The 139696-nt window shown below is 54.8% G+C and overlaps 4 protein-coding genes across 8 annotated transcripts in view; all 4 read left to right on the forward strand.

Moving 5' to 3' along the window:
• The first annotated feature begins 10827 nt into the window (after positions 1–10827).
• On the forward strand, positions 10828–11994 carry S1PR4 (sphingosine-1-phosphate receptor 4). The gene has a single exon (XM_049788656.1). It carries the CDS (start codon positions 10828–10830, stop codon positions 11992–11994), a length of 1167 nt encoding a protein of 388 aa, XP_049644613.1.
• A 6510-nt stretch (positions 11995–18504) lies between these two features.
• Positions 18505–27070, forward strand: NCLN (nicalin). The gene is made up of 15 exons (XM_049788620.1): positions 18505–18797; positions 20716–20906; positions 20994–21138; positions 22164–22258; positions 22900–22980; positions 23332–23435; positions 23524–23612; positions 23695–23834; positions 24202–24380; positions 24851–24938; positions 25013–25051; positions 25131–25291; positions 25684–25737; positions 25837–25915; positions 26279–27070. Exons 1-15 carry the CDS (start codon positions 18614–18616, stop codon positions 26336–26338), a joined length of 1689 nt encoding a protein of 562 aa, XP_049644577.1. The 5' UTR covers positions 18505–18613; the 3' UTR covers positions 26339–27070.
• A 5187-nt stretch (positions 27071–32257) lies between these two features.
• Positions 32258–72633, forward strand: CELF5 (CUGBP Elav-like family member 5). 4 transcript variants are annotated; one of them, XM_049788632.1, is made up of 12 exons: positions 32258–32495; positions 45139–45221; positions 54437–54488; positions 55562–55690; positions 57511–57590; positions 58752–58898; positions 59321–59462; positions 59779–59925; positions 62944–63006; positions 63965–64048; positions 70088–70231; positions 72098–72633. In XM_049788632.1, the coding sequence occupies exons 1-12, from the start codon at positions 32258–32260 to the stop codon at positions 72325–72327; spliced, it is 1539 nt and encodes a 512-aa protein (XP_049644589.1). In that variant the 3' UTR covers positions 72328–72633. The 4 variants fall into 4 exon arrangements, with proteins under 4 accessions (XP_049644589.1, XP_049644590.1, XP_049644591.1 ...); XM_049788633.1 differs by having other exon boundaries at positions 72200–72633; XM_049788634.1 differs by having other exon boundaries at positions 70129–70231; positions 72200–72341.
• A 35830-nt stretch (positions 72634–108463) lies between these two features.
• The window catches only part of NFIC (nuclear factor I C), a 48150-nt gene continuing 16917 nt past the window's right edge, over positions 108464–139696 (forward strand). The window contains exons 1-2 of one of the 2 annotated variants that reach the window (XM_049788649.1): positions 108464–108531; positions 121690–122221. In XM_049788649.1, coding sequence (XP_049644606.1) covers positions 108529–108531; positions 121690–122221 — 535 coding nt within the window. In that variant the 5' untranslated portion in view covers positions 108464–108528. Of the gene's footprint in view, positions 108532–113723; positions 113841–121689; positions 122222–139696 lie in introns of those variants that run through there. The other variant, XM_049788648.1, reaches the window with a different exon arrangement.

The following is a 139696-nucleotide window of genomic DNA, read 5'->3' on the forward strand; positions in this document are numbered from 1 at the left end:
CACTCTGGGGTTCTTGAACTGAGCTCAGCCTCCAGACCTTTGAAAAGCCTCTTTTGAATTGGGGAAATTCAATCTAAGGAAAGCGGAGAGACAAGGGAGGCAGTGGGAATATCTGGACAGGGTTGATTTTTTTTTCTTTGAAGCAAGTACACAAAATTATTTTCCCCAAATGAGTGGAATTTGGGATTAGAATCTAAGTTGCCTTTTCCTAGATTATATTTCTTCTTCTGATTTTTTTGTTTGTTTGGGTTTTTGGGTCACACTCAGTAGTGTTCAAGACTTACTCCTGGCTCTGCACTCAGGGATCACTCCTGATGATGTTCATGGGACCATATGGAGTGCCAGGGTTTGAACTCAAGTTGGCCATGTGCAAGGCCTTCCCCACTGAACCCCTCTTCCAATCTTAAAAGAAAAGATTATTTTCTGGACTCTTAAAAGTACCTTAAGCTCTGAGCCCAAGTTGAAACCTCTAGAATTTTAAAGCAAAACTCCACTGTGACCCCTTTGTACCCATTTCACTGATGTCTCCTGGCTCTGCCGGAGACTTTGCTCACGTGATTATTTTGCCGATTCCCACCCAAGGTTACTGTACTGTATTCTTCTGAACTTGAAATACTTTTTTTGTTTTGTTATCTTTTGGGGTCACACTTCAGGATGCTCAGGTTACACTCGGGAATCACTCCTGAGGGGCTCAGAGAGCATATGGGATGCTGGGGATCGATCCCAGGCTGACCACATGCAAGGCAAGTGCCTTCCGAAACGTATTGTCTCTTGGGTGCAGTGAAAAAATCCTTTGGAAAAACATGGAACCCTCCAGTTTGCAGTTGTGACTTCAGTTGCCAGAGTACAGTTTTGGGTGAAACCTGGGTTTGATTCCTGACTCTCATGCCCCCCAACCCCACCCCAGGTATGATTTCCCACAACAATTTTCTTTTTCAATTTAGGGCTAGAAAGAGCATACAGGGGCTTAGGTACTGGCCTGGCATGTGACCAGTCCTGGTTCAGTTCCAGACACCTCATAGCTTCCTCCGTGAGTACCATCCGGAGTGATTCCTGAGCACAGCCAAGACTAAGCTCTGAGCATTGCTAGGTGTGGCTTAAAATTGAAGCAAGAAAACAAAATTGAAATGTTTGGAGGCTGGAGCATAGTACAGTGGTTAGAACATTAGTTTTGCACTTAGCTAAAAATCTTGGCTTAATTCCCAGCACTTCATCATATGGTTCTCTGAGCCACATCAGGAATAATCCATAAATGCAGAGCCTGGAGTAAAGCTCTGAGTTGGCATTTTTTATTTATTTTTTTGTATTTTGGGCCATACCCAGTGACACTTAGGGATTACTCCTGGCTATTCGCTCAGAAATCGTTCCATAGTGGTGGCACTAGAGGAAAGGCCTCTCTGCCTTGCAAGTGCTAGCCTAGGACGGGCCACAATTCAATCCCTGGCATCCCATATGGTCCTCCCAAGCCAGGAGCGATTTCTGAGCATCACCGGGTGTGGCCCCCCCAAAAAAGAAATAGCTCCTGTTTTGGGGCTTGGGGTACCATATGGGACGCTAGGGGGTCGAACCGTGGTCCAAGGCTAACACCCTACTACTGCACCATCGCTCCGGCCCTTGGCAAAAACATTTTTTAATGCTTTGAAAATGAAAAGGTTTGGATAGAGAGAACTCAGAGGGCTAGACCATTGGCTTTGCACGTGGAAAACCAGGTTTATTTCCCAGCACCACATGGTCTTCTGAATGCTATTCCCAGAACACCTCCAGGATGTGGCCCCAAAACAGAAGTAAATGAAAGAAAAGTATAGTGTAGTATAGTGTCAAAGAGATAGTATAGTGGATAGGGCAGAGGCCAGAGAGATAGTATAGTGGGTAGAGCAGGGCATTTGTCTTGTATGTGGCTACCCAGGGTTCTGTCCCCAATACCCTATATAGTCCTCCAAATGCTGCCTAGAGTGATCCCTGAGCAGAGTCAATAAGTCCCTTGACTACTGCCAGGCATGGCCCCAAAGAAAAAGAAACCAAACGGTAGGGTTAGAGAGAAAGTACAGCAGGAAAGGTGCTTGTCTTGCACATGAGTAATGTGGGTCTGGGTCTGATCCCTGGCACTGCATAAGGTTCCCTGAACACTGCTAGGAATGACCCCTTAGTCAGTAGTGACCCCAGAGCACAGCCAAATGTGTTCCGAGAACCAAAACAAAATATTTTAAACCTAAAAGGAAGTATAACTCTAAGGTAATATTATTATTGTTATTATTATTGTGTATAAATGTTTCTGTTTTGAGGCCATATCTAGCAGTGCTCAGGGTATTCTGCTAGCTCTGCATTCAGAAATTACTCCTGGTGGGCTCAGGTAACCAATGGGATGCTGGGGATTGAACCTGGGTCAGCCACAAGCAAGGCAAGTGCCCTGCCTGCTGTATTTGCTGTATTCTGCAATCCCCTCAATTTCAAACATGGCTTCTTGCTATTAAATATCTGATCGGGGCAGCCAAAGAGATAGCACAGTGGAAGGACATTTGCCTTGCATGCAGCTGACTTGGGAGGGACCCGGTTCAATTCCCAGCACTCATATAGTCTCCTAACCTGCCAGGGATGACTTCTGAGCGTAGAGCCAGGAGTAACCCCTGACAACTCCTGGGTGTGGCCCAACAACCAATCAATCAATAAATAATTAAAGTTTAAAAAAATATCTGATCAGATGGTTGGAGAGGTAGCTGAAAGCCGTAGTAAATGTGGGGGACTGGGTTTGATTATTCAATACTGCCAGGAGTGGCCCAGAACAAAGTGAGAAGTAATCCCCTATTACTGCTTAAGGGAACCAGAAACCAAAACAAGTAACTCATGGGGAGGTCCCTTGTCTTGCACGTGGCTGCACAGTTCCCCCAACCCTGCCCGGACTGATTACTGAGCGCAGAGCCGCCGTGTGTGGCCCCCAAACAAAACAAAACCAAATCAAATTTCCCTATTTGCCTTGTAAAGGTTTTCTTCCATACTTTTTGGGGATTCTCCTCACCCCTACTCTGTGCTTGGGAGTTACCGCTGGTGGTGCTTAGGGTCCACCAGGTGCTGAAACCAGACCAAGGGCCCCCTGCTTGCAAAACCTGTGCTCAACCCTTCAAGCTCTCTAGCCTCAATTTTTCCTTTGCACAAAGAGTGGACAGGATGCTTCTCTCCCTGGTCTCCTCTGCCTGCCTGTGTGCCTTCCTCCACTGCAGTCCTTTCTCTGCCCAGAATCTCTGCGGCCAAGAGGCCAAGTTCATCCCAAACCAGGTGACAGTTACTCCCTCTTCTCCAGTGACTTCGTTGCCACAGCAGGGTTACCTGTTATCAATACATTTCTATTTTGGGCGGGTGTGACACATCCAGCAGTGCTCAGGGCTGACTCCTGACTCTGCACACTCCTGGTGTGGGTCAGGCGAGCTTACAAGGTCAGTCATGTGCAAGGTCAATGTCTTACCCTAGTACATTTCTCTTTACTTCACTTAAAATATTAATAATCGGGGCCGGTGTGGGGGCGCAAGCAGTAGGGCATTTGCTTTGCACACGCTAACCTAGGATGGTCCACGGTTCTATCCCCTGGCGTCCCTGATGGTCCCCCAAGCCAAGAGCGATTTCTGAGCACATAGCCAGGAATATCTCCTGAGTGTCATCAGGTGTGGCCCCAAAACCCCCAAAAATTAATAACAGGGGCCAGAGAGATAGTACAGAGGGTAGAGCACTTGCCTTACATGCAGTGCTGCTGACTTGGATTCACTGGCACCTCATATAGTTAGTTCCTCAAGCCTGTCAGGAGTGATCTCTCAGTGCAGAGCCAGGTGTAAGCCCTGAGCACTCCCAGATGTGATACAAAGACTAAAAACAAACAAACAAAAACAAAAAAACCCACCCCAGACAAAATAAAAAAAAACAAAACAACAAAGCTGGAGTTAGGACTTCCATCCCCATATCATTTAGTTGCTGGAAAAAGGATCATAAGGCTTCTCCCCCAGCAGTGCTTGGGGACCTCCCAACAATTCTCGGCTCAGTACCAGGTATGTGGATCTGTTTGAGTTTAGTGGTGCCAGGGATGACCTAGATCACATTGTGGTGCTCAGGAGACCATGCGGGGTGCATATGGTAAGTGGTTCTTTGTCTTCTTTAGGCATTAACTGGCCACAAATATTCCCTTCAGAGAAATTTCTCTCAAAGAATTTAATTAGGAGGGATAGTAGAAGCACATTTTCTCTCTCTCTCTCTCTTTTTTAACCTTGCCTAGTAGTGCTCAGGGATTACTCATAGCAGTGCTCAGGAGACCCTAGAAGATACTGGGGATCAAACCTGGGTTGGTGCATGAAAGGCAAATGCCCTCCCCACTGTACTGTCTCTCCTATCTCCCCAAAAGTTTTAATATTTTATTTTTGGTCACACCTGGCAGCACTCATGGGTTACTCCAGGCTCTGCACTCAGAAATCCCCCATGGAAGGCTTGGGGGACCATAGGGGATTCCAGAAATTGAATCCAGGTTCGTCCTGGGTCAGCCACATGCAAGGCACACGCCCTACCTCTGTGCTATCTCTCTGGTCCTGGTAGCATGATTAAAAAAAAAAAAACAACTCTTGAGAAATAAAATAACTGGAGTTAAAATGTTGTTCATCATTGAATTTCAGCCATAAAATGTCTCAGTATCCCCATCCCTTCACTAAGTGCATTTTTCATCAGTTTCCTCAAAAAGGGGCATGATTTTATAAACCTGTTGGGTAATGGTTTGTGTATAAGAAAGAAGCAAAGGCCAGGTGTGTTCACTCACATCTGGCAGTTTCCAGATGAGCTTCTGCTCCAAACTTCACCACAGATGGTCAGAGGTTTCTGCCAATCCATGGCTGTGAATTTTGCACACTGAAGTGTCCATTTCTGATCAGTGAAATCTCTCTCTCTCTCTCTCTCTCTCTCTCTCTCTCTCTCTCTCTCTCTCTCTCTCTCTCTCTCTCTCTCTCTCTCTCTCTCTCTCTCTCTCGTTTTTGAGCCACACCCAGTGGCACTCAGGGCTTACTCCTAGCTCTAAGCTCAGAAATCGCTCCTGGCAGGCTCAGGGGACCATATGGGATGCCGGGAATCAAACCCTGGTCTGTCCCAGGTCAGCCACGTGCAAGGCAAACACCCTACTTCTGTGCTTTCTCTCTGGCCCAGTGAAATCTCTTTGAATTGACTCCTAAGGCTCTTTTTGTTTTGCTTTGTTTTTTGTTTTTGTTTTTGAGTCACACCCCATGATGCTCAGGAGTTACTCCTGGCCATGCACTCAGAAATCGCTCCTGGCTTGCGGACCATATGGGACAGCGGGGGATCGAACCTTGCTCAGTCCTAGGCTAGCACTGGCAAGGCAGATGCCTTACCTCTTGCGCCATTGCTCCGACCCCTAAGGCTCTTTTTTAATGCCTTGAGGAACCTTTGGGCCCAAATCCTGGAATCCTGTCAAGCTCTGGGCTCTCCCTGTACCTTCTGCCCTGCCCCTTTGGGTCAAGCAGCCCCAAGTTTCTGCCAACCAGAATAATTGAAAGACCATGATCTCACCACAAATTAGGAAATCTATCTTTACTTCACCCGTCCTTCTATTTTGAAAGTACTTCAAACCTACAGAACTTGCAAAATAGTTACAATGAACTCTCAGATCCTTCATCTAGGTCTGGGGGCAGCCAGCAAGCTTAACAACAACATTGTGAATAAAGTTTTGTTGCAGGGCCAGAGCAGAAGCATAATGGGTAGCGCATTTGCCTTGCATGCAGCTGACTCAGGTTTAATCCCCAGCATTCCATATGGTTCTCTGAGCCCATCAGGAGTAATTTCTGAGTATACAGAGGGGGGCGGGATAACCCCTGAACATTGCTGGGTGTGACCCAAGACACAAAAAAACAGAGCCAGAGAGATGGCCGTAGGGCATTTGCCTTGTACGAAACCGATTCAGGATGGATGGTGGTTTGAATCCCAGCATCCCATATGGTCCCCAGAGCCTGCTTGGAGTGATTTCTGAGCCAGGAGTAACCCCTGAACACCACTGGGTGTGACCCAAAAACAAACAAACAAAAAACACAAAAAAAGTGTTTTGGTATATAATTTTGCCCACCTATTTACATATCCTCCCCTGGGCTTTTCTGCTTCAAGTCCTGCTAATCTTAATAGTTTTATTGGCACCCAGCCATGCTCACTCTTTACATGTTTCTTGTGGATGAGCTTGGCCTCTCAATAAAGCTTTATTGGAACAAGGCCATGGCTCTCTGGAGGTCTGGTTTTGTCAGCACAATTTTTTTGTTTGTTGTTTTTGTGGGCCACACTTAGCGGTGCTGAGGGGTTTCTCCTAGCTCTGTTCTCAGAAATCGCTCCTGGCAGCCTCAGTGTACCATACGGAATGCCGAGAATTGAATCCAGGTCCGTCCCAGATCGGCGGCACACATGGCAAACATCCTATCACTGTGCTATCTCTGACCCCTGTCAGTACAATTTTTATTGGTATCTCGCCTTTACCTATCCTAGCAGGTGGCTTTTGCATCGAATCTGGACAATGTCCTTAATAGGTACCCACAATTCTTGGAGCACCATCAGCCTTGTGTAATGTTGCAGCATATGGGGACACTCATTTCAGCTTGCTGTAGCCCTCAGCCACCAGGGACAGCCCACAAAGTCACCTGAAGATGCTCATGACTTTGCTGCTTTTCTCAAGGCCATTATACACACAGCAATCTGTAGCACCGCCTAGAGCACCCCAGAACCCAATTCCGTGACCACAGAGCTTTAAGTGCTTGCTCAGCAGTTATGAGGCTGGCTCGCTTGCTGGTTCCTTTTTTTTTTTTTTTTTTACTTTTTTGGGCCACACTCAGCAGTGTCAGGGGTTACTTCTAGCTCTGTGCTCAGAAAACACTCCTGGCAGGCTCGGGGGACCATATGGGATGCCAGGAATCCAACTCGGATTGACCTCATGTAAAGGCAAATGTCCTACATGCTGTGCTATCACTCCAGCCACACCTAGTTCCATCTTTTATTTAGCCTATGCCTCTAGTGGTTTGCTTCACTTATTTTTCTTTTTTTTTTTTTTTTTTTTGTGGGGGGGAGCACACCCAGTGACGCTCAAGGATTACTCCTGGCTATCACTCAGAAATCGCTCCTGTCTTGGGGAACCCTATGGGACACCGGGGGATTGAACCGTGATCTGTCCTAGGCTAGTGCAAGCAAGGCAGACGCCTTACCACTCCATGCCACCGCTCCATGCCCTAGCTTCAGTTATTTTTCGTTCTACCCTTCAGCCCCTTCCCTTCATTGTGGCTGTTTCTGTCATGACCAGAGCTTAGATGCTCACTCCTGGTTGCACTGCTTGAGTTCTCAGCTGGGCTGCTGTGGGCAGGGGCAGAGAAGGTCACACAGCAGGTTAAGTAGGTTAAGGTCAGTGAAGTAGGTAAAGGTACTTCCCTTTTTTTCAGAGGTGGTGCATGTACATGAACCTGCTAAAAGAGCTCTCTGAGTCCAGACACAGAGGGTAGAGAGTCGAGGGTCAGATTGACAGTACAGTGGGCAAGACACTGCCTTGCATGCTGCCAACCTGGGTTCATTCCCCAGCACTTCCTTTAATTCCCAGAGCACTGCCAGGAATGATCTCTGAGCACAGAGAGTAAATTCAGAACACTGCCAGGTGGAGCACTCTCACCACTCAAAAAATAAGCTTGGGCCCGGAGAGATAGCACAGCGGCGTTTGCCTTGCAAGCAGCCGATCTAAGATGTAAGGTGGTTGGTTTGAATCCCGGTATCCCATATGGTCCCCCGTGCCTGCCAGGAGCTATTTCTGAGCAGACAGCCAGGAGTAACTCCTGAGCACTGCCGGGTGTGGCCCAAAAACCAAAAAAAAATAATAAATAAGCATGCTCATCAGAGGTTACACTTCCTGGTCATGGTGTTTGTGTAGCTTTCTAGCTGTACCCACACTCCCACACCCCTCCCTTGAGGGGAGGGAGCCCGCTCAGGACTTTTTTTTGTTTTGTTTTGTTTTGTTTTTGGCTCAGAGGTTACTCCTGGCTCTGCATTCAGAAATCGCTCCTGGCAGGCTCAGGGGACCATATGGGATGTTAGGGATCAAACCCAGTCTGTCTCAGGTTGGCTACATGGAAGGCAAATGCCCTACTGCTGTACTATTGCTCCATCCCCAGATGCCCAGGACTTAGCCGGCTCTGCACTCAGGAATCACTCTTGGCAGGTCTTGGGACCACAAAGGATGCCAGAGAGTGACCCCAGTGAAGGCATATGCTTTCCCGACTGTGCTCTCTCTCCTGCCCCACCTCTCTCTTCGTTGCTGGTACTTACATAAGCTGGCTCGAGACCATTGCCTGTGGCACCAGGGAGCACAGAAAAGAGATCTGCCAGGTTCAAGCAGCAGCGCTACCATCACTATTGTCTGCACATGTGAGACTCTGGGGATTTGAACTTAGAACCACATACTTGCAAGGCTGGCACTCTAAGCTCCTAGGCCATTCCTTCAGACTCATCTGTTTCTCAGGTGTGTTTGTGTGTGTGTGTGTGTGTGTGTGTGTGTGTGTGTGTGTGTGTGTGTGTTAAAAAGTTTGTATTTTGGGCCAAAGAGATGGTACAGAAGGTGGGGTGTTTGCCTTGTATGCAGCTGACCCGGGTTTAATTCCTTATACCTCATAAGGTTCCCTGAACCCACCAAGAGTGATTCCAGAGTTCAGAGTCAGGTGTAAGCCTTTAGTACTGCTAGATGTGATCCCTTAGAAAAAAACCACATATTTGTATTGGGGAGGCATTGGGTATAGTTTAGGATTTAGACCCTTGCTCTGCACTCAGAGATCACTTTTGATAGGGCTCAGGGGACCCAATGGGGTGCCAGGGATCAAGCCTAGGTTTGCTGTGTGCAAGACAAGCACCTAATCGCCTACTGGTTCTCTGACCCCAGACTTTTAAAATGCACCCTCTTCAATTAACCCTGTGTTGTCATTCCATTCCTAAAGGTCTTACTCTTTTAGCTTGTTTCTAATACTTTGCCTTTGCAAACAGTACTTTAATAATCAGCATTTGGAAGACACTGCATTGTATGCTATTACAGCTGTGCTTTGGGGGTGAATTTGGGGGGGGACAGGGATTGCTCTTTTGCCACATGGGAGACATGTGTGAGATTTCACAATGTGTAATGCTCGCAACCAGGCCCCTGCCAAGGTTCACGGCCAAAGGAAAGACCTGATGGCTAGACACCTTCCTGGTACTCAACTTGTATTGCTATATTCAAGCTCTGGGCTGGGGAAACAGGAAGTAATGGGGCTCAGCTCAAGCTGGGGTTCAGATGGGGATCTGGGTTCTGCCCAAGGCTAGCCTCAGGGTTACTACGTCCTAGATCCGCAAGGTCAGGGTTCGTTCTGGGGGCAGGAGTCAGCAGTGATGGGGTTCTCAGTACTCAGTGTCTCAGGAACCTGTCTGTTGGTGGCAGAGGCTGAGCCAACCAGCCCATCAGAGCCCCCTCCTCTTCCTTCCTACATGCCCCCCAGTTTCCCTCCAGCTAAGCTGCATCTACAATAGGGATCATAGAGTGGGGTGCCTCCTGGAGCACTGGATTCCCTCCTTCTGCCCTTAGGGAGGTCCCTAAATTCTTCTTGTACCTGAGGATTGACGTTAAGGTGAGGACAGTGGCTGTGAAGAGACAAGCCTGGAAGTTCTCAAGCTGTTGCTGGAAACATGTTAAGAGCCCACAGCGCCCCCTGCAGGGGAACCTGCCCACTCCCCACAGTGCTACCTGCTGGTTAACCTGTCCACACCTAAGAGTCCACAGGTGGTATAACTGTTTGCACCTTCTGCTGGTAAACCTGTTCAGAGCCCACAGTGCTCCCTGCTGACAAACTGTCCAATCCCTATAGCACCCTCTGCTAGGGAATCTGATCAGAGCCTACAGGGCTCCCTCCTGGGAAACCTGCCCACTCTCCCACAGCGCCCCCTGCTGATAAACTGTCCATACCTAGGAGTCCCTGCCCTTATACCAGTCTGTATACCTATACCTATACCTGTTGGAAACCTGTTCAGAGCCCACATCACCCCCTGCTGCAAGATCCTCATTATAGCTCTATGATAAATTGTGGTTCCAGGCCCCCTTTAGCCCCCTGTGCCAAATAACCACCCCCACACAGAGGCACTCCAGCTAGGTCAGCAAGGAGATGGCAGGTAGGAAGAGAAAGCAATGTCACCTGATTTTTTTAGGCCCTCCTGAACTCAGGGCCATGTTTCCCTGCTCAGGCCCCCAGGGAAGGCCTATGTCTCTCCCTTCAGACCTCTGTCTTGCATCTGCACATGTTGACTCTGAGACCTGCTGCTGGCCCCCAGCTTCAATTTCTTCTTCTTCAGATGGATGTGCCCATGGCCCTATGGTGGGGATCAGTGGGGCACCTACAGCCCTCAGATGTGCAGCTGGCCGTGCTCCCCCATGCACACAGTCAGTACTACTGTACTACTGTGTGCGGCCTCACACAGAGCCAGGCCTGGTGGGGGGCTCACTCATGGGCTGGAGGTCCAGTTCTGGGAATGCTCAGCAAGAACCAAGAGGTGGGGGGCTAGTTCCTTTCCCCAAGGGGCCTCACCCCACCGGCTCCCTAGGACCGGAAGGGCACAGGCCTGGCTGGGAATGATCAGCCCCAACGGCTGCCAGTCCCCACCGCAGCCGCACCCCTACCCGGGGGTGCCTTGACACAACAGGAAATTTCGAATAACAGGAAACCCAGAGGCCCGCAGAGGCCCATGCAGGTGACTCCACCCAGCAGGCCGGGCCTCCCCCAAGGGGGCTCGCTCAGTCTAGCCCCCGGGACAGGACAGGCCATGAATGCCAGCTTGGGGTCCCCTCCGGGCGGTGGCCCCGAATCGTGCCAGCAACTGGCGGCCAGAGGCGACAGCGCGCTCATCGTCCTGCATTACAACCACTCAGGCCGCCTGGCTGGACGCGGGGGGCCCCAGGATGCAGGGGCTGGGGTGCTGCGCGCCCTCTTCGTGGCCGTGAGCTGCCTGGTCGTGCTGGAGAACCTGTTGGTGCTGGTGGCCATCATGCTCCGCATGCGCTCGCGTCACTGGGTCTACTATTGCTTGGTGAACATCACTTTCAGCGATCTGCTGACCGGGGCGGCCTACCTGGCCAACGTGCTGCTGTCGGGGACACACACCTTCCACCTGGCCCCCACGCAGTGGTTCCTGCGCGAGGGGCTGCTCTTCATGGCCCTGGCCGCGTCCACCTTCAGCCTGCTCTTCACGGCGGCCGAGCGCTTCGCCACCATGGTGCGCCTGGTGACCGAGAACCGGGCCACCAAGAGGGCACGCGTGTACGGCTGCCTCGGCCTGTGCTGGCTGCTGGCTGCCCTCCTGGGCGCGCTGCCCCTGCTGGGCTGGAACTGCGTGTGCGCCTTCCCACGCTGCTCCAGCCTGCTGCCACTCTATGCCAAGGACTACGTGCTCTTCTGCTTGGCCGTGTTCGGCCTGGTGCTGGCCTCCATCCTGCTGCTCTACGGGGCCATCTTCCGCCTGGTGCAGGCCAGTGGGCGCCAGGCTAGCCCCCGGCAGCAGGCCCGGCGCAAGGCCCGTCGGCTGCTCATCACCGTGCTGCTCATCCTGGTGGCCTTCGTGGTGTGCTGGGGCCCCATGTTTGGCCTGTTGCTGGCCGATGTCTTCGGTTCCGACGTGTGGGCACAGGAGTACCTGCGGGGCATGGACTGGATCCTGGCCCTGGCCGTGCTCAACTCGGCCGTCAACCCGCTCATCTACTCGTTCCGCAGCCGCGAGGTGTGCCGGGCCGTGCTGGGCTTCCTGTGTTGTGGGTGTCTGCGCCTGGGCGTGCGGGGCCCCCGGGACTGTCTGGCCCGCGCCGCCGAGGCCCACTCGGCCGCCTCTACCACTGACAGCTCGCTGCAGCGTCGGGAGAGTTTCCGCGGGTCCCGCTCGCTGAGCTTTCGCATGCGGGAGCCCCTGTCCAGCGTGTCTAGCGTCCGGAGCATCTGAAAGTTCCCCCTGCACGAACCCCTGGGAGGGGCCGGACAGAAGGGTCATTGGGAGACTGACAGCGGGGGGCCTTCGCGCACCCCTGCCTCCAGGATTCCAGGGGACTGCTTGCCCCTTCCATGGGAGCTCCCACCAAGTGGACGTTCAAGGGGGGCCAAGATGTCCCTAATTCTGTATGTGCCCACGGACTGAGGGTGGCCAGCTCTGAGCACCCGCAGTGAACTGCTGCTGGGGGCCACAAGTTTGCAAATTGGGTGGTGGCATTGAGTGATGGAGTGTGTGTGTGTGTGTGTGTGTGTGTGTGTGTGAGAGAGAGAGAGAGAGAGAGAGAGAGAGAGAGAGAGAGAGAGAGAGAGAGAGAGAGAGAGAGAGAGAGAGAGAGAGAGACTGTGCTTGTGCTAAACTGTATCCGTGTGTGTGACAGGTTGTATGGGAGTGACAAACCACTAGGCGAGCTTGTCCTCTCCCAATCTGTGACAATACTGTCATAGTGACCTGCTCACTTCCCTCCTTGTCCTCTTTCATCTCCCGACTCATGACATCCGCCCCCTGTGGGGGTCCCTGCACCCTGTGGGCACCCAGCCCAGGGGCCAGGCATGAGGTAGCCACTCTGTGGGGTCCCCTGGTCAATCTGGTCCCTGTGTACTCTGGGTCACCTATTTGGGAGGTGCCCCATGAAGCGGGAGAAATAAGGTGAGGGGCACTTTGGGGCCATGTCCTGTGTCCCAGCAGGCTGGGCACCCTCACTCCCTCTTTGGACCTTTATGATGCCCACTGGCTTCTAACCAGGTTGAGGGGAGCAATGCACCAAGCAGTGCCTCCATATGGGGACCCTAACCCAAGGCCCACTGAGCACCACTGGAGGAATGCCCCTCCACCCCCATGCAAGTTGTCCTGATGCTCTCAGTGACCTGAATCATGACACAGGGGACCCCAGTCCCTAGAGCTGAATCTGCCCTTCACCCTGGGCATGGGGGTGGGGAGGCCCTGTCTTTCATTGATTTCTCCCTTTAGTGGTCTGGCCCAGCATCATCTGGCCTGCCTCAGTCCAGGATCTGACCCTTCTGTCCGTTGCATTTGCCACAGTGGCTGGCGGTCCTGGGGGCCTGTTCAGGGAGGAGGCTGGGGCCTGTGCTTCACAAGCAGGGACCCCCAGATTAACCCCCATATCCACAGCCCCCCCCTTCTGAGCACCACTGGGATTGACCCCCCAAAAAGCACGTCAGAAGTAGTCCCTCAGCAACCATGGGCGGTTCCATCAAATGTCAAGAAAAAACATAATATAAAAATAAAAGTAAAACAAAATAACATCAGAGTGAAATGGCAGGCGTGTTTTGTTTTTATAGTTTGGTATTCAGGGCTGACTGCTGGCTCTGTGCTCAGGGATCACTCCTAATGGTGCTCGGTGGGACCCTATGGGATTTTGGGGATTGAACCTGAGTCAGTTGCGAACAAGGCCAGCACCCTTCCTGCCATCCTGTCTCTCTAGCCCTGACATGGCAGTTTCAAAGAATGATTTTCCAGGTCATGCTGGGGCGGGGTGGGTGGGAACCCACTACAGTGATGCCATAAAATAGGAACTTTCAGGAGACGCCACACCCAGGCCTATTCTGGGAGCTTGGGGTTTTGCTCCCCTCTGTGGACAAGCCCAGCTTGTGAGGTTGGAAAGGAACGTGGGTGATGCTGGCCTGGATCTGGGACCACTGGCTGCCTTTATATAGGGATTCACCCTATGTAGAAGCTGCACCCCAATCTCTGCACATTGTTACCTGCACAGCACAGGGCACTCTCCTGTGTGTTTATGGGTCTCCCCCTGGGACTGGGGAGAGTTCAAAGGATTGAGGACAGGCCTCGTCTGCAAGGAACCCAGTTTCCATCTCTAGCATAATCTTCCAGGGCAACCCATGGAGCAGGGGGCAGGCCCTGAATACCAGAGACCCCTCCTAAGATCCCAACGTCTCTTTGGATCAGGACTCCATTCTAACTGGAGAGGGCCTGCAGCTGTGAGGAGTCTTTGTTCTGTTTTGTTGATTTTGGGTCAAACCTGGTGATACTCAGGGCTGACTCCTAGTTTTTTGCTAAGGGATCACTCCTGGCAGTGCTTGGGACTAGATAGGGATCGAACTCAGGTTGACCAGCAGTCATAAGACTTTGGCCACTTTTGGCCATGACAATTCTGTTTCCAAGTTAGGCCCAGTCCTGTCCTGGTTCCTTGAGCTCAGTCTCAGACCAAGGACCAAGATGAGGTGGGAGTTCATCTCTCTCAGCCCGACCATGTTACAAGTGCTCAGTGGGGCCATGTCTCTGTGGCCTTCCACGGTGTGTTGGCAGAGACTCCCATCACTGGGACATTCTGTCTGTCAGAATGTCACTGAGCTTGTGTCTCAGTGCTCATGCAAGGCAGCATTCTGGCCTCTCACTGGCTAGATGTCATGCAAGTTTAACTTTTTCTCTTTGTTCCAAGACTCCTATCTTGCTTTGGTGTCCTCATCACAGTGTCCTGCAGCCTGCCCAGCCTCTGGAGTTGGGTTTTAGTTTCACCTCCCCAAGGAATTTGATCCTGATTTCCTCTTATCAGCTCTTTCCTGTTGCCTCTTCCAACCCCCAGCACTACCTCTGCTGGTTATAGGTCATCTCTTGTTCTTCTCATGCCTGCTACAATTCCAGGCTTCTGGGCTCAGTTTATAAATTGTGTCCTCTAACAAGCCGCCCTTGACTTATCCTCCTTAGAGGTCCTATGGGGTCTCACTGCTGTCAGTCTGTCTCCTGCCTCCATTACATATAAGCTTCTCTGGATCATGTACTCTCATTTCTAGGGTCCAGTTATCTGGCCACATCACATCCTCCAGGTTGCCTCCCCTGACTTCTCCCTCAATAATTTCCAGGCTCTGACAGCTGCTGGAGAAGGGTTCCTATGCCCCTTCATCACAAAGGCAGCTCCGTGAGCTCTGTGAGATTACAGATGGTGGCAGGATCGGGGCCCAATGTGTCTCCAGGTTTAAGTACACAGCAGGTACTCCAAGATTTGGTGTTCTGGGAGACTTAAGCCCCAGAAACCTCTTTCCTGTGCAGCTCCTCTGCCTGACCCCTCCCAACCCAGACTTTTGCCTTTGGGTCTCAGCATTCACATTTGTCAATGAGGCCAGAAAATGAAGTGAAACTCGTTAACAGGCTCAACTCAGCTGTTTCACTTTCATTCCTTTTATGATTTGCATGTACTATGCCTCTTTTTATTTTCTTTTTTTGGGTTTTAGTCACACCCAGCTGTGTTCAGGAGTTACTCCTGGCCCTGCGCTCAGAATTACTCTTGGCAGACTGGAGGGACTATAGGGGTGCAGGGCATCAAACACAGGTCAGCCGCATGCAAGGCAAACGCCCTACCTGCTGTGCTATCACTCTGGTCCAGCTGTACCTCTTTTTATGGTGAAGATTTGAGCCACTGATTTCTGTCTCAGCACTCAGAATTCACTCTTGGCAGTACTCACGGGACCCTATGGGATGCACTTGGGTTGAATTCTCAGTTGGTGATCCCATCCTGCTGTTATTTATTTTTCCTGCAATTATTTTTTGGGGGGAGGTACCCTACCTGGTAATGTTCAGGACTGACTCTTGGCTCTACACTCAGCAATCAGTCCTAGCAGTCCTCAAGGGACCCTATGGAAGGCTAAGGATAGAACCTGGCTTGGCCACATGCTACCCCATGGCTCAGGCCTCCTGTACTGTACTTCCTAGGCCCTCTTTCTGGTTATTAATAGTTTTTGTTTAAATATTTGTGGGCCACACCCAGAACTGTTCAGGATTCACTCCTCACTCAGTACTCAGGGACCGTTCCTGGTGGTGCTCAGGGGACCCTAAGGGAAGCAGGGGATCAAACCTGGCTCGGACCTGAACCCTCTCTGCTGTACTATCATTCTGGCTTCTGTGATGAATTTTTTCCTCTTCCCTGTGCCATGCTTCTGTTGTGATGTGGGGTTGGGGGGTGGGCTGTCATCAATACGGCTGGCTATGCTGCAGCCCCTGGAAATCACCAGGATCTCCCAGCATAGTGCTCAGGAACCACCAAGGTCACACTTGGTGATGCCCAGCAGGTTGGGAATGAACCTGAACCCCTAGTACCTCTCTGGCCTCTATCTTACCAGGTTCTTTTTGTTTTGTTTTGTTTTGTTTCTTTTTTTTTGGGGGGGGCACATCCGGTGACTCTCAGGAGTTACTCCTGGCTATGAACTCAGAAATCACTCCTGGCTTGGGGGATGCCGGGGATCAAACAGGGTCCATCCTGGGTCAGCCACGTGCAAGGCAAACGCCCTACCGCTGCTCTATCACTCTGGCCCCAAGGTTCTTCTGCCTCTCATCCTAGTTGTCAGCTGTGAAAATTGAGGCCCAGAAAGGTCCGTACACTGACTCGAAGTTACACAGCTGGGAAGTGGAGGAAGTTAGGGCCTCAACAATGTGAATGACGGTCACCTGGGACAGAGAGGGCATGTAGGCCTTGAAGTGAACATCGTGAATTCTCAGGGTTAGAGAGGTGCATTCTGCATCCCTGGACCTCAATCTTTCTTTGTCTAAGAGTCTGGGAGTTACCAAAACTCTTGGGAGCCCCAACCTGAAGCAGTGGGGTCTGGGGTTGTTGGACTGGGTTTTCTTTAGTGGAGTCAAAGGCAAGCCCTGTCATGTGCTCAGCAGGTGCCATAGTACCGAACTCCTCCTGCGATTGGGCACAGAGCACCTTTTCTCCAAGTGTGTCTCAAAGACTAGCCCCCTGTGGATGTTTCCATTGTCACCACTGCTGACATGGCTCTTCAGCAGGTTTCTGTCCAAATCCTCTTTATTTTTTTTCTTCCATTTTTGAATCACATCTAATGATGCCCAGGGCTTACTCCTGGCTCTGTACTCAGGTATTACTCCTGGTAGTGCTCAGGGGACCATATCGACCATACAGAGGATTGAACTGGGGTTGGGCACGTGCAAGGCAAGAGTCTTACCCATCGTACTTTCTCTCCAGACACATATTTCTTTTTTTTTTTTTTTTTTGGGGGGGGGGGGAACACACCAGGAGGGAAGGGCATCTGGTGGCTAGAATCTAACCCCAGGTTCCCGCTTGCGCACGAAGCAGCCCCTCAGCCCTGTGAGGCCATTCCCTGTTCTTTCTTCTTCCTCTATTCATCCCGAACAGACTCCACCCAGGGTGGGAATATAGACCAAGACGTTGAGTACAGGGGCTAGAGCGCTAGCACAACGGGTAGGGCATTTGCCTTGCAAGTGGCTAGCACAGATTCAATACCCAGCATCCCATACGGTCCTCAGAACACTGCCAGGATTGATGTCTTGAGCCAGGAGTAACCCTTGAGCACCGCTGGATATGCCCTCACACAGAAAAAATAAAAATAAATAAATAAATAAAAGAGGTTGAGTACAAGTCATGTAAGCTTAAAGCTCTGGGTTCAATTTCTCACACCAAATAAAAGGTAAAATGTCATATAGAGCATCCAGTGTGTGTCCAGCTTCAAATTAGGGGCCAAGAACATATCACAACACAAAAAGGCAAAATTCTCGCGGGCTTCCACATCTCTTACCTGAGGGATTTCATTTATTTATTTATTTATTTTGGTTTTTGGGTCACACCCAGCAGCACTCAGGGGTTACTCCTGGCTCCAGGCTCAGAAATTGCTCCTGGCAGGTTCGGGGGACCATATGGTATATGGGATGCCAGGATTCGAACCAATGACCTTCTGCATGAAAGGCAAATGCCATACCTCCATGCTATATCTCCGACCCCAAAAATTTTAATTTAATTTAATTTAATTTAATTTAATTTAATTTTTTTAGAACTATCTTGGGATGGGGCCCGGAGAAAATAGCACAGTGGCGTTAGCCTTGCAAGCAGCCGATCCAGGACCAAAGGTGGTTGGTTCGAATCCGGATGTCCCATATGGTCCCCCGTGCCTGCCAGGAGCTATTTCTGAGCAGACAGTTAGGAGTAACCCCTGAGCACCGCCGGGTGTGACCCAAAAACAAAAACAAAAAAACCAAAAAACTATTTTGGGAATTTTCAATGATTCGCTGAGTTCTGTCATAAAGACTACAACTCCCAGAATCCACTTTGACACATCAGTGGAACTACAATTCCCGGGAGGCCTAGCGCGCCCGTTAGACCTCCCCACCCACCCTCACGTCTTTCTTCCGGGTTGCAAGGTCACGTCCCTTCGCCTTCCTCCTCCCAACCCCCTCCAGGAGACAAATCAGGATTTAAATAGTTTCTACGGCATATAATATCTTTTATATTCCGTGTTTTCTGGAGTTCATGTGAAACTTCGTCAGTTTTCTCCAACCCATTCCAGCTTCCAACGCTAAGTCCCGGCGAAGAGGCCTACAGGTCCCACGGTGCTCCGCGCGCGGAGCGGTGGAAGGACTACGACTCCCGGCAGGCTTTGCGGCCAGACGGGGCTGTCCGCCACGGTGCCCGAAGGACCTCGCGGGCTGCCTGGCGCCGTGCCCGAAGGACCCCGACGTCAGCCCATGCCGGAGTGAGTCCGCGGGAGCCGCTGCCGCTTGTCCCGTTCGCTCCGTGTCATCGTCTCCGCCGCCGTCGCCGCCCCGCGCGGCCTCGCCGCCCGCCAGGATGCTGGAGGAAGCGGGCGAGGTGCTGGAGAACATGCTGAAGGCGTCGTGCCTGCCGCTCGGCTTCATCGTCTTCCTGCCCGCCGTGCTGCTGCTCGTGGCGCCGCCGCTGCCCGCCGCCGACGCGGCGCACGAGTTCACCGTGTACCGCATGCAGCAGTACGACCTGCAGGGGCAGCCGTACGGTGCGTGAACGCGGCGCGGCCCGGCCCGCACGGCCCTCCTGGCCTGCCCCGCCCGGCCTCGCCGCGCCCCGCACCTTTGGGCTCATTCACCCCTTGCTATGTGGGCTCCAGCCCCCCGGGATTGCTCGCCCGGACCCCCACTCGGGCTGCTCACCCCATGCGCCAGGCTCCCGGCCCTGGCCCTTGCCCGGCTCTCCTCTGCCCAGTCGTGTCCCCTAACCCGTGTGGGGGTGCTCCCGGCCCCCCATGCAGGCAGCTCTCAGCTGCAGACCTGTCAGCTGCACCCACATTCCAGCCCCTGTATGCTTGCACCTCCCCATCCCACTTCCCCCACTTCCTGGCCTCCGGATTCCATCGTGAAAGTCCTGGAATCTCAACCCACGCACTGCTCGTCCCACTTCAGTTCTTGGGCCCCACCGTGGTCTCTCTTCGCCGTACACCCTGATTGCTGTCCCCTTCCCCGACCTTCTGAACACCCCTTGCTTCTGCTACCCCCGAGTTCTGTTCCGCACCTGTGGCAGTTCTCTCCACTCGGGTTGGCCCTGACTTTCCAGAACTTGCTGGCCTTCTGCTTTCCTACAGCCTGATGCTTTTGAATCCTGAGAAGTAAAGGTTCCCTCCATCACCACCACCTTAGACAGAACCCCCTTCTGACAGCCAGCCGCTCGCTCAGTCTCAGCCTTTGGGGTGTCCTGTGTGGGTCCCTCCTCTCTTCAGTTTCTCCCTGGGCCCACTGCGGTGTTCCTCGGTACACCTCCCCCCCCTCCATTCAGGGCTGCGTGGGCTAGAGCACGGTACTGAGTCACAGATGTGTGATTAGCAGGGAGGGTCTTTTTAGTTTATTTTGGGGTAGTGCTTAGGGGTCATTCCTGGCAGGGTTCAGGGACATCATGGGGTGCCAGGAATTGAGATGTGCACAAGGCCAGTGCCCCTTCCTGCTGTCCACTAATGGATTTTGAAGTTATGTCCTGGGGCTGTTCAACCCGGGTCACTTTATGTTGGCCTGGGGCTGCCATGCTGCTCCAGATTTTTCTAGAGATTTCCTTGGTTCCCCCCTGGGTGAGGCTGCAAGCAAAAGGCCCAGATTCAAGAAGCTGGCATTGTCTAATTCTGGGTCACCGCCTCGTTTTTATTTTGGTCCCCAGTGTCGGGACAGGCCCATAAGAGACAAGGATCCCTCTCTCAGCCTCCCTGCCCTGTGTCCTTAGTGTAGACCTGTCTGCTCTCAGACCCGAGATTCCTCCACCTCTGACCTGCATCTCCCCAGACCTTTTCCCACCCCACAGGCTGAAATCAGGATCAGGAGCCTGAGGTGGGCTCCATGCCAAGTGGGGTTGTCAGGGTTGGGCATTAGGACTGTGCCAAACTTTATGTTCCCTGTGGGGCACTTCCCATGGCTCTTCCCTGCCCACACCCTGCTCCCCGCCTCCGAGGTGCCCCTTTCCCAACTTCCGGGCTCGCCCAGATTGAGCAACAGGTGGGAGAGGCAGGTGCAGGGGGGAGAGCATCATTGCGGGGGGAGGGCTCTGTGTCACCCATCTATCTCCTGCTCCCTCCTCTCACACGAAGGCATCAGCAGGTCCCAGGCAGGGAGCAGCGGGGCCTGGGCAGGCTTCTGTGAACCGTAGCGCTGCAAGGTCAGCCTGAAGGTCGGGCCCCCACATCTCTGCTGTGCCCTGATATTACATTAGGCCTGTCCCCAACTCTCTCCACCTGAACCAAGTCCCTACAGTTGAGGAGGCAGGAGCTGAGGTGTACGCTGCCCACCCCCAATCCAGTTGCCCATTACTGTGGCAAGAGCCTCTGGGTGTACATTTATGTCGGGCGGGCCAGGTAGTGATTCCTAGTGGAGGCCCCCTGTCAGGGTCCCCTCCCCTGGGCCGTGTTCTGATCTTTGTTGATCTCCCGTCCCACATAGGCACTAGGAACGCGGTGCTGAACACGGAGGCGCGCACGGTGGACGCGGATGTGCTGAGCCGACGCTGTGTACTCATGCGCCTGCTGGATTTCTCCTACGAGCGCTACCAGCGGGCGCTACGCCAGTCGGCGGGGGCTGTGGTCGTCATCCTGCCGCGCACCATGGCCGCAGTTCCGCAGGACGTGATCCGGGTGAGTGCCCATAGGGCCCGCTTGGTGCAAGGGGCATGGGAGGGATCCATCCCGCTCCAGATGTGCTGAGCTCCATCTCCCCTGCAGCAATTCATGGAGATTGAGCCTGAGATGCTGGCCATGGAGACGCCGGTGCCCGTATACTTCGCTGTGGAAGATGACGCGCTTCTGTCCATATACGAGCAAACGCAGGCCGCCTCTGCCTCACAGGGTGCTGCCTCAGCTGCTGAAGGTGAGCCATGAGGGGGACTGGGTGGGATCAGGGTAGGAGTGGGGTGGGTGCGTCTGGCCCATCAGACACTGATGGAGGGCTTGGGGAGTCCAGCTCGGGTCAGGACCCACTTTTGGCCCAGTAACACTGAGTGTGACCCCCAAAACCCCCAATGTGGTTTAACAGCATGCTCAGACCTTGGCACCAAGCTGCGGATCTCAGGGAGAGGGGGACCCCCCTCCCCCAGTGCCCTTTTGGGGAAGGCCTTTGGTTTGGTTGGGATGAGCCATACCTGATCATGCTCAGGGGTTACTCCTGGCTCTTTTTTTTTTTTTAGTATTTGGGTCACACCCGGCAGTGCTCAGGGGTTACTCCTGGCTCCACACTCAGAAATCACTCCTGGCAGGCTCGGGGGACCATATGGGATTTAAAACACTGTCCTGCATGAAAGGCAAACACCCTACCTCCATGCCATATCTCTGGCCCTCCTGGCTCTATTTTCAGGGCTCACTGTTGCATAGGCTCAGGATCCACATAGGGTGCCAAGGATCGAACCTGCTGTACTGTTACCCTTTCCCCCGAGACTCTTTTTTTTTTTTTTTTGGTTTTTGGGCCACACCCGGCGGTGCTCAGGGGTTACTCCTGGCTGTCTGCTCAGAAATAGCTCCTGGCAGGCACGGGGGACCATATGGGACACCGGGATTCGAACCAACCGCCTTTGGTCCTGGATCGGTTGCTTGCAAGGCAAACGCAGCTGTGCTATCTCTCTGGGCCATCCCCCGAGACTCTTAAAGTTAAAAGTCCCTGATGATGGATGTGGTGGGGGACAACGGGTTCCTGCATGCAGCATGGTGGGCCTGGAGTTCAGATCCAGGGAGGCTAGCAGCCCTGCAGTTTCGGGTGGCTGCAGATATGGCATGCGGGGGCAACACCTGGGCATCTTTGTGGCTGCAGGCCTACATCTGCATAGTGCACTGTGGAGTTCGGGTGTGGGATTCCCTGAACCCAGCTGAGACCCATTGGGTGTGACTCCCCTTTGCCCCCAGTGCTATTTCACACTGCCACTGCCAATGGCTTCCAGATGGTCACCAGTGGGGCACAGAGCAAGGCTGTGAGTGACTGGCTCATCACCAGTGTGGAGGTGAGCAGCCCACACCCTACCGTTCTGCACCCCACACCCCCCTGATCCATCCCTCACCCCACCCACCTGGAACCCACATCCACTGAGCCCTCGTTCCAACAGAGACTGGAGTTGGGGCCCATCAGGCAGGTGAATCCATGGGTCGGTTCTGAGCGGCCCTTGTGCTGGGCTATCTTCCCTGGAACAGGTGGGCACTTGTCAGAACCTCATGATGTCCTGAGATCAGGCTGCGCCATGGTCATCCCAGGGGTTCCAACAGACAGACCTTGAAGGAGGGTGGCTCACACCAGGGCTCTCACCAGATCCCCCATTCTGCTGCCCTGACCAGTCCAGTGTGCCTTCCAGTCTGGTGAGGGCTGTGCTGATGGGTAGCTTGGGGAGACCACGGGGAGCCTAGCAGGGAGGGCTCCCCACTTTTAACCAGGGGTGGCATGCGGCCTTGCTCTGGCTCTTCTTGGAGCAACAGCCTGGCAAGATTCCTGGGTTCCCAGTGCTTGAAGCTGTAGCCCAGAGGGAGAAGCCTGTCATGAGGGCAGAGCAGGCCCTGCAGGATGTGGCCCTCTGGCTATTCTCTGAATAAAGCTTTATCGGCACACGGCCCTCAAGGCCTGGACCCTTGATGCATGTGTCTCTCTCCTCAGGGCCGGCTGACGGGGCTGGGCGGAGAGGATCTCCCCACCATAGTCATCGTGGCCCATTACGATGCTTTCGGAGTGGCTCCTGTATGTATGTGGGGACCCTGGGACCGAGCAGCAGGAGGGGCAGTGTGAGGGATGGGCAGAAGGGAAAGGGGACCAACCAGGACCAACTGCATTCAGTTAATGGTGCGGGGGACAGAGCATAGGGTCATGCTTGTGGGAGCAGCTCCAGGTTGCTGAGCTTCAGCGCCACCCAGCCTTGCCCTTTGCTGCCCAAAATGGGCGGGACCTGGATGTTACCTGGCCCCCCCCCCATGCTGGTGTTCACCCAGTGAGCCTTTGAAAGTCAGAGGGGCTTTGATGCAGTAGGGAGTACTTAAGATGGGAGGTAACTTCCGGGGTGCAGCCACAGGGCTAACCGTTGGCTCCCTGCAGTGGCTGTCACTGGGCGCCGATTCCAATGGCAGTGGCGTATCGGTACTGTTGGAGCTGGCCCGGCTCTTCTCCCGCCTCTATACCTACAAGCGCACCCACGCACCGTAAGGCACCACCTGCCCTGTGGGTACCTGTGGAGGGAGCAGGGGATGCTTCCCCACTTCTGGCTCAACAGTGCCTCCTACCATGCAGATACAACCTTTTATTCTTCGCATCTGGAGGGGGCAAGTTCAACTACCAGGGCACCAAGCGCTGGCTGGAGGACAACCTGGACCACACAGGTGTGCGGAGGTGCCAGTGGGGTGGGGTGTGTGTGTCTGTGTGCTTAGTGCAAACCCCTCATCCCTGCTACCTGTCCTGCAGACTCCAGCCTACTGCAGGACAATGTGGCCTTTGTGCTGTGCCTGGACACGTTGGGTCGTGGGGACCGGCTGCACCTACATGTCTCCAGGCCACCCCGGGAGGGGACGCTGCAGCACGCCTTCCTGCGAGAGCTGGAGATGGTGGGCACCCTCCTAGGGGGCAGTTCGTTTCGGGGACTCCTGGGTGTGGGTCATCCCTGACTGGGCCTGCTAGGATTCTTTCTTATTAGTGGGGCACTATAGGCACCCGTGGGGCCTGTGATCGAGGCCTCATGTTTGTGTGCCCGAAAGAGACTGGCAGGAAAGCTACTAGAAGATTGGGAATGTCACTGGGCTGGATCCTCTGAGGCAGAGCCTTGTGAGTGTGGGTGTGGTCAGTGGATGGGGCCTGAGAGTAGAGCCTGATTGGAGGGAGCAGGTGGTGGGTGGGATCTTGGTGGGGACCCTGGTAGAAGGGCCAGGACTATTGGGTAAGGCTGACTGACCCCTGATCTGCACACACGTGCAGGTGGCCGCCCACCAGTTCCCTGAGGTGCACTTCTCCATGGTGCACAAGAAGATCAACCTGGCAGAGGATATGCTGGCCTGGGAGCATGAGCGCTTCGCCATCCGCCGATTGCCGGCCTTCACACTGTCCCACCTGGAGAGTCACCGTGACGGCCAGCGGAGCAGCATCATGGATGTGCGGTAAGCAGCCACTCGGCCCTGGTGACCATCACTTGTCCCCGGGCCCCACATCTCAAGGTGACCAGTCACTGTTCTGCTCAAGCCCGAGCAGTGGGCCCCAGAAGTCTCCATGTCTGTTGATTTTGAGGCCAATCCCAGGATTGCTCATGGGTAACATCTGTCTCTGTGCTCAGGAATCACTCCTGGCAGACTCAGACCGTTTGGAATTGGTCTGGGGGTGAACCTGAGCTAGCCACACGCAAGGCAAATCTCCGGTGCTGTATTTTCACCCCAGTCTCAAAACACCTCTGGAATGGGGGGTGATGAGTGGATACACTGGGACGGGACGAGGTCTCTACTAGGCCTCACCCTTGGGGTATGGTGCTTGGGGCAGTGCTAGGGACGGAACTGGAGCCTCGGGCTTGCAGTCCTGTCATTAGGGTGTGTTGGACCCAATCTCTCATGCTCTCCACCCTTGTCTCTTTTCCCAGGTCCCGGGTGGACTCCAAGACCCTGACCCGCAACACACGGCTCATTGCCGAGGCCCTCACCCGGGTCATCTATAACCTCACGGAGAAGGTGGACCTTGTGGAGGGGCTGGGGAAGGAAGGGGCAGGCCTGCCACTACGCCCACTCATGCCTTCTCTCCACAGGGGACGCCCCCAGACATGCCGGTTTTTACGGAGCAAATGGTAAGAAGTCTTGGTCTCTCGGTTCCTCGGGTGAGGTGGTGCAGGGCCCCTGTGTGGGGGTGCTGATGTCTTGTGGCAGGTGCAGCAGGAGCAGCTGCACTCGGTGATGGACTGGCTGACGCAGCAGCCGCGGGCGGCACAGCTAGTGGACAAGGACAGCACCTTCCTCAGCACCCTCGGCCACCACCTGGGCCGCTACCTCAAGGAGGTGCGGCAGCACCATATCAAAGCTGACAAGCGGTGAGTGTGCAGTGCTGCCTCCGCGATGAACAGGGTGGGATGTGGGGGCAGATTCTCTGCCTTCTTGGTGCCCTTAGGGAGGTACTCAGCGTTTTGTGGAGCAGAAGCCAAGCCAGCCTGAAGGCCTCCTTAGCCTCGAGCACTTTGCCCAGGCTGGTGCTCACCCTGTGCACAATCACGGCCCCTTAAGTGCCTGCCTCACCCTTTTGTCATCTTTCCCTCCCCCATCTCACTGTGGGGACCCTGGGGGCCCCTCCCCACCTCCTGAAGAGGCCAGGCAGGCATAAAGAGCCTCGTTGGCCCAGGATGGTCTTCCCCTGAAGGGCTCCCATCCCTTGCCCTGGCCAGCCTGGTGCTTGGCTTCCCCTGAGAAAGTGCTTCATCCTCCCCAGGGACCCCGAGTTTGTCTTCTACGATCAGCTGAAGCAGGTGATGAATGCCTACAGGTGCGCTGTCCCATCACAGGTTCTGCTGCAGGGGCTGGGGGGGGGGGGTCACCTGGCAGGCTGAAGCACCCTGACCCCACTGTCTTCCTCTGCTCCCAGGGTCAAGCCGGCCATCTTTGACCTGCTACTAGCTGTGTGCATCGGAGCCTACCTGGGCATGACCTACACGGCTGTGCAAGTGAGTGCAGCTGCCCACCTCAGTTTTCCCCTGGAGGCCTGGTTCGGAACCCCACTCTCATGGCTGGCCCAACTCCGTGGCTTTGCCTACCATATATTCCCACCTACTGCTGCTTGCTCTGTGGTCCTGCCCTATAGCTCTCACTGCCCTGTGGCCCACCCCATTGCCTCCCTGCTTTGTGACCCTGTCTACCATATGGCTGTGGCCCTGCTCTGTGGTCCTGGCCCCATAACTCAATGCCCTGTGACCCCGACCCCATTGCCTCCCTGCTCTGTGGCCTCTCCCCATAGCTCTCCCTGTTTTATGGCCCCACTCCTATGTCTGCCCAGCGCCTCACCTGTCCACTGTGTCTCTGCCTCCCAGCACTTCCACCTCCTGTATAGAACTGTGCAGCGGCTGCTCCTGAAGGCCAAGACTCAGTGACCTGCTGTCAGCTCGTTCTGGAGCATCTGTGGCCTCTCCCCACCTGGAACCAGGACAGGAACATTAGCGGCCAGGCCTGGCTGGGACTTGGGAGTGAGCCCAGAGTGGCCTCATAGCCAGGCCCAGATCCCTGTCCCCATCCAGCTCCTGGAACTCAGGGGCCCACCCTTCCCCAAGCCCCTTGGAGGTTCTCCTGAGCCCCTGGACACTGGTACCCTAAACCCAGCCCCTGCCCTGCACCCTCCTTACTACTGCCCCCCAGGGCACTATGCACCCCAGAGCCCCTCACCCTCATCCAGGATTTGGGCGGCTCCTCTGCCTACTTCTCGCACAAGTGTTCCCAGTCCCAGTGTATGTATGTCTTGTATGTCTGGGGTACAAGTGGAGTCAGGGGGGCGGTCCTCAGGGAGACGCATGTGTCATTGATGAGCAATAGAACCAAGTGCTGAGGGGGCCACAGTGGGGGTCCTATCATGACCTCCCAATCCCCCACCACTGAGCCACAAGCCAGTGGAGTCTGGGTCCCACTGCCTTTGCTGAGCCATCCCACCCCCTGAGCTCCAGGTGGGGGCCCTAGCTCTCTGCCCGTTCCCTTCAGAGACTGTTTACTGCGTGTCAGCCACTCGAGATCCGGACTTGGGGGTCCTCAATGTCCCCCCTGGAGCTTCTGGGCAAATCTATCTCCGGTCATGAGGGCCACGGATGAGGAGAAAATAAAGCCATATGCAGTGACCTGCCTGGCGTGTGAGGGGACAGAGCTGGTCCCCACTGTGTCGCTGACCCCACCCTGGCTGAGCACTGTCCCCTGCAGCTCTCTGTGCTGCCCCTTGAATCTAGGCTATGGGCTCAGTAGGGTCCCATTGCTGTCTCCACACATGGCTTTAGAATCGGGTGTGGGGTGACCCTGGTGGCTTGCCTGGCTTTGGGTTAACAGGCCAGCACCCTGCAATCCACCAGTATAGCTGGGCCCACAGGTTCTGGTTGCAGGAAAAAAACTTGGGTGCACCCAACTTGGGCTTTGGGGGGTCAAGTGGGCTATGGGGCAGAGCCCCAGAGGACATGGGTGGGGAGCCCCGGGTGTGAGGGGGCAGCCGCAGGTGAGCTGGAGAGGGCTACACGTGGTCCAAAGGTGGTCCCAGCATCCCCAGAGAAGAGACCAGAGTCTGAAGAGTTGGGACTTTTCCTAGGCAGCATGCCCCAGTACCCCAGCAGACGCGGTTTCCTAAGCCTCGGTTTCAGCTCAATTGATTCCCACCACAGAGTGGTTTTTGTGGCCCGGCCAGCACCAGCCTGGAGCTAGCACAGCCCAGTCCTTGCTGACCACCCAGGGTTCCTCCAGGATTGCCTCTGACAGCCCACAGTTCCCGCTCACCACTAGGGGCCCCGCCTCAAACTCCACTGGGAGACACTGATGGGTCTCATAACTGGGACGCTTCTACCCCAGACCAGCAACCTTGCTTGTTCCTGGCTGATCTGTCTGCTGTGGACACTGGATCCCAGGGGGCACTTAAATATTTTTCTGGCTTTGGAGTGCTGCCTTAGCCCTGGACGTTGGATCTTCCCACTGACTCGGCTCCATGTGAACCTGAGAATGGCCTGGGGTTCTGCAGGTGCTCTGGGGATCAGGACTCTACCTGGCAGTGTTCAGGGTCCCTGTGGAACCCATGGTCAACCCCATGCACAACAAGTTGCACTTCCTGTGCTGTCCCAAGTTCCCCTTTCTTTTGAGGCTGATTCTGAGGGAATCATGGGGTGCTGGGATAGGGAACCTGGGTTGACTGCAAGACAAGTCAACCCCGATGCTGTTTCCAGCTCCCCTTCCTCTATTTTGAGGGGCCCACATCTGTTGATGTTCAGGGCTTACTCTTGACTCTGCATTCAGAGATCACTCCTGATGGGGTTCAGGAGTACTGAGGAGGAAACCCAAGCCGGCTATGTGCAGAGCAAGTGCCTTACCCCTGTACTCTTACTGCTGCCTTTATTGGTTTTGTTTGTAGTTTGTGAATACCAATGATGCTTAGGACTGAATGAGCTGGCTGAACTCAGGGGACTCTGCAGGTTGCAACGGATTGAGCCTGAGGTGTTGATGTGCAAAGCAAACATCTTCCCCCATTGTACTATTGTGCCAGTCCCACTGCTGCCCTTTATGAAAACCTTGGGGTCACACCTGAAGGTGTTAGGGGCTGCTCTCAGCTGTCCTATTCGGGGAGTTGCTCCAGTGGCCTTGGGATGGAACCTAGACCACCCAAATGCAAAGCAGATGCCCCAGCCCACTGAACTCTCTTGCCCTTTATTATGATTGACTTAGTTGCTTCTTTTTTGTTTGTTTTTGGGTCACACCCGGCAGTGCTCAGGGGTTAGTCCTGGCTCTACACTCAGAAATCATCCCCGGCAGGCTCAGGGGACCATATGGGATGCTGGGATTCGAACCACCGTCCTGCATGCAAGGCAAATGCCCTACATCCATGCTCTCTCTGGTCCCAACTTAGTGGCTTCTAATCTAGTCATAGTCTGCTTTTCCTTTGTTTGTTTGTTTTGCTTTTTGGGCCACACCCAAGTGATGTTCAGCGGTTACTCCTGGCTCTGTGCTCAGAAATCACTCCTGGCTCCGGGGGACTATATGGAGTGCTGGGGATTGAACCTACTGGTTAGTTGTGTGCAAGGCAAACATCCTCCCACTGTGCTATTGCTCTGGCCCCACAGTCTGCTTTTTCTGGGGGTGTTGCTGGGCCACACTTGGTGGTGCTCAGAGCTACTCTGGACTCAGTGCTGAGGAAACCTGCCAGACAAGTGCCTTCTACCTCCGAGCTCTCTCCTCAACCTTGTGTAAGAATTCCAGAATATTCTCAGATTGGAACGCTACCCACCCTGTGAACACCTCTCCACGCACCCTGCCTTTGCCCCCACCCCTCAGTGCCTGTCTGCAAGGGAACCTGTTGTAGATGTTTCTTTTGTTGTTGTTGTTGTTGTTGTTTTTGGGTCACACCCCACCTGGCAGCACTCTGAGGCCACTCCTGGCTCTATGCTTAGAAATCACTCCTGGTAGGCCCTGGGGACCATATGGGATGCTGGGATTTGAACCACTGTCCTTCTGCATGCAAGGCAAACTCCCTACATCCATGCTCTCTCTGGTCCCAACTTAGTGGCTTCTAATCTAGTCATAGTCTGCTTTTCCTTTGTTTGTTTGTTTTGCTTTTTGGGCCACACCCAAGTGATGTTCAGCGGTTACTCCTGGCTCTGTGCTCAGAAATCACTCCTGGCTCCGGGGGACTATATGGAGTGCTGGGGATTGAACCTACTGGTTAGTTGTGTGCAAGGCAAACATCCTCCCACTGTGCTATTGCTCTGGCCCCACAGTCTGCTTTTTCTGGGGGTGTTGCTGGGCCACACTTGGTGGTGCTCAGAGCTACTCTGGACTCAGTGCTGAGGAAACCTGCCAGACAAGTGCCTTCTACCTCCGAGCTCTCTCCTCAACCTTGTGTAAGAATTCCAGAATATTCTCAGATTGGAACGCTACCCACCCTGTGAACACCTCTCCACGCACCCTGCCTTTGCCCCCACCCCTCAGTGCCTGTCTGCAAGGGAACCTGTTGTAGATGTTTCTTTTGTTGTTGTTGTTGTTGTTGTTTTTGGGTCACACCCCACCTGGCAGCACTCTGAGGCCACTCCTGGCTCTATGCTTAGAAATCACTCCTGGTAGGCCCTGGGGACCATATGGGATGCTGGGATTTGAACCACTGTCCTTCTGCATGCAAGGCAAACTCCTTACCTCCATGCTATCTCTCTGGCCCCTCAGATGTTTCTTTTTTATTTCGGTGGGGAACCTCACTTAGGGATACTTGGGGTACTCCTGTTTCTGCGCTCAGGGATCACTTGGGACCATATGGGATGCCAGAGACTAGTTGGGTCTAAGGGTGCTAAGCACATCCTCCCTGCTGTAGTCTCTCTCCAGTCCTCCATGTGCTTTAGTTTTGTGTGTGTGTGTGGGGGGGGGGGGCCACACCCAACAACAACCAGGGGTTACTCCTGGCTCTGTTCTCCGGAATCATTCCTGGCAGGTTTTAGGGGACCATATGGGATGCCAAGGATAGTGTGAGCTGTTTGGGCCACACCCGGTGGTGCTTAGGGAGCCAAATAGGATGCTGGAGATTGAACTGAAAATGCTGTGTGCAAAGCTAGCGCCCTGTCTGCTGGACTCTTGCTCCAGTCCTAGCCTCCCTGCTTTTTACACTTTTGTTTTGTTTTTTAGCCACAGGTGACAGAGCTCAGGGGGCTTACTCTTGACTCCTATCAGGCTCACTCCAAGCAATGCTTGACCTTGCGTGATGCCAGGGGTCAAACCTGCATCGAGGGTCTGGAGAGAGCACAGTGGGGCGAGTGCTTTTCTCACACTCAGCTGACCCGGTTTGATCCCCATCACCCCCATATGGTTTTTCTCTGAGTCCCACCAGAAGTGATCCCTGAGCACAGAACCCAAAATAATCCCTGAGCCTTGGTGGGTGTGGGCCCCCAAACCAGACAGAGACATCCAAAGAAAGATGTGAAGAGGGTTTGCTCACAGCATGGCAAGGCATCGTTGTTCAGCTCAGCCACATGCACCACACTCACGCCCCCACTGGTGCAGCCATTCCAGGCACTCTCCCGCATGCACCCATTCAGGCTCATGCTCACACTTGCGCATACGTACACTCAGACACACATACATGCTTGTTCATTCCACGCATGGTCACAGGTCATACCTTCTCACGTGCACACACCACACTTATGTACACGCATGGTCATGCCTACTTCACATACACCTGTGCGCCAACTCATGCATTCATGCAAACACTCGCACATTCCACACTCTTACGTACACGCTCGTGCACACAGTCGCCACGCACGTACACACGCTTTCGTGTACGCACTTGTGTAGACTCGCACTCCCGTACACACACTCACACTCCACGTGCACGCACACTTATGAAAAGACTCACACAAATGCACACTCTACACATACTCGTGCAAACACACATAAACTCAGACACACACATACGCACACACATCCTGCACACTGCGCAGGAAACTCTCCAGGAGCTTGAGCACCAGGAGAAGAGCCAGCTCTGGAAAAGGAAAAGGAGAAGGAAGGAGCCTCATGGGTGCTGGTTTGTGGGGGTGTGGTGTGCTGAGATGTGTGTGTGTGTGTGTGTGTGTGTGTGTGTGTGTGTGTAGGGTGTTGGGATGCGTGTGGGCGCTTGAGACACACGGTGTGCAGGATGCTAGCTGGTGGGGTGCGGTGCAGATTATGGAGGGGAGCAGGCCCTTGGGTATAAGTTTCTGGGGTGCCTGCCGGTGCTCAGCCATATTGCATTTCCCTGCCGTGTCAAATGCAGGATCCCGACTGTGGGGGCGACCGATTCCGGGCTGGGTTCTGCCTGGGGGCACTCTGAGCTGAGCCGGGCCGCCCTGCGGGGGTGGTGGTGGTGTGGCCTGTGGGCGCAATGCGTGGCTGAGCGGCAGGGGTGTGGTTCCAGGGCTCTGGTTCCTGGGTGTGCGTGGTTCTGGGGTTGGCGAGGTCCCGCGTTACCATTTCTGGGCGCGGAGCGCCCGTGTGCGTGCGTGGGGTGCGGGCCGGGGGTGCGGTTCCTGGGCGCGGAGTGAGTTGCGGGGCGCGCGGGAGCGGGGGCGGCGCCTCGGGTGCGGGGCCCGGGGGCGGCGCGGTGCGGGGCCGGTGCGGGAGCGGCGAGGCGCGGGCCGGCCGCCAGCGGGCGCTGCGGAGCGGCCTTTGTGGTCCCCGAGCGAGCGAGCGGAGCGGAGAGGAGAGGAGAGGCGCGGAGAGGCGCGGGCGCGGGGCGCGCGTGTGTGCGGGGGGCGCGTGCGGGGGGCGCGCCGGCCGCTCCAGCCGCTCCAGCCGCGAGTCCGCCCGCCCGCCCGCCCGCCATGGCCCGCCTGACGGAGAGCGAGGCGCGCCGGCCCCGGCCCACCCCGGTGGGCAGCAGCGGGTCCGAGCCCCCCGGCGCGCAGCCCGACGGCGCCAAGGACCTGGACGCCATCAAGCTGTTCGTGGGCCAGATCCCGCGCAACCTGGACGAGAAGGACCTCAAGCCGCTCTTCGAGCAGTTCGGCCGCATCTACGAGCTCACGGTGCTCAAGGACCCCTACACGGGCATGCACAAAGGTGGGCGCGCGCCCCGCGGGCGCCGCTGACAGTGCCGGGCCGGCCCCCTCCCCTCCCATCCCGTCCCGTCCCCTCCTCCGCCCCCTCGCCCCCTCCCACCTTCCGGCGGCTGCTCCCTCCCTCTCCCTCTCTCTCCCTCTCTCTCCCCTTCCCTCCTCTCTCTCCATCTCTCTCCATCTCTCCCTCTTTCCTTCCCTCTCCTGTCCCCTCCCCCTCTGCCCATCTCTCTCCTCTCTCTCCCCTCTCCATCTCCATCTCTCTCTCTCTCTCCATCTCTCCCCCTCCCCTCTCTCTCTCTCTCCCTTCTCCCTCTCTCTCTCTCCTTCCTTCCTCGGCCTCCCATCCTCTCCCCAGCCTCCTCTCTCTCTCTCTCTTCCCCATCTCTCTCCCTCCTCCTCCTCCTCCTCCCCACTCCTTCCTGCCCATTTCGGGGGAGCTGCCCGAGGCTCCCCGCCTGCCTGCCCCCTCCCCAGCCCCGTCGGGGAAGTTTGCTTTGGCCATTTGCACAAAGCCAGGCCAGGCCCTCCCTTGGGCACGTCCGTCCAGGCCAGCTTTTGGGGGGACTCGGCGCTCAGGACCCCAGGCTGATCGGTAACTACAAAGAAAGCAAAGCGGGGTGGTGGTGGTGGTGGTGGTGGTGGTGATGGTGGTGGTGGTGGTGGGGTGCAGGCAGCCCCAGCCCAGTTGGGGGCGGGGGTGGGGGGGCGGGCTGTGCCAGCTTCGGGAGGTGCCAGGTGAAGGTGGGGGTGGGGTCGCCTCCCCCAGCCTGCCGCCCCCTCTCCACCTGGTGGACCAAAGCCCCCGCGGAACCTCGCCAGCCAGTCCATCTGGCAGGGCCGGATTTGGGGGGGGGAATGAAGGAATGGGGAAACCTGGGTGAACTGGGGCCTGGCTGCGGGGGGGGCCCCCACTCCCGATTTTATCCGGTGGCATGTGGGGGGCAGGTCGGAATGTGGAAGCTGCTCCGGTGATGGGGTCGGTGAAGCTCAGACACCTCCAGGGCCACTGACCTACTTCAGACCCCTTATGTTCCTTCTCTCCTGGGGGGTGCGGGATACCAAAGCATGGAGCACGCGTGTGTTGGGGTGAGAAGGGATGGAAGGAGGGAGGGAGGAAGGAGGGAAGAAATGAATGAATGGAGGAATAAAGGAAAGAAAGGGGGAAAGAAGGAAGGGATGAATGAAAGAAGGAACAAATGTAGGAACGAAGAGATCAAAGAATGAAGGAAGGAATGAGGGATGAAGGAAGGGAGGGATGAATGAAGGATGAATGAATGAAGGAAGGAAGAATGAGTGGATGAAGAAGAGGGCGAATGAGTGAATGAATGATGAGAGTGAAGAAATGAAGGAAGGAAGAAGGGTAATGAGTGAAGGAAGGAATGAGGGTGAAGGAGTGAGTGAAGGAGTGACTGGATCCTCAGGGATAACGAAAGCCTTGTGTCTTCTGTGGTCCCAGAGCGCAGGGAGGACCCACAATGTTCTCGGGAGAGGGTGGGGTGTGGGGCTGAGTCCTTTCTCAGACCCTCACGGCAACAGTAGGAGGTTTCTTAGGGTTCACCTGCTGACAGGCCCCCACACTCCCCTGGGCAGAACACAGATGCCCTGAGCTCATTCCCCCCTTTCTGGTGAGCCTCCCTGGAACCCCCAGGCTCCGCCTCACCTGGCCCCAGCCAGTTCTGCCTCAATTTCCCTGCTGCTGGAGAACAGGGCCGAGGACCGAGATGGTTTGGGGTGGGGATCTGGCCTATTGCTGGCCTTGATTGGCAAGTGGAGGATCCTGTACCCCTTCCTGGAGGGACTGTGGGGTGCAGGACCTGGGGTGAGGTGGGGACTTGCCTTCCAGCCACTCCCAAACATTGAGGGTCAGGAATAGCTAGCTATTCCTGGGGCTGGAGCGATAGCACAGAGAGAGGGCACTTGCCTTGCATTCAGCTGACCTGGGTTTGATCCCTGGCATCCCATTTGTTCCCCCCGAGCATGCTCAGACACCTCGAGATCTCCCACACCCCTAATAGGCCTCTCTTGGCTTCCAGGGAAGGAAATTGGGGTGTCCAGGCATGTCCCACTGAGTGTGAGCTAAGATGTCCAAGTACACCCTACAAAGCTCCCTCAGCTGTGTCCGGGTGCAGGTGTGGTCCATAAGTGGGTTAAAGAATCACCTTCCTGGCCCAGATGGAGGACCAGGACTCCAAAACTGGGTGCCCCTGAGTGCATCCCCATGAAAAGGGTGAAGGTACCCCCACCCAGAGCCCCTCCCAGACCAGCACACCTCCACAAGGGGCAACTGAAGCTCAGGCAGCAACAGTGACCCCCGTCCCAACCTTCCGTAGGTTTGTGTGGTTCCAGGGAGACCAGCCAGCTAGACCATCCCACAAAGTGGACGGGGAGAGGGTGCAGCAACCCTGAGGGCTTCACTTTGTCTGCACCCTTGCTGAGGACCCGAGCAGAGTGGTAACACTGCACCCCTGCTTCAGGCAATGGGGAGGGGCCGGTGCCTGCAGGGACTCCAAAGGGATAGAGGGAAGGGAGACAGGAAATCCCCAAATTCACACTCCCCGACTCACCACACACAGGCACATGGAATATACACAGAATACACAACATGACACATTCATTCATGCGTGTGTCCATACATGCATGCACTTGCATACATGCTATACATGACACACAATAGTATGGCCACACATATCCATGCACAGCAGCACACAAATGCACACACATATGTACACACACAGACAGATATGGGGTGACGGTTACAAGAATGCCCCCCCAGAAAGGGCCCTCTCTTGCCTGCTGCTAGACCAAATAGTGGGGATCTAGGATTGGGGGTTCCCTGGGGTGATGCCTTCACAGCTGTAGGGTACAGAGGCAGGGTTTGCCATCTTTATGGCAGCATAGGGTTGTGCTACTGCTGTGTGCCTCAGTTTCCCCCCCCCAGCCCCTTTTCCTTCCTGGGTGGGCAAAGAGCTCCACATCAGTCCCAAGACTTTCTGCTTGCCAAAGCCTGGTGTGGGGTGTGTATGTGTGTGTGTGTGTGTGTGTGTGTGTGTGTGTGTGTGTGTGTGTGTGTATGTGTAAAAAGACATAGTGAAGGGGCCAGAGAGATAGCATGGAGAGAGGGCGTTTGCCTTGCATGCAGAAGGTCGGTGGTTCGCATCCTGGCATCCCATATGGTCCCCGAGCCTGCCAGGAGCAACCCCTGAGCGCTGCCGGGTGTGACCCAAAAACCAAAAGACATAGTGAAGAACCGGTGAGTCACGAATGTGGTTGTCAGGACACTGTTGGTAGCAATGAGAGGGGATATAGAGGACTTCCTGGAGGAGACAGTCATACCTTCAGGAGCAAGTCAGACAGACTTGTCTGATTCTTTGCTTCTCGGCCTCTTCCGAGCCACGTGGCCTGGAGCAGGAGTTTGGGTGCCTTCTGGTTTCAATGCTGATTTCCTTAGGGGCCAGGGGATCAGCCAGGTGGAGAGCAGGGGAGCCAGGGGCTGGCCACAGAGGATGCGGGGAGGGTTAGCAATGTGGAGGAAAGAGGGGCTTGGTTGGTTTGGGGGCCACACTCAGAGGTGCTCAGGGCTTATTCCTGATTCTGCTCAGGGATCGCTTGATGGTGCTTAGAGGACCCTTTGGTATGCTGGGAATCGAACCTTGGTCTACTGTGTGCAAAGCCAGTGCCCTCCGGCTTTTCTCACTTGCTATGGCTCTGGCCCATGGAGCAAAGATGGTCTTGGTCTCTAAGGGGCTGCCGGTTTGGGGCACTTTCGTCTTTGATGAGGCCAATGGACCTGCCCTATTGGCTACTGTATGCAGACCTCGAGCCCCCACCTGGCCCAATGCTTGTCCACGTGGCCCAAAGCCTTTTGTGGTCTCATGTAGCTGGAGCCAGAGAGGTCTGTGGGCTCCTTGGAGTGGCAGGTGATATTGTTGTTTAAAGTCACAGTGGTCAGAGCTGGGTCAGGGGAGGAGGCAGGGAATGGAGTACTGCCTGGGGGCCTGGGGGAAGGGCATTAGTGCTCGGACTTTGAAGGATGAATAGGAGCTTGTAGAATCCCCAGGGCACAACATGATTACTGGGTGCCAGCTGTATTTTCAGGGTATCAGTTCCCCCAGCCCAGGCCACTCAGCAAGACCAGGACTGAGGTATAGCTCCAGTCCCAACCCACAGCAGCCAAGCTAGTCCCACAGTGCAATTCCAGCACCCTGCATTTCTGCAGTTGCAGTTGTTTTGGGGCCATCTCCTGTGGCACCCTAGGGCCTGTGCAGTGCCAGGGATAGAACCTGAGTCAGCCATGTGCAAAGCTCCAGTTCTGAGCCTCCCCAAGCCCCTGAGCCCTTTCAGAAAGGAAAATTGAGACAGAGATGAGATTGTGGAGGCTATTCAGGGACACTCACTGTCCATAAGGCTGTGCGGAGGGGTGGCAATGGCTGAGAGGTGACATTTGGTGGCAGGGTCCCTGCTGGCATGACAGCTCTAAAGGCAGGGCTGTGTGGTGCTGGCTGCCCAGATGTGGCCTATGTGTGTGAAGAACAGTACATGGAAGTCTGTGGGCAGTGCCTGGGTGTGGGAGGAAGTGCTGGTGTAGATGGACAGAGATGGACACAGGCATGACTGTGGGCAGAACAGAGCATGGAGGAGAGTGGCGGGTGGGGGGAGAGGTGAGGCTCTATGGTGGATAAAAGGGTAGAAAGATGGATGGTGATGGATGGATGGAGGAAAGGAGAAAGTGATAGATTGGACAGGTGAAAGAAATGGATGGGTAGATGATGGGTGGGTGGGTGGATGGTGAATGGGTGAGTGAATGGATGGGTGTGTGGGTGTGTGGATGGATGGGTGGATGGGTGGGTGGGAAGATGGTTGGGTGGGTGAATGGATGGATGGATAGATGGTTAGGTGGGTGGATGGATGGGTGAATGGGTGGATGGATGGATAGATGGATGGGTGGATGGATGGGTGGGTGAGCAGGTGAATGGGTGGGTGGATTGGTGGTTGGTTGGTTGATGGATGGATAGGTGGATGGTGGATGGGTGGATGGGATAGGTGGATGAATGGATGGGTATGTGGGTAAATGGATGGATGGTTGGATGGGTGGGTGGATGGATGGATAGGTGAGTGGTTGGATGGTTGGGTGGGTGGCTGTATTGGTGGGTGGGTGGTTGATTGATGGATGGGTGGGTGGTTAGATGGATGAATGGGTTGGTGGATGGTTGGGTGGGTGGATGGATGGGTGGGTGGGTGGATAGATGATGAATGGGTGGATAGGTGGGGATAGATGATAGATGGGTGGATGAATGGCTGGGTGGATGAATGGGTGGATGGTTGGATGGGTGGGTGGAATGATGGATGGATGAGTGGGTGGGTGGATGGATGGGTGTTTGGATGGATGGGTGGTGGGTTGAAGGATGGAAGAGGGTCAATAATGCTTCCCAGAATTCACCTTCATCCTTGTGATCCTCAGGTCTGTGGCCTCCTTCCGTGGTTCTCTTTTCTGGTGATCTTAGACAAGCCCCCTATTCTCTGAACCTCAGCCTCTTCCTGTTAACAGGCAAAAATGTGTGCTTTTTCTTCCAGAGACATTGCAACAGGCTGTAAGCATTGATGGGGTTTATCTGTTGACCTCTTACACTTTGCTGGTGGTTAGGTTTGGCCCTTCCCACCTCCCAATGCAGATTAGAGGGCAACTTGGCAGGACCCTGTGGGATACCATGGATCGAACCCAGGCCAGCCACATACAAAACAAGTGCCCTACCCACTGTACTTGATAACTTGAGGCTAGAGAGAGAGCACAGGGGTGAAGGCATTTGTCTTGCCTGTGACAGACCAAGGTTTTAATTCCCAGTACCTCAGGAAAGATCCCTGAGCACAGAGCCAGGAGTCTTGAGCACGGCTGGGTGTGCCCCCAAAACACAACCAAAAGTTTGCTTCATCTCAGACTGCCTCATTGCTGACCATGTGGGGAGCTATCAAGTCCCAGGGGACTCCCCTCTAATCTGGGCTCTTCCCACCTCTGGGCTCCTGGCCATGCCCCCTCCCAGTGTTGCCTGGTCACATGACTTTATGACTTTGATTTGGAGCCCACCAGCCTCCTGATGCTTTACTTTAGATCCTCTATTGTATCTGCTGGGACCTTGTATGCATGTCAGGGGGTCATGCTCTCAGGAGTGTGTGTGTGTGTGTGTGTGTGTGTGTGTGTGTGTGTATCTTTGAAGTCCTGTCAGCCACCCTCTCCCAGGGGTGCACCTGCTTCAGAGACATGACAGGCATCACTGCCTTCCCCAATTCCACATTCTCCCAGGCCTAACTCCCACCTCCTGGCTCTAGCCCTGAGCTCATGGCTCTATCTCCTGCCTCTCTGCCTTTTGTTTGTTTGTTTGTTTGTTTTCAACCTCCTTTTTTCTTTAACTTGAATCACCATAAATTATAAAGATATTTATTATTGAGTTTCAGGAATACAGTGTTATAACACCCAGGGATGGAGCAATAGTACAGTGGGGAGGGTATTTGCCTTGCAGCCTGGGTTCGATCTGGGTTCGTTTCCAGGCATCCCATAGGGTCCCCTGAACCTATCAGGAGCGATTTATGAGCATAGAGCCAGGAGGAACTCCTGAACACTGCTAGGTGTGGCCCCAAAACAAAACAAAATGAAAACCAAACTTCCAACATCCATTCCTTTACCACTGTCCACTTCCCTCTACCAGTGTCCCCAGATTTCCTTCTGCCTCTCAAACTTATCTCCATGATGGGTCCTTTTCTCCTACCCCTTGTCCTGGTATTCCCATCTCTAATCTGTTCCACTCCTGGTCCACCCAAGGAAAGACTTCTGCTGAAGATCATTTCTCTTGCTCTCCATTTCTTTTTTTGTTTGTTTATTTTGGGGGGGGGCACACCAGGTGACGCTCAGGGGTTACTCCTGGCTATGCTCTCAGAAGTTGCTCCTGGCTTGGGGGACCATATGGGACGCTGGGGGATCGAACCGCGGTCCGTCCTAGGCTAACGCAGACAAGGCAGACACCTTACCTCTAGAGCAAGGGTCTCAAACTCAATTTACCTGGGGGCACAGGAGGCAAAGTCGGGGTGAGGCAGGGCCGCATAAGGGATTTTGCTTACCGAATATTCGCAATGAAAAATCGCATTAGTAAGAAAAAAATCACAAAAAATCGCATTAAACATTTGATACCCCGAACAGAACTGCTCGGGGTATGTGAATGTTTAATGCGATTTTTTTCTTACTAATGCGATTTTTATTGCGATTATTCGGTAATCGCAAATAATCGCAAATACTGCGATATTTGAAGGCCGGCTGCGGGCCACAAAATGTACGGAGGGCCGCAAACAGCCCAAGGGCCGAGAGTTTGAGACCCCTATTCTAGAGCCACCACGCCGGCCCCTTGCTCTCCATTTCTATTGCCTTTGAGCATTTGATATTCCCACAGATGAGTGAGAACAGTCTGAGTTTCTTCCTCTCCCTCTCCCTGATTTCACTAACGTGATAATCTCCGTATCTACCCATATATAAGCAAATTCCATGACTTTATTTTCCTAATAGCTGCATCGTATTCCTAGACGTACCACAGTTTATCCACTCTGTTCTTGGGCTCTTGGGTTGTTTCCAGATCCTGATTAATTGTGAATAGTGCTGCAATGAACAAAGGAGTGCAGAGGGCTTTTCTGCATTGTGTTTCAGGGCCTCTAGCATATATTCCCAGGAGTGGTATTGCTGCATCACATGGAAGCTCGGTTTCTAGTTTTATGAGGAGAATCCATATTATTTTCTAGAAAGGCTGGACCAGTCGGCATTCCCACTAGCAGTGAATGAGAGTCCTTTTCTTCCCACATTCGTGCCAACACTGGTTATTCTTGTTCTCTGTGATGTGTGCCAGTCTCTGTAGTGTGAGGTGAGACCTTATAGTTGTTTGATTTGCATCTCCTTGATGGTTAGTGATGTGGAACAATTTTTCATGTGCCTTTTGGCCATTTGTATTTCTTCTTTGAGGAAGTTCATCTCTTCAGGCTCTTCTTGATGGGGTCAGGTATTTTTGGGTAGTTCTGCTAGTGCTTTCTGTATCTTGGATATAGACCTGTGGCTGGGTAAGTGGGTGGCAAACAGTTTCTCTCAGCTTTGAATTTCGGCCATTATTTCCCTTGAGGTGCAGAGCTGCTTCCAGCCTTCTCTCCAATGGTGGTCCTTCTATTCATCTGCCCATCCATCCTTCCTTTGGAGCACCCCCTTTGGGTGTGTCCATCACTCAGCTCTGGGCTCATTCACCTCCCAAGCTTCCTGCTCTCCTGGATCCTAGGACCAGGCTCTTAATCTGTTGTACAAAATCCTTCCGCTCCCCACTTCCTCTGCATGAGTACCCCTCTCCCCTGGCATCTCTTATCCTCCCTGCGACACCCTCAGTCTCATTCTTGGTCACAGGTTCAAAGGACACCTCCTCCAGGACATCCTCCTTATAAACTCTATCTAACACCCTCTTGAGTCTGTCCCCAAGTCCTTCTCTTCCTCTATCAGCCCCCCAGGTTGTCACATGAGGCCCTAGCCTTGTCTGTTCCTCATGGCAGTGTCTTCACAGCTGTTGATCATGCCTAAGTCCCTACTCAGTGAGCACTTGAGGGCTAGAGAGAAGCAAGTGGGCTGTGGGGGTCCTGGCTATTGCTGCCCACTCTGCGAGCCCCAACAGGCCTTACCCAGTGCCTACAGTCCTGTCATGCCTACGCTGTGCCCAGCCATGCCTGATCTTGTGGGTGCAGGCTTCAGCCTAGCTGGTGACATCTGGGCCTGGTCTCCTCTCCCTGCCCCTGAGCTCTGTGGGTCCTTAGCTGATATCCTTGGTCCATCTGCCATGAGCCCACCTAGGGGTGTTGGCAAAAATGGGGCTGGATGGGCGTGGCCCCTTGATACCCTGATGGATTGTCTCTGCTTTACATAGGGATGAATGGTGCCAAAGGATGATAGCAGAATTGGGGCCTGTCTACAAATCCTGTACACAGGAAGGGGGGCCAGAGTCATATGGCTCAGCAAACAGTCATGCAGTTCAGACTGGTCCCTGCCAGAGTCCCACATATTGCCTGTGCGTCTGTGCTATGCTGCTGCTATCAAGTTACTTGGCATCTCTGTTTATTTTGTTATTGTTGGTTTCTGATCTTCAGGCCACACCTGGCAATACTCGGGTGTTACTCTAGCCTCTGTGCTCAGGGACCATTCCTGGTGGTGCTTGGAATGCCTGGATCAAAACTGTGTTGTCCATATGCAAGGCTAGTGCCCTTCCCTACTACACTGTTGCTCCATTCTACCTGTTTGGAATTTGCTTATTTGTTTGTTTGTTTGTTAGGGGTACTCAGGGATCACTCCTGATGGGGCTGGTGGGACCCTCTGTGGTGCCGAAGATCAAATAGGCTCCAGTTGTGTGCAAGGAAGGTGCCCTAACTGCTGTCTTATCTCTCAGACTCTGTCTCTCTGAACCCTGATCCTCTTTCTTGCATGTGTCCCCCAGTTCCTGGGGAGCTTCAGGCTGTGGGATCAGGTACCAGGCCCAAGGCTGATGTGTGCAAACTGGGGAATCCTTCACACTGTGACATGACTCTAGACCACACAGCTGTTACCTTCATAGTTTTGTTTGGGGCTCAATCCTCGTTGTATTCAGGGCTTACTTCAACAGTGCTCTGACATCACTTCCTGAGTGATCACTCTCCAAAATTAGGGACATGCATAGTCTCAAACATCAGTATTTTGGGGGCCACACCTGGCAATATTCAGGCATCACTCTTGCCTCTGTGCTCAGGGATCACTCCTGGTGGTGCTCGGGGGACCCTATGGGATGGGCAAGAGTGCCCCCAAGCTCCTCCAGTAGTAATTCCTGAGTGCAGAGCCAAGAGTGACCCCCGAGCCATGATCTGAATTTCTGGGGCTACATCAACGCAATGAGAAAGTCAGAAGAAAAGAAACCAATTCTCACTTAACAGAGAACCCTAAGCGAATGCTCTGGTTACCCAGAAAGAGGACAGGGTCGTGCTGAGGACCTGACAAGAAAAACGCTGAAAGCAGAGAAACAGAGTCTTTCAGCACCATGGACAGGGACATGCAGGCTGAGGGCCTCTGAGTTTCATGTTGTACTGGATGGAATTCTTTGTTTTTGTTTCATTTGGGGCCTCACCCAGCGGTGCTCAGGGTTGACTCCTGGCTCTGCGTTCAGGGATTCCTCCTGACAGTGCTCAGGGGACCCTATGGGATTCCGAGAATCGAACTCCCAAGTCGGCTGTGTGCAAGGCCTTCCCTTGCGCTCTCCCACTTCCCTCCCAGGCCCACACACTCCCAGGAGGGGGTCTGGCTCCTGTAACCCCAGAACTCCCCCAGCTCCGCCTCAGCAATTCTTGGCAAGAGCGTGAGCTGGAGGCAGCTGCTGCTGAGACCTGCGCCAACCCTCTAAGGTCTCCTGGCCCCGTCGCTCCTTTCTTCTGCTGCATCTCTTAGGCCCTTGGGCTGCTGTTCTCAGCTTTTTTTCCTCACTCCCGAGGCCTTGGAGGATCACACTTGGGATCACCACAGTGGGAAGTCTTGCAGGGATGAGTCTTTTTTGTTTGTTTGTTTTTTGTTTTTGGGCCATACCTGGTGATGCTCAGGGGTTACTCCTGGCTTTGCGCTCAGAAATTGCTCCTGGCTTAGGGGACCATATGGGATGCTGGGGGATTGAATCGCAGTCTCTAGGATGGTGCATGCAAGGCAAATACCCTACTGCTTGCATCACCACTCTGGCCTCAGGGGATGAGTCTTTCGTACTGTGGTAACCCCAAATGGTGGAGGACCCATGATGTGCATAAACGACGGCCAGGGTCAGGGGAAGATGGGGCAGGTTTCACGCACAGCCCATCCACCTCCATCCCCGGCACCACACGGTTTCTGAGCCCTGAGCACTGAGCTGGGAGTAGCCCCTGAGTACCATTGTCCCAAGGAAAAAACAATCCCAGAATGCAGCCAGGTGGCCCAGCACCCATGAGACTCTAGAGTTGACATTAAAACCTCACAAAAAGGGGCCAGTGTGAGAGCATAGCAGGGAGGGCATTTGCCTTGCACATGGTGACCCGGGTTCGATCCCCAGCATCCCACACGGTCCCCTGAGCACTGCCAGGAGTAATTTATGAGCATAGAGCCAGAAGTCATCCCTGAGCACTGTTGACTCAGCCTCAAAAGAAACAAAAACATAAAGAATCTGAGTCCAATTGGGAACTCAGAGGTCCTCAGCCTGTACGTGAGTGTGCGCCCCAATATTGATTATTCATGTCCCCTTTCTTTGTGGTGACCCCAAAACTGCACACCAATCCTGTGGGCAGCACAAGGGTTTAGTGTAGTCCTAGACCAGATGAACCCCAGCATGCCAGCTGCCTGTGGAGGAGCTGGGCAGGAAATGTTAGCCGACTGGGTCCATGCTACCTGTTTCCTGGGGTAGAAGTGAAATCTAGAAAGTCTGCATGATGATGGTGACTGCTAAGCAGACATGCAGTGCTGGGGTCCTACGAGAGCCAGGCCAGCCAGTTGCTAGGCTGCCGAGTGGGTGATTTTATTCTAATGTGGGGCAGGGGGACCCCAGACAGAGTATGGGGTTGCCTGCCTTATACATGCACTCCAGTTTGATAACCAGTACCACAAAATATCATCTGAGCCACACTGGGAGGGAGCCCTGAGCACAGAGCCAGGAGTCAGCCCTGTATACTGGCATGTGTGGTTATTGCACAAAATTATTTTACCTGAGGGACCACTTCTGGCCATGATTTACTATAAAATCATATTAACCATTTCCCAGTCAAGAAGTAGATGATGTGGGGCCGGAGAGATAGCATGGAGGTAAGGTGTTTGCCTTTCATGCAGGAGGTCATCGGTTCGAATCCCAGCGTCCCATATGGTCCCCTGTGCCTGCCAGGAGCAATTTCTGAGCATGGAGCCAGGAATAACCCCTGAGCACTGCCGGGTGTGACCCAAAACCCACACACACACAAAAAAAGAGGTAGATGATGTAGGGCCGGAGAGATAGCATGAAGGTGGGCATCTGCCTTGCATGCAGAAGAATGGTGGTTCAAATCCCGGCATCTCATATGGTCCCCTGAGCCTGCTGGGGGCTATTTCTGAGCATAGAGCCAGGAGTAACCCCTGAGCATCACAGGATGTGGCCAAAAAATGTAGATGATGCAGGGCTGGAACAAGAGCACCGTCGGGAGGTCATGGCCTATACAGCCTGTGTGGCCAACCTGGATTCAGTCCCCAGCCATCCCATTGGGTCCCTTGAGCACTACTGGGTGTGGATGGACCCCAGACCCCAAAGCAAACCAAACCAAATGTACAGTCCAACCTGGCTCAAGGTGTTCCTGAGTCCTATGCCCCACCCTCATCTCCAGAAGCTTCTACTCTGCCAAAGTGACTGTGCCGGAGATACTCCCGCCCCCCTCCCCCAACTATGGGGACCCAGGATGAGATCTGAAGTCTGGCTCACATCCTGGGACCTCTGCCCTACCCTCCTCCCCTTCTCAGGTAGCAGGATAGATAACCTTTCCTGCTTCAGCAGGTGGAGAATGTTCCAGAATATCCCCATCCTCCCTCTTGGTGACTGCATGGCTGCCCCGCCTCCTTTCCCTGACTCTCTCATATCCTTCAGGTTGTGCCTTTCTCACCTACTGTGCGCGGGACTCCGCCATCAAGGCTCAGGCTGCCCTGCATGAGCAGAAGACCCTGCCCGGGGTGAGTCTGGGCCACTGAGGGGGGGGCGGGTTGGAGACCTGGGAGGACCCTTCCTGGGAAGCAGAAGACCTGGACTGGGAAGGGACTGAGGGGCAGGAATGATAACTAGAGCGAGTTATGATTGGGTGCTTGCTGTGCATGTCACACCCTAAGCCACACTTGTCAGCTGCGGTGTGCAGTTGTACAAGTCTCTGCTGTATAGGGGTGTCCTACCTGACTGGCAACTGTCATTGACTGAGTCTTGCCTGTGAAGATGTGTTAGTAGGCAGAGGGCACATGGTTGTGCAAAGGGCCTGGGGTGAGACTGGGCCTAGTCAGTGGGAGGAGCAGCAGGAAGGAGGCCAGGTGATGGGTTTGGGGGGTTATGAGGTAGACAGCAGAGTTCAACTACGTCTCAACATAAAAGGAAGGAAGCTTCCTTTAGGGGCTCTCTGGCAGTGCTTGGGACCCGCAGGACTCTTACTGGAAGTGCTCGGGGCCAGCTGGTCTCTCTCTGGCAGTGCTTAGGGCCAGCTGGGCTTTCTCTGGCAGTGCTGGGCCCAGCAGGGTTCTCTCTGGCAGTGTTCAGACACAGCATGTTCTTAGGGGGCCTAGCAATGCAGGTAAAACTGAGACGCTCACTCTAGCTTTAGCCATTGATGATAGATGGTGGGTTTGTTTTGGGGCTGTGAAGCTCCAGAAAGCTCCCCCTGCAAGTCCTCAGGGAAGCATGGTCTTGATTTCAGGCCCAGGGTTTACATCGGTCCAGCTGTGTGCAGGAGCCTCTGTCCTGAGTGGAGGGACAGGACAGGGCTCAGGCTTCAAGTGTTCTGTCTTTGAGGGGACCAGAGTGACCCTTCCCCCCAGCCTTGAACATCTTAAAGGCTCCTAGAAGATGAAGTGATAGAGGCCAGAGTGTGTTCTTGGCTTAATGGCAATGGCCCTTACTGTGTGACGGTGATTCCATAATTAAACCTCTCTGGTTGCCATCGCTGGAAGAGCAGAACAGGTTTGGGCTGTGTGTGGTGGAGGAGGTGGAGTCTGTAGAGAAGGTGATTCTGGAGGGCTTCCTGAAGCAGGCAGCATTTGAGAAGAATTGGGGATGAGCAGGAAGGGCCCCAGAAGAGGGTTTGTGCTTAGCAAGATGCCTTAGGTCCTGTGTGAAGAGGACATCCATAGTCCCTCCTCCGCCCTCATCTTAGAATGGCACATGGACACCACTGCTTGCCAAGCAGTAGGAGGGGAGCTGACCTGGGATGACTAGGATTGTTGTAGCTTTCTCTGATTGGGACCGGAAGCAGTGGGCAGGCTATGGTGCTCATGGTGGACTCAACCTCTCGACTATGCTTGATCATTGTTTGTGGCTGGTCCGAGAGCTAGTCTCACAGACAATGGTAAGCAGATGAGCAGGACCTTAGTCCCCCTGAATTCGTTTGTCTCATTTTCTGAGGGGATCACTGAGGTCCAAAATCAGTGTCTTATCTATCTGTTCACTCTTCATCCACCCACACATTCATCCATCTACCTGCCCATCAATGCATAGATTTATTACCTATCCATTATCTCCCTGTCCACTCACTCATCACCCATCCATCTAACGATCCATCTACCCATCCATCCACCGTCCATCCACCCACCCACCCATCCATTCATCCATCCATTTACCCACCCATCCATCCATTCATCCATCTACCCATCCATTCATCCATCTACCCACCCATCCATCCATCCATCCACCCATCTACCTACCCATCCATTCATCCATCCATCCACCCATCTACCTACCTATCCATTCATCCATCCATCCATCCATCCATCCATCCATCCACCCACCCATCCTTCCATCTATCCACCCACGTACCTATTCATCCATCCATCCATCTACCTACCCATCCATCCATCCATCCACCCACTCATCCATCCATCCATCTACCTACCCATCCATCCATCCATCCACCCACTCATCCATCCATCCATCTTCCGTCCATCCATCCATCTATCTACCCATTCATCCATCCACCCATCCACCCACCCATTCTTCCATCCACCCATGCATCCATCCTTCCATTCATTCATCCACCCACCATCTCACCCATCAGCCTCCCCTGTGAAAATCTTGGCCTACCCTCCCAACAGTGACAGAAACAGAGTAGGAGAGGCAGCTGGAAGTGGGGTGGGGACAGGTGTGTGTGGGGTGCCTGAATTGGGGATGACTGTGCTCCAAGCACTGTTATGACAAACCCTCAGTCTCAGAGTTTGGGGGCAGGTGGGGAAGCAGAAGTGTTGGTGGCACTTTTCATGGAGGTTCTTGAGAATCTTCTCAGGCACCTCTGGTGCTCATTTCTGGCCGTGGGGTCCTGAGTGACCAGTGTGCAGTGCTCCCTGTCTGTACCCTGCCTGCATCTTCTGAATCACTCATTGTGTTTCAGCCATACCGGACCCTGTCACCATCCCAATTACTCCTATAAACGCCTCTTTTCCAAGTCAGGCCTCATGTTGGGTTCAGGAACAACACTCAGGCATATTTTTAGGGTTGCATCTTTCAACCCACAGATGGGTTGGCCCCCAAACAAATGGCCCATACACAATTTTAGCAATAGCACAGAGGTAAGAGCACTTTCTTTGCACATGATTGACTCAGGTTCAATCCCTAATACCTCTTAGGGTCCCTTGAGTCCCCTAGAAGTGATCTCTGAGCACAGAACCAGAAGTCAGCCCTGAACACTGTCAGATGTGGCCCAAACTCCCAAATTTTTTAAATAAAAAAATTAGGAGTACTCCCAGATCAGTGCTCAGGGCTTCACTTCCGGCAGCGCTGGGGTCCATGCAGGCCCTTGGTGCTGCAGCCCGCCACCGTGAGGCACGTCCTTACCAATGAGTGTCACCTGTCCTGGGAGGTTTCTGGGAAGCACAAGTGTTGAGTCAAGTGTGGGAAGGTGGAAAAGGGACTAGACAGGGCTGGGCCAGAGTGTAGGAGCCACTATGGTAGGCCAGGAGGCAGGGATGTGGCTGGGAGGCCAGAGTACTGGTACAGGCTGATGGCGGTACAGGCTGGGTCCAGAGATGGTCTCAGCACAGTGGGCCAGGGACAACTGTGGATGACAGAACTGGGAGTGGGGGGGCTTGGGTTAATACACCTCAATACCCAGAAAGAGACTCCTAAGGCATTATCAGGGGTTTCAGCCAAGGCTGGGAAACTCAGGGGAATAAACAGTTGGCAAATGTTCTTAAGCAGAAGATTCTAGAGCTGTTGGAAGGTTCTGTGAAAAATGCATGCAGCATTGAAACCTCTTGTAGAAGCACCATTTATTTAGTGAATTTTTGCTTCTGTTCTTTTTTTGGGGGGGGTTTGGGCCATACTTGGTGATGTTCAGGGGTTACTCCTGGCTCTGTGCCCAGGATTCACTCCTGGCAGGCTCGGGGGATCTTGTGGGATGCCAGGGATCGAACCTGGCTTGGCCATGTGCAAGGCCAGTGCACCCCACTGTGCTATCACTCCAACTGTTGTTTCTGCTTTCTGGCAGGGGTTGGGCTCCATTGCAAGTGCTTGGTAGCTACTTCTCAGCAGTACTCAGGGGACTGCACAGTTCAGGGGATCAAATAGGAGATCTGGCCGCATGTAAAGCCAATGCTTTAAGCCCTGGATTCTCCACCCCTAGAGGCAATGTTTTAAAAAAGGTTGTTTTAAAAGGAATTTTGACCTCCTATTTTCACCTCGCTTCTCCAAAATCTCTTTGTTTCGACAGTCTCTAGTCTTTATAAAAAACTCATGAGATCATTCGGTATGTTTTATATTCATTCTCAGCCCTCAGAATCCAGCCTGTGTCTCAAATCCTAGTCTGTCTCATCCTGGACACGGCATGGGTCGGAGCAACTCCATCTGCATCTGTCTTTTAGGAAACGGGCCATGAAAACAGAGCATGCCCTGTGACCGAGTAAAATGCATGGAAAGGGCATCTGAGAATTTGGTGCCTCTGTGTCCCATAAATACAGTGAAACAAAACGTCCTCACTCTATTTCTGCCTGGGTTGCATGAACCGTGTTCCAAGTGGCTCCGAGCCACATGTGGCTCCATCTGGGCAGGATGGTTGAAGAAGGTTGCAGAGTGGAGGTCAGCAGAATTTTCTGGAAGGAGCTAGAGCGTTTTGGGTTTTGCCTGGATGGTAGCTACTCAGAGAATCAAAGCAGCCACAGAAAGCATTAAAATAGCTGTTCTCATGGCTGGGTGCCAATAAAACTTTATTTGCTAAAAGAAAATAGGTTGGGGGCTTTTTATGCCCTGTTCTCGACCATCCAGTTGGATGGAGCCCACAGTACCTACAGGGCTGAACCTTGAATATCATTTCATCTTAGTCAAATGTAAATGAAAACTCCAATTGCTTTGTGGAGTGAGTGGCTCTTGCATTAGTGAAGTTCTAGAATGTTCTAAATCAGCACCCAGCACTCCTGTCATGCAGAACAATGGAATCTAGCATGCTTTGGAACAGAATATCTGTTCTCATGTTGGACAGTAAAGCCTGGATACTAAAGACCAGGGGTTGGCTCTCATGTCAGCATTGTTTCCAAAATGTCCTAGACCAGGGGACTGAGAGAGAGTACAGTGGGGAGGGTGTTGGCCTTGCACACAGCTTGACTTAGATTCGATCTTGGGCATCCCAGAGGGTTCCCTGAGCACCATCTGGAGTGATCTCTGAGCAGAGACTGGAGTCAGCCCTGAACCTGGCAGGGTGTGGTCCAAAAGCTAAATGATTAAATGAATATCAAGAATTCTAGACCCTGGGGCCGGAGCAGTAGCACAGCAAGGAGGGCATTTGCCTTGCACACAGCCAACCCGGATTTGATCCCCCAGCATCCCATACGGTCCCCCGAGCCTGCCAAGGAGTGATTTCTGAGTGCAGAGCTAGGAATAATCCCTGAGCACCACTGGAAGTGGCCCAAAAACCAAAAACCAAAAAGGAAAAAAAAAAAAAAGTTCTAGCCAGGAACTAGCCTCTGTGTTGAACAGCAAGTGAAGATAGTTGGAGACCAGGGTGTCTATGACAGTGTTGGAGAGAACAGATCTAGAATATTCTTCCATGCAGAGCCCCTTTGTTCCATTGTGGGCCATTTGGTCTCTGTAGTATCAGCTGCAAGGTGAGACAGGTGGTCGCTTTGGGTCAATCTGATGCTTCTACCTTGACTAGCCCGAGGCCAGCCAGATCCGGGCTTTTTCCATATCCAACAGTCTAGGTCTAGAATGTTCCATAGCAGAGGTCGATGTCTCTCAATCAGAACGGGAGGATCCAGGGCTTCCCTGCGATCCCAGCTCAGCATGTCTTTCCCTCAGCCTCAGTGTCCCCATCTGACACAGGATCATAGACAGGTCTGGAAGCTTCTGTGAACCTTCCTATAGGGCTTGGAAGTGCCCCTCCCTGGGGCAGGTGGACAGAGGGGGGGTCCTCAGATCAAAAGTTAGGGGGTTCAGGCCCCATCCCCCCGGATTTGTTTTATATGGGTTGCTGTTGGAGAAGTTGACACTACAACTTGGGGAGGCTCCCAGTGGGTAGCATGTGTCCTGGGACTTGCTTCAGTGAGGGTGAAGTCTGGGCAGAGACAAAGGGCTTTGGGGGGGCAGGTGGCATTCTGAGGGTTGGGGAAGGTGCTTTCTAGCTGGATGATTCTCCAGCCATGTCCTGGCTGGATGACATTGCTGCTGCCCTGGCATGAGGGGGGGCACCTGGGCATAAAGAGTCACCAGAGCATTAGAGGCAAGTCCACTCCCAGGGGAAGGACTGGGGTCATGCTAGGACCCACAGTCACATCTAGAGACGCAGAGGGAAGAATGGCTCAGCATGGGAGCTGGGGAGGGCTCAGCCAGGAGAAAAGCAGCAGGAATGATGGGTTAGAGCACCCAGAGGGGCACCCCCAGACTCAGAATACAACCCCTCTCTCAAGTACTCTCCATCCCAACAGCACACCCCCAGACTTAGTGCACCCCACAGCTGGACCCTACCCCCAAACACACCAGAGCATCTCATCTGAACCAACTTGGCAGTTGGAAATCCAGAAAATTTGGGGCAACCCCTACTAGATTAGCTGAACCCTCCTGCAACTTCTGCTCCCACAGCCTCAGTTTCCCCATCTATCATATACACAGTCTCCACCTAAGGGATGTTCTTTAGTGGTATAAGACTAGCAGAATTTATCCTACAAAAGTGGGGAGAAGGCACTGAGTCCCAGTCAATCGTCGCTGCCAGTGAGGAATGTCAGGGACCCCAGATCTTCAGGGAATCCAGCCTGTTTCTGGCTTTCTCCTCTCCCATTTGCCTTCAACCAGCTCTGAACGGGATAGCACTTTCCCCCTCACTCCAAACTCCTATTCATACCTCAGAACCCACCCCCAGCTCCTCTTCCTTCTCTGCTCTAGGCTCAGCCTGTCCCGGTGCCACCTCGTGAGTTAGGGTGGGGTGCCTATAGCTGCCTTCCCCCTCCTCCTCAGACAAAAGGGGGGTGCTTCCCAGGGCTTGCCACGGTACTCAACCTGGGCCGAGCACTTGGGAAGGGGAAAGGAGGGCCAGGGCCAGGCGATGGGGAGCCAGAGGCGGTGGTGGAGGAGGTGCCCGGCGGGACAGATGGAGCGAGGGAGCCGGAAGGAGGTGGGCAGAGCCAGATGGGCGGGCAGGGACGCCCGGAGGGAGGGGACGAGGACACCCAGCTCAGCTCCCCCTGGCACGCGGGGCGCGGGGGGCTCAGGGCCCGGGCGTGTGCGCGCTTTTGCGCACGTGGATGCCAGCCTGGAACGCCTTGCAGGCAGGCGCAGGCGGGTGGGTAAGGCAAGGCGGGGCACAGGGCTGCGGGATGTGAGGGCCCCCCACCGCAGGGATCCTTTGCTTGGAGAGGGGGGCGGGATGGGCTGGAGAGAGCTGGAGGAGGTGCTGCCCATCTGGTTTCTGGAGCCCACCCCCTTACCCAACCGAGCTGACCCTGGAGAGGGAAGGGGCCTCCAGGGTCGGGATCAGGAGGGTTCCAGACCCCACCTTGGGCTGTGGGGGGGAGCCTTGGGGGCCCTGGCAGAGTCAGGGCACCCCCCCAGCATCCCCAGAGTGGGGTGTCAGGGCGGGAGGGCAAGGCCTATGGGGGGCCATCCCCCCCACCCCTGCCTCCCTCCCTCCCTCCGTTCCTCTATCTCGAGATTATATTTAAATGTCTCTTTTGTGCAAGCCAGAGGCTGGGCTCACCCCTCAGAGGCTGTTTCCAGGGCAACAACAATTGGCGGCTTCCGCGCGGTGAATCAGCGTTGCCATGGCAACCCCATCCTTTCCCTTCTGAGGTGCGGGGAGGGGTGGGGAAGGGATGGGGGTGGCGGCTCAGGTGCCCCCTCCCCTCGACACCCCTCTCCTGCAGAACCAACGGGTCCCATCTGGCTGCCAGCCAGCCAGTCAGCCAGCCCAGTGGGGTTGGGGAGGGCACAGCCAGTCCCTGCCTCCCCAGGTGGTCCATAGGGGCCACAGGGGAGCTTGACTGGGGGACAGTGTGGGGGGTTCTGATTGGAGAGGCGGGGTCGCTGGATCACGAACACCCATATGTCACACCACCATAGCGAGAGGGAAGTGGGGGACTTAGACTCAAGCTGGAGTTGAGGGTTGGAGGAAGGAGGTGCAGAGGAAGTGGATAGGATCCCTGAATTTGGTGTCTAGTGAACCTCATTATTTTGACTTACTGATCCTATTCATATTGGGTGCAAAACCTCCTGGACCTGGTGAAGGTCTTGATGGCATGGGGGGTAGGGCCCCTGTGTATGTGTAGGAGGGCCGTAAAGCCCATCTCATATGCACAAGGATGTTGACATCTTGAAAATGGGGTCCAGAACATTCCCCAGTACTTAGAAAGTGAGGATCACCAAGTGCGTGCTTGGCATGATGGGACCCCAAGACTGAGAGGGAACCGAGACTGTGAGGGGGCTCATGAGATCATGAGGGCACCCTGAAAACATGATAGGACCTGAGCCAAGCGGAGACCCCAAAACTGTTTGGGGACTGAAACCTTGGGGGAACCCAGAATGTGAGGGGAACCTCAAGAACACGAGGCCTCCAAGAATTGAGAGGTCTCTGAGACCCTAAGGGGGTCCCCGAGACCATGAGAGAACTGAGATCCTGGGAGACCCCAGAATGTGAGTGAACCCCAAAACTGTGGGAACTCTGAGACCATGAGAAACTCTGAGAATGTGAGGGACAGACTCTGAGGGGACCTCAGGGTCTTGAGGGACCCCCAAAACTATAAGGGGGATCCAGAAACCGTGAGAATGGAACAGCGTGTCTCCAACCTTAGGCCCGGTGGGGTGCCAGGGGCTTGTCATCCTTCTGGACACAGAGCTGTCCATTTCCGGGCCCTCTAGTCAGCGGTTCTACCTCATACCCTGGTGTGTGTGAATGCATGTATGCATATATGCATATTCATATGCGGTGTGCTTATTATATCTGTGCATTTGTGTACACACATCATGCTTGTGTTGCATATCTGTATGTATATGTATGTTCATTTGCCCCGAGAGGGACGGAGCAGTGGGTCTAAGCATGTGTGTGCTTGTATGTATGCGTGTGCGCGTGCACGTGTGTGTATATGCAGCCAATGGCCTGCCTGGGACCTCTGCACTGTGATTTGAGGTCTTGGTGGGGCTCTCTGGGCACCATGCTCTGGGTTGGATTCTGTTCTAGCACCTCTGCAGTAGTTCCCCACCCCTTCCCCTCTTGCTCCCAGCTGTCCCAATAGCTTCTGTCCTTGGCTGGTGAGTTGGACCTGAGGGCTGGGACACTGGATTCCCCTGGTAGGCTGGAATACCCTGGCCTGAGATAGCACCATATCACATATGGGACTGAGAAACCCTTGTGTGCTTTCTAGAAGGAAGGCTCTGTGACTGGGTTTTGGAGGTAAAGTAAGAATTTGCCAGACAGGGGCAGAGAGATAGCATGGAGGTAAGGTATTTGCTTTGCATGCAGAAGAACGGTGGTTTGAATCCCAGCATCCCATTTGGTCCCCTGTGCCTGCCAGGGGTGATTTCTGACCATAGAGCCAGGAGTAACCCCTGAGTTTGCTAGACAGATTGTGCAAACCCCTGTCATTGGAGCATATGAGTCTGGTTGGTTTGGGTGATCAAGGCTGCTAGGGCTTGGTGAGGTGTAGAAGTAGGCAGATGCCCAGACGAAGCCCCCCAGCCATGCTATCTATCCCCTGCTCACCTCCTGCCCCTCTCTCCACAGATGGCTCGGCCGATCCAGGTGAAGCCTGCAGACAGTGAGAGCCGCGGAGGTAGTCGTCATCTCTCCACAGCCCAGGCTGGGCAGTGGTGTGGCTGGGGGGAACGGGAAACACCCCCCCCCCCCCCCCGCTCACCCTGAGAGGGGCAGATCAGTGGGTCTGAGCTGGATGCCCGTAAAAATGGCGAGAAGCTAGAGTAGGCAGGCGCCCGGTCGTGGGGTGTCTGCGGGGTGCATGATGCTTGTCTGGGCAGATGCACATGTGCATGTGAGCACTGTATTTGGGTACTTTGCGTGTGTTTATGTCCATGCGTGTTCCTGTGGTGGGTGTGGGAGAGAGGGAGTTCAGCGCATGCTCCTCACATGTCTGTTTCTCTCCTATCCTGCTCCCCTCTATTTTTTTCTAGGCCTCTCTCTCCTCTCTCCTCTCCCTCTCCCTCTCCCTCTCCCTCTCTCTCTCTCTCTCTCTCTCTCTCTCTCTCTCTCTCTCTCTCTCTCTCTCTCTCTCTCTCTCTCTCTCTCTCTCCCTCCTTCCCCTCTCCTCTCTCCCATTCTCATCTACCACTCCCAAGCCTCTCTGTCCCTGTATCTCCTTCCTTGCCACCCCCATGAATGAGTGACAGCTGCCAAAGAAGAGGTTTCCATAGTAACACAGCTCAACATCCCTGGGAGAGGAAGCAGAGTTAGCAGGGGGCCAGGTCTCCGGCACCCACACTCTGGAGAGGCTGTCCGCAGCTGTCCCCTGGCCTTAAGTAGACTCAGCCCCCAGACCCTAGCAAGAGCCGGAAGATGGGGCTCCAGGCTCTGTGGGTTCCCCGTGCTCTGGGAAACAATGCCCAGGAAGGCAGGGTAGGACAACACAGGGGCTGTGCTGGAACAGTATAGACGTTGGCTAGGCAGATGTGTATGTGGGTTTCGTGAGGCTCTCTGGGGTAAAGAGAAATAAGAGGGGGTGTGAGTGCCCGGGGGAGCAGAGGCCTGGGGGGACAGGGAGCACCAAGATGGGGTCATGCAGGCTCTTCCCAAGAGCTGGCCAGGCCGGTCGCATGTGGCTATGTCCTCCCACCCCTTGCTACCTCTGTGATTCCCAAAGCCAGGGACTCGGCTGAGGGGGGTCTCCACCCATAGGGGACCGGAAGCTGTTTGTGGGGATGCTGAACAAGCAGCAGTCAGAGGAGGATGTGCTGCGGCTCTTCCAGCCCTTTGGGGTGATAGACGAGTGCACGGTGCTCCGGGGGCCTGATGGAAGCAGCAAAGGTAAGATCTCAGTACAGGAAGGAACTGAGAGGCCTGGGGGTGGGGTGGGGACCCAGGGGCGGAGCTTGGGCCTGTTGGGCGGGGCCAAGGATGCAAGGCGGGCTTTGCATAAGGGGTGGGGGCAAAGGATGCAAGGCAGGACTCATGTGAAGACAGTGACCTAGGACAGTAAAGCAGGACTCCAGTGGGGGCAGAACCTAGGATGTAGAGCAGGGCTTGGGTATAAGGGCGTGGCCTAATTCGTAAATTAGGAATTGTGAGGGACGGAGTTTAGGATGCAGAGCAGGCTTGGGCATAAAGATGTGGCCTAAGATTTAAAGCAGGACTGTGAGGGGTACAGCCTAGGATGCAGAGCAGGACTTGGGATAAGGGACATGGCTAAGATGTAAAGCAGGATTGCATGAGGGGTAGAGACTAGGATGTGCAGCAGGACTCATGTCTGAGAGTCAGTTCTGGTATGTAAAGCAGGACTCATGTGAAGGGCAGGGCTTGAGCTTGAATGATGGAATCTATGATGCAAGGAGGCATTTTATGGTTTTGTACAGAGATGGGGCTTAGGCTGCAGGGGATCTGGAGGAGTGCAAAAGTGGTAAAGTACCAGGGGGAAGGTAGCAGGATCATTCTGAGATCCAGGATGCTGGAGGTGGGGTGGAGGCCAGGAAAGGGTTTGTGCCTAATGGGTGGGCCAGGATGCAGGATGGGTTCAGTGGAGGTGGTGGGATGGTACCCTATGCCAGGACTGGGGAGTCCAGGGTGGGGCTGCGCTCCTCGCCCTGCCAGTCCATTTGTCTCTGCTGGATTCTGTCCATGGGGCTATCTGTCTGATCCCACCTTCCCCAGTGGCCCTCTGTGGCTGGACTGTCTCGGGATAATTGTCGGCTGACCTGCCCTCATGACGTCTGTTCCTCGGGTTGAAAGTCCCTTCGCCTTCGTCTCTGTCTCTGCCCGAGTGTGCCCGTGGGTCAGCAGGGCGCTGCCGGTCTGTCTCTGCCTGGTTGCACCTGTTTGGGGTTCATGTGTGACCCCCTGTTGTTCTGCCTGTGTCTGCCTTTGCCACGTTCCCTCCCCAGGACTCACCCCCACGGTTCCTGGCCCTGAACAGGCTCCTGTTTGGAGATGCGATCCCGACTGTAGAAGGCCCCTTCTGAAAGCCCACAGCCATGTGCTTTTGTGTGTTCACAGGATTGTGCAAACCTCTCCCCCAGTTCCAGCGCCTTGCCTCCCCCACTCCCACCCCTGCCCAGCTCCTCCCTCCTAGCGCTCTGCCTGCAGTGTCTGTCTCCATCTGCCTGTGTCTGGTAGTCCTGGTGGCCTGTCTGCTAATCCCGCCGCACCCTGACCCCCCTGGCTTCACCCCTTGTCACCAGCAGCTCCGGCCATGGGTCCTCGAGCCTGTGCACACCCGCAGCTGTGTCTGATGGTGTCCCCTTTACTCTGCGTGTCTGATGGCAGCGCTGTGTCTCAGGGTGGGGCCGGCTTAGGCCTTCTGGAAGCTGCGCTCTTGGCCTGACTTCTCCTAGGCAGGACCCGCCTCCCTGACCGCCTCTGCCTGACACTGTCCTTCGGCCTGAGTGGCCGGCGCTCTCTGGCTGGCTTCCTGAGGGCATGTCCACCTCCAGGCTGATTCCCAGCGCTTGCCTTGTTGCCCGACCCGGGTGGCCCAGCTGTGTGAGCAAACGATGGGCTGTCTTGCCCTCGTGCCTGGCTTTCTGGCTGTCTGCGCCTCGCGCTGTCCACCCAGGCAGGCCACCCCTCCCCTGGCCCAAGACCCTGTGGCCAAAGGATGAGCCCTCTTCTGTTCTGCCTCTCTCTCGGGACAGGCTGTGCGTTTGTGAAATTCTCCTCCCACACAGAGGCGCAGGCAGCCATCCACGCCCTGCACGGCAGCCAGACCATGCCGGTGAGTAGCCGGGCCAGACACTATGGGCACAGTCTCCTGCTCAAGCACAGGTGGGGAACAGGGGGAGCCCCATCACATCTTGAGAGAGGGCCCCCCCCCCAGCTGTCACTGCTGGTGGCCGCAAGCTTGTACATGTGCCCTCAAGCTAGTTCCAGGCTGGCTGTGACTTCACGCTGTGTTCTGAGTCCTGGGGCTCAGTGGTTGTGTGTGCTGAGTGTGAGTTGGTGTGTGTGCATGGGAGTTGGCACTCATGTACACAGGAGTGTTTCATGTATGGGCATGCATTGTGTGTTTATGGTGTGAGTATTCATGTGTGAGTGGGTACACACAAGTGGGGACATGTAGGGTGTGAGTGTAGATTGTGTGTATGTCTCTCTGTGATCATGCATAGATTAGGTGTGCATACATGTGTGAGGGAGATGTTTGTGTGACGTCCATGGGGCTTGTGGTAATGTGCGGTTTTGTGTATGTACATGGGGAGGGTGGGAATATGTATGTGTTCTTGTGTGGACATTGAGTGCATGCGTGTGCGTGAGTGTGTAGGGTATGTCTGGGAAAATGCATGTGAGCACGGGAGTGTATACATAAGTATGGGGTGTGTGTAGTTGTGAAAATGTCTACACACTTGTATGTGTGTGATTTGTGTGCTAGCTGAGCAGTGCCAGCATTTCCGGAACAGCACACAGGGGTCAGAGGGTGGGCATTTTGGGATCACATGGTAGTTGTTGGGGGCCAGACTGAGTCCAGGGACTGTGTGTGGGGTCCAGGGGGCCCCAGTGTGGGGTGACACTGTCCATGGGTGAGAAGCTGGGAGCTTCTAGAATGAGATGGGGGCATAAATTCCCTTACCTGCACTTGGAGCTCCAACAGCAAGTCTGGTCCTATATGTTGGGGGCCTTATTCCTGGTAGCGATCCAGAGTCTCCAGTGAGAATCTTCCCCCAAGGCCACACCCCAAGTCTCACTGTTCTCAGCCCTGGGTGACAGCTGAGGTCCCTCAACTGGCCCAACTGGTCTGCTTCTGCTGTGACTCTGAGCTCAGGAAACTCCTCAGGACACAACTGATCTCCCCTCTTGAGGCTAGGGTGACACCTGGGAGGTCAAGGGGGACCCGAGTCTGGCCATCTCCCTCCTCCTCTTCCTGCTCTGCCGTCCCCGACAGGGCGCCTCCTCCAGCCTGGTGGTGAAGTTCGCAGACACAGACAAGGAGCGGACGCTAAGGCGCATGCAGCAGATGGTGGGCCAGCTGGGCATCCTGACGCCGTCCCTCACCCTGCCCTTCAGCCCCTACAGTGCCTACGCCCAGGCCGTAAGTGACCCTGGCACACCTCCCCAGAGTGTTCTGATTTCAGTACCCTTCCGTCCAAACAAGATTGATTCCTGAACCCCAGCCTGAGCTCTCAGCCTAAGCTATATACCCTGGTTCTGGACTGATAGGATTCACTTTTGGCTGCATTCCTGAACTGAAACTAACCGCAGACCCAGGCCCAGGCCCAGGCCCAAGTCCACTTGCAATGAAGGCACCCCAAATTGGCCACACTCCAGATTACAGATTAGCTGCAATTCTCTCCAGTCCAGGCCGGTTTTGAAAGGAGGCCAAATGCTCATTTGAACCCTGGTCCCAGCTCCAGCTGATCCCCAAAAACCTCTCAGCCCAGCCTTATATCCTTGTGAGCTGTTTCTGAGGAGGTGCCATCCTAGAGTGACAAGCCAACCCCTCTGCCCTCACAGCTCATGCAGCAGCAAACGACTGTCCTGTCCACTGCCGGCAGCTACCTGAGCCCTGGCGTGGCCTTCTCACCTTGCCACATCCAGCAGATCGGTGCCGTCAGCCTTAATGGGCTGCCTGCCACACCTATCACCCCCACCTCTGGTGAGAAAAGGAGATGCTGTGGGGAGGTGTGGCCAGGGATGATGGTGGCATCAAGGGTGGTATTAGGGCAGGAGCATGGTCTGTGCTAGTGGGGTGGGCCAGGTCTAGTACTGGGTAGAGTAATGCCAGGTACTAGGTTAGGTTAGGAGCGAGGCCTATGGTCCTGGGTTGGGGGTGGGGTAGGTGATACCTGGGAAGGGTCAGTATAGGGTCCCCTCTCGCATGTCAGAGGTGGTTCTGGGCTGAGGCCGGGTGGGTTAGGCCAGTGAGGACTGGGCTATTGGGGATGCACCCAAGACTCCCTTCTGCTCTGCAGGATTGCACTCCCCCCCGCTGCTTGGCACTGCCGCTGTGCCCGGCCTCGTGGCCCCTATTCCCAATGGCTTTGCAGGGGTAATGCCATTTCCTGGTGGGCACCCCGCCCTCGAGACTGTCTATGCCAATGGCCTCGTGCCCTACCCAGGTAAGTCAGGCGGCCTCACTGTGGGAGTGGGGTGAGTACTGTCTTGGGGCAGTCGTGTGTCGCTGTGGAGCCTGAAGCCCAGCTAGGTGATGCCCAGGGTTTACTCTTCATAGTTATAGGAATCACTCCTGGTGGACATAGGCAACCATATGGGTGTTGAGCATACTTTCTAACAAACATTTTTCATTCCCTCCAGTGATGTCTGTGATCTGTGTTTCCATAATGGAGGGGAATTCTTGTGTGTGTGTGTGTGTGTGTGTGTGAGCTAATTGCAAGATAAACACCTTATTGTCCATACTGTTGCTCTGACCATCTTAATTTTTTGTTTTTATTTTTTGATTTTTGGGTTACACCCAGTGTTGCTCAGGGTTACCTCTTGGTCTGCAGGAATCACTACTGGCAGGTTTAGGGGACCCTATGAGATGTTGGGGATCAAACTCAGGTCAGCCATATGCAAGACCAGCACTCTCCCCACTGTGCTATCACTCTGGCCCCACCCTCCCAGTTCTTTGTTGTTGTTTTGGGCCATACCCGGCAGCGCTCAGGGGTTACTCCTGTTCTGCTCTGGTTACTCCTGGCTCAGAAATCCTCCTGGCAGGCTCGGAGGACCATATGGGATGTTGGGAATCGAACCTGTGTCCATCCTGGGTCAGCAACATGCAAGGCAAACACCCTACCACTGTGGTGCCACTCCAGCCCTCATCCCAGTTCTTAATGGCTGCTTCCAGGAAGATGATGAAGGCTGGTTCTCGTTCATTCATGCATTTGTTCAACATTGCTTGGGAGCAGATTGAGGACTTGCCCTTAGAAATGGGGGTTTCGGGCCAGAGAATTAGCATGGAGGTAGGGCATTTGCCTTGCATGCAGAAGGACGGTGGTTTGAATCCTTACCTCCCATATGGTCCCCCCGAGCCTGCCAGGAGCCATTTCTGAGCGTAGAGACAGGAGTAACCCCTGAGCGCTGCTGAGTGTGACCCAAAAGAAAAAAAGAAAAAGAAATGGGGGTTTCCATTCTCTGCAGCATACTTTCTAACAAACATTTTTCATTCCCTCCAGTGATGTCTGTGATCTGTGTTTCCATAATGGAGGGGAATTCTTTCGTGTGTGTGTGTGTGTGTGTGTGTGTGTGTGTGTGTGTGTGTGTGTGTGTGTGTTGTATGTGTGTGTGTATGAAAATCTCGCCTGGTAATGCTCAGGCTGACTCCTAGCTCTGCGCTCAAGGATCACTCCTGGTGGTGCTCAGAAGTCAAGGGCATATGTGGTGCCTGGGATTAAACCTGGGTCAGCTGCTTTCAAGACAAATGCCATCCCTGCTCCAGTCCCTGCTGGGGAATTTTTTCCATTCGGAATTGTTCCTGGGGCTATATCCAGTCATGTTCAGGGCCTGCTCCTGGCTTGTTGCTTGGGATTTGTTCCTTGGGGATTGAACTGAAACCTTCATGCAAAACCACAACCCATGAGCATCCCCTCTGGCCCCTGTCTTTTATTTATTTGGAGGGACAACACTCAGGAGGTGCCACTCCTGGCTCTGTGCTCAGGATTACTCTTGGTAGTGCTTAGGGAATCATATGAGGTGCAGAGGATAGAATTAGGTGCTATCTTTCTAGTGCTATTCTTTTTTTTTTTTTTTTTTTTTGGTTTTTGGGCCACACCCAGTAGTGCTCAGGGGTTACTCCTGGCTATCTGCTCAGAAATAGCTCCTGGCAGGCACGGGAGACCATATGGGACACCGGAATTTGAACCAACCACCTTTGGTCCTGGATCGGCTGCTTGCAAGGCAAACGCCGCTGTGCTATCTCTCTGGGCCCTCTAGTGCTATTCTTTAATTTTTGTTTTTTAGAGACTAGATTGCAGTGGGGCCTTGCACGTAGCCTACACAGATTCCATCTCTGGCATCCCATAGGGTTCCCAAGCACAGCAAGGAGTAATTCCTAAGTGCAAGCCAAGAGTAACCCCTGAACATCACTGGGTGAGGCCCAAAACAAACAAAAAAACTAAGTAGAAGGTTTTGTGTTCCTAGGGGCTTCAGGCAGCAGTGCTCAGGAGTTCCAGGGTCAGCCCCAGGCCCCTCTCCCTTGAGTCATATCTAGCACCCATGTATCCTTTTCATTCTGATATGATTCATTGAGAGTTCATTGAGAGTTACAAAAACTAGTACTTATTTGTACAAAGTGTTATCAAATCCATATATATGTATATGTATGTATGTATATATAAATATATATATATATAATCTAAGCCTTATCAAATTCAGAAAGCTGACTCGGGTCCAGCAAAATGGACTCACTAGGAATCTTTCTCTCTCTCTCTTTTTTTTTTTTTTTGGTTTTTGGGTCCCACCCGGCAGCACTCAGGGGTTACTCCTGGCTTTACACTCCAAAATCGCTCCTGGCAGGCTCGGGGGCCCATATGTGATGCCGGGATTCTAACCACCATTCTTCTGCATGCAAGGCAAATGCCCAACTCCATGCTATCTCTCTGCCCCCTCACTAGGAATCTTGAGTCCTCATTCAGATTCAGAGTCTCTATTTGTTGCACACACAGCATTTTATCACAAAGATGTTTCTCTTCCATCTCTAAAATTCTTCGAATGGCCCCATAAAAAACACCTATCCTACTACCCCATATTCTCCACTGAAGCAGATCTTTTGGCTGAATTTCCCCAGAGGCACTGATCAGCTCTGGTGGTCTGGACCTCTCCCTCCCTGGTGGAAGGTCTAAATTACTAGCTATATGATCTGGGGGCAGGAGAAAGCTGAAGGGTTGGATGTGAAATAAAGAGGAGGTGTGAGGAGTGATCACACATCTTGTGGAGTCCCAGAAGCTTGGATTTCAGCATTTCAATTTCTTATGCAAGTGATTCTGTGACAGGCCCTTTCAGCCTGTGTGGGACACAGGTTAGAATACAGGTAGGTAATACTAGGGAGAGGGGGCATCTGTTGTTTGTAGCCCTCCTGACTCTTGGGGCATGCGACTTTTGCTGCCCCAATCCACTCAATCTCTTCATCTGTCTCACAGCTCAGAGCCCTACAGTTGCCGAGACCCTCCATCCTGCCTTCTCCGGAGTTCAGCAGTACACAGGTAAAAAGCCCCCTGCACCCCCCTCCACGCTTTGTCCAATCATTTCCCCATCCCTAGTACGACCCTGTGACCTGTCCAATCATTTCCTTCCCTAGCCCATGGCCCATTCTGGTACCTGGTCCAAATTTCCCATAATCTAGCTGTTCTGTGCCATGCTGTTACTGGCTCCTCCTACCCTGGTGCCAGGCCCTGCCCCAGTCCACCCTCTTTTCCCAGCTTTCTTTCAGCCTTGTGGGTCCATTCCACACTTCTGGCTGGATTCTGGCTGTGTCTGTCATGGACCCATTTCCATCATTTTGACTATTTACTTTTACTTTTTTTGGGTTTTGGGTCACACCGGTGATGCTCAGGGGTTACTCCTGGCTATGCTGGTCTCAGAAATCGTCCCTAGCTTGGGGACCATATGGGATTCTGGAGGAATCGAACCGTGGTCCGTCCTAGGCTAGTGCCTGCAAGGCAAGACGCCTTATGCTTGTGCCACCGCTCCGGCCCTGTACTTAGGCCCACTGGCACTTTCCTATACATGGCTTTGCCCTACTCTTTCCTTCTTCCTGGTTGCCTTAGCCCCGCCTTCAGGCCCGCCTTCTGTGTGGCCACGCCCAAAACCCAAATTTGACTTGGCCACGCCCCTTAAGTTCTCTCATGCACAGTATTGGTTTGCTGCTTTAGCCCCGCCTTCAGCCCCGCCTTCTGTCGTGGCCATGACTATGAAGACTTGCCCCACCCCTATTGTGTTTCCACCTATCAGTTTTTCCCCGCCCACTCCTCTCACTTAGGTCACGCCCACCGCAGTAGCTACGTCCCCTTTGACCAATCTTGTCTCTCTGGGCTGTGGTCCTGCCCCTTGAAATTCTGGTCCTATTTCTGAGCCTTGGGCTCCTGGCCACGCCCACAATGTGACCACGCCCCACAGCCATGGCCACGCCCTTTCCCCGACTCCTCCCTCCTGTCTCCACAGCCATGTACCCCGCTGCGGCCCTCACACCCATCGCGCACAGTGTCCCCCAGCCGCCACCCCTTCTGCAGCAGCAGCAGCGAGAAGGTGAGGGGGCCCCTGACCTATCCCGGACCCCAACCCCTGACTCCTGAACCGGGATCCCCCTGCTTCATACCCTGGCAAGGAGCCCCTCTTTCCTCGGTGTGGGATGCGAGGGAACCCCGAAACCAAATCTTCCTCTCTGAAGCATCTCATTTTCCTTCTCCTCCTCCTGAAAATGGAGCCGTGCTAAATTCCAACCGGGTAGGAAATGCAAAGCTGCTTGACATTCAGGACTGGCCGAGAGAAGCTTCTTTTTTATTTTTATTTATTTATTGGGTTTTTGGGGGGGGAGGGTCAAAACCACAGGTACTCAGGGGTTACTCCTGGCTCTGCACTCAGAAGTCACTCCTGGCAAGCTCAGGGGACCATATGAGATGCCAGGAATCGAACTGAATCTGTCCTGTGTCAGTCGCATGCAAAGCAAATGCCCCACTATTGTGCTATCTTTCCAGCCCCAAGAAGCTTCTTTTTTAAATGGGGGAGAAGTGCGGGGTATCCCAGGTAGATGGAGGCCAAGGCATTCATGCAGATAGGACGTTCCAGACCCGTGTGATTCAGGATGTCAGCCCTATGGCCTTGTCTATGCCAACCTGTTGGAGCATCTGCTCAGGGACTTGTGGCGCTGCAACTCAGGTCAAAGGCAGCAAATGGGTGTTGCTGCGCAGTTCACAAAACCTGGGGCGCAGAGATCTGCAGTACCATTATTGTGGGAAAGGCACTTGCCTTTCATGAAGCCGACCCGAATTAGATCTGAGCACAGTCAGGAGTGATTCTGAGCCCAGAGCCCAGATAACCACTGGATGTGATCCAAAAGCCAAAACAAAAAAGGACAAGAAAAACCTACATAAAACACTGGGACTGGGGAGACAGTTACAAAGGCTGAGCACAGGTTTTGCATGTGGAACCTGGGATTCGATCCCTGGCATCACAGAGGCCCCCTAAGGACCTAGCCAGACGCTTGAGCGCTGCTGGATGTGGCTCCCAAAAGAAAGAAAACCATACATGGATGCTCCAGGAGGTCTGGAATTTTCAGACCTTGAAAGAAACCTGAATTTGCCTATGGAAGTCGCCTGGGGTGGGCTGCAGGAATGAAGAGAAAAGGTTTGAAACTGGGGGTGGGTGTAGAAATTTGGAGAATCCTTAGCTGTAGGTACTGTGGTAAACTGCAAGGCTTCTAGGCTTCTGCAGGTTACAGCAATAAGCTGCTAGTCTGCCTGCTGCAAGGCTGTAGATAAGATGCCCATGGGTCCCATGGGGTCTGGTTGCCTATGGAACCCACCCAAGAATGCCAATTTGTAGTGACTGCCCACCCAGGACACACAGAGAGAAACCCAGTATCTTTTATTCCTCCTGAAGTCTGAGGCCTACCACTGCTGCCCAGGGTTTCAGAGAGAGGGAAATAGAGAGATTCACCATCCAGAGGTGGCAGGGGGTGGGGGGAGGCCAGGGTTTAATAAACAAAGAAAGAGGGATAGATACAAAGCAGGCAACATCTCCCCAATGATGCTTCATCTATGCCCCCTCCCATGAACTGGCAGGTGCTGCTCTGGTCAATATTCAGCCTCCCCCAGAGGTCCAAGTTTTCCCTTTTATACCATTCATAACAGGGGGGCGTGACCAAGAGGCATGTCCAGGTTCAACTGTCATTACAGTGGGGGGTACCCAAGGGGTGTGTCCAAGTCCAATTGCCATACATCTACAGAGTTGGGGGTGGGGGGGGCAGAGACCAGGTGACTAGGGATCTCTGTGTTGGTTTTGAGCCACACCCGTTAGTACTCAGGGCTGACTCCTGGCTCTCCGCTCAGAGATCACTCTTAGTGAACCTCAGGAACACTATGGGATCTCGGGGATCAAACCCTGGCTAGCCTCCTGCAGGGCGAGTGCCCTCCCTGCTATACTGTCGCTCTGGCTCGAAGGCCAAATTCTTTTTGTTGTTGTTGTTGTTGTTTTTGGGTCACACCTGGCAATGCTCAGGAGTCACTCCTGGCTTTACGCTCAGAAATCGCTCCCAGCAGGCTTGGGGGACCATATAGGATGCTGGGATTTGAACCACTGTCCTTCTGCATGAAAGGCAAACGCCCTACCTCCATGCTATGCTATCTCTCGGGCCCCTAGGGCCAAATTCTTTTTTTTTTTTTTAATTTTTGCCCACAACCGTTGATGCTCAGGGGTTACTCCTGGCTAAGCGCTCAGAAATCACTCCTGGCTTGAGGGGGGGACCATATGGGACGCCAGGGGATCGAACCGAGGTCCATCCTAGGCTAGCACTTGCAAGATACTTACCTCTAGCGCCATCCCTCCGGCCCCAAGGGCCAAATTCTTTTTTTTTTTTTTTTTCCTTTTTGGTTTTTGGGCCACACCCGGCGGTGCTCAGGGGTTACTCCTGGCTGTCTGCTCAGAAATAGCTCCTGGCAGGCACGGGGGAACCATATGGGATACTGGGATTCGAACCAACCACCTTAGGTCCTGGATCGGCTGCTTGCAAGGCAAACGCAGCTGTGCTATCTCTCTGGGCCCTGGGCCAAATTCTTTTTTTTTTTTTTTCCCCTTCCCCCCCTGGGCCAAATTCTTTTTTTTTTTTTTTTTTTTTTTTTTTTGGTTTTTGGGCCACACCCTGTGACGCTCAGGGGTTACTCCTGGCTATGCGCTCAGAAGTTGCTCCTGGCTTCTTGGGGGACCATATGGGACACCGGGGGATCGAACCGTGGTCCGTCCAAGGCTAGCGCAGGCAAGGCAGGCACCTTACCTTCAGCGCCACCGCCCGGCCCCTGGGCCAAATTCTTAACATACTTAGAGAACTGAGGAAACTTGGCAAGGTGTGTGCATATGTGTGTGCGTATATATGTATGTTTGTGAGTTTGTATGAGTGAGTATATACATGTGACTATAAATGCATGTATATATGAGTTTGTATGTGTGTGAGTATATGTGAGTGAATGTGAGTTTGTATGTGATTGTGTGGGTACATGTTTATGATTGTCTATGGACTCCTTATGAGATTTGGTCAACGCTGTGGTTTTCTGTGTTCACGTAGTATTTGACTGAAAGGAGATTGCACACACAAATGTGACATGTTGATCACTTCGGGCATTTTATATTTTGTTTTATTTTATCTTGTTTTACTTATTGCTATGGGCGAACATACTCACTATGCTCTGAGCTTACTCCTGACTGCACTCAGGGATCAACTCTTGCTGTGTAAATGTGGTGCCTGGGGTAATCAGCGGCATGTAATGTAAATGCTTTACCCACTGTACTATCTCTCTGACCCAAGTATTTTTGTTTTGTTTTGTTTCATTTGTTTTTGGGTCACACCCGGTGGCGCTCAGGGATTCCTTCTGGTTCTACGCTCAGAAATTCCTCCAGGCAGGCTCGGGGGACCATATGGGATGCCGGGAGTTGAACCACCGTCCTTCTGCATGCAAGGCAAATGCCCTACCTCCATACTATCTCTCTGGCCCCTGGCCAAGTATTTGATGTTTCTACTTTATTTTCTTATTTTTGTTTTTTGATGCTCAGGAACTATTTCTGCTTTGTGCTTGGGCATGACTCCTAGAGGGGCTGGGGGACCAGTGGGGTATCAGAATCAAACCAGAGTCAGTGTGGGACATGGGATAAGAGCCTGACAACCCCCGTCCTGCCTCTCTGGCCCATTCCCACAAAGTATATGAATTCCCAGTTAGATGGTGGACATGAAGGGACAATCTTGAATGATCATTTGGTTGATAATAAGTTTCCAAATGCTGTTGTTTATGTTTTTATATTGGCTATGCTCGGGGGAGGACTTGGAGAAGCGGTGATGTTGAAGGTTACCTGTGCTTTAAAATATTAATTTTTGGGGCCAGAGTGGTAGTCCAGCCAGCAGGGCACTTGCCTGGTACATGGCCAACCTGGGTTTGATTCCCAGAATTCTATTGGGTCTCCCAAGCATTGCTAGGAATGATTCCTGAACGTAGGCGAGGGGTAACTCCTGAGCAAACCAAAACCTGAGCAAACCTGAGGGCCCCCAAACCAAAACCTTATTTCAGCTAGAAAGATAGTATAGTGGGTAAGGTGTTTGCTTTGTAGACAATTGACTCAGATTTGATCCCCAGAATCCCAAGCTGGGAATGGTCTCCAGAGCCCTACCAGGAGTGCTACCCCACCATAGAGTCAAGTGTAAGCCCTGAGCACCACAGCATGTGGCCCCAAATCTAAAATTATAGAAAATAAAAGTAGGGCCCGGAGAGATAGCACAGCGGCGTTTGCCTTGCAAGCAGCCGATCCAGGACCAAAGGTGGTTGGTTCGAATCCCGGTGTCCCATATGGTCCCCCGTGCCTGCCAGGAGCTATTTCTGAGCAGACAGCCAGGAGTAACCCCTGAGCACCGCCGGGTGTGACCCCCCCCAAAAAAAAAAAAAAAGAAAAGAAAAGTAAAAACTTATTCCTGGGAGGCGTGCCAAGTGATAGTACAGCGAAGGGGGGCCCTTTCCTTGTACACAGCTGACCCAGCTTCATTCCCTGGCACCTCATATGGTCCCCTGAGCCTCACTAGGAGTGATCCTGAATGTAAAGCCAGAGTAACTCCGAGTTGGGTGTGGCCCCAAAACAAAACAAGCAAACTTATTTTTTCATGGTCTTTTTATACACCCACATACACATCATATACATGCATAATAATGCACAATACACATTCATGATTAGCAGATTCAGGGGCCCTGGGATCTGTGAATTGAAGAATCATCTATTACCGCCCATCACTGACTGTTGATGACCCCAGGGTTAGGGTTCTATCCAAGGTTGGAAAAATCTCTGCTTACTTGGGGCTGCAGCCTGACATTTATGTCTTATTGTATTCTGTTGACTATTAGGCTTCTCAGAAATGAAATGTAGGGGCCGGGAAGGTGGCGCTGGAGATAAGGTGTCTGCCTTGTAAGCGCTACCAAGGAACGGACCGCGGTTCGATCCCCCGGCGTCCCATATGGTCCCCCCAAGCCAGGGGCGATTTCTGAGCACATAGCCAGGAGTAACCCCTGAGCGTCAAACGGGTGTGGCCCAAAAACCAAAAAAAAAAAAAAAAAAAAAAAAAAAATGAAATGTAGGGCCGGGGAGATAGCATGAAGGTAGAGTGTTTGCCTTGCATTCAGAAGGACGGTGGCATCCCTGAGCCTGCCAGGAGTGATTTCTGAGCATAGAACTAGGAGTAACACCTGAGTGCTATAGGGTGTAACCCAAAAACCAAAAAAAAAAAAAAAAAAAAAAAAGACAACTTCAACTCAGAAATGAAATGTTTGCTTATACACCTGTTTTATTTGTATTAATTTGGACTTGGGGAGACCACTCCTGATGATACTCAGGGGTTACTCCTGGCTCTACACTCAGCAGTCACTCCTGGGGGTGCTTGGGGAGACCTATGGGATGCCGGGATTGAACCTAGGTTAGCCTTGTGCAGTGTCAGTGCCCTCCTCACCGTACTATTGGTCCAGCCCTTGTAGCACCTGTTGTAGGTGTACAGAATGATCACAAAGATATAAAAGAGAGGACTGGAGCAATAGCACACCAGGGAGGGTACTTGCCTTGCAAGCAGCTGCCCAGAGTCAAATCCCCTGCATCCCATATGGTCCCCGAGAATAGCCAGGAGTTATTCCTGAGTGCAGAGCCAGGAGTCAGCTCTGAGCATCACTGGTGTGTGCAAAAATCTTGATAGGATACAAATTCTTGGGGCATATGACATGTCAGTGAATCCAGAATGAAGTTCAGGGTATTTTATGGGATTAGAGGCTATCTGGGGCGGGGTGGGATCTGAAATTAATGATTCCACTGAGTGCTAAAAAGATAATCTGAATTTGGGAGGGTTATTTGGGACCCAAGGATGACTTGGGTTCAGAATGTCACAATCATAGCATTTAGGCCCCTGCTTTTCCTTCCCCACCATACTCCTTCTTTCAGGGCATCCATGAGCTCCCTTCCCAGGACAGCTGGAGCTTCTAGGCCTGCCTCCCTTCCCCAGCGGTCCGCCTCCCCTCCTTGGGGGCTTTACGTCTTTCTCTCCCCCACCTGCAGGTCCCGAAGGCTGTAACCTGTTTATCTACCACCTCCCCCAGGAGTTTGGAGACTCGGAGCTGACCCAGATGTTCCTGCCCTTCGGCAATATCATCTCCTCCAAGGTGTTTATGGATCGGGCCACCAACCAGAGCAAATGTTTTGGTGAGTGCCTACACCCATGACCTTTCCTGCTAAGCCCTTGTACTCTACCCTCAGTGGAAATGCGTAGGTTCCACCCATGTTCTTCAAATGTCCATCTCTCCATCTACTGTGTGTGCCATCATCCACCACTCACCTATTTGTTCACTTATTCATTCACCATCTTATCTAACCTCTACCATCATATCTATTCATCTATCCATATAACCCATTCATTTATCCTCTCACCCATCCATCCACCTATCCATCTACTCACCCACCCATATGCCTATCTATCCACTGACACTTCCATCCACCCATCCATCTATCCACCCATCCTATCCATACATTCATTGACCTTTCCTTCCACCCATCCACTGATTCATTCATTTATTCGCCCATCCATCCACCCACCCATCCATTCATTTGTCCACCCACTGATTATCTATTCATTCATTCATTCACCCATTTATCCATCTATTTACCCATCCATCCACCCACTGTCAACATCGGTTGTGTACTATGGTGCATTCTTCTGGGTTGCTAACCTACTGTGGGAATCACAGGTTTGCTGTGCTTTCTGTTGAAACTCCCTGTCTGATGACAGACATTGTCTATGTCCGTCGGTCCCCAAAAAAGTATAACAGGTGCTTCCAGAGATCTGGACTTTGAGACATTTCATTATGATGGGCTTAAGGCAGATGACATAAGTCATCATAAGATCATTGACACAAATCCAGGAGAGATGAGCAAGGAGCTGCAGGTGATGTGGAGAGAGATATGAATAGATTGATGATGAAGGTCAAACAAAATCTGAGAGAAGAGCAGTGTGGGGGGGAGCTCATAGCCTATGCAGAAGCTCTGGGGTAGACAGGGTGGAGGCAGGGATAAATATCAAGGAAGGCCTTCAGGGTCTGAAGCATTGAGAATAACACAGAGGATGGGCATGTCCTACAAGGCTGGAATGACATTTTTGAAAAAAATAAAAGAAAAAGAAAAACCAGGGGCCGGGAAGGTGGCGCTAGAGGTAAGGTGTCTGCCTTACAAGCACTAGCCAAGGAACAGACCGCGGTTCAATCCCCGGCGTCCCATATGGTCCCCCCAAGCCAGGGGCGATTTCTGAGCACATAGCCAGGAGTAACCCCTGAGCGTCAAACGGGTGTGGCCCAAAACCAAAAAAAAAAAAAAAAAAAAAGAAAGAAAGAAAAACCAGCCACTAAAGGGGACCACCCTGATACTCAGTTTTTCACATAAATGAAGTAGGTTTAGAGATCATGTGCCATCTTTTCTTTTAAAGCCTCCCTTCTTTCTGGGTTCAAGAGTACAGCAGAAGCCCAAGGTCTCTGCCAGATTTTCTACACAGCACCCATGAAGTATCCTTGTGTCCCTAAGTTCTTCCTTATCAGGGCAGGAAAGAGAATCATAATAGGACTAGACTAGACTAGATGAATGGCAGGGGGTTAGAGCACAGGGGAGGACAGCTTCAGTACCTGTGATGGCCTGCAGGGGAAGACAAAGGCAAAAGTGGCTGCAGTACCTGCGGTGGTCTGCAGGGGGAGACAGAGGGAGAAGGCATCTGCAGTACCTGGGATGGACTGCAGGGGGAGACTGAGCACAGGGACAGTGGGGTGCAGCAGGGAAGGAATAGAGGAGGAAAATGGAAACCAGGCCAGACAGACTGGCCAGCAAAGACAGATGGATGCCCTCGCCTCCAGATTGTATGGGTTGTGGGAGGGAATGAGGGCAAGGGAGCTGGCTATCTTTGGTGGGGAATGTGAGGGAGGAGGGGTGGTACCCCCATAGGCCTTGTCCCCCCGCCCAGGCCAGCCCAGCCCCACAGTGCACTCTGGGCCAGGCCCTTCTGCTCTGCTGAGCTCCCCCCTATCCCAGGTCCCGCATCTCCAGGCCCTGCACCCCAGGCCCCCCAGCAGCCCTGGAGATCAGAGGGCCTCCGCGTGCCCACCTTCCGGCTCCACCCCGCGCTCTCCGCAGGCTTCGTGAGTTTTGACAACCCAGCCAGCGCGCAGGCCGCCATCCAGGCCATGAACGGCTTCCAGATCGGCATGAAGCGGCTCAAAGTGCAGCTGAAGCGGCCCAAAGATCCGGGACACCCCTACTGACCCCACCCACAGCCGCCCCAAGCTGCCGGCTTGGCCCAGGTGAGCCGCCAGGCGGCCCCCCCTACCCTGCGCACCTCACACCCCTCCCTGGCCCAGCCCCCTTCGTCTGCACCCTCTGCCCAGGCCCAGGGTGGTGAGGGAATTTTGGAGGAGGTTTCGAAGCATGAGTAGGAGATCTCCTGAGACCCTCTGGGGCTGGGTGGGTGCTGTGTCCAGGAGCTTCTGTCTTGTCCTGTGAAAATGTTCTCCCAGCCAGACCCCTCATTTGCTGTGATTTATCCCCAGTGGGGTGAGGGTTAAGTGGGGTGTGGTGTGCCCCCCATCTCCCTACCCTCTCCCCCATCCAAAAATCAAAACTACAAATCACCCTGAGTGCTTTTTGGCCCCCTGAGCAAAGCACTTTATTGAAATTAGGGAGGAAGGGATGGAGATCAAGGACCCAGAGGTGCCAATGTACTTGCTCATGGCATTCTTGCAGGCCTTGGTATTGTCCGGGGCATCAGCGCCTGGGGTAGTGCTGGCTGTCTGGCAGGGGTGCTGGCATGCCCAGAAGGGAGGAGATTCTATCCCCCAAGTGCATCTCAGACACACAAGGCAGAAGCAGTATCCCCAGTACCCCAACTAGAACCTGCAAACGCCTTGAATCACAACTACATGTATTGGAGTTGGGGACAGGAAAGGAGAGAGAAAAGACAAAAGCGTGTGCAGGGTGCAGATATGGGGCTGGGCCACCTCAGTCTCCTCCAGGGCTGGGGGACACTGTGGGGAGGATGGCCTCGCCCGCGTGTCCCCCCAGCATGGTCCCCCCTAACGCCCACCCTTCTCCGCCAGGTGCGGGGCGTCCCCACCCCCGAGGGCATCCCCCTCCCACCGACCCAGGACATTTCCGTAAATTACAGCCGAGTTTGGACACCAGCCCCCCCTTCCCCGCCGTCTCCCCTGCCTGCCCACCCACAACTCCCCCAGCTTCCCAAAATGTGAAGCCCCTACCCCGAAAACCAGCGGGAGCGGGGCATCGGGCTCCTGGGGGGGTTCAGCACTCCCTGGGGAGATTTCTTTCCCCCGCCGTGGTTTCCCCAAATGGAATCGCAACTTTTTCCTATATATATACATTCTATATATATAGAGAGAGCTATATACAGTAGATATATTTTTTGAGTATAGATCATGGGACCAAACTTTGTCGCCTTCCTTCTATCCAAGACGTGACCCTGGGCCGGTCACTCAGCAGGGATATGAGAAGGGCTGAGGCGGGCCGGGCCTGGGCACACCCCGCGACATGTGTCCCCCACCCCTGCCCACTGGTCCGCCAGGCCGGAGCCCTGGACTCAACAGCCAACTCAGAATACCTCCGAACTCTTGGCCCCACCCCACGGCCTCCCGGGCCTCCCGCTGCAGCTTCCAGAACCTTCCTGCACCCCTTCGTCTCCAACCCGACCTGGCCTGTCCCGAATGTAGGCACAAGAGCCCCCCACCCCGCCTCTGTCCTCGAGGTCCCCTCCCCTCGCGTCATAGCCTTATTCATGTGACCAATAGTCCTTATCTTTTTGTCAGTGGGGGGGGCAGGACAGGGTCGGGGAGCCCCCGCCCCACCCCCTCCCTGCCTTGGATCACCAGCCTGGGATTCGGCGCCGCCTGCCCCGGCCAGTAGCGCCCCAAGATCGGAGATACCTCGATACCCTCCCTCCCCCCCACCCCTACCTGCCTTTCTTTCTTTTTCTATTTTGGTCTTTCTAAACAGGTACAAAGGAAGAAAAGAGAAGGGGGACGGAGTGGGAGTGGGGGGGTCAGATGCCAAGGGAGTTTTGTTTCCGACTTGGGGTGGGGAGGGAGATTCTTGGGGTGTCCTGTACAGTGTGACCCGTACCGCGAACACTTCTGAAGCACAGAGTCCTGTCCTTGGGGGGGGTGAGGCCCAGATGATGGGGCTCACCTCAGCCAGTCCCCAAGGATTTTCATAAGCTCAACAGCAAGAGTAAGAGAGAGAGAGAGTGAAGAGAGAGAGAGAGAGAGAGAGAGAAAGAAAACTCCCCTTTGTTTCTACCAAAATGTGTGGACAACCCAGAAAAATAAAAACAAAAAAGAAAAAAAAAAGAAGAAAATAAGAAGAAAAAAAAGAAAAAGAAAAAAGAATAAAATAAGAAGAAAAAAAAATCCAAAAAACCCCAAAAACTACAGAGGGGGGATAAAAAGACAAAAAAAAAACAAAAACCAACCAACCCAACTTCGAACCAACTCGTTTCCTATTCCGGACTTGGACTCCTGGTTCCGAGACACTCTTCGGTGTGCCTGTGTTTCCGTGCGTCTGTGTGTGCAAGCAGGGAGTCTGGGGGGGGCCCTCGCGTGCACCCCCTGGTCCCCAGCCCCGCGCCAGGGCCGCTGGGGAGTGCGTCCTTCGGGTTCCATGTTTACTGGCTGTAAATACCACTTTTCTACTTCACATCCGAGACCCACGTGATTTGTACGATGTACTTTATTTCTGCTACGAGTGATTTTCCTGACCTTCAACCTGCAAACCCCCCATTTGGAGCGAGACTCGCGCCCGCACCCCACGCCCACCCGGCGCCCACTGTGGACAGGCTGCAGGTCGGAATTGGGGGGCGACCGCGAGGGCTCTCACCTCCGAGGCTGTCCCGTTCCAGCGCCCTCTTAGTGTCCAAAAAACGCCTCTCTTTGGTCTGGAGAAACTGGAAATTTATTTAATAAAAGTTTTACTTGCTAAAGGAGTGGGTCCTTTCCCGTTTGTTTTGTTTTGTTTTGTTTTGCTTTGCTTTTTGGGTCACACCCGGCAGCGCTCGGGTTACTCCTGGCTACACACTCAGAAATCGCTCCTGGCAGGCTCGGGGGACCATGTGGGATGCCAGGATTAGAACCATCGACCTTCTGCATGCAAGGCAAATGCCCTACCTCCATGCTATCTCTCCGGCCCTTCCCGTAACTCTTGTCTCCAGGAGGACCAGAGGGAGCCAAAAGATTTCACAGAAGATGGGGCTGGAGCCATAGCACAGCGGGTAGGGCGTTTGCCTTGCACACAGCAGACCTGAGTTCGATTCCTGTCAAGCCTGCCAGGAGTGATTTCTGAGCACAGTCAGGAGTAAACCCTGAGCATCCATGAGTGTGCCCCCCCAAAAGATCAGGAGTGCCAGAGAAATGCCCATGTTGGGCACATGGAGGGGAGGGGTTTGTCTTGAACTCTGGTCCCACAGCGTCTCCTGAGCACCACTGGGGATGATTCCTGAGCCAGGTGTAGCCCCTGGGCACAGCAGTGTACCCAAAGGTAAAAATAAATCAGGGTCTGAAGGTATAGTACAGGGGTTTAGTTAATGCGCTTGCCTGGCAAACAGCCTACCCTGCTGGCATCCCTGGCAGCACAGGGTCCTAGGGGGTGTACCAGGTAATCTCCCCTGCCCCCCCCACCCCCCGCACAAAGCACCTTAAGTGAGACTCAAATGCCCCCTGGACCCTCATATAGACCTGTCAGCCCCCTGGTGGCCAGAGTAGAGAAGGTCCCTGGAAAAAGGGGGAAACAGGTCTTCCTTGGGAAGGCTTTGCAGTGTTATTGCATCTCCCACTCACATAGGACATGACAGTGGCCGCTGGTCTGGTCTGTGCCTGGTGTGGGTTGGCATACATGTACTTACAGGGTGCACCAGAAGTGCTCAGGGTTACTACTTGCTCTGCTGAGGTGGGGCCAGGGGATCACGGGATGTCCAACGGAATCAGGGTCCATGAGAAGTGATTGCCAAATACCTGCACCATCTTCCCAGCCCTGCAACATACGTCTTACACCGGAATTAGTCTTTCAATTCCAGGAAACTCGTCACATAAACAGTGCTCAAGAAGTCTGGAGGTCACACTCGGTGGTACTCAGAGGCTGAGTACCCGACTCTGAGCTCAGGGATCACTCCTGGTGGGGTTTAGGGGACCATATGGGGGTACTGGAGAGCCAACTTGGGTCATGGGCTGGTCCCCCTGTCAATCTCCTAGCTTGAAAGTTGCCCTTTAAACGCCCTAATTCATTGGCATCAGTACATTCCAGCCCCATCGCCAGGATCCTCATGCCCTGTGCCTGCCTTAGCCCAGGGCTCCACCATCCTCTCTGCCTGTTCTAGACGTTTCCATTCCTGCTGTTCCCTTTGGGAGGGTCTTGTGGGGACTGCTTCTTCCCTGAGCATTCCCACATGGAGCAGACATCAGGCGGCCTTCCAGCCTGTCCTGGGAAGGTAGAGAGGATACGGGGACCCCCTTTGGTTGTCACTATCTTCTGGCTAGGATAGGGAAAGCATCTTTAAAAATAGATGGGGCTGGGGCCGGAGAGATAGCATTGAGGTAAGGCATTTGCCTTCCATGCAGAAGGACGGTGGTTCAAATCCCGGCGTTCCATATGGTTCCCCGAGCCTGCCAGGAGCGATTTCTGAGCATAGAGCCAGGAGTAGGCTGGGTGTGACCCAAAAACCAAAAATAAATGAATGAATAAATAAATAAATGGGGCTTTGGTTGTGGGTTGGGGTTTGTTGTGGTTGTGGTTTGATGCCCGGCATTCTCTAGTGTCCCCTGAACACCGCCAGGAGTGGTTCCCGAGCTCAGAGCCAGGAGTCAGCCCTGAGCACCGCTGAGGATGACCAAATAAAAAGCTTCAGAGCCATATTAAAGTCAATAATAATCCCTTGGAAATTTCCTTTGCCAGCGTTCCATCCCAGACCACCAGCAGGGGTCAGTAGTGAGCCGCAGCTGCAAAGCCCGCGGGTCCCCATTCCTGAGCTCTAAATGCTGGAGCAGGAAGGAACTGGAGCGACAATACACAGAGAGGGCGCGTCTCCTGCATGCTACTGACCCAGGTTCCATCCCCGGCATCCCCATAAGGTTCCCCTGAGCACCTCCGGGAGTAATTTCTGAATACAGAGTCAAGAATCAGCCCTGAGCATCACCAGTATATACTGGGCGTGGCCCCAAAATAAAAAATAAACGAAAAAGTAAATGCTGGAGCAGCTTCAATCCCCACCTGCCCTCTCTCCTCTCTAAGCATAATCATTCACTTGCTTCCGACGTGAGGTTCCCTCACTGCCTGGCTCCTGCTGTGTCACATCCTTCAGTTCCCAGAGCTGGCCTGATGCCTGTATGCCTCTAGTCTTCCCAGCAGTTGGAGCAATTTTGGTCCAGGTGGAGGGAGCCAGGACCCAGGTCCTTAGGGAGAGGATTAAGCTGCACAGAGCATGAAGCAGGGTGGCAGGTCCTGCCCCCCAGGACAGAGGTGAGCCTAGCTTGTAGGTACTTCTAGCCTGAGTTTCCCCATCTGTAAAATATATACAAGAATAATAACAGCCGTTGTCATGGCTAGGTAACTTCACGAGAAGACCAAACAGGAGCCTAGAATATTATTAATTTGGGGGGCATACTCTGCAGCACTCCTGGTTACTCCAGATTACTCTGGTTACTCCAGGTTACTCCTGGTTCTGCACTTAGAGATCACTCCTGGCAGACTGGGAGACCACATGTGTTGCCGGGGTCCGATCAGAGTCTGCAGCATACAAGGCAAATGCCCTACCGCTATGCTATCACTCTGGCATTATTATTATTATTATTATTATTATTATTATTATTATTATTATTACTCTCAGACATCCTACAAAATACACTGAACTCCCTAGCCACGCCCCAATGCCTCCTCCAGCTTCAGTCCTGCCTCCTCCCTGCCTCCTTTCTTACTATGGCCTATCAGAGTTTAAGAGGGCCTGGGGGGTGATCTACATATTCGTGAGTCCACCAACAAATCCACAACCTGAACTCACACAACCCAAGCTGTTCTGAGAGTGTGACACTCAGCTTCCCTTAAACCAGTGCTTCTCAATTATTTTCTGTCATCCACCCTAGGAAGAAGAAAACATTGTTCACGCCCCCCCCCGCGACTTTAAATAGTATCTTTATTAAAAACTTTAACCTGCAAAACAAAAAAAATATAAAATTATTTGAGCTGATTTTTTAATCAAAGGTGATGTGTGGATGAATGGCTACAATGAGCAAGTTTTGCAATGCATTGCTTTTCTTTTCTTTTTTTCTTTCTTTTTTTTTTTTTTAATGCATAGCTTTTCAAAGCGGGGTTTGCAGCAGGACACAGCAAATCTCAGCTCCAGAGACATACAGAGACATAAACACGGGCTTAGCTTGTTAGGTCAAAGGCGGCCTCCTTTACAGAGCCTCGCACCCCCCCCCAGGGGCGCCCCACTATTTGAGAAACACTGCCTTAAAGGCAGGGTAATCTTCTATAAAGAAGGCCATAGGGGTCCTATTTAGCTGCTGAGCGTTCTGTGCCATGCAAATGGGAGCTTGAGATTCAGGAGCCTGATGGGTCGGAGCAATAGCACAGAGGTAGGGCATTTACCTTGCATGCTGCTAATCTGGCACTAACCCAGGTTCAATCTCCGGCATCCCATATGGTTCCCCCAGCCTGCCAGAGGCAATTTCTGAGCACAGGGCAGAGGTAATCCATGAGTGCCGCCTAGTATGCTCCCCCCCTGAACAAGAATAAAAATTTTTCTATAGAGTGAAGGCTGGGGGAACGTGTTTAGTATTCACTCCAGGCCAGAAGTGATGCTGAAATGGTGCTGGGTACCCAGTGGCCTCGGGCATCCATCAGCACCTGGGGGCATGAACAATTCCATGGCCTGGGAGAAGGGTCCCTCGGTGGATGGATGGTGGACGATAGATTCATGGAGCTCAGGGAAGATCCTCAAACTCTCCGCCAGGCCACAGAGGCAAGTCTCATTCCTCTTATTTCTGAATTTCCTTCCTTCCTTCCTTCCTTCCTTCCTTCCTTCCTTCCTTCCTTCCTTCCTTCCTTCCTTCCTTCCTTCCTCCTTCCTTCCCTCCCTTCCTTCCTTGCTTCCTTCCTCCTTCTTTCCCTCCCTCCCTTCCTTCCTCCCTCCCTCCCTCCCTTCCTTCCATCCTTCCTTCCTCCCTTCTTTCTTCCTTCTTCCTCCTTCCTTCCTCCCTCCCTTCCTTCCTTTCTTCCTTCCTACCCTCCTTCCTACATTCCTTCCTTCCTCCCTCCCTTCCTTCCTTTCTTCCTTCCTTCCTTCCTTCCTTCCTTCCTTCCTTCCTTCCTTCCTTCCTTCCTTCCTTCCTCTCTTTCCTCTCTCCTTCTTTCTCTCTTTTTGCTATGCCAAGAGTGTTCAGAACTTAATCTCAGGAATTATGCCCAAGGTGCTCAGGGGACTCCGTGGGATGCCGGAAATCGAACTTGGGGGGGGGGTCTGCATACAAGACAAGCACCCTCCCTTCTGTGCTGTCACTCTGGGCCTGGTTCTGTTCTTTCTTTGCCTGTCAAAGATTCAAATGAACCCTGTTGTCTCTGTGAATCTGCCGGGAGGATGACACTCGGGATGAAACGGTTCCTGGGAGCAATAGGACAGCGAGGAGGGTGCTGACCTTGCACATGGCAGACCTGAGTTTGATCCCCAACATCAGTTCCCTGAAACCTGCCAAGAATAATTCCTGAGCATGCACAGGTGTTTCCCAATTAAAAAAAAATACTATTCCTGGGGCTGGAGAGATAGCTTGGAGGTAGGGCATTTTCCTTGCATACAGAAGGATGGTCGTTTGAATCCCGGCATCCCCCGAGCCTGCCAGGAGCAATTTCTTAGCATAGAGCCAGGAGTAACCCCTGAGCGCTGCCGGGTGTGACCCAAAAACCAAATAAATAAATAAATAAATAAATAGTGTTCAGGCTCATTGAGCATGGTAGTTGCTTCTGGAATTTTCCCATCAGATTTTCTGGGATCCTATTGGACTTATAGTACTATAAAATGTTGAAATGTCGGGGCCGGAGCAGTGCCACAAGCTGTAGGGCATTTGCCTTGCACTCACTGATCTAGGACGAACTGTGATTTGATCCCCCGGTGTCCCATATGGTTCCCCAAGCCAGGAGCAATTTCTGAGTTCATAGCCAGGAGTAACCCCTGAGCGTCACTGGGTGTGGCCTCAAAACAACAACAATAACAACAAAATGAAAACAAACAAAAAACTGAAATGTCACTTGGCTATGCTGTCCAGGATAGATCTAAACTAAACTTGGTAATTTGATAAGGTTAAGTCACAGAGAAGGGCTGTTTCTGTCAGAGGGTGTAGAGGGTGGTACTGGGCTACTGTGGTTCATGCAGAAAAGGAGGAATCCACCCGCTTCATTCTGAGAAGGCCAAGAGGGATCAGTGTGGATTGGGCTACCTGGGAAGCATCAGTGGCCATTATTTTCTTTGGCTTTATTATTATTGCGACTATTTTGTCTCATTTTGGGGTCACCACCAACGGTGTTCAGGGCTTCCTCCTAGCTCTGCACTCCAGGGATCACTCCTGGCAAGGCTCTGGTGCTGGGGTGCTCATATGCAAGGCAAGTGACTTCCCCACTGTCCTATTTCTCCACCCCTCTATCTAGTTGTTATTTATTTAGTATCTGAGCCACACCTGGCCATGCTTCAGGGTTACTCGTTCATGTAACTGCAGTTGGACCTGAAAAACACCCCTTGGACATGCCCCCCTGTCACAATAGGTATAAAAAGAAAATCTTGGACAGTTGGTGGGGGGCCCAGGGTAATAACCGGAGCAGTGCCTGCTGGCCAATGGGGGAGGGGGGGAACAGAGATAAAGCATCAGTGAGATGCTGCCTGGCTTGTATCTCTCTCTCTTGAACCCAGATCTACGGGCCTCCTCTAGCCCCTTCTGGCTGGTGAATGTCTATCTCTCTCTCAGAAAATCCCAGGGCAGTGGCAGGCTTCAGACTTAAGATGAGGTGCTGGAGAGATAGCATGGAGGTAGGGTGTTTGCCTTACATGCAGAAGGATAGTGATTCGAATCCTGGCATCCCATATGGTCCCCCGAGCCTGCCAGGAGTGATTTCTGAGCTAGAGCCAGGAGTAACCGCTGAGCGCTGCTGGGTGTGACCCAAAAAACAACAACAAAACAAACAAACAAACAAACAAAACCAGACTTAGACAAGAATAAAAAGACATTTGGTTTCTGCCTCTCTCTCCTCTCCTCTCTTCTCTCTGGCACCCGGGCAGCTACAAATTGGTGTTCCTGGGTGTGCACCTGGTCCCACCTGGCAGCTGGACCCCGTGGGCCCCTGTGAGCCTCGCAGCATTGGGCCCTGACAGCCTTGAGCTGCAGCGGAGCAGCCAAGCAGCTCTGCAGCTCATTACAGCCTTGCAGAAAACTGCAGTAGTCTGCAAATAAGGGTAGTATTTTGCAGTTACTCATGGCTCTGTGCTCAGAGATCACTCCTGGTGGTGCTCAAGGGACCCCCATGGGGTGCCAGAAATTGAATCCAAATCAGTTGGTTTGATGTTTTTTTGGGGGGAGTCACACCCGAGGACACTCGGGTTACTCCTGGCTCTGCGCTCAGAAATCGCTTCTGGCAGGCACAGGGGACCATATGGGATGCCGGAATTTGAACCATCATCTATCCTGAGTCGGCTGCGTGCAAGGCAAACGCCCTACTGCTGTGCTCTCTCTGCGGCCCCTGAACCCAAATCAGTTGTGTGCAAGACTAATACCCTTTCTGCTGTGTTCTCACTCTGGCCTCTGCTCAGACAAGTGGGGAGGCTGGTCTATAAGTGACAAAGGATGGAGAAGGGGCTCCCTCAGCCTCCTAACTGCAGCCAGGGAAACTGAGGCACAGAGGCACAGCCTGATGGACCCTGGGCATGATGGGAGAGGGAGTGGGAGGGAGAGGTGGCCTCTTGGTGTCCTGTCAGCCTGACAGAGCTGAAGTCCTGGTGTCAGACTGTTCCTTTTGGGGCCCTTTATGGAGGGGGAAAACCCCAGGTGGTTCAGAGCCCTCAGGGGTAGTTTGGGCTGCGGATCCCTTGAGCTTTTCTGCCTCTTTCCTGCTTCTGCCCTGGGGGTTCTCCCACCAGCCTGTCCCTGTCTCCATGGCAATGGCAGGTGGACTTGGACACACCCCTTAGAGACCCCTACTGGAATGACTGATGAACCTGGGCATGCCCCTGGACATGCCCCCTGATATGCCCCCTGTCGTGCCAGTATAAAACGAAAAACTTAACCAAAAAAAAAAATATTGGGGCCGGAGAGATAGCATGGTGGTAAGGAATTTGCCTTTCATACAGAAGGACGGTGGTTCGAATCCTGGCATCCCGTATGGTCCTCCGAGCCTGCCAGGAGCAATTTCTGAGCGTAGAGCCAGGAGGAACCCCTGAGCACTGACCAAAAACCAAAAAATAAATAAATAAATAAATAAAAAACTTGGAATGTTGGGGATCCCAAAATAGTGACCAGAGCAGTGCCTGCTGTTGGGGGGGTGGTGAGGGGAGGGTGGGCAGAAATAAAGCATTGGAGAAATGCTGCCTGCTTTACAGCTAATTTTTTTCTTTCCTTTTAGTACCAGGGCCTCCCTCCAGCAGATGAATTTTCTTTCTTTTTTTTGGGGGGGGGGGTGGGTCACACTCAGCAGTGCTCAGGGGTTACTCCTGGCTCTGCACTCAGAAATCGCTTCTGGCAGGCACGAGCAACCATATGAGATGTCGGGATTTGAACCACCATCCATCCTGGATCGGTTGCATGCAAGGCAAACGCTCTACTGCTATACTATCTCTCCAGCCCCCAGGCTGGTGAATTTTCATCTAACTCTCTCCCTCTCTCTGGAACCCCTGGGAGGTGGCAGCAGGCCTCAGACACGAGGAGAAATAAAACTTATACTTAAGTTTCTTCTCTTCGCTCTCTCTCTCTCAGTCCCGAGAGGGCGGTTGCTACATGTTGGTGCCCTGGGTGGGCACGAGGCCCCACTGGCAGCAAGCCTTGCAGCACTGATGCTGGCAGCCCTGGGCCTGTCCCTGTCTCCATGGCTGTACCCCCTTCTCACCTCTGCACTCCTCTCTCCCTGCCCTTCTGCTCGCACTCTCTCTCTCTCTCTCTCCCCCCACTCAGTCTCTCTCCCACATTTTCCCTCCCTCTCTCTCTGCCTCTCTGCCCCTTTGCACCCCCCTCCCGCCCACAGTCTCTGTAATTGTCGCTGTGACCACAAGACACTGAGGCCCATTATGGTTGGTCCGTGGGGGCCGGGTGGGTCTCTGCGGCCTCAGCTGGGCGAGCGGCCACCCCCTCCCATGTGCCCGCAGGAAATGCCCGTGATTGCCAAACCGGCGGGTGATTCATTCATTGATTCATTTGTTCATTCTTTCATTTGTTCATCTGTCTCAGGTGCTCTTGGAAATCCCTCACCACACGAGTGCTGGCCCCTTTCTGGGGAGACCCGGTAGAAATAAGTGCGTGGGGCTCAGTCAGGTAGTGGGGCTCATAACAGCCTGACGCTGGCTCGAGCCCTGTCACCCTTGGTTCCCAAGCACTGTTGGGAGGTGGCCCAGAAGGACCCGGGTATGGGAGGGCTCTGCAGGACTCAACCTCCACAGCGTCCATGGACCTTCATATGGAGCCACTAGCCCCACTGGCCAAGAATCGCTGGGGTGATCCCTGGGACCCCTGGGAGGCTACACCCCACAAGATAAATAATAGCGTTGGAGAAAGCGAAACAGAAGATATCGATTGAGGGCAGAGATTTCCAACCAGGCTCAAACTGGGGCTCAGATGGGCCCCCCACAGTGGCAATTCTGAGCTGCAGAGGGAGAAACAAGGGGCTGTGAAAAACCTCTGAGCCTCAGTTTCCCTACCTGTGAAGGGAGACACTGAAAAAACACACCTAGGGGGCAGCCCAGCCGGCTAGAGCTCATGATTTGTCCACAAGGGGCCTGGGGTCCATGCCCAGAGCTAGAGGTTCTCTCAGGCACCTCTAGGAATGGCCCTAGAGCCCCACGTCGGGAGTGGCCCTGAACACTGCCGAGCAGTGACAGGAAGAAGTGGTGGTTCTCAGCCCCATGCTTGCCCTTCAGTGACGGTTACAGTCATTGTGTGTCTCGTGCTGTCTGAACTCAGCTCTCCTCTTTAATGTGGAAGTGGGCGATTTTGAGGGGATTTTGAAGGATGTGTAGGAGTCTGGGGTGATATGAAGAGGAAGGGTATTGCAGGTAAAAAGGATGAAGGGGAAGAGAGACTCAGGGTAAGACCAAACTCCCCAGAGGCCTCACTGCTCAACCCTGTGAGGTCCTTCAGCCTGTACTGCAAGGGCCTGAGCTCAGCACCCTGAGAAGGCTCCTGGGGGTATCCTCGTCTAGCTCCAGTGCAGTGAAAAGGGGTGAGCCGACGAGTCGCCCCCTCCCTGCACTCATCACCCACTTTCATGAGACAGGCCCAGAGGCGCCCCGAGTTCACTCAGCCGGAGTAAGGCCCTGGCTTTATCCCTCCCACGGCGAGGGGACGCAGGAGCGTCTGGGGGCGGGGTCCGAGCTGCCTGTGCCCCCCCTTTCCTGATGGAGGTGGCACCCCCAGGCAGGGACCGACCAGCCACAGTCCTTCCGGGGGCGGGGGGCGGAGGGGCTGGTGCCAATCAGGGCAAGTTCACAGATGTGCTCCGAGTGATGGGGCCGGGCGCTGGCTGGTCCACACTCTCGCTCACACCCTCAGACACCCACACATCCTTGTACACCCACACTCTCGCTCTCACACGCTCCCAGCTGCCCCCCAGTTCTCCCCAGCCCTGCCACCCGCCCCGGGGAGCCCCGGCGGGCACAGATCATGGGCGCCCCCGACCTGCGCCTCCCGCCCAGGTGGCCCGTCCTGCCCGCGTAGGCCCCAGGGCAGCCTGGTCGTGGGTCGGGCATGGAGGTGCCCGGGCCCCCTGTGCCCAGCAAGCCGGGAGAGGCGTCAGTGAAATGGCAGCTGTGCTACGACATGACAGCCAAGATGTGGTGGATGGTGAGTGGGCTCAGGGCTTGGTTGGGGTCGAGGGGCCGGGCCTGGAGCACAAGGGTCTCCTCGAGCCTGGAGGAAGCGGAGAAACTCAGGTGGATGTGGAGCAAGTGCGTTCTGGAATCTTCCAGAGAGTCCAGCGGATGGGCCAGGCCGGAGGCCTTCTAAGTTCTACTGTCCAGGGCGATCAGGGTGACTGAGGGACTCAGACATGCATGTGGGGCACCAGCGGGCAGTGGAACCCCTAACCCAATGAATCTTTCTGAGGGGCTGTTTCTGGGGCCTCATCCGGTGATGCTGACAGTTCATTCAGTCTGGCTCTGGGCTGGGGTAGGATAAGGGGGACCTTGTGGGATGCCGGATCAGCTGTATGCAAGGTCTTTCCTACTGTGCTATCGCTCCAGCCCAGAAGCATTTTCTGAAAGGTTCCACCAAGGAGCAGGTTCCGTGCCGCCAGCCAAGGCACGGGGTGGAGAACCGAGCTGGGCAGACTCGGCGAGGGGCTCAGGCTGGAAATCGGAGTCCAGCCCCGGCCAGCCTGAACTTCCTCCCATGGCCACGCTCTGGGGCTCAGCGCCCATAGGGCCCCCTAAGGGCATGTCTATGGCCCAGCTAAATCTGGGTCTTCTTGGAAGGGAGATCTGAGGGGGTCCTAGCTCTGAGCAGCACCTCACTCTGTTCTCAGTTCCCTTTCCCCAGCCCTGAGCGACTGTTCTCAGTGTCAGGGATAGGAAAGGCAGACCAGGCTCCCTGCATACTTGGGGAGGGGATGTTCCAGGAGACAGAGAACTTTTGCTGTGCTGTGGAAGGGCAGTAAGCACCGGGAGCATCTACTGAGGGTAGATGAACTGGGTGTTCATGTTGTCTTTTGGATTTTTTGTTCATTCGGGGCCACACCCTCTGGCTCTGCACTCAGGAATCGCTCCTGCTGGGCTCAGGAGACCCTCTGGAGTGGCAGTGAATCAAACCCTAATCGGCTATGTGCAAGGTCAGCACCCTGCCCGTGGTGCTAGTGCTCCGGCTGCAGGCCTGGGTGTTGGAAGCAGCTTGGGATGAGGCTGGGACAGTGTGAGGCTGCAGAGAGGCTGGAGGGGCTGGAGGGGGAGTCAGGCCCTGTGAGGGGTGTGGCAGCTGGAGATGGGTGGCTGAGGAGCCCAGGCTATGAGGATTGGGGGCCAAGGGGCTGAGTCACCCCAGGGGACTAAGGCGGCACAGACTTTGCACTCAGGGTCCTGCAATTCAGTGATGCCCCAAACAATAAGGAAATGAGATACAAAGTCATGCCTCCGAAGTGGAAGGGAAGAAAGAGCAGACTTGAAGTCAAAGGTCAGAGGTCAGAGGTTCTGGCAGTCAAGCTCCATGGGATGGGAGAAGAGAAGCAAAATGGCAGTTGAAGAAAAAGTGACTGCCACCTCATAGTTCCATCACTAAAGGTAGAAGCTGAAGGGCCAGGGAAGTTATGGAGTTAGTTCCCAGCCATTCAGCCTTGCTGTCTTCAGGTGGATCCCAACCCACACCCTGCAGGCAGAAGCCCTCACCATTCTGTCAGTCTCTGTAAAATTGCCCCAAGTCCCTGGCCTTCAGCTCAGCCACACATGCACCCACAGGGTCCCCAAACATCAGAGCTCTCAGTCATCCAGGAAGGTGTTGTTTCTTAAGAGAAAGGCCACGAGCTCAGGCCTTTCCTCTCACTGGGCTGAGATGCCTGTTACAGGAAACAACCAAGCCCTATGGGTGGGACTTGTCACAGTGAAACAAGCAACTTTTTAGGGCTTTGTCAGGCTCAGAAATCAAGGCCTCTGAACACAGGTCCCTGCATGTGGGTTCCTCAGTGCCTGTCATCACAGCCCCAAGCACAGGCACCCAGGGGTATGGCATGAATCCTACACCCAAAATCCTGTGTAAAAAAATTATGCAGGGATTGGGGCCAGAGCGATGGTGCAGTGGTAGGGCATTTGCCTTGCAAGTGGCTGATCTAGGACGGACCACAGTTCGATCCCCCAGAGTCCCTTATGGTCCCCCAAGCCAGGAGTGATTTCTGAGTACATAGCCAAAAGTAACTCCTGAGCGTCACTGGGTGCGGTCCAAAAACCAAAAAAAAAAAAAAAATTATGCAGGGAAGGAGGCTGAAGAGACAGTACAGCGGAGATGGTGTTTAAACACCTTGCACTGGCCCACCTGGGTTAGATCCCCGGCATCCCATATGGTCCCTCGAGCCTGCCAGGAGTGATTACTGAATGCAGAACCAGGTGTAACCCCTCAGCACTGATGGGTATGGCCCCAAAACAAAACAAAAAAATTATAGAAGGTCCAGAGCATAGCACAGTGGAAAGGACACTGGCTTTGCACAAGGCTGACCCAGGTTCGATCCTCAACACCCCATAGGGTTCCTTGAGCACCTTCAGGAGTGCTCAGGACCCCTGAGCACCAAGCCAGGAGTAACCCTGAACACCAGTGGGTATGAACCTCCAGGAAGGGTGTGGGACTGGGGGCTAGTCCTAGCTCTTGCGCTAGTCACTGTCAGAAGTCCTGTTTCCTGAGGGTGGGGAGTGTAGGGACCGTGGGACTACCAGGACCTGCCCTCTTGCAAACTCTTCTTCAACATCAGAGGAAGTGGAACTGTGGGAGTGACAGGATGGGAGTGTCACGGAGAATTGGGGAGTAGCTGGGGTCCAAGATACTGGGGCTACATAGCACAGGAATGCGGACCTCCACCCTCACACACGCACCCCACAGTCTGGGGGGAATCTGAGAACTGGGGGGTACACAGCCTTTTTCTCCACTTGGCAGCGACCCTGAAAATCTAGAGGGACCAACCTCCCCCATGGAGGTTCCTGGGGAATCAAGGAGAGGACTGGAGGGACACAAAACCTTTTCCCAGCTTAAAGGCCCAGCGGAGGAAGACAGAAGCAGGAGGGATTGTGCAAAGGGCCTGGGGCCAGCAGAGGCAGGACTGGGGCAGGTGGTGCATGTGGCACAGGGAGGTCAGAGGACTTGGGGCTCCATGGGGGGGGTTCTGGGGGGCCTTAGCCAGACCATAGCTTGTCCCCCACCAGTGCCCCCCACTGCCTCCCCGCCTGGTGCGGAGCAGGGCTGTGGGGTCCGGGAGGGGGTGCAGTCTCCCAGCCCGGCCGCCGCCCACTCTGCCCACATCTGAAGGGCGCCGGAGCCGGACAGTCTGCTGCTAACCACGGAATGTCTCCCGCGGGCGGGATGGCGGCGAGGGAGGAAGGGCGGGGAGGCCAGGGCGCTGGGCCAGCGAGGAGGGGTGCTGGGCAGCCGAGGGACCCCCTGACATTCGGGGACACTGAGGCATAGAGCCGAGAGCAGGGGAGGGGCAGGACACCGGGTGCAGGGGCCCGTGTTCCTTGCCCCAGACAGGACCCCTGCAGGCAAGGACTGGAGGGAGCACAGGGTGGAGGCGTCCAGATCTCAGAGGCCCCACTCTGGGCCACTTCCTCAGGGAAGGTCAGAGACCAGAGAGGGGCCATGCTCTCCCCAGAGTCACACAGCTGAGTGCTGGCAACTCAAAACCAGGCTCCTCAGGCTCCTCAACTTTCATGGCTGGGGAAACTGAGGCATAGAGAGGAGCAGTAGGCCAAGGGGCTCAGAGTAGAGAAAGGGCCCCCAGTTGACCGCTGGCACTAGCTGACACGTGGCACAGGAAGTGATTCGTGTGTGTTGGCACCGATGAACTCAGAGCAGAGCCCAGGCGGGGAGGAGACAACTCATCTTGGGCCAGGGCCCCCCAAAGGGTGAAGGTCAGTTAGGGGGTACTCAACCTCCTCTCTAGGGCTGCAGGAACGACTGGTGTGTGTTCAGGGTAGGCAGGTGCAGAGTGAACAGGCAGCATAGACAGGTGCAATGTGGGCAGGTGAGTGTGGAAGGCAGTTAGGAAAGGTGTTTGAAGAAGAGGAAACCTGGCTAGGGGGGGAAGCAACCATGCTGAGGCTGGGCCCCTGGGGCATAGGGCACAGGGGGAACCTGATGTGGGCATGGCTCAAGCATGATTTTTGTTCTCCACTCATGTGATAAAGGGCTGAGGGGACGGACCCCTGTTAGGGTCTCTGGTGATGAAGGCGAGTCTAACCATGTTTGATACAGGTTAGGGGACAAGTGACTCAGGGAATGGAGCAAAGAGGGAGGGACAGGCAGGACAGATGGACAAATGGATAATGGATGGACAGGTGGGTGACTAGTTGGAAGGAAGGATATTTGGGGTGAACGGGTAGAAAATGGATGGAAGGTAGATTAAGTATGTGGGTGGGTGTATAGATGAGGCAATGGATGGGAAGGTGGATGGATGGATGGATGGATGGATGGATGGATGGATTGGAGGGTGGGTGCATAAATAAATGGGTGGATAAATTGGTGGGTGAATGGATTGGTGGGTGGATGGATGGATGGATGGATGGATGATGGATGGGTAGATGGATAAATGGATTTGAGGGTGGGTGCATAAATGGATGGGTGAATGGATTGGTGGGTGGATGTATGTATGGATGGTTGGAAGGGTAGATGCTGGATAAATGAGTGTGTGGGGGCTAGATAGTGGACGGGGTAGACAGTAGTGGGTATGAGGTGAAGGGAGCACAAGGGGTCTAGAGGGGTTTGTCTCGAGTGTGGACTAAGGGCCCAATAGAGCCCAGGGAGCTGCTGCTTCAGAAGGACTCAGGGGTGCCCAGACCCTACCAGTCTCTCAGCTGGCCTCACCCCAGCCCTCTCTGCCTCCTCCCCCCCTCCCCAGTACAGGCTCGGGGCCGCTTTGCGCACACATGGCTCAGCTCTGGGGACCCACCGCAGACAAATCAGTGGAAAATTAAAATAGTGCTTGTGTGCTGGTTATCGGCGCTTAGCCGGACCACTTAACCACCTCTTCTGGGATCGTTACCAGCTGGGGAGGCGGCAGGGGCCAGACACCCCATCGAAAGGGGGGCACCTTAGGCCTGAAGTGCACGGCCAGGGCGGTGGAGTGAAGGAGTGTGGGAAGGGTTCAGGGCCTCTGTCCCCTGCCACCTCCCTCTAGGACCCCTGCCCAGGGTACCCCTGTTTCTGAAGAACTTGGTGACTGCTGCCGGGTGCCAGGACTCCTCCTTCACAGAGCCCCTGAGACCCATGGATTTATCTGTCCTTAGGCTCAGTTGCCCAGCCCTGCCGCCACATAGTCCTTGTGACCCGCTCCCATCTGAGCTTCTCTCTCTCTCTCTCTCTCTCTCTCTCTCTCTCTCTCTCTCTCTCTCTCTCTCTCTCTCTCTCTTTCTCTCTCTCTCTCTCTCTCTCTCTCTCTCTCGTGTGTGTGTGTGTGTGTGTGTGTGTGTGTATGTGTGTGTGTGTGTGTTTTCTGGGCCATACCCGATGGCGCTCAAGGATTACTCCTAGCTCTGTGCTCAGAAATCACTGCTGGCAGGCTTGGGGGACCATATGGGATGCTGGGGATCGAACTCGGTTCAGCCATGTGCAAGGTAAAAAGCCTTACCTGCAGTGCTCTAGCTCTGGCCCTCCTGAGTCTCTTTCTGCACATCTGTTACCACTGGGTTTTTCAGAACAATCACCGCTGCATGTGGGCTGCTTCTGGCCACCAAACCCTGGCTTTCCATTTTAGGGATGGGCTTCCTGACGCCCCCATAAGTGGGCCAAATGGATCTGAAAGCATCATAACCTTTGTCCCACCCACCTCCACACCCAAACGAGTCTTCCCCATTGCTCACAGGAGGGCGCCCTAGAGACGTGACCATGGCCCAAGGTCAGAGGGATCAGGGAGATGGTTCAAAGGGCTCAAGGGGTACAGGGGGTATTGATCCCCAACACCACGAGGTTCCCTGAGCACTGCTCTGCACTTGTGAGAAAACAAAGCCCAAACGAAGAATTTTTGTAGACTAGACAGTGTTCTGGTTTGTGTGTTCTGAGACCACATCTGGCTGTGCTCAGGGCTCTGTTGTGCTCAGGGATCACTCCTGGTGGTGCTCAGGATGAGGACTAGGATGCTGGGGATCGAACCCAGGTCAGTAGCTTGCAAGGAGGCCAGTGCCCTCCTCATTGCATTGTTGCTCCAGCTCCACATTCTATTTATTTATTTATTTATTTATTTATTTATTTATTTATTTATTTATTTATGGTTTGGGGGCCACACCTAGTGATACTCAGGGGTTACTCCTGGCTATGCGCTCAGAAATCACGCCTGGCTTGTGGGACCATATGGGACACTGGGGATAGAATCACAGTCCTTCCTAGGTTAGTGTATGCAAGGTAGATGCCCTACTGCTTGCGCTACCACTCCAGCCCCACTCCACATTCTATTGTATTTTATTTTATTTTGGTTTTTGAGTCACTCCCGGCAGCACTCAGGGGTTCCTCCTGGCTCTACGCTAAGAAATCACTCCTGGCAGGCTCAGGGGACCTTATGGTATGCCGGGATTTGAACCAACGTCCTTTTGCATGCAAGGCAAACGCCTTACCTCCATGCCATCTCTCCCGACCCACATTCTATTTTAAATATATTTATTTGGGGGAGCCCCTCACAGTGACTCTGCCAGCCAGACCCAGGGGTCAGTGTTGGATTCGAGGATGTGATATTGTTTGGGTCCTGTGGAGCGCCCCCCTGGGGGGCCCAGCAGTGCTCAGGAGAGACTGTTTTTCAGAGGCCACTTCTACCCTTCCTGAGCCTTCCAGGACCAGCCTGCCCAGTCTGACAGCAAAAAGGTATGAGCCAGGGAGAGGCATGGGGAAGGGGGTGCCTCACATAAGACTGACCCTGGTTCAATCTCTGACACCTCAAAGGTTCTTTCTGAGCACCACCAGGCATGGCCTGAAAAAACCCTGCCAAAAATAGTGGATAGTCAGGGAAAGGTCTTGCTCTTGCCTGATTGAGGCCCTAGATATGATCCCCAGTCAAATAAAAAAGAAATTCACCCACCCTGAGGCAGAGCAATAGCACAGTGGTAAGGTATTTGCCTTGTATGCAGTTGACCCAGGATGGAACTGGATTTGAACTCTGGCATCCCTGAGCCTACCAGGAGCATTTTCTGACACAGAGCGAGGTGTGACAGAAGAAAACCCAGAAAGAAAGAAAGAAGAAAGAAAGGAAAGAAAGAAAGAAAGGAAGAAAGGAAGGAAGGAAGGAAGGAAGGAAGGAAGAAAGAAAGAAAGAAAGAAAGAAAGAAAGAAAGAAAGAAAGAAAGAAAAGAAAGAAAGAAAGAAAGAAAGAAAAGAAAGAAAGAAAGAAAGAAAGAAAGAAGAGAAAGAAAGAAGAGAGAGAAAGGAAGAGAGAGAAAGGAAGAGAGAGAAAGGAGAGAGAGAAAGAAAGAAAGAAAGAAAGAAAGAAAGAAAGAAAGAAAGAAAGAAAGAAAGAAAGAAAGAAAGAAAGAAAGAAAGAAAGAAAGAAAGAAGAGAGGAAGGAAGAAAGAGAGGAAGAAAGGAAGAAGAAAGGAAGGAGGGAGGGAGGAAAGGAAGGAATGAAGGAAGGAGAAAGAAAAAGGATTATCCACTCATTAGCAAGATCATAAAATAAAATATAGTTCCAAACCCCCATTTGGGAAGCTACAGCAATTCATAAACTTTCCTGCATGTCATTGTGTGAGAGGGATTGGAGAGGGTTCGAAGGGGCAATGGGAGGGGTCTTGAGAAAGGTAGATAAGGTATGGACCAGAGGGGATTAGGGGTCTTGGCTGGCTCTCTCGCTTCTGGTCTTTGGGCAGCATGGAGCCCAAAGGAAAGATGGCTGAAAGGAGTTAAGATGCAGGGTAGCTAAGAATAACTGCTTATAAGGTTATAATATAGGCCACACATATGTGGTGGATAGGGCGTGAATAAAGTTAATGCTTCCTGATGCCTGTCTCTGGATGAGTTTAATTCCGCCTTTCACCTAAACCTGGGACCTGCCGGCTGAATGGGGGTTGCGGAGCCACGTGGCCTGGGATGGCAGAGAAAGATCCCTTCATCCATCTCCATCCAGCACCATCGTTAATTATTTGATTCTACAATGTGCCATGCACACAGGAGACACAAAATAGCTTGTGCTGGGAGCACTTCTCTCCTGAGAACTTCACCTGAGTACTACTCAAAAAAATCCAAAAAATCCAGCTGGGTAGAGTGAAGCTTTGAGTTTAGTCCCTGGTGCTGCCCACATGCACCGAGCACCATCCTGGCACTATGGCTAGTGGGTGGGCCAGGTGCGACCACAGCTGAGTGACTCTGGCCCACAGCAGCACCACAAGCTGCGTGTGTAGATGTGTCCTGTCAGAGGCAGAGTGGAGGAGGATTGATTTATTCTGGGTTTTGATTCTTTTGGGGAGCCACGCCCTGCAGTGCCCAGGAGACCCTGGGGTGCCTGGTCAGGGAAGGGGAATTGGAAAACTATAGCACAGTCCCAGGAGCCAACAGTTCCATTCAGGGTAATACCCTCAGTCTTGAAACCCATGTACCCCCCCATACTCACAGCAGTGGAGAGGGGAACTTCCGCAGCACCCACCTCTGTGTGCGTCCGCTGGGGAGCATTCTCAGCTTGAGAGCAAGGCCCCCCCCCTCACCCTACTGCATATGGGGAGCCCCGGGGACAGGAGGCACCAGGACATGAAGCAGACACATAAACACGTTCTAGAAATTCCTCCTAGGAGGTATCTGGGGGACCCCCAAAGTCCAGGGGCAGAAGGCAGGAGGGCCAGTATCTGCTGGGCAGAGAAAGTTCTAGACATGAGGCAGGGGCTGATACCGCTGAGCCGGGCACTGGGGCGCCCTGAAGAGGGTGCAGGGCAGGTTATAGGGATGTCGGAGCCATAGCACAGCCAGTAAGGACATTTGCCTTGCACAGGGCCGACCCGGGTTAGATCCCTGGCATCCCATATGGTTCACCAAACTTGACAGGAGTGATTTCTGAGCCCAAAACCTGGAGGAAATTTTGAGAACCTCTGGTTGTGACCCCCAAAAAGAAACCCCAACAAAACAAAACAATAAAAAAAAAATAGTTTACAGACTAAAATGACAAAAAAAATTCTTTATTCCAAGAATCCAAGCGTCGAGCTGCGGTTCCAGTGGCTACCGCTAGTGGGCAGCGCAGGACTGGGACAGGATGCTTTGTCTGAGGCTTTAGTAGTTTTAGAAGATTTTTCTGCAGCAACTGTATATGTGTGCGTGTGTGTAAATACGTGTGTGCTTGTGTGTATATACGTGTGTGCGTTTTACCTCATTTCTAGCTTTCCTCCTTTATAAACAGGCATTTCAAGCTTGCAATGTATTGAAATTGTACTTCAAGCTTGCAATTTCCCCCCTGGAATTTGGGGCCACTACCAATGGAGCTGGAGACCCCTGGCTCCTTACGAGGGGAACTCCTGGTGGGACTCAGAGTCTTGGCCGTGAAAGGGAAGAAACCAGAGCCCCTGCCTGCAGAGCACATGCTTCCGAGCCTGTACTCTCCCACACCCTGCCTGCTTCTCCAAGCTGCCCTCACTCCTTGAAAAATGTCGGTTGTGGTTTTAAGTTCGTGCCAAGTGACTGGAAAGGAATTTCAGCTCTTGCAATCGGGCCCACAAATTTTCCTGCTTGTGCTCACTTTCAACACATGTCTAACCTGCCACCAGTGAATCAGTTCTTGTGCAAGTAAGCAGTTCGAGTCAGAATCGCTCCCACAGGATGGGATGGCCATGATGGTCCGGCTAAGAAAGTGGCTAGGAAGGCGCTGGCCCATTCTATAAGATGGAGTGATCCCTGAGCACCGCCCCGTGTGGCCCCAAACCAAAAATACCCTCCCAAATTCTCCCCTGCTGATATGTGGAAGCAGCACCAGCTCACTGTGGGGGAGACAGAAGATTCTTTTCTGATTCCTCCCAGAGTGCCCTGACCTGCCCATCTAAGAGCCCTTCCTTCCTTCCTTCCTTCCTTCCTTCCTTCCTTCCTTCCTTCCTTCCTTCCTTCCTTCCTTCCTTCCTTCCTTCCTTCCTTCCTTCCTTCCTTCCTTCCTCTCTTTTTTATTGGGGGCACACCCAGAAATGCTCAACAGTTACTCTTGGCTCTTTACACTCAGAGATTACTCCTGGAGTGTTTGGGGGACCATATGGGATGCCAGTGATCGAATCCAGGTAGTCCATCTTCATGGCAAGTGCCCTACACAGTGTGATGTCATTGTGGCCCCAACTCTCTCTCTCTCTCTCTCTCTCTCTCTCTCTCTCTCTCTCTCTCTCTCTCTCTCTCTCACACACACACACACACACACACACACACACACACAGAGCCTTTTTTCTCACAGCCAGTAAGGATTAGGGGCTCTCCTGTCTCAGTTTCTAGGCCCCATGTGCAGATCTCCAGCCTTTAACTCCCCTGGCCTGGTTTCCTTTCCTTTTCCTTTTTTTTTTTTTGGGGGGGGGGCACACCTGGCAGTGCTCAGGGGTTCCTCCTGGTTCTGTTCTCAGAAATTACCACTGGCAGGCTTGGGGGAATGAGATGCCAGGGATTGAACCCCGGTTGTCTGCGTGCAAGGCAAATACCCTATCACTGTGCTATCACTCCAGGCTGTAGCTCCCTTTCTTTTCTTTTCTTTTGCTCTTTTTTTTGGGGGGGGGGGGTTCACACCCGGCAGTGCTCAGGGATTACTTCTGGCTCTATGCTCAGAAATTGCTCCTGGAAGGCTCAGGGGATCATATGGGATGCCAGGATTTGAACCACCATCCTTCTGTATGCAAGGCAAACACCCTACCTCCATGCTATCTCGTTGGCCCTATCTCCTTTTCTTATAAGTGACCAGCAACTTGATATTTGAGTCCTCATGCTCAGACATGATATGACCAACTAAATTCTATGGCTTGGTTTTGGGGCCACACCCAGTGGTGCTCAAAAGTTGCTCTGTTTTTTGGGAGGGGGGGTCACACCCGGCAGCGCTCAGGGGTTACTCCTGGCTCTACATTCAGAAATCACTCCTGGCAGGCACGGGGGATCATATGTGATGCCAGGATTCGAACCACCGACCTTTTGCATGCAAGGCAAATACTCTGCCTCCATGCTATCTCTCTGGCCCCCAAAAGTTACTCTTGACTGTAGTAAGGAGTCACTCCTGGAGAGGTTCTGTATTGGGGTTCAGAGATGAAATACTGGCTGCAAGCAAGACCAGTATCTTTCTTGCTGTCCTACCCTATAACACTTATTTTGTTTGTTTGTTTTTGGGTCACACCTGGCAATGCTCAGGGCTTACTCCTGGCTCTGCGCTCAGAAATCACTCCTGGCAGGCTCAGGGGACCATATGGGATGCAGGGATTCAAACCACCAACCTTCTGCATGCAAGGCAAATGCCTTACCTCCATGCTATCTCTTCGCGTCCCCCCCCCAATAACACTTTTTTTTAGACAAGCAGCTGGAAGCTCGTGAGCTGCTCAGTGTGCCACAGAAACAGCCAAGGGACCGCGCAGGTACAGAGGGCTGATGTCCACAGAGATACAGTGTCACAGGGGAAGGAACTGTCCACCCGTGACTTCAGGGACAGTGTGGAGTGGGCTGGCCGTCCAGCAGCCCCAGATCTTCAAGACAGATCAGCATATGGGATGGATAAAGACACCGGCAGTCCTGGGGCTGGGAAGGGACACACCTTTTACTCACAGGAGCTCCAAGTGTGAGCCCCAGCACTACCTGGTCCCAAGAGCACTGCCAGGAGCTACTCCCAGAGCACTGTTCTTTGAAGCTTTGAGTTTTGAATTTTGCTCCTATGCCCGTCAACTGATTGGGCGTGGAACATCACAGCATGATGCACTTGCTCTGTTCCTTAATGTCAACTGGCTGGAGGACTCTGCCTGGTACTAGAGCAGAGTGCCTGAGCACTCGGAAACTAGGGTCTGCCTACGGGGACCACAGCTCGCCCCCTTCTCACCCTCCAAAGCAATTGATTCCTCGGGCAGTTGCACTGAAACTCAGCCCAAATGGGCAGCAGTTGCGCCTGCACTCGGGCCCTGAGCCTGCGTTTCTGGGGGTAGAAAACAGGGTCTCCAGGTAGGTCTGAAGGGCCCAAGTCACCTGAGCTGCAGCCAGAGAGAAGATTCAGTCTTGCCAGGAGGGTTATTGGCCCCTCCTCTGTGTGGCTCCTGACCCTGCCCATGTGCCATCCCCTCACCACCCAGACAGTGCAATCCAGCTGTATTTGGGGTACTGGGAGAAGGGGCAGCAGTCCACATCAGAGTCAGGAAGGTCTGGTTTTTGGGGTAGCGAGGAGCAGGGCAGGGTCTGCCCTGAAGACATTCTCCGGCTCCCTGCACACAGACCTAGCACCATCCCCTCCCTCCAGGGGCCCTGCATGCTCTTGGTGTTCCCCTTCCTCATGCCACCCAAACAGCCACTGGCACCGGTAGAGGGCTGTGGGCAGAGGGAGTGGATCTGAGAAACAGCAGGCTGTGCCTCAGTTTACCCATATGTGAGGGGAAGTACCGAATAGCTGCTCCTCCTTCTTCTCTAGGGCCTCAGTGATGGTCATCATGTTCATTCTGTTCAAGAGGTCAGCACAGACCCAGGAACATGAATTTACATGTATGTAACCTACAGATGAACCACGGCTGTGAGGAGCTTCACCATGGCATGAGCCTGGCAGGGTTGGGGCTTTGAGGGTAATGGAGACTCAGCAATGCTTATCTGTTCCCTTCACCTCCTGCCTCAGTCCCTCCCTTTGGGGGGAGCATCATGCCAAGGAGGAGGGGAGAACCTGGCCAGGTCCCTGCACAGCGGGGCTGCAAGGAAGATTCTGACCCCTCACAGGGCCAAGCTGTTCATGTGGCCTCCTCATGACCTCATGCTCTGGGGGTTACGGGCTACTCCCCAGGCAGGATCCAGGGATGCCCCTGCAGTCACTGACTGAGGGAAAAGTGTCAAAGGTGGCAGGTCCTGAGCTGTAATCCTGGCACCCAGTGGCCTGATGCCCAACTGCACTGAGGATGACCCAGTTCGCAGATCATGAGAGAGGCCCTGAGCACTGCTGAGGAAGTTCCCCAAAAAAGAATCAGAAATTGGTTCCAGATCTCGCCTTTGCCCTAGTCAAGGTGAGTCAAGTTTTGAGGAGGAGACACCAGACCCCTGAACCTGCCTACAGCTTTGGGGGTCAGAATAGGATCCAGGACAAACCCATGTCACTCTTTTTGGTGGGTTGTTGGAGGTGTTGGGTCACACCCAGCAATGCTTAGAGGTGACTCCTGACTCTGTGCCTAGGGAATCACTCCTGGCTGTGCTTTGGGGACAATATATGATGCCTGGGATTAAATCAGGTTGGCCAGATGCAAGGCAAGTTCTCTGCCTGCTAGGATATGGCTCTGATCATCCCTTGTCATGCTTACTGTTTCTGGGCTTCTAGGGGACAGCAGTGTCTGAGTGGGGGGGGGGGCCTTCCTGGTGCCCCTGGGAGTCTGGGCATGCTGTGGGAACCCCAGAGTCAAGGACAGATCAGTACTTCCCTGAACCTCAGTTTCCCTGTTTTTATTTTTATTTTATGTTTTGGGGGAGAGGGCGGAACGCCAATAGTGCTTAGGGCTCACTCCTAGCTCAGAGGTCACCTCTTGCTGGGTGTGGGGAACCCTCAGGGGTGCTGGCCATCTATGTGCAAGGCCAGTGCCATATTTCTGTTTTATATCTACAGGCCTCCTTGTCTTTAAAATGGGGTTAGTCTGCCAGGTGTGGCCCTAACCCCCCCCCCCCAAAATGGGGGATATCTCTAGAAGTACAGCAGGCGACATGCTTGCCTACTCAAGTTCCATTCCTGGAACCCCATATTCCTGAGCCTGCTGGGAATGATCCCTGAGCACAGAGCCAGGAGTCAGCCCTGAGCACCCCTGGGTGTGCCCCACCCAAAACCAAACAAAGATGAATCATGACTTCCACCACAAATGCCCCCCCATTGTCCTGTGTCCTTCTGGAAAGTGGGGTGCAGACCCCACTCCCGGGTTTCATCGCTGCTGTTCCCAGGTCTCTTTTTTGCAAAGCAGAGACAGAGGCTCAGAGAAGGCCGGCGGGGGGTCTGGGGACACACAGCACCTGGGAAGAAGGGTGGGGCCCCTCCTGCCGCTACCTCGGGGCAAGGCCTGGCTTCCTGGAACTGGCACGGGGGACCCGGGACAAGCCTGGCACCGTTGAGAAATCTGAGGGCGGCCCGTGGGCATGTCCGGGCAGTGCCATCACCCGGGCCCGTTGACAGGCAGAGGGCGACCGAGCAAACAGCGGGCACCGGGACAGAGGGCGGGGCCGCCGCCAGAGGGGACCAATCAGAGACCGCCTTCCTTGCTGCCTGGCCAATCAAAGCGTCCCACCGAGACAGGCTCCGCCCCCAGGCGAAGCCCATTGGTCCAAGAAAATGCTGAGCGCGGGTCCCCGAGTCCCATCCCCCAACTTAGCGTTTTGGGTCCCTTTTGCTCTGCGGGGCTTTTGGGGGGCTTTCCGCTAGGAGGGCAACTTAAAGTGGGGGCATGGGGGCGCGGGCTGGGTCACTTTAAATGCTTTCAGTTGTTCTCCCCGCACCTGTCCCTAGGTCCAGAAGGTGGGGGACCAGCCCGCACTGCGGACCCCAAGTCCCCACCCACACCTGCCCTCCCCAGGGTGGCCACTAGAGGGCTCCCGCGAACGCCCAGCCCTTCTCCTGGCCCCCCAGCATCCCAACAGCCCCCCAAAAGTCCTCCTGTCCCTGCACTCTCTGTCTCTCTGTCTCTGTGTGTCTCTGTCTCTCTAGCCCTCCTCATCCCAGTTGGTCCTCTCATAAGCCAGGCTCAGGTCCTTTGCATCCACAACTCCCCCCAATTCACCTCCTGGTCTGTGCCCTCTTCCCTACCCTTCTCCCCCATCTTGCTTCCTGTCAGGGGTGCCAGCTGCTTCCCCTCTCACACCCCATCCTCAAGAGGGGGACAGGCTTTTGCCACTGGCCTCCTTGCTGCCTTACCCAAGTACCTGGAAGCAGAAGGGGTCTTCGGGGGTCAGTGCATGTGTGTTCTGGTGGGGAGTATCTCCACCTGCCTGGGTTGATTGATGGGAGTTGGAGGGCAGCCACCAGGTTTTGCCCCTCTGATTTCAGGCCTGCCTGCACCCTAATGCTGAGCAGATGGGCTCCAGGAGGATGGGGAGGATTGTGAGCTGAGCCCTCCCAGAGAGAGACCTTGCCTCAAGGTAGGGCGACCTGCCTTGAGAGAACTGGTAGGGAGATTGTTTTGGGGGACAATTGAGCCATACCCAGCAGCATTCAGTGATTACTCCTGGCTTTGTACTCCTAAGCTGTGTTATCACTGGGCAAGGGAGGCTAAGGAGGTCTTTTTTTTTTTGGGGGGGGGGTTGGGTCACACTCGGTGGGTTGAGGGGTTATTTCTGGCTCTGTGCTCAGAAATCACTCCTGTCAGGTTCGGAGAACTATATGGGATGCCGGGATTCGAACCACCGTCAGTCCAGGTTGGCCTTGTGCAAAGCAAATGCTCTACCGCTATGCTATCTCTCCGGCCCCCTAAGAAGGTATTTAAAAAAAAAAAAAAAACAACCTTGAGACACACAGTTACAAAGTTGTTCATGATTGAGTTTTAGTTATACAATGTATAACACCTTTCAGAACTGCATTTTCCCCATCATCAATGTTCCCAGTTTCTCTCCACCCTGCCCTCCTCCCTGCCTGCCTCTCTAGCGCATATCTCTCTCTCTCTGTCTCTCTCTCTCTCTTTCTGTCTCTCTCTAGTTTACAATATTGTTACTGATGAGGATTATCATGTACATCACCTTTCCTCCTTTTAGCACCTAATTCTTATCCAACTCTTACTGTCATAGTGTTCCCTTCTCTCTCCCAACTGCACTCCCTTGCTCTCCCTCACTCTCTGTAGCAAGCTTCCATAGGGGAGTTCTTGAAAACCTCCCCCCCCCCCCAATGGCAGTGGTGCTGCCCTGGTCTTTGCTAGGCCCTCCCTGGAGAGGGCAGAGAAAGGTGGTATTTAGCGCAGAATCTGGAGGAAGGACCGAAGCCATAGTACAGTGGAAAGAGCTCCAGTTTTGCACATTACTGACCTGAGTTGGATCCCTGGCATCCCATAGGGTCCCCTAGCACCACCAGGAGTGATTCTTGGATGCAGAGCAAGGAGTTAACCGTGAGCATCACTAGGTGTGGCCCCAAAACCAACCAACCAACAAACAAAAAGATCCGGAGGAAGAGGCGTTGGTGGAAAGAAGGGGTAGGAGATGAGCTGAGTTTGGGTGCCCCAGAAAGACTCTTCTGAGCCTGGGGGTGGGGAGATGGTGGGAAGAGGCTGGAAACTCTAACTAACCCTTTCCTCTGTCAAAAACAAAACAAAACAACAACAACAAACAAAAAGGGGGGCCGGAGAGAGAGCACAGTGGGAGGGCATTTGCCTTGCATGCAGAAGGATGGTGGTTGGAATCCCAGCATTCCATATGGTCCCCTAAGCATGCTGGGGCTATTTCTGAGCTCAGAGCCAGGAGTAACCCCTGAGCATTGCCGTGTGTGACCCAAAACAAACATAAAAAAAGGTGGGGGGCAGAGTGGTGGTGCAGGGCATAAGGCGTCTGCCTTGTGCGCACTATCCTAGGATGAACCAAGGTTAGATCCTGCGGTGTCCCATATGGTTCCCCAAGCCAGGAGCCATTTCTGAGCGCATAGCCAGGAGTATCCCTGAGCGTCACTGGGTGTAGCCAAAAACAAAACAAAACAAAAAGTCTTCTGGAAGGCCCCAGACACGGCTCCTAGCACCCTGTGCCGCCCTGGCTACTGTGTGGGTCTGCCAGGCTCCCCTACTCTCTCTGCACATTGCCTTCCTGGCTGCCAGTTTCTCCCACATCACTGGCCCCAACTCACTCTCCTGCTTTCTTCTGTTTTGGGGACACACCCAGCAGAGGTCAGGGCTGACTTCTGGCTCTGTGCTCAGAGTTCACACCTGGTGATGCTCAGGAGACCATACTGGGCGCCTGGGACTAAACCCAGGCTAGCCACATGCAAAATAAGAACCTGTCCCATTGTCCTATTACTCCAGCTTTTCTTTCCTTCCTTCCTTCCTTCCTTCCTTCCTTCCTTCCTTCCTTCCTTCCTTCCTTCCTTCCTTCCTTCCTTCCTCCCCCCCCCTCTTATTTGGGGCCCCCAGCAGTGCTCAGAGCTCAAGGGACCACACAAGACAGTGGGGATGGAACTCAGACTGGCCACATGCGAGACAAGCACCCTTCCACCTCTCTATCTAGCCCTGTGACTAGCTCTTCTCTGGACAATGCTTGGAGCACTTGGCAGATGTCATAGGATCCTCTCCCTGACAGCAGGGCCCTTCTCAAAGGGGTAATCTGGGTGACAAGTGTAGGATTTCACTGTGGGGTGAAGCTTGGGCAAGGTGCCTGTAGCTTGTGCCTTACTCCTTAAGCAGGACCCCCAAAAGTGGAATCCCTGTCTTCAAGTGGGTGAGGGTGGCTAGGCTTGTAACCTGCAGCCTGGTCACATGAATTCCCCAGAGATAACTGGGGGTCACTTGTAGTCTCTGGGCCCAGATGCAGCAACATCTCTCCTTGGAAGCCCTGTGCCTGGTTCCCCAGATGTGACCCTCTTGGGGGGCCCAGCAGATTCAGAGTGCTGAGACATGCCCTCAGTCCACAGTGAGCCCATCTCCTGCTTAGCAGTATTGTGTCAAATGCAGGTGCATTTTCTAGAATATGTACACATGCGTGTTATAGAAATGCTTTATTTTGAGGTCGAAGCAATAGCATAGCAGGGAGGTTGCTTGCCTCGCATGTGTCCAACCCAGGTTTGATCCTCGGCATCCCATTTAGTCTCCCAAGCCTGCCAGGAATAATTCCTGAGCATAGAGCCAGCAGTAACCCCTGAGCATCTCTGGGCATGGCCCAAAATCCTTCCAAAAATGCTCTGTTTGGGGGCCATACCACCTAGCAGTGTTCGGGGCTGACTCCTGACTCTGCACTCAGGAATCATTCCTGACTCTGCAATTAGGGATAACTCCTGGCAGGACTAGGGAGACTCTAGGCGCAGGTGTCTCAAACTCGAGGCCCGTGGGCCGTTTGCGGCCCTCCGTACAACATTTTGTGGCCCTACCCTAGAGGAATCTTTTTTGTTTTGTTTTGTTTTGTTTTAGTTGTTTGGGTCACACACCCCCAATGTTCAAGGCTCACTTCTGACTTTGCACTCAAGGATCACCCCGACTTTGCCTCCTGCAGCCCCCAGGTAAATTGAGTTTGAGACCCCTGCTAGGGGATGCTAAGGATCAAATCTGGGTTGGCTGCATGCAAGGCCAGCGCCCTCCCTACTGTGCTCTGACTCCTTCCCTGTAACCGTGATTTAATGCCAACCCTGTGGGCCCACACTAGGATTCTTTTTCTGTTGAGAAGACTTTCTTGTTAAATTTGCTATGAGAGCACCGTGTAATGCATAGTTATTCATAGCTGGGTTCTAGACACACAATGTTTCAGCACCGATACTCCCCCATGTCAACTTCCCTCCAACAGTGCTCCCAGGGGTCCCACCTCATCCTTTTTCAGTGTCGTCACCAAAGTTGGGGGTCCCATGATTTCAGTATTGTTGACTCCGTGGTTTGGATATTTAGCTTTGTCCTTACACCACTGATGTCCCTGAGTCCCCTTGACTGTGTCCCCATTATTTCACATTTCTCTTTCTCCTCCCATCCATTCAATTCCTTTCCCTTTCCTTCCTGTACTCTGGGGTCAAGGGTACTCCCTTGACCCAAGCACTGTCCCCTCGAAACCACTGTCTTCCCTTATTCCCTATCCAGTTATTCGAATGGCTCTCTCTTTGGGAGGGGGCACACCCAGTGGTGCTCAGGGCTCACTCCTGGTGGGGCTCAGGGGACCCTCTGGGATGCCAGGGATCAAACCCAGGTGGACTGTGTGCAAGCAAGTGCCTTCCCTGCTGTCTTATCGCTCTAGCTCCTTAGAGATTCCTTTTAAGACTGAAAAATGCCCGTGGCTGGGTGCCCGCTCCCGCCCTTCAACAACAGACACGCCCTGAGCCAGGCACTGCTCTCAGGCTGGGCTGACCAGCTTGACTCAACGCTCTGATTTGGAACAACTGACTTAGCTTTGGGCTTAAGATCCGGGAATACCTTTCAACCCAACCTGACTTTCCAATTCACTCTCTTTGTTGTTGCATTGGAGAATAAACAGAAAACTTCTCTCGGCTAGAGACTGGCAGGCATTAAGTCACTTGCTCCGTTAGGTCACGTGATCTACCAGGCTCAGAACTCAGCACCACACATGGTCCTCCAAACACTGCCATGAGTGATCCCTGAGCAGAATCAAGAGTATATTTTGAGCACTGAACGCAGAGCCAGGAATGAGCCTTGAGCACTGAGCCAGGAGTGAGCCCTGAGCATAGAGCCAGGAATAAGTTCTTAGTTGAGGGCCAGGAATAATCCCTGAGCACAGAGCCAGAAGTCTTCGTTGAGTTTAGAGCCAAGAGGGAGCCCTGAGCTCAGAGCCAGAAATAAACCCTGAGCACAGCGCCAGAAATACGTCCTGAGCACAGAGCCAGGAGTAAGCCCTGAGCACAGAGCCAGGAGTAAATCCTGAGCACAGAGCCAGGAGTTTGACCTAAGTATAGAGCCAGGAGTAAGCCCCGAGTGTAGAGCCAGGAATGAGCCCTGAACACTAAGCCAGGAGTCATCCCTGAACACAGAGCCAGAGTAATGCCTGAGCGCTGCTGTGAGCCCCTCCAACAATAATGCTGTGTTGTCTCATTTTAGCTAGTGTTATCATCAAAAAGGGAGCCTGGGGATTGGGGGGGGGGGCTTGTCCCTTTGACTGCTTCAGGCTGAGGCTGGGACCAGCAGCTTCAGAGGTCACCAGGTGAGTTTCCCACAATGCAGTTCTCCAGCTTCTTGCTGACTTGTTTCTGAACTTCTCTCTCCTACATGGTGCCCCGGTGAATATTTGGGGGATGTTTCCTGGGAGACAAGAAAGGTTTTTCTGAGGACCTTTAGCTGAGACAGAAGAGGCCTCCAGGTGCTTTGAGCAACAGCGTCGTTCACCAGTGGCAGCCCTGTGTGGATTTCCTTTCTTCTCCCCTTCCCTTCCTTCTGTGCCACTGTCATAATGACCAGACCTGACACACGGGGCTGGCATGCTCAGAGACCACCCTCTCGCATATATATTTTCAGTTGGGGTGAAATTACGTGCTCTGTTGTGGCACCAGGCACACACACACACAAATGTACACACCTAGGGCACCCTGTGTACACACAGCAAGACACACAATGTAAACATACACATGTCAAACATGGCAGTGCACTTGCATGTTCATGCATGCGTGCGCACTCAACATGTGTGCAGCACATGTGTCATGAGGATACACATGCTGACACACACACCATCATGATGCCAAGCAAGATACGAACACCCAAATACATGCATGAATATAAAAGTGGCCACGTGGGTAAACACATGTGTTATCCTGTATGCGAGGTGTACAGATATGCAGAACATAGCATGCATACGCATGCCCATGAGCACCACATCCTCACACTGTGAGGCAACCGTTCTTGCCACAGATCCATTGTCCTGCCACTCGGAACTTGGTCTTTCTGGCAGGGTTTCGGCCTTTGCCAGCAGCAGGCTTCTGCCTGATCTGGCCTGCCTGCCCAGGAGCTAAACCTGCTTCCTGGAGGAGGGGAATCTCCACTGAACACAGGGTCCAGATGTGCAAACAGCAAACAAACGGGTGGGGTGGCAAGACCAGCAGTAGTTCCTGAGAGGCAGAGAGGAGAATGGCAAAGAAGGCTATGGTGGGGTCTCTGGTACATCCAAACATTCCAGGGACCCTGAAGCTTGGCCTGGTCCTCCCACCTGTGGCAAGGACGAGCCCACGTGGTGCCAGGCGCAGGACACACTTGCAGAATCTGCAGCCTAAGGTCTGAACTTGCCCCGGATCTCTGGGGGTTCAACTATTTCCCAACCCATCTCACATTCACCTCCAGGCAGTTTATGAAAAACAATTGCACCACATCCTCACTGGCATGGGGACAACGTGTTTCATTACAAAAATTGGGGGAGGGCTGGAGCCACGGGACAGCGGGGAGGGCACGTGCCTTGCATGCAGCCCACCCAGGTTCAATCCTCAGCACTATGTATGGTCAGGAGTGATCCCTGAGCACCACTGAACGTGGCTCAAAACATAATAAAAACCGGGCCCGGAGAGATAGCACAGCGGTGTTTGCCTTGCAAGCAGCCGATCCAGAACCAAAGGTGGTTGGTTCGAATCCCGGTGTCCCATATGGTCCCCCGTGCCTACCAGGAGCTATTTCTGAGCAGACAGCCAGGAGTAACCCCTGAGCACCGCCGGGTGTGGCCCAAAAACCAAAAACAAAACAAAAAAAAAACCACAAAAAACAACATAATAAAAACCAAAAAAATTATTGTTTTTTATTTTTGGGTCACACCCGGCAGTACTCAGGGGTTCCTCCTGGCTCTGAGCTCAGAAATCGCCCCTGGTAGGCTCAGGGGACCATATGGGATGCTGGGGTTTGAACCACTGACCTTCTGCATGCAAGGCAAGCACCTTACCTCCATGCTATCTCTCTGGCCCCCCAAAAAATTATTTTTAAGGTTTGTATTTTGGCTCTATAGCCAGTGGTGCTCCAGTGAAGTTCAAGGGTAGGGTGCTGAGGGTAGACCTTGAGTTTCCATATGCAAAGTATGTGCTCCAGTTCATTCCCAGATGATTTCCCAGGTCCCTGGCACAGATACAATAATTAAATTCTGTCCATTCTCATTCTGGTGAGGGAATAATAACTTCCCTCTGTGTGCTATCTTTTATGGGGTCTCTGTTAAGTCAAACCTTTTCTTATTTTTTTTTCCCCCAATATACTTGTTTTCTATCTCGAAAATGTTCTAGAATGGAAAATAAGGCAGGGCAAGGCATCTGGGGGGAAGAGGGGGCTACGGTGTCAGTCTTAGCTGAGGGTCGATGTATGGCTTTATGGAAAGCAAAAAAGAAAAAAAAAGAGAAAGAAAAAGTCCTTCTGATCACTTGTAAGTGCTCCCTTTGGATCCAGGGCAGAGGGGAGTTTCTCACGGTTTCCTCTGAGGGGTAAGCGGCTTCTCCACTAGGCAAAGGGGAGCAGAAGTTCTGGCCTCAAGTGGAGCCTCTGGTTTATTGGGTTGCAAGAAAAACTACCGTTAGGTCTGAGTATTAGGAGCTTGCTGGGTAGTTCTTGAACCAGTGTCTAAACGTCTCTGAACCTTTCAGCTTGGGAAAGGAACCAGCTGGGTGTTTTCTGAAAGAAGCAATAAGTAAAGAGGTGAAGAGAAATCCCTAGAAGACACCCCTCATCTTCCTGACCCACACCCAGCCTGGCCATCAACCTAAGCTCCCCTCCTCCTCCCTGTCCGGGCCACCTCATTCCCGCAAGCGGAGGGGAGGGGCCTAAGAGAAGTGGATGGAGATCTGTGCGCGGGGCTGGGGGTCCCTCTGCCCTTCACGCCCTCCTCCCCATGCTCCGAGGTCTGCACCATGCTCAGGAGAATGAGGCCGATCATGGCACTTTTGCAAGCAAAAGGGAGACCTGGATGTGACGCCTGGTCTGGGCTTTCTGGAAAGGGGCACCTGGAGTGGGTCACCCCATCTCCATCCCCAGAACCCCTTCCAGCAGCCCCTAGGGCCGCACAAGGGCTATGCAGTAGGAGGATCCCCTCCCAGCGGAGCTCCCCATTCGCTCGCACCCGAACCCCCGAGATGCAGCGAAGCATTTTGGAGCTCGGGGGTGCGGGAGAGAAACACGGAGGTGGTGGGTCCCCGCAGACCCCCGCACACTCCAGCACGGCCTCTCCGCAGCCAGGCCAGACGCAGAGCGCGGCTGCGCGGCGAGGCTGGGGAGGGGGGCTGCGGGAGGCGCCGGTGCGGGGGCGCTGCGGCATTGGCGACGCGGCCGCCCCCCATCCACCGGTCCACGGAGCGGCCACGTGCCTCCCTGGGTGGGGACCCCGCCCCCCAGGTCTGTGGCCTTCGCGCCCGAGTCTCCGGGTCCCCGGCCGGGGTGGGGCGTGCGGGGTCCGCAGTGTCCTTCTCGCTCGCCTGGGTGTCCCGCGCGCGCGCGCGCCTGTGCGTGTCCTGCGCGTCGTGGCCCCGACGCGCCATCGTGGTGGCGACCTCGGCGGGCGGCGCGTGTGTGTGTCCGCGCGCGTCGCCCCGAGTGGAACCGGAGCCCCCGGAGAGGCCGTGCGGGGAAAGGTGGAGCCGCCGCCGGGCGCGCAGCCGGGGATGGAGCGGGAGCCGGCGGGGCGCGGGGCGGCGTGAGGCGCGCGGGGCCGGCGGGGCGGGCCGAGGGGAGGGTCCTGCGGGCCGGGGGGGCGGGCGCGGCGCACCCCGGCCCCCGCCCCCGCCGCCGCCGGCCCCCCCACGCCCGGGCCCCAGCGCGCTCGCTCCGCGCCCGCCGCGCCTCGCCTCGCCGCTGCGCCATGGTACGTCGCCGCGCCGCCCCCACTTTCGCTTTCGCCCGGGGACCGCTCGGGGGTGTCTGGCTGACCGGGCCCGCGGGTGAAAGTTGCCAGGGCTCGGGGGGCCCGCCCACGGGAGGGGTGCACCCCCCGGAGGCCGCGGGACCCCCGATCGCCCGCGCCCCGCTGCGCCCCACGCCCCCGGGGGACCCCGAGTTGGGGGGCCCCTGGCGGCTGTAGCGGAGTTAACGGGGAGGGCGGGGCTCCGCGGAGCGGGGCTCCCACCCCCGCCCCGGTCCCGGCCACCCCCTCCTTGGCGCTCCCCAGCCCTGTCTTTCCCGGCGCAGCGGGCGCGCGGGCGCGCATGGGGGCGCGGCGGGGCCGGGAAAGGGGTCGCCGCGGACCCGCGGGGGGCCGGCGGGGCGGGCTCCAGCTATAGCGGAAAATGGCCGCTGCGGAGAGGGGCGGAGGGGAGGCCGGCGGCGGCCGCCCGCGCCTTGAACTTGGAGCCGCGCGGGCTCCACCCCCGCGCGCCCGGCCCCGCGCGCCCCGCAGCCCCGCGCGCAGTGCCGCGCCCCGCCCCGAAGGGTGCCCCAAGGCCAAGGCTAGGCGTATCGCAGGCCCGACACGGCCCATGGAGTGCTGCTTTGCGACCGGCCCGTCCGCGGGTGGGGAGGGCTCCCCAAACTGTCCGCGAGGGAATCCGGGGGTACCCCTCATGCTCCTTCCTCGGATCCCGAGTCCATGTCTGCGGGGCTCTGCGGTCCCACGTGGCCGTGATGCGGTTCGGGGGTGGGTGACGGTGCGTGGGGAGGGGTAGGGCTGTGTTCTGGGGTGTCCAGCAGGGGTCCCCGAGTTAGTGTGTGGCAGGTAGCGGGTTGGCGCGAGTGGGGAGCTGTGTCCTCTCTGTCGCCAAGTGACAGGCCTTGGGATTACACTCCCTGACTCCCACCCTCTGGTTCCTAGTTCCCTGTTCTTGGTGGTGTCTCCTCCTCTCTGTCCTCTCTGTCCAGCGGCTGCCCACCCTTTCTCTGCCCGCCTCAGCACCCCCAGGTGAATTTGCTTAGGTGTAGCTCTACCCCGTGCTGGGCAGGGTGACTGGACTCCCCCTCCTTCTGATGTGCAGAGGTGAATGGCTCAGAACTGGAGTCGCCTGGAGTAGCCAAGGGGACCTCTTTAAACCCTTGCTGGGCAGCCACACACACACTGAGCCCTTGTACTTGATATTTTCACTCCTTCTGGGGAACCCCACTCCAGGGCACTTTATATAATCTCCCTTTTATGGGGGCACACCAGGGCTCACTCCTGGCTCTGCGCTCAGGGATCACTCCTGGCAGGGCTCAGGGGACCCTTTGGGATTCAGGGGATTGAACGGTTGGTCCCGTACAAGGCAGGTGCCCTCTCGCTGTCCCATGGCTCTGGCCCCTCTTTATATAATTTTCCAAATAGAAAAGCCCCAAGGCTAAACCGCAGCCACGTGTCTCTGCCTTTTCACTTTGTGCTTCCTCTTGGGATGTCCATGAGGGACACTGAGATGAACCCCGCAAGGCTCCTGACTCCCAGCCTTTCCCCCACTCGGATATGCCCCCTCCCGCAGGCTCTGCCCTGCCCTTCTTCTCCCCTCATTCTGTGTGAGGTTGGGGGGACGACCAGCAAGTAGGCACAGCCGTTATCCACACTGGCTCCCCAATCTTCAAACTACAGGTGTCCCTGACCCCACAGAGCTGCAGGTGCACCCACACTCCCAGAGCCCCCAAAGAAGCCCTCACTGCACCGGGGAACCCTTCAGCCCCCTCCCCCATCAGGCCTCTGGGCAGAGCAGAGTGCCCAGGTGAGGGGGCGCTGTTGGGGGTCTCCGCTGATGGAAGGAACCACCCATTGTGTACAGTGTGGGGTGCTGTCTCCGTGTGGGGGCACGTGCACTGGCGCTGCTGGTGCGGATTGCGCCCACCTTGCCCTCATCCCCCACAGCAGCGCATCTACCCCAAAGCCTCAATTTATCGCCTGGAAGGTGGGACTAGAGCCCCCCTAACCTTGCCACTTCAGGACAAGTGTCATCGTCCTGACAGGGTCCTGCTCACCCTGGACAAGGCCTGGGCCCTAGATGAGTCCTCTACAAGCAGAGTGGGGCAGTGTGGATATCCTGGTTCGCTATTAGAGAAGGTGGTTTACCCACGTGGCTGTCAAAAAACACAAGAGCAGCCTAGGACAAGATAGGACAAGATAGGACAGCTGGGAGAGCCTTTGCTTTGCACGTGGCTAAACTGAATTCCATTCCAGGCCTCCCCCCTCCCCAGCCTTTCACCCCTATTCCAAATCCTCCAAGAGTGATCCCTGAGCACAGAGCCCTGAGCACAGTCAGGTGTGACCCCCAAGCTAAAACAAAACAAACAACGCAACTAAAATAAAATTTTAGTTTTAGAAGCTTGCGGAGGAACAAATGGAATTTGACAACCTTGCCCATTCCCTAAAGCCCCCCTGGTGTCACCTCACACCGATTGATCCACTCAGTTTTAGAAAGCCAAGAGAGCAACTTGGGGTGCCTCTAAGCCAGGGCACAGGTATCAGGCCTGTCTGGTATGGAGCAGTTCACAGCCACTCACGGTCCTGAGACTGCACATGTGACCATAGAAACCAGACATCCTAGAAAGACTCTCCTGGAACGTACATTTGTGTTCAGCATCACGCGTTCCTGGTAAGATGTGAGTGTAGGTGGGTAAGTCATTCTAGTATCCTGGAGGAAGACACAGCATCTGGCAGCATTACCAATAAGGTGTTGTTATGTCCTCTTAATATTATTCCAGGTGAGACGTTGTGTCTCACTTGCTGAGGGCCTGGCTCTGACCCCGGACTTGCCATCTGCAGCAGGCTTTGCGCTGGTCACAGCAGGAATGGTGCTGGCATTCAGGGGGTGACACTTAGGGGGCTACCTAGGATGATAGCCCCAAACTAGCTTGCCCTGGTGTCTGCTAGAGTCCTGGGCAGTCTAAGGAAACCAGATGGCCCTGGGGAGGGACCCCAATCCTGGACGTGTGAGGGTTTATCATTGGTGGGTTAAAAGCACCACCACACCTGGGTTTCCCCATCCAGTAGTTACCAGGATCCCTGAAGCCAGGTACTGCAGAGGGGGGGCTGCATTCCTATTTGCTTTCTGGTTTGGGGGCTGACTCCTTGGTTTCAAGCTCAAGGGTCACCCCTGGCAATGCTGGGGGAGTCTATGGGACACCCAGAATGGAGCGCAGGTCAGCTGTGTTTGAGGCCAGCGCTCTCTCTCTTTGAGTACCCTATCCCTACCTCCGCCCACTACTAATTTGCTTTCTTAACCAAATGAACCTGAGGTCTGTTCGTGCCTCCTTAAGGAGGGATGCTATCTGAAAAAGGGGATTCACCCACCTGCCTGGCCCATTTCAAAGGGGGAACTGTAGTCAGGACACAGTAGGGGGGCACAGTAGCTGCCTTCCCCTCCTGATGCTGCACCCCACCTTTGCTTTCTCAGAAACCCAGTCCCAGTGCTTCCCGGCCCACTCCCATCCCCGTACTCCACACATCGCTGCCATTTGCAGAATCAGAAACTGAGACTCCTGGAGAGACCTTCTGTATCCCCCAAAACTTTTCCTTTGAAAGGAACCTTTTTTTGGGGGAGGTCACACCCACAGCGCTCAGGGGCTACTCCTGGCTCTTTGCTCAGCTCAGAAATCTCACTCCTGGCAGGTTGCGGAACCTTATGGGATGCCAGGGATTGAACTCAGATGGGCCTTCCGCAAAGCAAACACCCTCCCCACTGTGCTATTGCTCCAGCCCTGAAAGAAGCCTTTTGAAGGTAGTCAGTGGGGTAGGGGAGTGAGTGGGAAAAGGGTCCCAGGAATGGGGGTTCTCTGGGTGTCAGAGCACTGGAGAGGGTCTGTCCTCAGATTTCTGTCGGAGACAGGCCTGGGGGTCCTGCTGATCGCTTCACCCGGTCAGGCAACTCCCTGGACAGCTGTGTTGGGGGTTGATGGACTAAAGAACGGGAATGTTGGGGGTCTCTGTTCCCGCTTGCTCTTCTCTAACCTGTTTCCTCCCCTGGGACCCAGAGTGAAAGGGGGCAAGAAACAGGGGTGCTGGGCACAGAGTAAAGTGGCCAAAGCCCAACTATCTAAGAGGGGCTAAGGTCATTGTACCCTGGAACCCCCAATATAAGGGAGTGGTGAAGGGAGGGAGCTGGGGTCTTCACCTCCCCATGCAGGACAGGGGCAGTGGGTGTGGGTCTATCCAAGCTGAGGCTGAGGGGCAGGGAGACCCCAGGGACAGACTAGCCCTTGAGAGAGTGTGGACAGGGCGGTGTGGATTTGCTGACCATCCCAAGCACCCCAGGCAGGCCTCAGTCTCTGACTCTGTACAATGGAGGCACCACAGGTGGCAGCAGATATGCTGGATCCCCAGAAAGTTGGAGGTTTATTGTTTGTTTGTCTCCCTGGACACCTGTTTTCTGAGGTGCTAGAGAGACATAAAGAGGGACCATGGTCCCCTCTGATAGAGGGAAAGAGATGCTGGTGGGGACAGGGGATGGTCAGAAGTCCATGCTGGCCGGGGCTCTGGTGTCCACGCTGGGGCTGGCTGGGCACTGCCCGCTGCCGCTGGGTAGTACATCTTTAAGGGGAGAGACACGGCGCCGCCTCTGCCCACGTCACTTCTTCGCTCCTTCCCTCCCCCTTGGCTCCCGTCTCCAACTTCCCGGCTAGCTTGGGGCGGGCTGGGGTGAGAAGGGGGGGTCTTGGAAATCCACTGTCACCCCCTCAATGCCCAGCTGCCGCCTTGCCCCTCCCTGCTGTCCAGTGGGTGGGAGATCAGGGGACCCCTCTTCTTTACCGCTGTGATGTCCCAGACTCGGGTTGGCTGGACTTTTTTGCCAAAGAGCCAAGGATAGGGGGTGGGGTGGGGGTTCATGAGGCCTGCCCCCCCACTTTCCTTCCTCGACTCGCGCCCTTTTTTTCCCTCGTTTCTTTGAAAGTTTGGAGGTTGAGAAGTGGGAGGGGAGAGAAATGGGGAGGTGGCCAGAGAGGGCGGCGAGACCGAGACAGAGACGCGGGGAGAGACAGAGACTGGAGAGGGGGGACGGAGGGGGACAGGAAAGGGAGAGAGAGAGAGAGAGGGAGCGGGCGAGGGAGGAGGAGGAGGAGGGAGGAGGCAGACCGAGGGAGGAGGCGGCGGCGAGCTGCGGCCGCGAGGGAGGGGGGCAGGCAGGGGGGCGGTTCGGAAAAATGACTCAGTAAGTCGAGGGCGCCCGCTCCGGCCAGCGCTGCGCCTCCCGCCCGCGCCCCGGGATGTATTCGACCCCGCTCTGCCTGACCCAGGTACGGGCCCCGCCGCGCCCCGCGCCCTGGAAGCTCGCGGCCTCCTCCTCCCCTTCCACCGGGCACTCCATTGCGGGGCGCCCCGCTTGCTTGCAGCCGCCAGGTCCCGCGTGGGGGATGGGGTCGGACCCAGCCCCACGCACTCTCGGGTGCACGCGCGCACCGGGCCCCCGGGTCTCCAGGCCGACTCCCACCTCCCCATCGGGAAGGTTTTGGGGGGGAGAGGCAGGCGCCTGCAGGCGGGGCTCTGCGGGAGGGGACCCCCAGGTTGGAGGTAGCCGGGGGGCGTCCTGGCTGAGACACCCTTCTCCAAATACGCACCCTACCCAGGATGAATGAGGAGGGGTCCCCCAAAGCAGCCGCTCCTCGCAGCTTGCGCCCCGCACTGCGCCCGCATTGGGCCCCACGTGTGCGTCGCGGGGGAGGGGTGCGCACCTCGCCCGCTTCCCGCGGAATCCATCGATCCGGGAGGAGTCGGCGGGGCCGGAGCCGGGGCTGGCGCTCCGGGGACATCTGGGCGCTGCGGGACCCCCGGGGATGGTGGACGCGCGCACCTGCCCGCCCCAGAGCCGCGCTCTGCGCTTTTGTACGACCGTTAAAGGGTTGGGTGGGTGGGGGCGCCGGACTCCTCCTCCCCGCCCTCAGCGCCTCTGGGACCCCCAGAATCGCGCGTTCCACCCCACCCCTCCGTTCCTTGGGCGTCTTTAGACCACCTTCGTTCCTGCCTCGGTTTCCCCAGATGCCAGGAGGCTGGGAGAAGGGGCCTCTCGGCTGACTTTAGTGAAGATGGGGTGCATATTGGGGAGGGGTGAATGCCCGCGGAGCTGCCCCATTCACGATCCCCCTAATTCCTATTGGCCCTTCAGAGGCCCCATTGGAAGATTCAGCCTGGGCAGAGTAAGAGTGAGGTGCTAAAGGGGGGCCCTCCTGCTGTCCTGTCCAGTGCCCCCCACCTGAATAACTAACTCCCTGTCCAGACCCTATAACTGACCATGCCTAGCCCCCATGAATGACCCTGTGTCTCCTCCCGAGTGTTCAGCGCTCCCCTCAGTAACCATGTCTAAACCCCCCCCCAGTGACTAGTGTCCAGCCCCCCTGAGTGACCATGACCTTGGAAACAGCTGTTCTTCCTTTTGGGGCCTGTTTCCCCTTCTGGGCAGCTTGTGGAGCTGTGGGTCCCCCAGGAAGCTGGCCCTGCTATCAGGGTCCAGTTGGGGTCACACGGTGACCTTGGCCTCTCAGAACCCTCAGGCTCTGGTCCTTGGTGGCCCTCAGTGCTCCTGCCCCCACCCCACCCCATTCCCGCGCTGGCTTCCCAGAGCACCAGGCTGGCCCTGGGATTCCCCATCAGGGCTGGCTAGTGCCCAAAGGGTCGAGAGGCCTTGTCCCATAAGCCGCAGGCTGTTTAGGGGAACACTCCCAGATGCCCGTGCTCGGGAGCCCCAGAATGGCATATAGATATCAGAGGGCCAGCTGGGCTAGAACCCAGTGACCCCGACTGGAGGGCGCCCCTTATGCTGATTCTCAGGGCAGAGATCTCCAGAACCCCTGGCAGGAGCCCCTGTGGGCCCTGGGCCCTGTCTGCTCTGGGCCACTAGGGAGGACCATGACCTCCCAAGCAGATGCCTCTTCCAGGCAGGACCCCTGCTTGCTCCCTTCCCTTTCACTCTGGTTTCTGAGGCTCCATCTGCCCCTCCCTCTCCTTCCTTCACCAACACCCCCCCTTTTGGTCTCCTCTGCTCCCCCTTCCTTGCCCTTGGCATCCCTGCCTGTCCCTTCTGGCTCCCCGTGCTCCCTCCTCTCCCCACTTCCCCCCAGACTAATTTTACAACCTGAGTCCATCCCAAAATAGCTTCGCTTTTAGCTGAGCCGACCCGGATCCTTGCTTGGAGCCGGCGCGGAGAAGGGGGGGGGGGCAGTGGCGGCTGCCCGGGAGGGCCCCCCCCCCCCGCCCTGTCCACCAGGGGGATTCGGGAGGATTCTGGGAGCTTGTCCCGGGCTGTGTCGGTGCCTCGGGAGCTTTTTCACTTTTACTCTTAAGCGGAACTCGCGGGCGGCCGTTACTTCCATAAATCCTGCCCCGAGCAGAGCCCCGGCCTCGTGGGGCCTCCCCAGCCCCCTCTCCCGCCCGCCACGTTACTGATTCCGGGGTTTGGGGCCAAATCCCTCTTGGCTGCGGCAGCCAGGATTCCCCGGGCTGGGCTGGGCTGGGCCCGGCCCCGGGCTGCCAGCCCCCACTTCTTCATTCTGCCCCCCCCAACACTCAACACCTCTGTGCCTCCTGCAGCGGGAGGGGACAGCGGTAAGAAATCACCCCCCTCCCCAATTTGGCATTGATTTAAAGCAGCTTCTGCAAAGGCTGCCAGAGGGGCCAGACTTTGGAGAGGGGTTGCGGGGTTGCAGGGCCGGGGCTCCCCTGGAGAGCTGAGCCTTGCCCCAGAGGCACAGCAGGCCTGAGATCGGGGTCTGGGGGCGCGGGAGCCTCCCAGCCCGGCCGCCCCCACCCCGGATTGGGAGCTGTGAAGCCGCCGGCCTTCACCTCTCCCTTGGCTCACTCCCCCTCCCGCTCTGCGGCGGAGGCGCCTTGTAAATCACTAAGCTGGGATTCTGGCGAGTCAGCGATCCTCCCTCTCCGCCCTCTCCACCCTCTCCTCTCCACTCCTCTCCCGCCCCCCTCCAGCTCTCTCTGCACAGCGGACCCCTATCCCATACCACGAGGACATCACCCCCCTGCCTGGGGCCAGGTGCTGCCCTCACAGCCCTCAGCCTGCCTCCCAGGTGCATCCCAAATGCAGGACTGTATCTCTGGCTTCACACCTGCAGAGTCCCAGCCCTTCCTGCCCCTGTGCCCAAGGGAACCCCAGACAGTCTGAATGGTTGGGTCTGGCTGGTGGTCTTTACCTCGAGGTTGATCCCTACGGTGAAATGGAGTTAACTGAGGGTTTAGATGCCATGCCAGTTGTCTTGGATAGTGGATGGATAGATGGATGGATGGGTGGATGGATGGATAGACTGATGAATGGATGAATGGATGGGTGGATGGATACATGGCTAGACAATTGGGTGGATGAATGGATAGGTGGGTGAGTGGGTGATGGATTAAGGCATGGGTGAGTGGATGGATGATGGGTTGGTGGATGATTGGATGGGTACGCTCTGGGTCTGGGAGAAGGAGCTCGAGTCTCTCTGATGATTTTGCCCTCCCCCCCCCCAGATGCTCCTCCAGCTTTCCCCGAGAGCCTTGTACATGGCACGTGCCAAGTGTAAGCTGGTTGTTGCTAGATAATTGGGGTGAACATTGCCCAATGGGGTTGGCATTTTCCAATGCACCTTCCGTTCTCTACCTATTTGCTCAGCACATGCTGGGCCTGGTAATTTGAGGGATGCACAGGAACTTGTGATTAGAGCAATTGGTGGCCCAGCCAGACCCTGAGCCCAAGAGTTTTCTCTGCGTGGACCCTCCTGGGGTCCCTCATGCTGACTGGCAGCCGATAGGGGTGTGCAGATGGCTACCAAGTGGTTCTGCCTGTGGCTGGTCTAACCATCAATGAATAGAGCAACTCCTGTCCTGGTGCTCTGGGCATGAGGGAAACAAAGTGATACAGACCAGGTGTAGACTCACCAGAAGCTGGAGAGGAGAGTTGGAAGAAGCAGGAGGCAGTGGCAGGGGTGCAGAGCTGGTCCACTTGGGAACCCCCCAAGCTGGGCCACTGGCAGAGGGACCTGCAGTGGGACCCAGGGCCCAGAGTCCCCAGGACTCAGGGCCAGCCCCCACTTGGCTCTGTTCTGAGGGGAGAGACTGGGGTGTCCTGGCTCCCAGATGGTACAGGAGTCTTCCCTATAGGGAGAATTCAGAGCTCAGCCTGGGCAGATTCCAGACCTCTCTACTACCCAGTCTCTTCTGAGACACCAGGAGGTCTCCAGTTCACCCCATTGCTTCTGCTTGCCCGAGACTCTCCACCTGTCCTCTCAGCTCTGGACTCTGCCATCCCTTCCATTTCTCAGCAGCCACAAGGGCCTGACCCAGGACCTTTGCACAGTTTTTTTGGGGGCCACACCTGGCAGTGCTCAGGGCTTATCCCAAGGTCTGCACCCAGGGATTATTCCTGGCAGTGCTTGGGGGAATGTATGATATGTCAGGGATTGAAATGGGGTCTGCTTTGTGCAAGGCAAACACCATCCCTACTGTTCTATCACTCCTCCCCTCCAGTCTCATTTCTTTACAGGTGCCTTATTTTTTGGGAGGGTCACACCTGGCAGTGTTCAGGGGTTACTCCTGGCTCTATGCTCAGAAATCGCTCCTGGCAGGCTCAGGGGACCACATGGGATGCCGGAATTCGAACCACCATCCTTCTGCATGCAAAGCAAATGCCCTACCTCCATGCTATTTCTCCGGCCCCTACAGGTGCCTTTCAATTATGTGGGCACTAATTGGACACATAGGGCCTGGGGAGTATCACAGAACTGGACCCAACTTGTATGGTTTGGCCAGGACTAGGGGAACTGAAGGAGACTTGAAAAAGCTAGCTAAGGAGCAAAGAAAGAAGGGCTTTGAAGGATGTGTAGGTGTTTGGGAGGGATCCACACTGCCTCACTCTCTCCTCTGAGGGCTAGGGGTGTCCCAGGCTGGGCCTCAGTGATCCCCAGTCTGTAGGATCGTGAGAGTGACCAGCCCAACTCTCACCTGGCTTGACCTTGCAGCTGGCCCATGGGTGACGGGGGGTCAGGAATGTTTGCCTTCCTTGGAGCTCAGCTGGGGACACTGTGACGTGGGTTCCCACCCCCTTGGGCAACTTCCTGGGACTGGGGGCACTGAGAGGGAGGAAGGGGGTTCTCAGACCTCGAGGAAGGGGCTAAAGGAGTCTGGGAAGGTCCCCTCCTCAGCATCTCCCAACTGTCACCTCCCCACTCCTGATCAACATGAATCTCCTTATCCTGGCCCCTGCCATGGCCTCCCATCTCTGGAGGTGACTTCTGTAACCCTGTCCACACCCCTCACACACCACACACTCTGCCTGGGCTCCACCTCTAACGCCAGCAAGCTGTGAGCTCCGAGTGCCACTGTCCTCCGCTGATAACTCAGGCTGTGTGACCCCTGAGCACTGCTGTCCTCGATAACTGTGGGCTGTATGACCCCCACGCACCTCAGTCCTTTTCTGATAACGATAGGCTGTGTGACCCCTGAGTGCTGCTGTCCTTCTCTGTGCCTGGCACCAAACAGGCCAAGTGGCTGTGAACTAGGACAGGGATGGGCAGGGTAGGACAGGGGCCCCCCCTTTCTTGGCCTAGGCGCCTTCTCTCCCACAGCTGTTGTTCCAGTGACTCATGCTTTGGGGGACAGTGGAGAATTGGGGTAAGCCCCAGCCAAGTCTGTTCTGACCCACCCGTGGGCACCAGGCTATTCTCAGAGCCTTGGTCAGAGTGGTACCTGGTCACCCCCTCCTGCCCAACAGGGCTGGACCCCAGACAAGGGTTCTCCCGGCTCCCTCATGTGTAGGAAGCAGCTGCAGGCCAGAGGTTGCCTATGCTTTGGGATGCAGAAATGGAACTCTTGGGGTGTTTTGAAATGCCCTAAGTGTTTGGTCCTGGGTCCTGGCCTTTGAATGATGGTCTATCCCCTCTGGGCCAGTTGTGCCAGGACCACAGCCCCTTCTCTGCCCCCTGGAGAGAGAGACAAACAATGGGAATATCAGTGAGGTTTGCTGGGGATGGCCCAGGGGCTGAGTGCAGGTCTAGCTCCATGCCTGGGAGCCCTCAGTGTGACTCCAGAAGCATTGCAAATCACTGGAACAGTAACAAACAGCATTTGGGCAATGTGGGAAGTCTTTAGCCCATCACAGCCCAGGGAAGCATGTAGTTGTGGGGGACAGAGCAATAGCACAGAGAGGAGGGGGCTGGCCTTGTATGTGACTGACCTGGGTTGGGTCCCCAGCATCCCATAGGATCTCTCAGTACTGCCAGGAGTGACCCCCTGAGCACAGAGACAAGAGTAAGGGTCGGAGAGATAGCATGGAGGTAGGGCATGCAGAAGGATGATGGTTCAAATCCCAGCATCCCATATGGTCCCCGGTGCCTACCAGGGGTGATTCTGAGCACAGAGTCAGGAGTAACCCCTGAGAGCTGCTGGGTGTGACCCAAAAATCACAAAAAAAAAAAAGTAACCCCTAAGCACTGCTGGGTGTGGCCCCAAAACAAAACAAAAAATGTGATTCAGGATCAGTTCATGCTCTGCCCCTTTTTCTTTTCTTTTTTTTTTTTTTTTTTTTTTTTTTGGTTTTTGGGCCACACCCAGTAACGCTCAGGGGTTACTCCTGGCTATGTGCTCAGAAGTTGCTCCTGGCTTGGGGGACCATATGGGACACCGGGGGATCGAACCGCGGTCCGTCCAAGGTTAGCGCAGGCAAGGCAGGCACCTTACCTTTAGCGCCACTGCCCGGCCCCTCCCTTTTTCTTTTCTTTCTCTCTCCTCTCTTCTTTCTCTCTCTCTTCTCTCTCTCTCTCCCTCCAATCCCCCCATACTAAGAGACAGTTGCCCTTGCTGAAAACAAAACATAACCACCAGAGTAATAGTATGTTAGGGAGGGCACTTACCTTGAACTTGGCCCACCTGGGTTTGATCCCTGGACCACTTATGATCCCCCGAGCACCTCCAAGGATGATTCTTGAGCACAAAGCCAGAAATCAGCTCTGAGTACCACCAGGTGTGGCCCCCAAACCCAAAGCAAATAGCCTCAAAGTAACCCCCCAACCCAAAAGAAAGTAATGACTGTAGTTTCTTGACCTGTAAAATGGATATTTGGCCAGTCCAGTTCCTACCAGGCCTCAAAGCCTCCAGAGACCTCAGTTCTTCCCTCCAGGGAGTGGGTCAATGGAAAGGGACCCTGTAATCTTCGGTGTGGTGCCCCCCACTACTCGGCTTCCCGCTGCCAGTAGTGTGGAATGCCTACCCCAGCTGTCCATTGCCCCTTGGCCCATCGTATGTCCTTCCATTGTTGCTCTGCTTTCCCTGATGAGCCCTGGAGCTGAGAAAGTGCCCCAAAGAGAAAGTGCCTCCAAAGTGACCTGCTTGGAGCCTGGAGTCAGTGACCCCTGGCTGTGTGCGAGTACTCACTCTGGCCCTGGCGCTCTGGGCTGTGTTTTTGGAAGTCGTGCAACCCAGCATTGCTCAAGGGGAGGAGCTGGAGGTGTCATGGGAACCTCTTGGTTTTGAGGGTAAGCAGCGCTAAACCTAGAATAGAGGGATTCCCTGGTGCTCTACCATTTGAGCAATATTCCCGGCCTTCACGGACTGGCTGTTGGGATTAAAGTTTTATTTTATTTTCAGGGCCACACCCATCAGTATTCAAGGTGGACTCCTGCCTCTGCACTCAGGGATCAGTCCTAGTGGGATTGGGGGGGGGGGGATCCTATGCAATGCTGGGATTTGAACCTGGCTTGGCTGAAGGCCAAGCGAGCGCCCTTCCCGCTGGATTATGTTTCAGGCCTGCTAGTGTCCATAAAATTTCTTTTTTATTTTTGGGGGCCACACCCGGCGGCTCTGAGGAGTTATTCCTTACTCTGGGTTCAGAAATCGCTCCTGGCAGACTCAAGGGTGGGGGGGGGAACCATGTGGGATGCCGGGAATTGATCCCAGGTCTCTCTTGGGTCAGCTGCACTGCAAGGCAAATGTTTAATTGGAACACTTGTCATAATCGAGCTGTCCCAACCATTGGGGGGGGGTCACTGGTGATCAACGGAGAGTGGGCATCGCCTGGGAGTGGGGCTACCCTTAGCCACGCCCATGGGTGCGGTGCCCCCTCCCCGGCCCCCCACTGACGCTGGCCTGTCGTGTCCCCCCCTCCGCCCGCAGGATGAGTTCCACCCGTTCATCGAGGCGCTGCTGCCGCATGTGCGCGCCTTCGCCTACACCTGGTTCAACCTGCAGGCGCGGAAGCGCAAGTACTTCAAGAAGCACGAGAAGCGCATGTCCAAGGACGAGGAGCGCGCGGTGAAGGACGAGCTGCTGGGCGAGAAGGCCGAGGTCAAGCAGAAGTGGGCGTCCCGGCTGCTGGCCAAGCTGCGCAAGGACATCCGGCCCGAGTGCCGCGAGGACTTCGTGCTGGCCATCACGGGCAAGAAGGCGCCGGGCTGCGTGCTGTCCAACCCCGACCAGAAGGGCAAGATGCGGCGCATCGACTGCCTGCGCCAGGCCGACAAGGTGTGGCGGCTGGACCTGGTCATGGTCATCCTGTTCAAGGGCATCCCGCTGGAGAGCACCGACGGCGAGCGCCTGGTCAAGGCGGCGCAGTGCGGCCACCCGGTGCTCTGCGTGCAGCCGCACCACATCGGCGTGGCTGTCAAGGAGCTCGACCTCTACCTGGCCTACTTCGTGCGCGAGCGCGGTGAGTGGCGCGGTGCGCAGGGCGAGTGGTGCGCGTGCGCGGCGCGAGGGGCGAGTCGCGGCGAGAGTGGGGCGCATGCGCGGGCTGTGGAGCACATGCGCAGTGAGTGGGGTGCGTGTGCAGGCCGAGTAGGGCACGAGGGCGGTGGTGGAGCGTGTGTGCGATGGATGGGGCGCATGCGCGGTGAGTGGATTGCGTGCACAGGGCCGTGGTGCGCATGCGCGCTTTGTATATAGCACTTGCGTGGTGAGTGGGGCGAGGCACGGCTGCCGGGCGAGTGGTGTGGCATGTGTTCAGAGCGAGTGGGTCGCGTGCGCAGGCCGAGTGGGGCACGAGGGCCGTGGTGGAGCGCATGCGCGGTGAGTGGGTCGCGTGTGCATGGCGAATGTTGCGCATGCGTGGTGAAAGGCGAGGCACTGCGAGAGTGGGGCGCCTGCACCGGGCGACTGGGGCACGAGGGCGGTGGTGGCGCATGTGCACGGTGGGTGGGGCGCAAGGGCCGTGGTGGGGTGCATGCGAGGTGAGTGGGGCGCGTGCGCAATGAGTGGGAGCCATGAATGGGATACGTGCGCGTGCGCGTGCGCATGCGCTGCTAGGTCTGAGCCAGGTAGTGAGTCCTTGCTCTCCCACTGTCAGAGCGGGCAGCCGCAGGAAGGTTGATCCTGTAGGCGGCGGCAAGGTCTTCGTTGTCGTTGGGGTAGTGGTGCTCACTATCACTGAAAGAGTTGTTTATGGATCTGCTGGCGTGAGAGCACTGCGGGAAGAGCACTGGCCTTGCAGGCACCTGACCCAGGCTCGATCCCCAGCATCCCAGAGGGTCCCCTGAGCCTGCCAGGAGTGATTCCTGAACTCAGAGCCAGGAATGAGCCCTGGGCACTGCTGGATGTAGCTCCGAAGTTTGGAGAGAGTGAAAGAAAAAGAATTGTTAGGACAGCCTGAGGGAGTAGGCGAGTGCATCTGTGATGGCCAAGGCAAGCCCTGACCTTGACACCTGATGTTGATGGGATGGCTGTGCTGTCTTCTCAGGAGATAAGACCCAGTCTTAGAAGTTCTGAGGCAAGACAGTGCCTTTGGAGGCAGGGATTGGACAGCTGCGTTGCAGGTGACATATGCTGCTGGAGTTTTAGCAGAGGCACAGATGAGGTTCTCTGAGCTGCAAGCTGGGGTACTGTGTGCTTGGTCCTTGCTGTGTCTCGGTCTCCCTTCCCAGCATTTCTAGATGGTCCATATCGAGGTTCAGATGGAGTAGGCTAGGGAAGTCCTGGTGGCTTCTTGGAGAAGGAAGCTTCATCATTCATCAGTGCAGGACTTGGGGCTGCTCCAAGGCTCCCTGCAAGAGCAGGGCCTGGTAGGAAGCACCAGTCATCCCACTGCTTCCTGTGTGCTGTCTTGGGCCTCAGTTTACCCAACTATCCAAGAGATTGCTTCAGCCAGCTCCTGGGGGTGACGTGTTGAGCACTGCAGGCAGGTATCGACTCAGAGTCCACCAAGTCCAACAGCCTCTAACCAACCCAGCTTCATGTTTGGGGTGGGGCCTCCTGAAAGCGAGTGCAAACACAGCTCTCCTAAGCATCTGTGTGGCCTGAATGAGGACCATAGGCAGACTTTTCTGGCCTTTCCTGGATCCTTCACCTTGACCTTAGCACATGTCCTCCCCCAAGGGCTTCCCAAAGGAGGAGGTGGCACAAGAGAATGAGGGGGGATCAGGCCTGGCCTTGGCCTTTGTCTGTGGCACATCCATCCTCCGCAGTTTTAGCTGCATCAGCAGGTCTCTTGCAGACGCCTCTCTTCCCTGCGACATCTTCAGCTCAGCCAGGGAGGTCAGCGCCAGGGTCAGGCCCGCCTCTCCCCGCTTCCTGCGGCAGCCCCCGGGGAACCCCCTGGCAAAGTGGCCATGCTGACCTGCCCCAGCTGGCCGGTGTGAGGGTCAGACGTGGAGGAGCCTGGCTGGATCTACCCCAGCCCAGCTCCTGCTGCCCGTGACCTTGAGTTAGCTCTAGTTCTCTCCTGACAGCTGCTGTGAGTGAGGCGCAAAGTGTGGGGAGTCCATGTGAGTAGGCAGTAGACCCTTCCAAGGGGGTGAACACCAGGCCCTTGGAATATGCTGCCCAGTGGAAAACTTCTAAGGATGCTTCAAAACCCCAGTTGACAGGGTTCCCAGGCACGGCCCTACCTGGGCCTCTGTTGAACCACAGTGATAATTCCTGGACCCCCTCCTGCTCCAGGTCTTGGTGAGATGTTGGCCACCACCTGAGTGGCCTTGGCTACATGAAATCCTGCCAGGGTTCTTCTGAAGACTGGGGCTGGACACTCAGAGTCAGTGGTACTGATGGTGAAAGGGGGAATCCATGGTGGGAAAGAAGCACTGTCCCAGCCAGAGGGGGACCCTTGAGGCTGGGGAAATGAATTACACCCTACTTGTAGGCACCCTACTTCCATCCCTGGTGCTCTGGGTCTCCCCTGTACACCCAGGAGTGATTCCTGATCCCCAGGCTTGCTGGGTGTGGCCCCACAAACATAAGGAAAGAAAAATGGTGTCGGTGCTTCAAAGCCCAGATTCTCAGAGCAGGACCCGGTCCTTGGTCCTCCAACGCCTTCTCCCTGCCATGGAGGCACCCCCCTATAATAGACTTTTTGTGCCCCCTCTCACAGGCAGGAATCCAATTCAAGCAACCAGATGCTGGATGGTGGCAGTGAACCCTACTTGAACTATGGGGGACAAGGGACTTCCTGCTTGGTACTTATGCTCAGCAGTTGTGGGGAGGATTCTTGCAACAGCAGGACAGGACGGCAGGAACAAAATGGGGGAGCCAGAGGGCCTTTATGTGGAGGGGGGAGTGGAGCCCCAGAAGGAAATGGGGTGCCCTGTGCTGGGTGGTGCAAAGGCCCTGGGGCAGACAGCACTGGGTGTGTGTGGTGCAGCCCCTGGCATGGAGAAGTTGAAAACAGCAAAGCAGAATGTGCGCCCAGCTCCTGGGCCCAGCCAGGCCTCCCTGCACCCCCCTTGGCAGCCTCAGAAATCTGAGGCGGGCGGGCACTGTGCCAGGGCGGCGGGGGAGGGGTGCCAGGCCCGCCCGTGCCGGCAGCTGCCAGCCCAGATGGTGCCCGTCTGCTAACGCTGCCGGGGGCTGCCTCCCCTGTGCCAGCCCTGGAATGGTGCGGTGGGCAGGGAGCAGAGAACAGGGGGTGTCGGGGACACACATTGAGCGCCAGCTGTATGCGCCCCAGAACCAGCCCTTATCCTGCACACAGGCAAACGTGGACATCCGGACACTGCCAGGGGCACATGGATTAAGCCAGCCCCAGGCCCAGAAACCCTGTAAGCACCCTGGGAGGTTCAGAGCGGAAGTTTTGCTTCCCAGAAGGAATCTGAGGGAGGCCCAGAGAGCTCAAGCTTAGTTGGGGGGGGGGGCCAGCACAGCCCCAAGCTACATTGGGTGTCTGACCCCAAAAATAAGCTTAGAAAACCAAAGAATAGAGTCTAAACATAGTGGCAGGTGGATGGGGAAGGGGAACATGAGCTGTAGGGTCTCCCCAGCATGTACCCCAGGACTAGGGTAGGGCAGACAGGCAGGATAAGAGGCTTCAAGCTGAATGTTTGGGGGCTACACCCAGCAGTTTTCAGGGGGTCACTCTTGTCAGAGCTCCAGAATCCCTAATTGGTGCCAAGACCAACTGGGTTTGCTGTAGGTGAGAGTAGTGCTCTGACCACTACACTATCTCTTTGGCCCCCTTAGTTTGTACAGATGGAACTCAGATCTGCCCTCCGAGTACTTTATGGTGTTGGGCAAAGTCTTGCTGTCTCTGGCCTGGTAGTGAAAGGAAGGGAGGAAGTTAACAGAGTGAGCTGGATCCTGACTAAGGACCCCCTTACTCCTCCCCCACCCCAGTCTCTATCCCTATGAGGGGTGAATTGGAGGACAGTTGTTTTTTTTTTTTTTTTTTTGTGGTTTTTGGGTCACACCCGGCAGTGCTCAGGGGTTATTCCTGGCTCCAGGCTCAGAAATTGCTCCTGGCAGGCACGGGAGGACCATATATGGGACGCCGGGATTCGAACCGATGACCTCCTGCATGAGAGGCAAACGCCTTACCTCCATGCTATCTCTCCGGCCCCAGGACAGTTGTTTTTTACTTTGTAGGTACACCTGGCAGTGCTCGGGCTACTCCCAGTGGAGTTTAAGTGTCTCCCGAACCTGGGACCCCTTGTGCAAAGCACTTTGAGGGTCTCCTGCCCCCACCCAGCCTGATGTCTCCACCCCTGTCCTGACCATCCCTGCAACAGGAACAGTGAGAACCAAGACCTGGACATGCAGCTCAGGTCAGCCCTCCTCCAGACATGTACAGGAAGCTCTACAAATGCTTTGTGACCCCCAATTTTTCTCCTGAGCCCCAGGAGTCTACAGAGAGTAACTTGCTCTTCCCCCAGGTCACAACAAACAGAACAGTCTGGATCCTCCAGGGTCCCCAGCAGCCCAGATCCTACATGACACCCCACAATACAAGAGGAGCACCAGGAGCCTATTGTGGCCAAATCACCAGAAAAAGAAAAGCAAACGACTCCCTGGTCTCTGCTACCATATTGGGAAGTCTGGGACCATGAGCTGGGGCCAGACACAACACACATGCTGAGGCACACCCCCTGCAAACAGATAGGGTAGGTTAGAGAGGGACTTGTGTCTCTTCTGGACAGACACAAGTCCCCTGGGGCAGAGGAGAAGGTTCTGGAGATGAGGGTGGGAAAACACGACCCTGGAATCTACTGATGCTGTTGAGACAGTCAAGGGGATCACACAGGGAGATTCAGGGCTATGGATTTATCAGGACTTGGAGGCTGTGGGGCCTTGTTGCTTGGAAACTTGGAAAGGACTGTGACTGTCGCTGCTTCTGCCAGCTCTGGCTATGGGCTGCCTCATACTGGGCACTGCTGAGCTGGGTGGGCTGTCCAGGGGCTGCCATGGGATGTTCGAAAAAGATGTTTTGGAGCTGGAGTGATAGCTCAGTGGGAAGAGCACTGACCTTGCACACAACCAACCTGGGAATCTGGGTTTACTCCCTGGTATCCCAGATGGAGTGATCTCTGTGTCCAAAGGCAGAAATAAACCTCCGAGCACCGCCAGGAGTGATCCCTGGGCACAGAGCCAGGAGTAAACCCGAGCACCACCAAAAGTAATCCCTAAGCGTAATGCTAGGAATAAACCCTGAGCACTGCCAGGTGTGACAACCCCCCAAAAAAAACAAAAAAATGTTCTAACACAGGGTGTGTGTTTAGTGCCAGGGTGCATGCCAGGCATTGGGGTGGGGTGCACACTGGCACAGAACTCCTGCCCATCCCTCATGCACACTGCTGTACCCAGGGCAGGGTGCAGACATTCCCGGTGGCTCACACACACACCCCCACATAGCCATGGTGCACCTGTGCTGCCCTGGGCTGGCCAGCCTGCGTCGTCTACTCTGGCCCTTCGCCCAGAGAAGGGGGGTGCAGGGCAACTCGGGACATCTCCGGTCCCCCTGATTCCCCCCACCCCGCCAGCTGCTGGCTGTCCCCCTCCCTCTAGCTGGGTGTGGACAGGAAGTCACAGATGGTCAGAGTTGGTGAGGGACGAGGGCGGTGCTGTTTGAGGACAGCGGATGCCTTGTCCAAATGGGGAAACTGAGGCCCAGAGAGGAGGCCCTGAAGAGCCCCTCACAGAGTTGTGGCCTCTCTAGGCTCCAGACTGAGGAGGAAGCAGGGGGTGTTGGGTGATGGTCACTCTCTGGTGCTGCAGAAACTTGAAAGTGAAGGGTCAGGTCTTTCCCTTCATGGAGTCAGTCCTGAGTACTAGTTTTCCTCCAGACCCTTCTAGAACTCAGGTGGGCCCCAGTGGGGGCTGCAGGCTTGGGGTGTGATTCCTGATATAGATACAGAAATGTAGAACGGATCCATCTCAGCCATCTCCCCGGGACATCCGAACTCTGACCTTTTCCACAGATCACCATGTGAAGGCGTTTTCGGGTGTTTTACATCCCTTTTTTGGGGGGGTGTTTACCAAGCCTTTGAAATTTAAGTCTCCGTCCTGGCTGGCCACGTTCCCAGTACTCTGTGCCCGCCCAGGCAGGCAGCTCTGTGCCAGGGAAAGAAGCGCGTTCCAGAAAATTCTGAAGCTGAGCCGAAGTCTCCTGCATGGTCACGTGGACCTTTGCAAAGTAGACACTTTTCCTGAGCACTCTGAGCCGTCACTGTGGGGTTTGGGGCACAGTGAGCCCCCCCTTGATGCCAGGAGCACCCCTTGCCCCCACAGCCACTGTTTTGATGGAAGCTCTTTTACTGTCTCATGCTGGTCCCCCACTCAAATTCCTTAAGCCCAGAATCAGGGATGGATTAGGGCAGTGCGGAGGGCGCTAGCTTTGCACACGGCTGACCTGGGTTCTAGTCCCAGGATTCTATCTGAACCCCAAGCACTGCCAGGAGAGACCCCTGAGCCTTGAGCCAGGAATCAGCCCAAACCCTGTTAGAAGTGGCCCAAAATAATTATATATAACACCGAGAATCCCCATTAAATTTGGGAGACTTTTTCTTCTCCTCTTCCTCCTCCTCCTCTTCCTCCTCCTCCTTCTTCTTCTCACTGGGCTCTTTTGGTCCCCAGACAAAAAGTTCCAGAATTTTATTTTATTTTGGTTTTTGGGCCACACCCGGTAATGCTCAGGAGTTACTCCTAATTATGCACTCAGAAATCGCTCCTGGCTTGGGGGACCATATGGGATGCCAGGGGATCGAACCGAGGTCCATCTTAGGTCAGCCATATGCAAGGCAAACACCCTACCACTGTGCCACCGCTCTGGCCCTGAGGTTCCAGAATTTTAAGAGTTGCAGGCTGTCCTGTGTGTAAGTGTATATGTGTGTGCATGCGCATACATAGTCTTCTAGAATCTTCTGGAACCTTGCCTCAAAGAGTCTTTAAAGCCTGGGAGCAGATCTAGGTGACCCTAGCAGACTGCTCAGATACGAAGTTCCCAAACCCCCAAATGTGCCAGCTGTGGCCCTGTGAGGCATCAGTCTGTCTGTGGCATAGATGCCTCAAGAATGTGATGGATGGCAAGTCCCAACATGGCCCTGGGAATGTTCTAGAATTCTCTGAGTCAGGGATCCAGAAAGTTCAGGTGAGAGGTGAGCAAGTCTGTCCCTCGGGTGATGAGCAGGAGAATGTTCTAGACAAGATGGGGGAGGCAGATCATCAGTTCTTTGTGGGTCAGTCTACACGAGCTGAGATGTTTGGGATTTCAGGCCAAGGAGAACCTCCAATTAGAGGGTTAAATAAACTGTAGTAATAGTACAGCAAGGAAGGTGCTGCTGGCCTTGTGCCTGGTCTACTACCTAGGTTGGGTTTGATCCCCGGCACCCCATAGGGTTCCCTAGCCTTCCAGGAATGATTCCTGAGCACCACCACCACCCCCCCAAAAAAGAGAGAAAATAACTGACACTTAGCCTCAGACCATTGGAACAGTCCTGGGGTCCCCAGTCCCCAAGGGCTCTGTCAGCATCACAACCTCAGGCCCAACCTACAGGAATTAGTGCTGGGAGCCTTGGGGCTCCTGAGCCCCAATAACAACAAATTGGTCTAGATCATTAATTCAGGCCACACTTAGTGGGGCTCAGGACTCAGTACTCTGGCTCTGAGCAGAGGCAGGGCCTGGGTCAGTCCTAAAGGCGCCATGGGGATGTGGGTGTGTCAGGTATTCTCCCCCAAAGGCCCTGAGATTCCACATTCTCCCTAAAGGCTTTGGGTGCCAGTGGGTGGGCACAAGGTACTGGAAAATCAAGGAGCACCTTGGGGGGGGGGTGTTTTTGAGTCCTGACTGGGAGAGGCTTCCTAGCTCTGGGCATATACCAGACTTCTTCTAGCCCTGTTCCCCCTTTTCCCCCTATTGCCAGTCTCCTCCCCCCACACCCTGGCCAGCCTGTGGGCTGCCTGGAGGCGGAGGCTGTAGCAGCTGCTGAAAGGGCTCCTTGTTCCCCGACACACCCGCCTCTGGGGGTCACCCCAGGACAGGAAGGCGCCCTGCAGGCCTTAAAGGGCCAGGCCCAGAGAGGGACACAGAGTCCCCCATCCCTTCCCAGCCCCCCCAGATGCACTGGCCACACGGGCTGGGGGCCTTACCCAAACACCCCCCCACTGCATGTGGCCCTGAAGAGGAAGAGAGCAGATCCCATGTGGGGAGGGGCTGGACTTGGCGCTGACCCTTCACCACTCCGTGCCTCAGTTTCCCCATGTGTGTGTCCCAGGGATGCTCAGGTTCCTACCCTGTCAGCTGGGAAATACTGAGCAGATGTGGTGGGGAGCTAAGTGGGCTCATGTGCCTAGGCATCATTTTCCTGCCTCTCTCATGCCTCAGTTTCCTCAAATGCAGGGCCAGGCCATCCATAGCAGAGCTTGGTGCCAGCTCAGAGCAGCGCTGTGGGTGCATTTATTGAACACCCAGACTCCTGGCCAGCTAGCTGGAGGAACCAAACTGGGTGCAATCCCTGACCACAGTGGCCCCTGCATGCCTCCTCTCTGGGGCTGTGCAGCCCCAGGACCCGAGCTTGCCTTCTCTGGGCTTCTGTCCCTGGTAGTGCCCGGGAGGCACCCAAAGCTACTAGCCAGCTACCCATTTGCACTTTCTCCCACTGTTGCTGAGAGTGCATGGGGGATAAGCGGGAGGGGGGGGGCAGGAGTGTGGCCCCCAGGATGAGCCCACCGCATGCCCGCACCCTCTGGCTGCCCAGGGCAGCTGCAAGCAGACAGCCCGGGACAGGTTGCGGCCGGCTTGGCGCACGCCTTATGTAACGGGGTTATTTGAGGGCAGCGCTGCTTATATAAGGGAGGCCGGGCCGCCCCAGCTGGGCAGGGGGAGGCTCTTAAAGGGCCAGTGTCCCAGGGCCGCCCCTCCAGAGCACTGGTCCTGAAGCCCCTGGAGAGGCCTGGCAGTGCTGGCAGAGCCCTGACTGGCTGCCATCTGCCCATTTTGCAGCAGCTGCCTTGGTTTTACTACGATGACAGCCACAGCCCATGCTGTTTCGCATTGCCCAGGGGCTACACATGACAGTCAATATTGAGGTCCACAAGTACAGAACCCCTGGGCCCTGCGACGTAGGGGCCCCCAGGGCAACCCCAGCAGTGCTCCTGGGGGCTGGTGATGCTGCGGGGGGGTCAACCTCATTTTCAGCATTTAAGGCCTGAACTTGCTGTACCATCTGCTAACTTGGGCAGTAAGTCCAGGTCTCTGCTTCTGACCCTGTGCCTTGTTCAGTTTACATAAGTGAGTCGCAGGAGGTTAGAGATAGAGGGGCCCTGGCATAAGGGGGGAGAGGACCCAGTCCCTGCCTCCTGCTCATCACGTGGTTTCCTGGCCTCAGTTTCCCTGCCACTAAGATCTACCTGTGAACCACGAGGTGGCTGAGGGACACACAGGTTAGGAGACCCTGGTGGGAATCGGTTCTGGAGTGCCTACTGCATGCCAAACCCTGCTGTGCTGGGCTCTGACAAACCAAGACTGGTCCCCAGGAAGCACCCAGTCCCAGGTGGGGGAGTCTGAAAAACAAACAAAACAAGAAGCCAAAGTCATTTGGGGACTAGGTGCCCGAAGTGGGGGGTGGGAAGAGCATTGTGGCTAGGCATGGCATGAGTAAAGGCCCTGGGGCAGGTCTGACCTGGCTTGCTGGAGACACAGTGAGTAGGCCCACAGGGCTGGAGCAAAGAAGGAAGATGGGCAGGTGGTATGGGACTGGTGTGCACTAGGTGGGCTGGGCTGCCCTGCAGGGAAGGGGTCATGCACCCCAGGGCTCTGGCCCCTGGAGGGCAGCGCCCGACTCAAAGGCGCCCTCTAGTGGCTGCAGGAAGTCAGCCTGGGGTCAAGGACAGAGCTGCCCCAAGGTTAACCTCCCTCTTGGGCCTGCAATTGAGTTAGGGGGTGGGGGTGGGGTTCATCCTACACATGCCATTTTTGCAGCAGTGCCTGAGAGAAAAGGACTGGGAGAGGTGCCCAGAGCACCCCACATGCCCAAAGACAACCCTGGGTTTGGGGCGCTGTCAGTGTGGGCATTCTGGAATATAGTCTTAGGGCTCTGTATGGGCCAGAATGATGTCTGCACTCATCCCCTGTCCCATGCTGGGCCCGAGTTTCCTTGTCTGTGTGTGGTCCTCTTAAACTGTGAAGCAAATTGAGCTAAGACACCCCCAAAAAAGAACCGGGGCTGGAGCAATAGGAAGGGGGGAGGGTATTTGGCCAACCCAGGTTTGATTCCCATCATTTCATAGGTTTCCCTGAGCCTGCCAGGAGTAATTTCTGAGCACAAAGCCAGGCAGGAGGGCCCGGAAAGATAGCACAGCGGTGTTTGCCTTGCAAGCAGCCGATCCAGGATCAAAGGTGGTTGGTTTGAATCCCGGTGTCCCATATGGTCCCCCGTGCCTGCCAGGAGCTATTTCTGAGCAGACAGCCAGGAGTAACCCCTGAGCACCGCCGGGTGTGGCCCAAAAACAAAAACAAAAAAAAAAAAGAAAGAAAGAAAGAAAGAAAGAACCCACCCCCCACCCCGAAACTTAGCAACACTGGCTGCTGGGCACTTTCACTGCTGTCCCCTCTCTAGACCATACTCCCATTTTATTCCTCTGGCACCCAGCCACAGGCCCTTTCTTCCTGGACCCCCCCCCTGCCAGATTCCCCCAAGGCATACGCTGATGTCACCCCAACCCCATGGGACATCTGGGAGAAGATGTGGGTGCAAACGTGCAACCTGACTGGGGCAAAGGGGCTTCCAACACCCCAGCAGCAAAAACATGCCCCATGGCGAGCACCCGCTTCTGAGGCACTAACCCAGCCTCAGTCTCCAAGTCTGCACTTGCCTTGCAGGCGGCTAACCTGGATTTCATCTCTGGGAACCCATATGTTCCCCTGAGCGTCGCCAGGACTAGTTCCTGAGTGCAGAGCCAGGAGTAAGCTGAGCACCACTGGGTGTGACCCTAAAACAAATAAACAAACACAAGTCTGCAGAGCAGATGTCCCCAGGGGAAGCAGGAAAAGCTGTGAGGAGCAGAACTGCCTGTTTTTGCCTACTGGAGTGCCGGAGAATTGCAGGGTTCCCCCAGGTCCTGTCTGGTGCTGGCAGACACGGGTCCTTCTGACCTCAGAGAAGCAGCCTTGCGCTGCCCCCATCCGGGGCCCCTTCGGGCAAGCAGGTCTCAGAAAATGCAAAAAAGGTGACCAGTATTTTTTTCACCTTTCTCTTTTTTGAGGGGAAAGGGACTTCCAGACAAGTACTAAGGCAGCACCCTGGGCTGGTGATCCTACCTCTGAGGTCAAGGTCACAGGGGGCAGTGCCAGGGTCCCCTCCCTGTCTGCCTACCCGGTATGGCTCTCTGCTTTTGGGTACACGTGCCCACACGCTTTCGGGTAATGTTCTGGAATGCTCCATGGCAGTGCTCACCTGAGCTGCACACAGGAGGGCAGGAGGCCACGTGTTTGTGTTCAAGACCCTAGTCTGATCCTTGTCACTCTCAAGGCGGCCCTGGTAACCTGAGCCCCCATCTAGGATTGTCAACAAAATGACAAAAGGTGTAGGCCCGAAAGGTGGCATATGGTCGGCGCTGAGCATGACCCCCCAAAACATTGGATGGATGGCCAAGGCCCATCCCCTGACCTCCAAGCACCTCCTGTGTGTGGGCCCCCCCCAAAAAACAGAAGCAGACAAAATGTTGGGGCGAGAGCGGGCAAATGAGGCCTGGCAGCCTCGAGGCCAGGCCAGACCTTGAATAAGTCCTTTCCCAGTCCCGACACTGCTCCCCACGCAAGGGAAACTGAGGCACGGCGGCAGTCCAGCAAGCCTGGCCTGGACCCATTCTGGACCCAGAGCCAGGACGCTCTCCAAGAGGTCCAGAAGGTGACCACACTGCACATAGGGAAAGGGGGCCAGGGAAGAAACTAAGGCCCCCTAGGGCTCCCCAGGGGACGGCTGGGCCCAGCCATGGGCCTGCAGCCACGAGGAGGGAGGAAGGAAAAGCTGAGCCAGGAGGGGCCTCGCTGCACCCCCAGACTTGGCACCGTGTCCCTGGCATTTCCGCCCGCAGGAGGCTCCGGCCACGTGTGCTCTGAAAGCTCCGCCCGCCGGCCTGCACCGGCGCATGCGCCTTCCGGGCCATGTGCCAACCCCTTTCCCGCGCACGCGTAGTCTGTATCCTGTAGCCAGCCCCCACCCAACTCCTGAGCATGCGCTTTGGGTCCTGCAGGGTTGGGGGGGCCCCCCCAACCCCATGCATGCGTGTTCTTTTCCACAGGCGCATGCGCACCCTGGGATCCAGGCCCTTTTCCACATGGGCTCAGTGAGCCTTGCACATGCGTGTTCTGAGCCGTGCCCCCCCGCACATGCGTGTTCCAGCCCCTGAGCCCCCCCCTTCCAGCGCATGCGCGCTCCTGCCGTGGGCCCCCTCCCTGCACCCCGGGGAGGCGGCGGGAGGCGAGGCCGGCCCGGCTGGCGGAGCCAAGAATGTCTGCGAATGTAAACACGAGTTATTTCCAGCACGGGGCCGCTGGGGCCCGGCCGGGTGGCACATGCGGCTGTTTCTGGCCTTCCCTAAGGCCCAAGGCCACTGGTGGTGGTGTAACCAGATGGGCAGTGGGGACCCCAGAACCCGCACCCTGCCTCTGCTGAGCCCACCCGCGCTGCCTCTGGCACAAAATGGCCGCTCGGCCCAGAAGTTTCTGGAAGCACCCGGGCGGGAAAATGGCTGCTGGCGTGACGTCACGGGGAGGCAGGACCGGCCCAGTCCAGCTGGACCCGGTTCCTGGGCGCCCCACCCCAGCACAGCACCCTGAATGTTGGGGACCCCACCCGCCGTCACAGGCCCAGGGCCCAAGCCAGGCCCTGCTGCAGCCACGGAAGGAACTTTCCTTGGAAAGATTTGGGCCCAGAGGCCTGGCCTGGCTGGCAGGGGGGCTGGACCATGTGGGCCCCTTATATACGCATATGGACACACAAATGCATAGACACACATTCATGCATACACTGACACACAAGAACAAACATACAAGGATACGCATTATGCACATAACATCTTCAAACGTTTGCATAGCATATACATGGACACAGACTCAGGCATGGGTGCAATCATACAAATCCATGCATGCAGTCATATGATGCACGCACATGGACACACAGGCATATGAAGTCATTCACACACGCCTATGTGCATGGACACACGCGCACACGCCATTTGCCCTTTGTTCCTCGTTGGCCCCCAAGAATGCCAGAAGCAAGGTGCCTGCCAGCTTGGCACAGGACGGTGCTTTGGCTGAGGCCACGCAGCGCTGCAGGCCTGGGCACAGCCAGTGTGGGGTGTCTCCAAGGGCTTCAGGGAGCCTCTGGGATTCCTTGCTGCCTCAGGAATTTAGTTCTGCCCTGTGGCCACAAGCAGGCTCAGCTACACCCTCTGAATGAAGACTCCGTGGGGGTGAGTGGACCTCCATATTGGGGCAGTCTGTCCAGGCTGGCAGACTTGTGCAATGATGGAGTACAGGAAGCCCGCTGTCAGGCTTGGCCAAGGCAGGGCCCGGGAAGGGGGTAGTGTAATGTGACATTGGTACCTGGGGGAGAGGGGAACCAGAAACTCACCAGGTGTTGAGTTTCAATGGTGCAAAGAGAGCCAGCTGTGGCAGGGAAAAACCTCCCAGATGGCATTGCAATGGGCCTGGGTGACTTGGAGAGCTACAGGAAACAATGGGAATACCCCCAGGGGCAGAAGCAGAGGAGAGACAGACCCTCAGTGCAGGCCAGCGGGTAGCACCTGTTGGTGCAGGGAGTTGGCTGGGAGCGGTGGTTGGGGTACCTGGGAGAGACAGACACAGGGCAGGTGAGCAGGGTGGCAGAGGCAGTCCAGGCAGGGGCCCTGTGTGCAATGAGGCCCCATGTCACCCTCTTTTCCAGAATATTCTCTGGGCCTGGGAGGGTCCCAAAGGACATGACCTGAGTTTTCTGACTTGTATGCAGCAGCTGGTGTCATTTTCTTCTTAAAATTTGGGGGGGGGGACTTGGAGCTATTCTTGCTGTGCTCAGAGGACCCTTGGGGTTCCTGTGACTGCCTAGCTCAGCCCTGAGCCCCCACTTCTGGTGGGAAGGAAGATGCACCTTGAATTGTGGACCCTAGGGTGCTTCTTACCTCTGGCTATGGGGTATACAGAACTCTGTGAGCCCCCACTTCCCATTCTTCGGGATCCTATCCCGAGGCTCTGGCATAGCCCTTTTGTCGTGTCTCTCCCATGGTCAGAGGTTGCAACCAATAAAGGAGGAGCCAGAGCATAGCAGGAGGGCACTGGCTTTGCATGTGGCTGACCCAGGTTCAATCTCCAGAACCCCATTGGGTTCCCGGAGCCCATCAGGAGTGATCCTTGAGCACACAGCCCTGAGCACTGCAGGCTGTGACCCCCAAAACTATAAGAAGAAAAGGAAGGGCCCGGAGAGATAGCACAACGGTGTTTGCCTTGCAAGCAGCCGATCCAGGACCAAAGGTGGTTGGTTCGAATCCCGGTGTCCCATATGGTCCCCCATGCCTGCCAGGAGCTATTTCTGAGCAGACAGCCAGGAGTAACCCCTGAGCACCGCTGGGTGTGGCCCAAAAAACAAAAAAAAAAAAAAAAGAAGAAAAGGAAAATGAAACTACCTACTGGGGACCCACATCACCTGGCAGCCCCCATGGTCCTGCCAGCACCCCATGGCGAAGGGCTCTCCACAGACATCCAGGCCCTGTGCTTTCTCACCCCAACTGGCTCCTTCTTGGGGCTCTTGATGTAGCCTCAGGCTACATGCTTCTTTCACTTCCCTCCTGCTCCCCCAGCTTTTGCATTGGGGAGCACTTCCCTAGCAGTGCTCTGGAGTCATCTTGAGATCTTCCTGGCGATTCTCAGTGATTCAGTGGGGCTGGGGACACCCAGATGGACCCTGCTGGGGTTTTGGACACATGATACTCAGCATCAAGCCCAGACCACATGCTAGGCATGCACTTGTACCCCATTAGCTCCCTGGACTCCAGCTGTGGCAGAGGACAGGGCCACACAAGGGGGGGGGGTTCTTGTAGGGCCACGTGGAACTGAGGGTAGACTGGGGGGCTGCCTTCTCCCTGGCTCCAAGTCAGCTGCCTCTGTCAGCAGAATCAGGAAGTCCAAGAGCCTGCCCCCCTTCCGGCCCCCCTCCTGGCTGTGTTCCCCGCCCTTCCCTGGGAGGGTTGGGGGGGGCTGCCGTGGAGTCCCAGACAGGCCCGCACATCTGGCTGGGCGGGAAGGGCGGGACCGGAGGCGGCAGCAGCGCCTTTGTCGTGGGCTGGCACGACCCTGTTTGGGCTCTCGGCCACGGACAGGAAAGAACAGTGTGTACATTGGGCCATGGGCTCCCATGGACGCAGCCACGGGGGTGCGGCGGGTGGGAGGGCTGCCTGCCCGCTAGGGACACCCCCGCCAAGCTGGCAGTAGAAGCCCGGGGATGAGCTTGGCTGCTTGCCTGGTGCTCATGCACCTCCTGGGTGACACTGAGGAAGTTCCTGGGACAACATCAGCCAAATGGAGTCTCCAAGGAACAGTGCCTCTAGCAGGGAGGGGGCACAGCATGTGCAAAGGTCCTGGGGCTGTTGGTGGGCGGAAGGTCAAGGGCACATGTCTGGGAATCTCCAGTCTGGCTGTCAGAGCATGAACTTGGGTTCTGTCCACCTCTGCAAACTGGCCCCTCTTTTCCCCTGGGCCAGTGTGGCCATCTGCTCCTTGCACCAAACTCCTACCGAGCTGGGATGGGCTGTGAGGGAGGGATTGGCAGGTGGCCCGGTTGTGGATAGCGGGGGTGGGGAAGAGAGCACGTCAAGGTTCTGGAACATTCTGCATAATGTTGGTAGCCAACTCTCTGAGTCAGCTGAGCCACGGGGTAGCCCTGAGCAGCATCCATTCCCTCTCTGGGATCCTCAGGGACTCCTCTGGAGATTTGGGATGCCTTGGTTTCATATTCCACCAGCTGTGCTCTGCTCTGTGCCTCAGTTTCCCCATATGACACTGGGGGATGAGGAGGGAATCACTGGGTCAGTGGAGGTGACACTTGGAATCCCAACATCTCCACAAGGATGATTAAGTAGTCCTGGGGCATGCAGGGAAGCTTTCATTTCAGTCTCCAAATTGGCTCCGCCAGGAGTGATTCCAGAGCACAGAGCCAGGAGTAATTCTTGAGTACTGTCAGGTGTGGCCTAAAAAAAAATAAAAAGAAAGAAAAGAAAAGATCAGACTTAATTCCTGAGGTCAGTCTGCTCTATGCTGAGACATTCCATGGATAGAGGAACCTGCAGGTGAGGTGGGAGCAGGGTCAGGGAGAAACTGTAGTGAAGTGGGTGCATGGGTGAGGGGGGACCTTCAGGGTTGAGAGGGAACCTGTGTTTGGTGAGAGGCCCTGACCTGTATATGCAGCCATCATTTGCACCTGTTGGATTTAGGGGGATTTAGTGAAGCTGAACCTTTATCCTGAGGATTTATAACCAATCCGGGGGGTGGGGGTGGACAAGGACAGGGGTGCAAGTACTTGCCTGATGTTCGATTGCTGGCACCCCATAGGGCCTCCTAAGTCCTACCAGGAGTGATCCTTGAGCACAGTTCTATGTGGTCCAAAAAATAAAAAATGAACAGGGGCCAGAGCAATAGTCCAGCAGGAAAGGCACTGGCTTTGCATGCAGCTGACCTGGTTCAATCCCTGGCATTCCATAAGGTAACCCTAGTACTGTCAGGAGTAATTCCCGAGCATAGAGTCAGAAGTAACCCATGAGCATTGCCACATGTAGCCCCCCAAAAAAACAAAAACCAAATTTTAAGACATATCAACCATGAACTGAAATAAAAATGATAAGCACAGCCTTGAATGTGAGCTGGACTTGCTGGTAAGAGCTTGGGAACCTTCCAGGGAACCCCAAACCCCGAGCTACCTGGGGACACGAGACTGTGAAGCTTAGAGGTGAGACTGCACATTCTCATCTCTCTGCCTGTAGCCTCCAGCAGCCTTGGGGGTGTAGGTGGGCAGGCCCTGACTCCCTCTTCCTTTTCCTTCCTTTCTGGAGGCCACCTTGGGCATGTTCAGGACTCACTCCCAGCTCAGTGCTCCATGAATTGGGGTGCTGGGGGGTCAGTGCTCTCCTGCCCTTTGATGGGGTACCTCCCCCTTGAGGTGGGGGGGGTTCTGTAGCACTGGACTTGCCCACGTGCCAGCCCCCTATACAGGCAAGCGAGGGCCTGGCATCTCCCTCTGCACAAGCGCAGCATCCATGCAGCTGAGCTCAGCGTCTGTAGACCTTGGAGCAGATTATTTTTAGATAAACATGAGCAATGAGGAGGGGGAGGAGGCAGTGGTGGTTGTAGAGAGGCTCTGGTGGCACCCTGAGATCCAGGGCTACTCCCCAGGCTGGGTCAGGGCAGGGCAGTACAATTTCATGCCCGCCAGGTTTATCCCCA

Source organism: Suncus etruscus, chromosome 15 (assembly GCF_024139225.1).
Source record: "Suncus etruscus isolate mSunEtr1 chromosome 15, mSunEtr1.pri.cur, whole genome shotgun sequence".
In the NCBI taxonomy this organism is placed as follows: Eukaryota; Metazoa; Chordata; class Mammalia; order Eulipotyphla; family Soricidae; genus Suncus; species Suncus etruscus.

Excerpts from the sequence above, each read along its gene's own strand:
- S1PR4 (XM_049788656.1), top strand. The coding sequence starts at position 10,828 with ATGAATGCCAGCTTGGGGTCCCCTCCGGGCGGTGGCCCCGAATCGTGC.
- NCLN (XM_049788620.1), top strand. The coding sequence starts at position 18,614 with ATGCTGGAGGAAGCGGGCGAGGTGCTGGAGAACATGCTGAAGGCGTCG. Across the intron at positions 20,907-20,993 it reads TTCCGCAGGACGTGATCCGG|CAATTCATGGAGATTGAGCC; the intron begins GTGAGTGCCCAT and ends TCTCCCCTGCAG. Across the intron at positions 24,381-24,850 it reads AGCAGCATCATGGATGTGCG|GTCCCGGGTGGACTCCAAGA; the intron begins GTAAGCAGCCAC and ends CTCTTTTCCCAG.
- CELF5 (XM_049788632.1), top strand. The coding sequence starts at position 32,258 with ATGGCCCGCCTGACGGAGAGCGAGGCGCGCCGGCCCCGGCCCACCCCG. Across the intron at positions 57,591-58,751 it reads ACGGCAGCCAGACCATGCCG|GGCGCCTCCTCCAGCCTGGT; the intron begins GTGAGTAGCCGG and ends CGTCCCCGACAG. Across the intron at positions 59,463-59,778 it reads ACCTATCACCCCCACCTCTG|GATTGCACTCCCCCCCGCTG; the intron begins GTGAGAAAAGGA and ends TCTGCTCTGCAG.